This window comes from Lissotriton helveticus, chromosome 7, assembly GCF_964261635.1.
Source record: "Lissotriton helveticus chromosome 7, aLisHel1.1, whole genome shotgun sequence".
NCBI lineage: Eukaryota > Metazoa > Chordata > Amphibia > Caudata > Salamandridae > Lissotriton > Lissotriton helveticus.
Window position 1 is genome coordinate 1,753,819,657 of NC_136068.1, and position 144,179 is coordinate 1,753,963,835.

Genomic DNA, 144,179 nt, shown 5'->3' on the forward strand with positions numbered 1-144,179 from the left:
TATTCGGTAATACCGAGGTTTGCTACATCGCATTTTTGGGTTTTTTACCGATTCGTTATTTCCGATTCGGTATTCATTGTTTCGGTATTCTCCAATCGGTAAATAAGGAATCGGTAATTTTTTACCGATTCGTTATTATCGATTCAATTCGGTATTACCTACATCTCACATGGCCAAATACCGGTCGGTAACGCCGAAAACGACCCATTTTCGGTGTTACCGACCGGTATTTGGCCACCTACATATGGCCCTAGGTAAATCAAGTACTAAACCAGAAAATGTGTTCTTTTGATATGACTCTTATGATAACCTTAATATTTTGCTATACTTAATTAAATATACCTTGTGTGTAGCCCTCTCCAACCAATGATTACCCTGTGACATTCCGCTGAATTTCTCTAAAATAATGTACTGAGCAGCCAGGCTGTTTTTATCATGCTGACTAGACCGCGAGGTATTGGAGTGCTTTATTTAGGTGTATACACAGATTAGTATTTCCTGTTACAGTCCTCACGCCATTGTATAGAATATTGGGCGCCATCTCACTGTGACAACAGGGTATGTTTGATTGACCATTTAGAAACATCTTTATTTTTCCTTACCAGAGTGGCACCTCCTCTGGTCAAGGTGCAACCCTTCATTTCTGCTCTGTGGCAGAGCTTGGCACGCTTGACTGGCTCTAGGCAAGGTATAACTATTAGCGGCGATACTACGTGTCTCTCGGACCTCTTTCAAGTGCTCGCAGTCCTTTTTCCCCAGCATCCCTCCCCCCACTCCCCCAGGGGCGGCAATCTGAGGAATAGCCCCGGGCGCCACAAGCTCTAGCTACGCACCTTCTCCTGCAAGTGACTTAAATCACTGTGCCCCCACGTGCCAATTGCCAACTGGATGCACCCCTTGCCCCACGTCTAACTATCACCTATCTCACTGCATTCCCTGTTTGGTGCTTGTTATTGATGGCTGCTGTATTTTCATGTCCGAAATATTAAGCATGTACAATCATTCTTAAAAGGAAACCAAAAGCTAGCACACAACCTTCCATACAAAAGCCCAGAAAGCTGCCAGGCCTTAAAAATCCCAAAAAGAAAGATCATGAATACTTTGGCCCAGATACTCATAGCTGTCTGACAGTGCAGTGCAGCTCCCGAAGAGGTAGCGCTGCGTTGCGTGTAAGGGAAAGAACAGGAGAGCACCATATTCACATAGATATGGCACTCTCCTCTCCTCCCCTTTCCCTAGCCCTGGCACTGATTTTAGATGCTGTGCACCAAGCACACACAGTAGCGCCATAGTGGTAGGCTGTGTGTGTGTGTCTGGTGTGTGAGTAAGTCTACTATAGGTCTTGTACTGGAAGGGTACTATTCAAGTACAAACTACTATGTGTAGACACATTTCAAAGCTTTTCCTACTTTGTATGTATTCACACAGTGCCGCACGCATGCAAAGTCAGGAAAGCAAGGAGGTATGACAACTTTCCAGCAGCGTTAATTTTTGGTGCTAAACCCTGTCTACTAATGTTAGTAGATAGGGTTTAGCATCAAAGAGCATGAGTGGTTGCATGGGAACACCCATTGTCCACATGTAACACCCCCTTGATGCAAAGTAATACAAAGCAGTGTTTTGCGTTGCTTTTAGTTACTTTTCTAAACAAACCAACGCTAATAACAAGTAGCATTGGTTTGTTAAACCCCAAATAGGTTTAGTATCGGGTTAGCATTACAAAAGTAATGCTAACCAAATGCTAAACCTTTTTGAATCTGGGCCTACGTATTGTCATGAGTGTATTAAACATTTATGCAGCATGTTTTAAAATCATACTCATTATTGTTTGCAGCTCGCCAAACTCTTCAAGACAGCAGCACAACATATCTTTGCACCATATCCCGAAACTCCTGAAACATATTATATTTTCTTATCCTTAATTGATTTTGATGTTTATCATCTGTAAACAGCTTAGCTTAATTCATGCACTTGCCTTTCTACAAACCATTGTACATTTGTATTTGCACTTGCATTCATAAGCTTAGTACATGCTGCATTCCCATCACAAGATGCCCACCACTCTTCCATTACCTGGAATCCTTTTTTATTGTCATGGCTGGCTGAATAAAGACCTCCTTCACCCTAATTATTTGGTCATTCAGTCAAATTGTAAACCTTAACTATATACTGTTTTTCCAACCACTAGGTAAATAACAAAAATGATGTATTATTTGGCAGTTGAGTAAATAGCCATTTCTTTATAAATATGGCACAGCTCAGCTTCATACAAATCAGCACAGTAACTTTCCTTACTGTGCTGTGTTTCATGAAAAGGTAGTAAATATGGGGGTGTGGGAGAAGAACTTTACCCAAAATGAACATAAAGTGTGCTTTTGTAGAGGAAGGTCTACTTCCCTGTATGGAATTTTATGCTTTATAGAACTTCGCACAGCATGAATAGTCACATATAATTCCCAAAAGAATGCCTAGAAAGCTACACCAACTTCATTTTGTGGTGTACTAAACATATTGTTTATTAACGGCAAAAGAATTTAAAGGTACCTTCGGCTGAGAACTAACCTATATGCTTTTTGGTGAATAGGGCCCATTGTTCCCACTTCTTTTATGAGTCAGAAAAGGAACACTGGATTGGTGTTGCTAGTGTTTGGTTCAACCTTAGTGGTTCCAAAAGTGTGTACTAGGGAAGTTGGCATGGTCAATTTGAATAACAGGGGCTTGGCTCATTGGATGTTTCCCAATATGAAATCCATAATGTTTTATAAGCATCATTTCACATTTAGTAATGTTTCCAGTAATTCAGCTTTACTACAGCATCCTCAGAAAATAAATAACCTTCTGCGTTTCAATTGTTCTCCATAGTGTGGTGCAAGACTAAGATAGCTCTCTGCATGTTAATACATTTGATCTTCTAGTTATCAATAAACAGTCAACTACAAGATAGACTGAGGACATCATTTCAGTTTAAGGATCATTGCCCAAAATTATTCTGCACTGCTCTGAAGGTAATACCTATCCACTATCAAGTATGTTCTGCAGGGTATTTTTGGGATTGGCTTATAGTAAAATTCTTCAACTATATTTAGACCTCATTGGTGGTTCTTCTCCATAATTTTAACTCCAGGTTTTGATGTCTGTTATTCATTAGTATGGTCACACTTGCACTTCTATCTTTGCTTAGACTAACAACTCATTGGCATTCTTCCTGGGATGTTGGTTCTGCCCTTTAGTAGTATGCAAATAACTATTCATACTTCCTCTTTTTCAGGAGTATCTACAGCAGCAATCACAGGAATAGTGGTTGCCAGCATTCTGGTTTTGGCGCTACTGGTTGGGGTGCCTCTTTGTGTGACCAGAAAAATCAGGAAGAGGAGCAACACAGGTAAGAGGAGTAAAGTAGGAAAACTGGGGCACTCTCCATAGCAGGTGTCCAGACTCTTAGCATTATAGTGTTAAGACCACACTGTGTATGTGAGCTGTGACGCAACTCCCACAAGGTGTAAACAGTCAGATGCATATTGGTAAACTGATAGTTGTAAGTAAGCTCTATCTCACCCTTAAAGCATTTGGGGCAAGACATTTTTGAAAATGCATATGGCATGTGTTCTATAGCTAGCCAAACAACTTACTGGTTAGGAAAATATTTTGATAAAACTGAAAACATGCATGAAGAAAAAAACATAATCCCTTAACTGTCCTCCACATCCTCCGAGATGCCATGCTATGGAGCCGGCTCTGACTTTTCTGATAAAGATTGACTTTTTGGACATTGAAGCACTGCAGTCACAACCTCTCTGAATATAAATAAAAATAAAGACATTCGAAAGGCACTCTTGAGTTCAAGCTGGATGCCACTGGGGAGTGACTTAAGACATTTTGCCAAAGGAATTAAAACCATTATTTTTTCCGCCCTGAAAAAGTCCATGAAGGACGAAACGCGTTGGCTATATTTTTTAATTGAAGTAATAAAGAACGAACTACAAACGAACTCCACTGAACTGCTGCTTCCATCATTTTGAAAATTGTTATTGTTATTTTTGTTGAAATATTGGAATGTATTAGTGTGCTGGGCCATTGTGTATTGTGGAGTTGTAAGCAAGGCATCTGGCTTGGGAGATTTAGGGGCTTGTGAATCTCCGGTCCGTGGCACCTAAAAAAATCTATTCACTATACAGTACTTAGGATAGGTGCAATTGTACTTGACCCCATTCCCCGCTCTCTCTTTTCAAATGCAAATTGTTATAGTTAGCTATTAAACATTATTTTTAAATACTGAAATTTGCAAGTTATAGTTTATCGAGCTAACTAAAACTCACTCCCCCACCATTACCTTCGTATGACCTCACACATTACATCACTCAAATCATTGTTGACATCATAAAATCATTGTGGTATCATCTAGTTGGATTTGTGGCCTTGAAGTAATTCAACACACTACAGCTGTGGACAATTTACTATTCACCATAATGGTATTACTGACTTAAAGACTTCCCATGACTTACATTTTTATGTTGGGAGGTAGATAAGTATACATTTACCACTGTAAAGACATTTTCTTTCAGGCTCAATGACCAACACTCTTAGTTTAGTAAAACACTCTACACATGGTGATGAGCTGGGCAAAGTGATATATGATATATAGCCTTACAGCCATTATTACAACACCAGTGAGAGATAAACCACCTCTAAGGGGACATCCTACACTCTAGATTATTCAACAATCTCCTATGCTTTGAAGTCTTGATTGAGGTTCGGCAGATAAGCATCCCTGCTTTATAAACATCCTTGCTACATCAAATTTGTGTACTGCACTGTGTTACAACTATTTAATGTGGGCATGTGCCCAGATATACACTGGCGGATAATATATTGTCAGTAGAAGGTTTGGCCTTTCTCATAGTTTTTTGGGGAACATTTTTGGGGTTTTAAGTCTCAACTTACTTACAAACTTACCTCTACACCCCACATTCAGTGTGGTCAGCCTTAATCTTAAGGGTGTAATGCTTGCACCCGAAACTTAGTGATTTGTAAACGGTGCACCACTTAACTTTCAACATGCACAATAATGCTTGCTTCTTGGGCACAAGCCATTTCCATCCTATGAGTCTGTTTGTGAATTCTCAGTAACGCTATGCTGATATGTCTATTATGTTTTCAGTGATGTCTTCAATGTTGTCATTTGAGATGCCATCAATGATGTCACCAATAATGACATTTGTCATAAAATTAGTGATGTAATTTGTGAGGTCGTAAGCAGTGCATGATAAGTTACAGTTAGTTCACTAAACTATACAAGATGAATTTGAGTGTTTCTTTGTTTTTTAGCAATAATTCACCTTAGCCTTTGTTTTTTTTTGGTGAAGTTCCCAGTTTTTATCTCCATTTAATGTCACTTTAACCTTTGTTTTTTCAGTGGCTTTACTGTTTTTTATATTCATATTCTCCATGCTGCACATGCTTCTCGTTGCTTACCCCAGGGCTCATTGTCAGGAAGCAGACCAAGAGTAGGCAGGGAAGGCATTTCAGGGTTCGTTTTAGTCCCCGTGCTAAAATTGCAGGAAGAACTCAATCTAAAACCCAATCCAATATGGCCGCTAACCAGACCTCCGGAGACTGTTCAGTGAACGCACTAGACGTTCTACAGAATTCGGAATTTGCAGGTGAAGCGCGTTGAGAAGTGCGCACTTCATCGGAGTCGTCAGAGGAGCAGCAGCGGAGAGTTTTGGTGCCATTCCAGTCAGCGTGACAGAGTTCGTTTTTTGACGCGCCTTTTTCGAGGAGAAGTCTATGAGCTTTTTTGTCGGAATTCGGTAGCGGAGTACTGAGAGTTGAAGTATTTCGCCAAGGACAATATTGAGCACAGTGAGGAGTTTGGTGGGATGCTCATTGTTGAAGAGATAAGTAAATGTACAGTCGACAGTTATTCTTGAGAAGAGGTTAAGAGAGTAAGGATAGAGCTTACTAAGTGTTCATTTAGTTATTTTGAGAAGAAAACTAGTTCAAGTGTAAATGCAGAAAGTACTCGATACTTACCAACGAGCTAGTTCCATTTTAAGTTCATGCAAGCCAGGTCAAGTTGAGCAGTAGTCTTTTCCTAAAGAAAATATTAATTAAGAATAAGTACAAGGACAAAGCTGCTGCTTACAATAAAAGAAATACTAAAGAAGGAAAAAAGATAATAAGAAGAATATATCCTTACCAGTCAACTCCAGAATCCCAACTTAAAAAAGACTTCAGCTAGGAGGCCAGTTGAGAAATCACTAAAGGACAAAAAGATAAGATTCAGAGAGAATTAGGCTGAGACTCAAGGACATTGTTAATATTTATTTTTAGAATAAAAGACTTCCAAATAAAGAACAAAAGCTGAAGAAAGAAGAGAAGCGCAGGCACCCTCTAAGTCGGGTAGGTTGTCCAGAGAGAGAGAGAGAGAGAGGTGACAGGGTGTTTAGCATAGATAGGAAAAAGACAGGATAAGATAACATTTATTTTGTTTACAGCTACCAGGACACAGGAAGAAGAAGTCCAACTAGACATAAGAAGACCGAAGACCAAGAGGGGGTTCACGGTAGCCGAAGAAGACGGGTGCAGTCTCTTCTCTGTCCAATGCCCCTTTCCCCATTGCTGTTCACTTGGCTTTCATGCATTTGTAAGATTGCGTGGGCTAGGGGATGGTGAGGAGGATTTGGGTAAATAGCAACATTCTGCTTCCGCGCAAAGTCATTGGAGAATGAAGCTTCCTGACACTCATCACTCAGCCCAACCCTCTTCAACATCTACATGAGCCCCCTCACCACCATCGCACGCAAACACAACATCAACATCATCTCCTACGCCGACGACACCCAACTGATACTCTCCCTCACCAAAGACCCTCTCACCGCCAAAGCCAACTTCCAGGACGGAATGAAAGATGTTGCAGAATGGAGGAAGCACAGCCGACTAAAACTCAACTCGGACAAGACGGAGGTCCTCATCCTCGGACAATCCCCATCCGCCTGGGACGACTCCTGGCGGCCCACGTCGCTGGGCACCGCACCGACACCCACGGACCACGCTTGCAACCTGGGATTCATCCTGGACTCCTCCCTCACGATGACCAAGCAGGTCAACGCAGTCTCGTCCTCATGCTTCAACAACCTGCGCATGCTCTGAAAGATCTTCCGATGGATCCCCACCGAAACCAAAAAGACAGTCACCCAGGCCCTTGTCACCAGCTGACTAGACTACGGGAACGCCCTATACTTCAGCGCATACAGAACGCCTCCGCACGATTCATCCTCGACATCCCCTGCCACAACCACATATCCGCCCACCTGAGAAACCTGCACTGGCTCCCCGATCAGCAAGAGGATCATGTTCAGGTTGCTCACCCACGCACACAAAGCACTCCACAATATGGGCCCCGAATACCTCAACAACCGCCTCTCGTTCTACACTCCCACCAGCCAGCTCCGCTCCACCAGCCTTGCCCTCGCCACCGTCCCACGGTTTCGCAGAGCCACTACCGGAGGAAGATCATTCTCCTACATGGCAGCCAAGACGTGGAACTTCCTCCCCGCACACCTACGACTGACCCAGGACCATCTCGCCTTCAGGAGACACCTCAAGACTTGGCTATTCGAGCAGTAGTGGCACCCCCCCCTCCCGTCAGCGCATTGATACCCTCACGGGTGAGTAGCACGCTCTACAAATGTATTGATTGATTGATTGATTTATGAAGGGAGACACACTACATATTGATGAGTCTATACCCTTTAGTAAAGTGTAAGAATATTCTTTATTTCCATTCAATAATCCAGTATGTGACCGGCATTCAGGAGAACATATCCGACTGTACTCTCAATAAAAAAACGTAAAATAAAAACTCTAATCATTATCATAACACCAGACCTATCCAAATCTAAAGTGAAGCACTAACGTCAAATATAGAGCTACACCCCATGTGCTACAAAATGGTGAAATGTGGTGGGTGATGATTTTTGTTTTGTTGCCTTATCCTTCCCTCAACACACATGCCCTAGTTTGATCTTGTTCACCTATTTTCGTCACTGCACTGCCCACATGAAGAATGGGCAATTGTCCAATATTTCACCATTTTCCATCCTCCAACTTCACCACAGCCGTCTTAGGCCTTGAAAACTTTAAATTCCCTTTTTCTACTTTACAAGACAATTTTACACCCGCCCACTCACTGAACTTCATTGTCAAAGACTTCCCAATTGAGTTTGCAAATTACAGCTTTGTCAACTTTTTTCTGTCTGCATCCTCCTAATTATCTAAATTTTGGCACCTGCCAGTTCAAGTTCTCACTAACTTGGATGTGGGAATATGCCCCCTCATCAAAGTATCAAAGATGCCAAAATAGTTTCTCCATTGGGATAGGCACTTACAGCTGGTGGGAAGACCATGAACCTTTCCAGCATGGGTTATCCAACACCCACTAAGCATGGGCTTTGCCAAGGTGTGGTCAACTACTTGGAACATCCAACCCTTCTACCCCCAGTGGTGCAAAACAGAGATTGGTCAAAGAGGCCTGCTTCCAGGCTCTATGCCCAAACCCCACTGCAAAACAGAGGATGGTCGCATAGTTGGGTAATGCTCCCAACATACCTGGGAGCTACCATCACTGACTGTGCACTGAATTCTGCTGTGCACAGCAGTGGTTGCATGCTGGGCATGGCCAGAAGCAAGTTTCTGTGCCCTACCCCCCGCATGATGTCCAAACTCCACTGCACGTGGCCTTCTGCACAGGAGGAGTTGGATGCAGGGCCTGGACTAGCACATTTCCTATGGTGTAATGCCCACCCTGTGGCCTAGTTGCCACTAGATGCAGAACGCCATCTGTGCATGCTCTTTGGATGTTCCCAGGAGGGGTTGAGTATAGGGACCGTACTGCAGTTAAGCCCTCTGCCCAAAGCCAAGAAGGGGCTAACCACTGGGAGCCGCCACTACAGGGAACTGCAATCCCTCACTGTGCACAGCCTTCAGCCATGCACATTGGGGATTTACCACAGGATGCCCAATCTCCTCTGAACATGGTCTTCTATGTAATAAGGGTTGGAAGCTCGGCCTGACATATGGCCAGGTACTGCTCCTAAGGATCAGTGACATAATATTGAGAACATAAATATTGTGATACATAAATATCGGGTCATACATTTAATTTACATATACATATTATGGTAAGTACAAAAATATCAGAAAAAGTATTGTTTCAAACTAAAATTGTTAAAAAAAGACAAACTATGTTAAATATATATATATATATATAACTATACATGTATATATGCAGAAAGGCTTATAATTTAGCAAGGAATCATCGGAAGAAATAAATAAAAGAACAGGCCTGGCAAAATTTGTTGGAGGCCGCTCAAAGTTGAGACTCTCAGCTGTTCTGGCAGGCAGTGAATGCTCCCTATTTCACCAAAAAAGATACATCTAGAATAGAGCCGCCATTGATGAAAATACCTGGATAGATTTATTCTCGAAGGTATACAAAGTAGAGGTTGGAAATCCTGTCAGGCCCTCAGAGAATACGGAGTTGGGTGATCAAGAGCAGGAACATTCTCCGATAACAATAGAGTTTTCTTATGAGGAAGTCTTACTGGCAATTAATAACAGTAAGGGAAAAAAAGCCCCGGGTCCCCACGGAATCCCAAATGATATCTTTAGGATGACTACCGAACTATGAGCCCCAATATGCACACGTGTCCTGACGGCCAGTTGTGCCAAAGGATTTATTAAAACTTGGTCTGAATCCGTAGTAATACCTATCTATAAAAAAGGGGATAGAGAGAATCCAGCTAATTACAGGCCTATATCTCTCTTGGACTCCCTCATGAAGATTGCAGGCAGGGTGGTCCTAAATAAACTACAAACTTTGGCAGATGATAATAACATCTTGAGCCCGGTCGAGTATGGCTTTAGGGAGGGGATGGGTACAGTGGAGCAGGTGCTAAACTTTGTGATGTTACAAGGGAAATACACCCAGGCAAAGACAGGATGTCTATATGCCATATTTGTCGATCTCACAGCCGCTTTCGACTGTGTAGATCATAATAAGCTTTGGCAAATATTGGAAGATTATAGGGTGGAACCTGCAATTGTACATTTCCTTCGACAGCAATATACAGGAGCCACTGCGAAGGTGAGACACGACCTGAAGGGTGAATGCACGAAGCCTTTCCGCATAGAGAAGGGAGTTGAAATGAATGAAATGAAATGAATGAAATGAAAAGGGGATTTGTATAGCGCGGCTGCTGCCCGAGGGCGTCCCAGCGCTGAGTAGAGGGCATAGTACTCTGAGGGGGGATGGGGTGCCTAGTTTCTAAAGAGGTGTTTAGTTCTTTGCGGAAAGAAGAGAGGATCTGGTTAGATCTTAGGGAGGGGGGGAGGGAGTTTCAAAGTTTGGCAGCGTTGAGCTCAAAGGATCTGCCTCCTGCCCTGGATCTTTTGATGGAGACAGGGCTGCATCCTGGCTCCATTCCTCTTCTCCATATATACAATCGCTTTGGAGGAGGATTTGGAGAGCAGTATAGTAGATTCACCAAGATATGGGAAAAAACAGTCCGTCTCCCTTCTCTATGCGGACAACGTGGTGCTAATGGCAAGAACTAGGATAGGCGCCCAGAAGGCTCTCTCTAAATATTCAGAGTTTATGGAAATTAGGGGCCTTAAAATCAATGCTAAAAAATCGTATGTGATGAAGTGTGGGAAAGACCGGGCTATAAGTAAAAACATTCAGGCGGGTGGTGTTTCAATTGAACATACCAAAACCTTCTCCTACCTAGGGGTGCTCCTAGATGGCTCTGGCTCGTTGGGTCCTGCGGTTAAGAGCAGGAATCAACTGTTTAAATGCTCAATCATGGCATTAATGAATTTTGCCTAAAAATTAGGAAAAAGACCACCTGAAATTCTCCTAAAAATATACATAACTAAATGCAGAAGCATTGCACCTTTTGGGGCGGGTATCTGGCGTTTTCAGAATGTAGCGTCCATTCAAATAGCAGAGAATTGCTTTTTAAGATATCTTTTAGCGCTTCCGCAGGGATCGTCAGTTTTTAATTGCCATGCAGAATTAGGTATGGAGTTTATTTACGATCTTATAAAATTACAACCAATTTTACTCTGGCAGAGAGTATGGTCTGTAGATGCGTTGGGCCTTAACCGGGAAATTATTAAGGACGTTATGGCTCTAGACAACTCAAAACGCATTCTATGGCTAGAGTACCGCAGAAAAACATTAACTGATCTTCATAGACCGGAATTTTATAATAACCTTGAACTAATCTGCAGGTTATCAAGAAAGGAACTAAAAGCGTTATGCATGGATCATTTTGAATTATTAAGATCTTCGGGTGAACTCACTAAAACAACCGTAGTTCAGCATCAAATGACCTTAGCCTGTTATGCGATTCAACCCTATCTATTGCATTGCACAATGGGTTTCGACCGGTTTATTCTGACCAGGTTCAGATTTGAAATGTTCCATCGCTTGGTAACCTTTCTAATAAAAAACGCCTGGTCAAGGATTCTGGAGTTCTGCCCATGTGATAATTCATAATTGCAAACCACATTAACATGATTTTATTTTGTAAATATTATGAGTCTGAACGTAGAAAATGGATTAGACAATATTTGAAGCAGAGCTCCTGGCGCCAATGTTCACCAGCCTACTTATTTCTACAGCAAATGGCAAATAAAAAAGGTGTTATGATTATGACTAGTTTTTTAAAAAGTATCCTAAGGAAACGGAATTCTATTATATGTTAATTTTAGTATGAAAATGCTCTGGATTGAAAACTATCAATGTAATCTAATTTTAATGTTTTAATGTTTGGTTACTATCTTTATGAAATGGTCTAAATGATTGTTGCTTTTATGATTTTATGTCTCTGCTAAAATCGAATAAAGCATTTTTCTGATTCTCTCTCTCTCTCTCTCTCTCTCTCTATATATATATATAATAATGTACTATAGCAAAATTGCCATCAGCGCTGAAAGGGATTTGTTGGGGTTGTATTTCCCTTACAATCGTTCATGAGTGAAGCTTTTACTCAAAGTGACAATTTTAACACCATGTTATCTGAGTTTGTGACTGTTTCCATCTAGACAGTATATTTGATGCACCATGGTTCTATATGAATGAATGAGAAGAAAATGTTTGAAATATTTAAGAACTGCCTTTTAACATCAGACTGATTTGTGCTTCGTGGTGCATAGTGGAATTTGGAGGCACCTAACAGTCACATGTGCAAAATCTACTTAATTGCCAGCACGGAAGCACTTTGCCATCGCTTCCTGTCCGTGATCAAGGCCGTCATTACGCCGAAACATGTAGGACTGAAGGGAGCATGTGTGCGGCATCACTTTGAAATAAAGTGCTTTACTCTTGAAATGGGTCTCTATTTGCTGTTGCTTTCGTTGTTTGGATTCAACGGGCCCCTCCGTGCCCGTCTAGAGACCGCCCTGAATGGTCGGGGGCTTCCTGCACGGGGACTTTTCTGTGGATATATATATATCCATCAATAACAGTTGCCCATTCAGGAAAGCCACAAACAGGTAGGTTCACTCTTCGTTTTATTTCATCAGGGTTACAGGGTTACAGCATTAAGGAGTGAAGGCTTGCCCAAGTTCATAGCCTGGCGCGTTTCATGCTGCAAGGCATTTCTTCAGAGGCAAACACCAATCAGCACGTGAGCAATGGCAGTCCAATTTTAAATATTCATCCGCCCCAGTGGGCGTCGGCTCGCGCTAAGCCTCATGGTACTTGGAGTGCCTTGTAAAGCTCCAGTGAGCTGCTCCTTGCTATATATATATATATGAACAAAAAAATCCAGCTCCCACAGGAACTCCATGGAAGAATGGCACGGACTCGAGGTGTTTTAAGATTCAGCATTATTTTATTCTGCCAGGTCGCCCTCAATCCCAGAGGTCAGGAGAGACGCGTTTCGGCTTTCAAGAAGCCTTTGTCAATCCATCAATAACAGTTGCCTATATCTATATATATTACCTACTGGCGGTCGCCAGTAGGTATATATAGTTAGGATTTTTTCCCTATGGGATTTTTGAAAATTCTATGTCTAATAACTTTGGCGTTTGTGGACGGAATTGGTTGAAATTTGGAACATTTTGTTTTTGAGCAGCCCCTGGAAATTTGGGGGGGGGTTCGTCAAGGGGGGGCCGAGAAAAAAGGGGGGTCCCAAAACGTGTTTTTAACATTGAGTTTTCCATAGGGCGGTTGGCCTCACTTTTAGCCCGAACGGCTGAATGGATTTGCACGAAACTTGGCAAAATTGTAGGGACTGGTAGCCCGATGTGCCTTTGCTAGGTCTCAATATATGTGCTTCAGTGGATTTTGAGAAATTAACGTTTAAAAAAAGATATATATCTGTAAGCGCGCTCTGGGCAGCGCTCCGGTTCGCGGACTTTACGCGTACCGGAACTTCGCGTAGCGAAGCTGATTGGCTCTCCGGTGTCTGTCAACATTCTAAACAGTCCGGAGCGGCCGCCATCTTGTCTCTCGGTAGGATTGAGAGACAAGAGGAGGCCAAAACAAAGGGGGAAATGACCATAAGGGGGCATAGTATATCCTCCCTGACCCCCTAGGTTTAATGTGGAGGCTTTAAAAGGGCCCCGCGGGGCAAAAAAAAAATATTTTTTGTTTTTGTTTTTTTGCGTGGGTAGCGCCCGGTTCGCGAACCGGGAAGCGTTCTGGGCAGCGTACTATAATGAAAAATGAATGATAGACTTTTCAAATACTGTATGTTAATTGATTGTTGGTTTTGTTGATTATTTTTTAATTTTTTTATTTTTTAAGCAATTATTTATTATTGTGATTGTGTTTCAAAATTTAATAACATTTCTAACATTTAACTAGTTTATGAATTACATATAAAAATGATTAAAGACTCAAACAATTTTTTAATGTTACATACAATTTTATTTTTCAGATTGTTTTTCAAAATTTAATAGAACGTCTAGCATTTGACTGTCCGATATGTCCTCTTGTTGAGTGAACATAAGTTCCCACATTTGACCGTCATCATAATGGAGTAAATGATCGACAGATTCTACACATTGAAGTAATTCATAGTCCCGTGACTCATCCATGAATTCTAAGTCATCAATGGGTTCCATAACTTGTTCATTGTTGCTGTCCAGAATAATTTCGAAGGAAACATTCTGCTCACCTTCCATTTTATTGCTGTAATTTGCATAAAAAATAAATATATCAGTAGTGATAGGGCACTGTTGAGTTTAAGTTCAGACAGGTACTTGTGAGTTTATAACAGAGAAGTAATCTATGGGCACTGTATGGTTTCAGGCGTGAAGTAGTACTATTAAAAAGTGCCTGTGAAGAAGCCTAAGTAAATTCATAATTATACCACAGAAACCTAAATCAATCCATAATTATAATAAAGAAGCCTTTCTCAATGTCTAACTCTTACAGAGGGATAGTAGAAGAAGCCTAAGTAAATTCATAATTATACCACAGAAACCTAAATCAATCCATAATTATAATAAAGAAGCCTTTCTCAATGTCTAACTCTTACAGAGGGATAGTATATAACTATCTGAAAATGTTTTCAAATGTATAAAATAATATCTCACCTTCTAAAAACAAGTTTAAGTTGTGAGTGAAAATGATCTTGCAATGTAATTCAGGAAGTAGTAGTCAAAATGGCTGTGTTTCTCTCTCTTTCTTTATATATATTCAGGTACATAACCAATCAAATGTCAGGTAAAAAAAGTAGAAAATGAAAGTAACATTTTAATTGGTTGTCAATTCCAACACTTCAGATGTGTTTTGTGAAGTAATTTACCTCAGGGTATTTAGAGAGGTCTACAGGCTAAATGGTTAAATGGAATTTCAATCAAATTTGTGAAAATGGTAGACATTGGTATGTAGTATGAGGTAATCTATATTTGGTGAAATTGTCTCCAGTCGCTTTTCTGTAAACTACTTTCCCACCTTTTTTGATGGTGCGCTTCCCAGGGAGCGACCCGGTACGCGAACTGGTGAGCGCCCCGGTTCGCGAACCTTAAGCGTTACGGGAGTCCACCATTTTGTGTTTCGGTCGAATTAAGATACAAGATGGAGGGCAAATAATGTTCAGAATGGGTAGAAGGGGGCACGGTAGACTTATCTTGACCCCCTAGGTTTTCTGAGGGTGGCTGAGGAGGCCCATATGTGCGAAAAAAAAACATTTTTTTTTAAATTTAGCGAGGTTAGCTCCCGGTTCGCATACCGGGAAGCGCCCCAGGGAGCGTACTTTGTTGAAAATTAGTGAAAAAAGTTAGAGTAAAATAATAATTGTGAGTGATCAGATGTAGGGTAGCTCTGAGAAGAGCTTTTGGGTTTATGGTACATTTAGGTACTTATAAGTAGGTACCAATGCACAGTCTTAAATTCAGAATGAAAACTCTGTTGCCCTCATCTGAGAAGTGAACTCCATCTCCTCTGTAGATATCTTGCATGTAGTAACGCAAGTTATTGTTGTACAGGGAGCCCATTCCATGGTCTCTCATGTAAGCTGAAACAGATTTGTTTACATGCTTCCTCGACTTCTCAATTTGTGGACAAAATTGGTTTGACCACCTCCATTTCTGTCTTTGGCATATATTTGAATATACCAAGGCAGTCTGAGGAAAAAGTGCCATCAATTGCTCAAAGGTGTCCTTTAAAAGCATTTCCAGACCTACCCCAGTCAAAGTGCCCAAATCATTACCTCCACAGTGCACAATTAACAGGTCAGGTTTTGGCAAATGCATAAAGGTTTTCACCAATGGTATCAATTGGTGACATTTTAATCCTCTGTGGCCAAACCACTTAATTTCCACATCTTGTAAATTGAGGTTAGGTAAATTCCTGTTCTCAGCATACCTCTGAGCCCAATAGATGTAACTATGTCCAACAATCCAGACAGAAAACATGGTGAGAGAACGTTCTCCTGCAGTCAGATGAAGTGTGGCAATGAAATGGCAGTTGAAAAAATAAGAGTTTAAAATGAAAAAAACTGTGGAGTTTCTGTGTTAATGAAGCAGTAACAGTGATTGGTGGAATTTGATTGCTGAAAACAGAAAGTTAGGGTGCATGGATGAGTTGTTTGAAAGATGTATTTTGAGTGGTCAGGAAAAAATCATTAAATGAAAGAATGCACTGGATATGAGGTGCACTGAGAGTTCAGAGTTCAATTGCAACATTGTTGTGTGAACTTGCAAACACCAGAAGTCTTCCAAGAGGTGGTTGCCAGGCAGAAAAGGCAGAAAGGGCAGAGGGGGGAAGGGTTTTCATTTGAAAAAAAGTGAGGGAAGAGTTTCGATTGGGTGACATGAGAGATATGTGTGAAGAATTACAGCATTTCTGTGCTTTTGATAGCTGCAGACTCTGGAGTGCATACCTTTTGCTCTGCTGAAGACAAATTGGTGTGTTTCTGAGACTGTTTTCAAACTCAAAGTATTTGCTAAGGTGAGAAAATATTTCTTTAATTTAGATAGAGAATAGTGTGCTTTAAGGAGAAAATTATGAAGAAAGTTGTGTTTTTCAAATGTTGCTTTGTCTCAAGTGTTTTACAAATAGATTTTGTTTCTTTGAGAAAATGTAATTGGAGAAAATGTGAAGTATTAGTACTGACAGGGTGTTTTTCTGCATAGGAGCTGTGGAGTCTTTTCAAATTATGACTAGAAAATCGTTTTTGAGGAAAATTAATGGTTATAATATTTCTGACAAGGACATAATGGTGTATGCTTCTTTATAATGCAATTGACTGTCTCTGATGTTATTTTTCCCATTTTAATGTAAGACCTTTCTCTGTGGCGCAAATTGCTTGTAAATATGCTCCCACCTGTGCATGGCAAATTTAGATTTTGAATGTTTGTGTTACATAGCCATGTTAAAAGTGATACAAACATGCTGCAAAGGCAATCAAAAAACGCTTTTATGTGTCTTACGGACATTTTAAGTAATTTTCCCATGTGCAGTGTTTTGAAATTATGATTTGAAAATCGTTTTTGGGGAAAAGGAATTGTTTTTAAATTTATGACAAGGAGATAATGGTGTATGCTTCTTTATAAGGCAATTGACTGTCTCTGATGTTATTTTTCCCATTTCAATGTAAGACCTTTCTCTGTGGCGCAAATTGCTTGTAAATATGCTCCCACCTGTGCATGGCAAATTTAGATTTTGAATGTTTGTGTTACATAGCCATGTTAAAAGTGATACAAACATGCTGCAAAGGCAATCAAAAAACGCTTTTATGTGTCTTAAGGACATTTGATGTCATTTTTCCCATATTACATTAAAAGACCTTTCTCCGTGGGGCACATTCCTTGTAAATATGGTTACACTTGTGCATGGTAAATTTAGATTTTGACTGTTTGAGTTACATAACCATGATAAAAGTGACCCAAAAAAATTGCAAAGGCTTTCAAAAAACACTTTCATGTGTCTTAAGGACATTTTAAGTCATTTCCCTGTGGGCAGTGTTTTCAAATTATGAGTTGAAAATCGTTTTTGAGGTAAAGGAATGTTGTTAATTTTTATGTGCGCCATATGCCCCCAAATTTCTTTTTCAGGGGTGCAGCAGGGTGTTCTTGAGACACCCCTGCACCTTTGGAAAAATTCCTAATTTGCGATGAGCTAATTGCTAATCACAAATTGCACCTTCATTCCTATGGGCCTACTGGCCCATGGAAATGAATGGGTAATTTGCAATTAGCAATTTGCTCATTGCAAATTAGGAATGGTAAAGAATTGCTATTTATTCCTTAAAATTCGCTATTTAGGAAATGCAAAATAGTTTGATGATACATATGGCAGTTCATCTGTAACAAGATAAGAAGCTTAGGGATACATTTATGATGACTGGCGCAATAAAGTGGACATTACTTACTTCATTGGTAGGCCTTTACATGTATTATCTCCTCTGTATTCTTCATCAAGTGTAACTTTAATCTGCAATCCTGAGTAGGCCTCACCTTAAACAAACCTCTGGATAGGCCACACCTTATCGTCATCCTGGATTAATCATTTAAAATGCTAGGGACAGATTTATGATAGGTGTATGCCTCTTTTGCGCCACTGTGCGTCACTTTTATGATGCAGCGGCGGTGCAAAAGATTTGCTATGAGGCGACAAAATTACAAATTGATGCATTTAGGCAGATGTGTCATGGTGTAAAAAAAAACGTGCCACATGAAACCGATGCAGCAGTGATGCAAAAGATGCACCATGTTGCAAGACAGGCCTCACTTGGGGCCATATGTATCAAGCTAATTAGCATTCGCAAAGATCAAAATTCTGCAAATTTCGGCCTTTGCGAATGCTAATTAGACAAATGGTATGTATCAAACAAGTTTGATGCAAAATAAGGAATAGCAATATTTGCTATTCCTTATTTTGCGATTGCACTGAAGGATTTGCAAATTTTGCGATTCCTTAAATGCAATGTATCAAACAAAAAATATGTAAAAAATGACATTAAGGATTTGGAAACTACCACCAACTTCTAGTTTGTGGTAATTTGCGAATTCTTTTCAAAAAGCTTTTTTTCCAAAAAACAAAAGGTGCCATATGACGCCAATACATGCCCTTAGGGCATGTATGTGCGCCATATGCCCCCAAATTTCTTTTTCAGGAGTGCAGCAGGGTGTTCTTGAGACACCCCTGCACCCTTGAAAAAATTCCTAATTTGTGATGAGCTAATTGCTAATCACAAATTGCACCTTCATTCCTATGAGCCTCCTAGCCCATGGAAATGAATGGGTAATTTGCAATTAGCAATTTGCTCATTGCAAATTAGGAATGGTAAAGAATTGCTATTTATTCCTTAAAATTCGCTATTTAGGAAATGCAAAATAGTTTCATGATACATATGGCGGTTCATCTGTAACAAGATAAGAAGCTTAGGGATAGATTTATGATGACTGGCGCATCACCAGGGATGTGCCAGTCATCCTGCGCCGCTGTTCCGCCACCCATGGTGTGCTGCATTTACAATGCGGCGCAGCATGGGGCAAAAATGGCACAGATGCGTGACGTATCTGTGCTGTAAAGGTGGCGCATTGCTGGAGTTGTATTGCAAGTGTGATGCAGCTCCAGCAAGGCTCAGAGGTGCCCCATCTCCACAATGTTGCGTCAAGACCTATGCCTGCTTAAAGCAGGCGCAGGGTTTTGACGCAGCTTTCTCCTATCTGATTGTAAATGCGGCACACCATGGGTGGCAGAGCAGCGGTGCACGTTAACTGGTGCATGCCTGGGGATGTGCCATTTAACATAAATCTGCCCCTTTACATTTAAGTATCTGCAGGGGACACAGAGTCGGTGAGGCTTATCCAAGGTTAAGAAGAGATGAGTCCTGTTCACTGAAAAATTAGACATAGGCTTCACCTGCTCAGCATCGCAGGACATGGCTAAAATAATAGCTGCAAAATGTTACTCTTGTTAAACAATTTTACTATTATAATCTCTGAGATTTGTCTCTTACTCTGCAACATCTCATTGTTGTTATCTTTCTTTAAAGATAAAGACAACATAAACATGAGCGATAATCTGCAATCAGTTGATTTTGACCTCATCATTGAACTTGTAATTGAAACATCAGTGGATGTTGATCCCTTGGATATTTTAAATCCTGAGGATGAAGAAGAACGTGATGAGGATGCAGATTTGTCCGAATTATATGACATAGGGTGGGAAGCTGACCTGCTTGAGCCTATGGAACTATAAACATTTATTTTAAAATTTTATAATAAAAAAAAAGTAAAAATGTAAACCGTTTAATTTAAAAATAAAGACACCTTCAAAAACAGGTTATGTGTAGTGTCTTCAATAAAATATTAAAATATGCTCATAAAATTAGATCAGATTCACATATAAGATAGCACAGGTAACATGATTATAAATTCCATTTCTTTTCTGCTATTTCTGTATTCTAAAATTGCCATGCACTAAAAAATCTTATATGTAAAAATGTAAAGTAGTGTTTTAAGTTTTTGATTACTGTTATTGATGTACTGTTGGGTAATAGTGGTTAATAACATTTTTTAATATATTTTACCACAGATTCAACTGCAGATCATTTCAACATTTCACCATGCCAACGAAAGAAAGACTGAGAAAGGCTGCAAAACGTCAAAGACAGCAGGTGATTGAAAAAAAGCAGCAGTCCTGTAACAAAAAGATTTGTCAAGTCAACAAGAAAGCACCGGGTAAGAGTACAAAAACATTCATAAGAAATATTTACAGTAAAAAAAATATTACTACAGAAAATGTTTCAGTCCAGAAAAAGAGAACCAATTCAAATGGAAAGGAAAGGCCAATCAAAAATGTTACTGCTAGAGCAAGAGATAACTCTGTGCATGATAGTAGAAGGAAACAACAGTTTAGGGACATTCGTAAACGAATGTTCCGCAACAGGATAATTGGCAATTTGTTAAAAAATATTAAGAAAGGTCAACAGAAAGTGGTTTTTTATAAGAGAAAAAAAAAAGTTGAGAAAGTTATTGATCAGGCATTTGAAATTAAACGTAAGTTATTTATTTTGATAATCAATAGAATTAGGAAGCTAAACAAGGCAATTTATGATTTCAAAAGAAATAGTAGATGGAAGAGAATAGTTAATCGTAGTAATTTTTGTGAAGTTTTTTCTGGAGAATGGATGCATAGTTCAAGCTGTGAGGCATTTTTTAATGAGGAGAGTTATTTCCAGGATAATGATTTGGTGCATGCAGTTGACACCAGTGGTCGTGCTTATGAAGTGAAAGATGGTTGTCCAGTTGAAAAAGAAAAACTTGTGACAACAGAGGCAGAAGAGGTGTTAGGTAATGAGGTTTTAGGAAGACGTGCTAAGGGTCCTGTGTACACCTGGAAGTGTAGTAGTATTTGCAGTGTGCGACAGGATTCCATCAATTTGCTTTGTGATTTTGTACGGTCATTTAATAAGAAAAGTTTGAAGCAGAAAATAAGGTTGTTGCAAGAATTAGATCCTTGCAGAGTGAGAGAAGTGACAGGTTTGCATGGTCATTCACTGGCTTGTCTTTCCAGGAGAGTATGCCAGAGTGTTTTTCATCATTTCAGGATGCTAGCAGTGCATCATAATAAAGTGAGGAAATTAGTTAGAATGTTGTATTATGCTAAGAGTCCAGCAATTATGCTTAAAAAATTATGTGCTGCTCTTTTGCATGGTTCTGAAATAGATGTGAAGAATATATGTGAAGAAATTGAGTTTTGTTACTTTGGAAGTAAAGAGGAGAATGTTGAAATTGACCAAGAAGAAGCGGGTAATGTGGAAGATAGTGTACAGGTTTCCAGTACAGATAATTTCCAGAGGGAAATTGCCACGTTTCAGGTCAAATCAAGTGAGAGGCCCAATTTCACTTGTGTGTGTTGTCGACGCACTTATTATAAGAATCAGACTAAGTTAGTGGATTTATATGCAAAAAGTGAAAGGGAAAATAATAGTGAATGGAAGGATTTCGCAACATACTTGTTGGTAGAAAATTGTTTTGATTTGGGATTGGATCAACGTGTGTGTACTTATTGTTGTTGCAAATTAAATCAAAACCAGATGCCTGCTAAAGCAGTTCATAATAATCTGGAATTGGTTGAGATTCCTTCTGAATTGAAGGATTTAAATACTTATGAATCTATTTTGATTTAAAATATCCATCCCTTTCAGGCTATTGTAAGAATGGAGCCAAAGACAGGGAAATTGCCTCCATCAGATTTACAGAGAGGATTAAAGGGAAGAGTTGTTTATTTGCCTCTAGATTTGAAGAAAAACATTAACACAATTGGAGTAGAAAAAGTGGACGAGGAACCTCTGGTTATCTTAGTTAATGGGGTTCCGACAAAGAATAAGAAAATATGGCAAGATTTAGTAGATGTTAGGAAAGTTAAAAAGGCAACATTGTATTTGAAAAAAAATAATAAATACTATAAGAATGTATATGTTGCAGAAGAGGAAGTAAGTGAGGAAGAGGATAGCGATTTGTGTGCTGGTCAAATTGAGAAAGTAGAAACTTCTACTAGTGAAGAAATATATGAACATTATAGTGTTCATCCTTTGCATTCCAAGGAAGTCATGGGGAATGCTATTGAGTTGTTTCAAATGAAACAAGCCAAAGTGAGTCCCATTAGTGTTTGGGAGGAAAGTTTGGAAGCTCGGTGTTTCCCACAGCTTTTTCCAACAGGTCAGGGAGGAAGATATGATGAGCGACCTCATCAAATTCCTGCTTCTGAATACCGGACTTTGCGATTGTATGCAGGAGATGCTAGGTTTCGACAATGCATTCCTTATTTGTTTCATCTCCTGTTTGAAAGCGATCTGTCTGGACTGTCATATGCAGTGAACCACATCTTGAAAAGTGGTATACACATGCAAAACATCTCGGCAAGTGACTTTATGGATAAAGTCAAGTCAAGTCAAGTCAAGTAGAGAATTTGTATAGCGCACTACATACCCATAGGGTCTCAAGGCGCTTAGGGAGGGGAGGAGGATTACTTGTCAAATATCCATGTTTTAAGCTGCTTTCTGAATGCTAGGTGGTTCTGGGTAAGGCGAAGGTAAGTGGGGAGTGAGTTCCATGTTTTAGCTGCCAGGTATGAGAAGGATCTGCCTCCCATGGTGGTCTTGTTGATGCGAGGTACAGTGGCGAGGGCTTGGTTGGAAGAACGTAGTTGGCGGGGGGGGGTGTAAAAGGACAGTCGTGAGTTGAGGCATTCTGGTCCGATGTCGTAGAGTGATTTGTGTGCGTGGGTTAGCAGTCGGAAAGTGATCCTCTTATTGACGGGTAGCCAGTGGAGGTCTTTCAGGTGACCAGAGATGTGTTCGTTACGCGGGATGTCTAATATGATCCTGGCTGAGGCGTTTTGGATTCGTTGGAGTTTCTTCTGGAGTTTAGCGGTAGTACCTGCGTAGAGGGTGTTTCCGTAGTCCAGTCGGCTCGTGACCAGAGCATGGGTGACTGTTTTTCTGGTTTCGGTGGGGATCCAGCGAAATGTTTTTTTGAGCATGCGAAGAATGTTGAAGCAGGATGAGGATACGGCGCTGACTTGTCTGTTCATTGAGAGTGAAGAATCCAGGATAACGCCTAGGTTCCGTGCGTGGTCTGTCGGGATGGGTGCTTTTCCAAGGGCTTCCGGCCACCAAGAGTCGTCCCATGCAGAGGGGGATGTACCTAAGATGAGGACTTCTGTTTTATCTGAGTTAAGTTTCAGACGGCTGTGTTTCATCCATTCGGCAACTTCTTTCATTCCTTCGTGTAGGTTAGTTTTGGAGGTGCTGGGGTCATTGGTGAGAGAAAGGATCAGTTGAGTATCATCCGCGTAGGAGATGATGTTGAGGTTGTGTTGGCGAGCGATGGCCGCAAGGGGGCTCATGTATACGTTGAAGAGGGTGGGACTGAGTGAGGATCCTTGTGGTACGCCACAGATGACTTCAGTGGCCTCGGACTTGAATGGTGGAAGGCGGACTCTCTGGGTTCTTCCGGTGAGGAACGAGGTGATCCATTCAAGTGCTTTTCCTTGTATTCCGATGTTTCTGAGGCGTTGTAAAAGGGTGCTGTGGCAGACTGTGTCGAAGGCTGCAGAGAGGTCGAGGAGGATGAGGGCGACTGTGTCTCCATTGTCCAGTAGAGTTCGAATATCGTCTGTTGCTGCGATGAGGGCGGTCTCGGTGCTGTGTTTTGCTCGGAAGCCAGATTGTGAGGAGTCGAGGGATTTGTTGGCTTCGAGGAAAGCGGCGAGCTGGTTGTTGACAGCTTTTTCGATGACTTTGGCCGGGAAAGGAAGGAGCGATATGGGGCGGTAATTTTTGAGTTCGGTGGGGTCCGCTGTGGGTTTTTTCAGAAGGGCGGTAAGTTCAGCGTGTTTCCAGCTTTCCGGGAAGGTGGCGGAGTTGAAGGAGCAGTTGATGACGTCTCGGAGAAGCGGTGCTATGATGGAGTCTGCTTTGTTGAAGATGTGGTGAGGGCATGGGTCTGTGGGGGATCCTGAGTGGATGGAGTTCATCAGGCGGATGGTGTCCTCAGTGGAGATTGGGTTCCAGTCGTTAAGGGTGTTCGAGGGGGGAGAATGTTCGGCATATGGTTGGGTGGGTTGTTCTCCGGGTTGGTTGTCGAAGCTGTTGTGGATGTCTGCGATTTTGTTGTGGAAGAATAGAGCCAGGGAGTCGCAGAGGGCTTGAGAGGGGGTGATGTCGTTGGAGTTGGCCGAGGGGTTGGTGAATTCCTTGACGATGTTGAAAAGTTCCTTGCTGTTGTGGGCGTTGTTGTCTAGTCGATCCTTGAATGCTGTTTTCTTGGCATTCCGGATCAGTTGGTGGTGTATGCGGGTGGCGTTTTTGAAGGCGTCCATGGTGCTGGAGGTTGGGTCTTTTTTCCAGGCCTTCTCAAGGGAGCGGCAGAGTTTCTTGGATTTCTTAAGATCATCGTTGAACCATGAGGCTTTCTTGCTGCCAGGTTTGTTTTGACGTTTTTTCAGTGGTGCTAGGATGTCGGCGGTGTTGGATAACCATAGGGTGAAGTTGGCGGCGGCTTGGTCTGGGTTAGAAGAGTGGGCTGGTGTGTTTAAAAGGAGCGATGAGGAGATCTGGTCGATGGTGATTTTGTTCCAGTTTCTTTGCAGAGTTGGTTGGAGGTGGTTGGTGGGTTTCGGCTTGTTGTAGGTGAAGTGAACGCAGCTGTGATCAGTCCAGAGGAGATCCGTAGTGTGGCTGAAGGAGACATGATTGCTGGAGGTGAAGATGGGGTCGAGTGTGTGACCTGCGATGTGGGTGGAGGAAGTGACCAGTTGTTTAAGTCCGAGGTTGGCGAGGTTGTCCAAAAGGGTGGTGGTGTTGCGGTCGTTGTTCTTTTCAAGGTGAAAGTTGAGGTCTCCCAGACGGATGTAATCTTTGGAGGGGAGCGCGTGTGGAGTGATGAAGTCCGTGATGTCTTCACTGAATTTTGCGCGAGGTCCTGGTGGTCTATAGAGGAGTGTGCCTCTGAGTGTGGTCTTGGGGTCGATGTGGATCTGGAAGTGAAGGTGTTCAGAGTTGGCGAGGTTGACGTCAGAGCTGGTTGAGATGTGGATTGATTTTTTATGGACGATAGCGATTCCTCCTCCTGTGTGGCCGGTACGGTCCTTGCGTGTGATCTTATAATCTTCAGGGATGGCAATGGTGATGTCTGGGGCGGAGGAAGCGTTCATCCATGTTTCTGTTAGGAAGGCGACGTCTGGAGAGATGGTGTCTAGTAGATTCCATAGGTCAATGGCGTGTCTGTGGACCGATCGGGTGTTGAGAAGGATGCATTGTAGGTGGTTGGGGTCGGGAGTCTGTGGTGTGGTCGTAGCGGAGATGTTGTCGGTGCCGATGAATTTGCAGGAGTAGCAAGAGAAAGGTCCATGGGTGTGTCCAGGAGCGGCTTGAACGCAGTTGGGGGCGCGACCGGGGTTAAGGGCTAGGAGGGTGGTGGCATCGTAAGTAATGCGGGAGGGCTGGGCAGCGCGAGGGGCAGGGGGTCTGGCGCTGGGCGCGGTCCAGGCGCGGACGGGCGTAGACGGGCTTACCTTTGGCGCACCTTCGGCGCGGATTGGGCGCGGTCGCTGCGCGTGAACGCTGCGCGCGAAAACACCATTCATATATGGATAGTGAAGGGGGAGGGGCGAGGGCGGCTCAGCTGGGAGGCGGGGCGGGCTGCGCAAGACGACAACAATAAACAAAATGGAGGAGGGGGGAGCACAACAGAGCGCTTGGGGAGAACGCGCTAATACAGCAGATAAAAGTACAATCAAAGGCCAAAGCGCATACAAAGCAAAGCGGCATCCAGGCACAGCTGTAGGCTATAATCAGGATGTAAATTCGACAAAAGCGCTGCCAACGATACCAGTGAGGCGCCAGGGGCACTGGGAGCGACCACTCCGGCCAAAGCGAAGAGCGAGTCACAGCGCTTCCAGGTAGGGGAGCGCTGTTTGTAGTCTGTGGGAGGGCGGCTCAGCTGGGAGGCGGGGCGGGCTGCGCAAGACGACAACAATAAACAAAATGGAGGAGGGGGGGGGCACAACAGAGCGCTTGGGGAGAACGCGCTAATACAGCAGATAAAAGTACAATCAAAGGCCAAAGCGCATACAAAGCAAAGCGGCAGCCAGGCACAGCTGTAGGCTATAATCAGGATGTAAATTCGACAAAAGCGCTGCCAACGATACCAGTGAGGCGCCAGGGGCACTGGGAGCGACCACTCCGGCCAAAGCGAAGAGCAAGTCACAGCGCTTCCAGGTAGGGAAGCGCTGTTTGTAGTCTGTGGGAGGGCGGCACAGCTGGGAGGCGGGGCGGGCTGCGCAAGACGACAACAATAAACAAAATGGAGGAGGGGGGAGCACAACAGAGCGCTTGGGGAGAACGCGCTAATACAGCAGATAAAAGTACAATCAAAGGCCAAAGCGCATACAAAGCAAAGCGGCAGCCAGGCACAGTTGTAGGCTATAATCAGGATGTAAATTCGACAAAAGCGCTGCCAACGATACCAGTGAGGCGCCAGGGGCACTGGGAGCGACCACTCCGGCCAAAGCGAAGAGCGAGTCACAGCGCTTCCAGGTAGGGAAGCGCTGTTTGTAGTCTATGGGAGGGCGGCTCAGCTGGGAGGCGGGGCGGGCTGCGCAAGACGACAACAATAAACAAAATGGAGGAGGGGGGAGCACAACAGAGCGCTTGGGGAGAACGCGCTAATACAGCAGATAAAAGTACAATCAAAGGCCAAAGCGCATACAAAGCAAAGCGGCAGCCAGGCACAGCTGTAGGCTATAATCAGGATGTAAATTCGACAAAAGCGCTGCCAACGATACCAGTGAGGCGCCAGGGGCACTGGGAGCGACCATTCCGGCCAAAGCGAAGAGCGAGTCGAAGATAAAGTCAATGTCCAAGACAGTATTTTGGATTCTCACCTGATTAATCTCATGGCGTGTCAGCGTGGTACTAATGAGTACTGGTACCGTCGTCATGGTGATTTAAAATGTATGCTGAGGAACTTAGGTACTCCCACATGGTTCCTCACTCTGAGCTGTGCCGAGTATGGCTGGGAAGACTTACTTGAATTTCTACGAGAGGCAAATGCTAACGTAGAAAACATCGAATTCAAGACACCCGGAGAACTGTGCTCTTTGGATCCAGTCAAGGTATGTAGGTACTTCAATCATAGATTTGAAGCTATGATGTCTTTCATCATGAATAAGAAGAATCCACCTCTTGGAGAGGTGTTGGATTTCTTCTGGAGAAAGGAGTACCAAGCAAGAGGTGCTCCTCATATACATATGTTGCTGTGGATCAAGGATGCACCTAAATTTGGAACGGATCCAGAAGACTCAGTGATGAGTTTTATACAACAGTATTTTACGTGTGCTGTTCCAAACGCAAAGGAGAAGAAAAGCCTAAGAGAAAAAGTTCTGCGTTTCCAAAGCCATCGATGTGGAAAGTACTGTCGTCGTAAATTCCGGAACAAGGACAAGTTCTACACCAAATGTCGTTTCGGTTTTCCACGACCGGTGATTTCTAAAGGAAGAGTAAACAGTTTGATGTCTTCGCTGCGACATAATGTGATGAAGAAATCACCTAAAAACACATACAATTTGAAGAGGAACGAAGAGTCCAAGTACATCAACGACTACAACCCGGTGATTTTGTCCATGTGGAATGCTAACATGGATATACAGTTTGTGGCTGATAACTGTATGGCTGTGGCTCGGTATGTGACGTCTTACATCACCAAAAAAGAGAAGACAGAATTGAAGGATATGTGGGAGGACATTTCCCATGAAAAGAGCCTCAGCAAGAAGTTGTACAGTTTCAGTCTGAAGATGTTGTCGCATCGAGAAATCGGAGCGTACGAATGTTCTGATCGGTTGTCTTCAGCAAGTCTCTATGCCAAGTCCAGGAGTATCATTTGGGCGAGTCTTGGTCTTGCTGCAACGCGTAATCGAGTTCTCAAACCTGTGCGGGAAATTGAGTATTTGGCGGAAAAGGAGCCAAACAGTACCGACATTTTGAAGACCAACATGTTGGATACATATTATCCAAATCGAAGCAGTCACCTCGAGAATGTTTGTCTGTATGAGGTTCTGCAAAATTACATATTCAAGAGGAACATCAAAGAAGATACTGAGAAAGGAGTGTATGCTGTAATAGGAAGTGAGGGATGTCTGGTCAAGCAAAGAAAATGCCACTTGGTAAACCATCGAAAATTGAGTGGCGAATCTCCTGAAAAAAAGGAGTTTTTCTATTTAGCACTTTTGCAACTTTTCAAGCCTTGGCGTGCAGAAGAGGAACTGCTTGGAGATTTTCTCTGTTACGAAGACTCTTTCAATGCCGCCAAGGAGACCATAGAATGTCCTGCTTTTCCCAAATATGTAGAAATGTTGAATGCGGAAATTGAGCAGGAAGCAATGATTGCAGCCGAGATTGCCAGAGACAGTTCTCAGGACAGTCAGAGTTCTGCTTCATTGAGTCAGGATCCACTAGGAGGACCTGTTATCGAAAATGAAGCTGCCACTGCTATGAATGAAGTGGAAAGAGCCATGGCACATGCTCAGGAGGATGCGGTTAACTTAGAAGAGTTGGAAAGACAACTCAACGTTGAGCAGAGGAAAATATATGACGAAGTTACCATGCAAATTGATCATGGATTAAGTCATGACAAGAAAGAGTGCTCATGTACGTCGTTGAAGCCTGTCCGACTGTACGTGAGTGGAGAAGCGGGAACTGGAAAAAGTTTCCTCATTAAAGCAATTTCATGCTATTTGCAGGAAAGGACAGAGTCATCGCTGTCTTGTGTTGTCACCGCTCCAACTGGACTGGCAGCACATAACATTAAAGGGATTACTTTACATCGTTTACTGATGCTGCCAGTGGAGCATGACAACAAATTACAATATCACAAGCTATCTGGAGATGCTTGTTTTGAAGTTTCAAGAATCTTGAGGAAAATGAAACTTCTTATCATTGACGAAGTAAGCATGGTTTCCAATGTCATGCTTGCCTTTGTGCATTTGAGAATGCAAGAAGTTCTCAAAACAGAGTATGATGTGTTATTTGGTGGCAAACACATCATTCTTTTCGGAGATCTTCTGCAGCTGACACCAGTGAAAGGGCAACCTGTGTTCAAAATGCTCACGCATGAAGATACCAGGAAGTGCCTAGGCAGCATTGGCAACGTCAATATATGGTTAAACTTCAATTATGCTGAACTGCATGAAAATATGCGTCAGGCGAAGGATGAAGTTTACAAGACTATTCTACAAGATGTTAGAATTGGAAAAGTGACCGAGCATGGGAAAGAAGCTTTACATGCACGATTACTGTCAAATTTATATCCAGAACAAGATGTTGTGCCTGAGAATATTTTTCAGAAAATTACTGAGAAGAAATCTGGAATATGTTTGATGCCAACTCTTGCAGAATGTGCCAAATTCAACAACAAAATGTTGCATTTAGAAAAGCAAGAGATTGTGAAACTGGAAGCTATTGACAGAGTAGAGCATATGGGATCAACAATTATTTTGTCTGAGAATCTGAAAACAAAATTGGATTCATTAGAGAAGAGTATATCTAAAACTGCAGGTTTTGAAAAGACTCTGAATGTGTGCTTGAACTGCCGTATAATTTTAAGAAGGAATTTACATGTTGAAAGAGGTCTGGTAAATGGATCAATGGGTAATGTTGTTGATTTTGTAAAATACAGAAATAGAGATGGAATTGAATTTTTAAAAATTAAATTTGATGGCATTAAGGAAGTACAGCTAATTGGTCGTTGCTCTGCTAGATTTTTGCTTGTAAAAGACTTATATGTTCGCCGTAAGCAGTTTCCTGTTTGCTTGGCATATGCGGTGACAATCCATAAATCGCAAGGTTTAAGTGTAGACAGTGCATTGGTGAATATTGGCAGTTCTGTGTTCAAGGAGGGTATGGCATATGTGGCATTGTCACGAGTTAGAACTTTATCGGGATTGTACTTGATTGAGTGTGATGTCACAAGCATTTGTGCGGATCTAGAATGTGTTAAGGAATACAATAGGTTAAGAAGAGAGTATGCGCCACATTTGCCTCAATATCCTTTGTTTGAGAAACGTGTGGTAGGCCGGAAACGAAGAAATGTAACCAATACTGGGGAGGTTGTAGCAAAAAGACGAAAAGTCGATGAACCTGAAATTATAAGCAGAAACAAAAAGAATTCTGTTGAAGATGTTGTTGGTTTTCAATTTGAAAACAGTTCTGGTGTCAACTGCTATGCTAATGTAGTGGTTAATGTTTTGTTTTCTCTAGAAAATGTAAAAGAAGAGATTGTGGTCAATTCTGATCAAAGATTTTGCAGTTTGTTAAATTCTGTGTTAGAGAAATGTAGCACTGATAGAACAAACATAGAAAGTGTGTCTGAAATTCGAAATCTGTTAGACAGATGTTCAGGCCAAACACAATTCTCTCAAAATATTCAGCAAGATTGTCAGGAGTTTTTAATGTATATGCTTGATGTATTGCATGCTGAAGGTGTAGATGTAGATCAGCTGTTTGGGCTTTCTTATCAATGGCAGCATGACTGCGAGAACTGTATGGTATCAAGTACTACTAGTGTAGACTCAGAAAGATTTATATATTTAACTTTGCCAGACAGTAAATCAGTCTCCTTTAATAAGCTAGTAAAAGCAGCTGATCACAACATGGAGTGTAGCCAATGTAAATCTGAAATGATGTCCACATTATTTATACGAACATATGGCCAGTATGTCATTTTAATGTTCCAACGATGTAGGCCTGATGGAACAAAATTGACAACTTTAATAAAAAATGTTGTGGCTTCGCAGTTGTCAATATCAGGAAGGACTTTTGTAACTGCAGCAATTATATATCATGACGGTCCTTCAATAACATCAGGACATTACACAGCTTATTTAAAGTCTAGAAATGGCTGGTCATTCTGCAATGATTCTGTTTTAATTTTCAAAAAAAAATTGCCGTATGACCTTAAAAACTCTTACCTGGTGTTTTTAAAACCAAAATTTTAGGGAAAGAATCTCGGGATGTGCTCTGTGGAATTTCAAGAAGTTCTAATGGCTCCTACACGATTTGGCCTTGAGGATAAGTGTAGTTCAGAGACATAACTTCTAACCATAAGACTGGACGTCATGGAGAAATAAGTGCACTTTGAATGAGTTCAGAAAAACTATTTCTTTTTATAAGCTAATTGAAGCAGCCAATCAAAACATAGAGTAGAGGGAATGTAAGTCTGCAATGCTGTCTACTGTTTTACATTGCTTTGTGATTAAAAGTGATGTAGAGAATTAAATAATTGTAGTAGTCATAGAGGTAGTGTAAGTCTGCTTCATAGTAAGCAGTATCAGTGTCATAGGAAATGTAGAACATGACTGAGCAAGAAGGGGAAGATATTACTATTCCAGGATTGTGAAAATGATCTTCAACATTTTAATTCTGAAAGTTGCAGAAATGCCAAATGACGGGATTGGCTTACAAGAAATCCAAGAGTTATAAATGGCTCTGACAAGATTTGGCTTTGTGGAAACTTGTGGTAGAGAGCAAGAAGTCATTTATTGCATGTAACATGTTTTTAAAAACGATGGAGGTTTTCTTTCAGAAAGTGGCGGGCTGAAAGTAATAACAGCACAACAGAGTGTAAGCTGTTCATAGGACATCCTTTGACGTCATGGAAAGTAAGTTAACTTTAAGGAGTTCTGAATTCTGATTTGTTATGTTGTATGGGTTTTTTAAACACAATCATTTTGATTGTGTTTTTTTTTCCCCGCTGTTATATGATGAATACCTTCAAGTCACTGTTTTTAGTGAATTTTGATACATTCTGAGAACAGCAAAAATAAACCATTTAACATGTATAATTAATTCTGTACTGTTTGCATTTATGATGTATATGTAGAACTGTGTAGGAGGCATGGAGAAGGTGAGGCTTCTGTAAGTGTCAAAGTTGTTGCATGCAGTGCTGCACTTCTGCGTACTCTTTCATATGCTGGACTACATCTGCACAATGAGATACCTAAGCAAAGGAAACACAAGTGATGTGATTGTGAAATGAGCAAAAGAAATTGCACGTATTTCAATTACATCACCTGTGTTTCCTATCATTACGAATCACATTGTGCAGATCAAGTTTAGGTCTGTCCAGGGAAACATAGGAGGTTTGGACTTTGTTCAAGAGTGCAGTGGACATGACTCACTTCATTGGTAGACCTTCACATGTATTATGTCCTCTATTCTCTTCAACAACTCGAAATTTCATCTGCAACCCTGAGTAGGCCTCACCTCAAACAAACCTTTGGATAGGACACATCTTATTGGCATCCTGAAGCAATCATTTAAAATTTTAGTGTCTTGCGACACTTTTCTGAGACAACAGCAATGCAAAAGATGCACCATGTTTTAAGATAGGCCTCACTTCATCTGCATCAAGATACTGTTATTTTAAAATGTATATCTTTAGGACTGTGTAGGGGGCCTGGAGAAGCAGAAGCTTCTGTAAGTGTCAAAGTTGTTGAAAAACTGTTTGTCCTTCAATCTTTTCCCTTGTCTTTTGTAATTTTTAAATACATGTTTTAATATTTTTCAAATGTTTGTTCTCTCTTTCACAGATTGAAAGTATAAAAACAAAAAGTGAGTAATTTAACGACAATTATAAGGTAAATGTTTTGTACTCTTTTCGTTACATTTCTATCACATTTAACTTCTATTAGTTCCACTGCTTCATTTCTTTAACCCTCAGTTTCCTGCCTTTGCTACTTCCCTCATTCCTTTCTCTATTACCTACTTACTCAACTCCTTCCACTCTTTTTCTCAGTCCCTCTCTTCTCATAGTTCCTCACTCTTGTTCACTCACTCCGTCTCTATTACTCTTAGTATCTTTGACTGATCACTCTATCACTATTTGTTCATAATGCTTTCTCTGTGTAGTTGAAGCACACTAAGGGGCATATTATGAACACAGCCAATAAAATTATTGCTGTTTTTATTGGCAGAAAACTGGTGCAAAAGTGGTTTTAGCGGCAGTTTTCTGCCGCAAAAGCGGCTTTAGCGACACATTTCTGCCAATAAAAGCTGCAAAACTTTTATTGCCTATGTTGATGATATGGCTCTATGTTACTTACATTTCTTTGCTGTTTCAATTAATCTTTTTCTGTTATTTTTTGTTTTCTGTTTTCTATTTTTTCTCTCTGTTATTCCCCATGTTTTAATCTTATTTTGAACATTCACTCACATTCTCCAAGAAACTCTTCTTTGTTAATGTTATACTCTCTTTTTTTTTCTTTCACTTCCTTATCTATTTTGTTTTTCACAATTATACCCTCTTCCGTCTTTTCTTCCGTAAATAGATCTATTAAACAGTATCTCTTCTTTACTCCCTATAGCTGTCTTTCTTTTAACATCACTCTCTGTTTACTTTTCTTATACTTACTCTTTTTTTTTTTTTGGTTAGCTCCCGGTCCGCGTACCGGGAAGCTAACCGGGAAGCGAACCAAAAGAAATAGAGCTTGCCAGAGTGCTAAACATTCTAGCAATTTTTTTTGAAAGGGGAGGTAGTTCTGAAAAGAACTTTTTTTTTTAATATTTTTGTTGTTTTATATATTTTTTTTTTTTGAACATTTTTTTTTATTTTTTTATTTTTTGAACGATTTTATATTTTTTTTGATTTTTTTTGGGGGGGAAACAACAAAAAACAGGCATTGAAAAGGGCTCAACAGGAGCAAAAAAAAAATTAGTGGGGGCGGTTAGGGCAATTATGATGTTCATAAGCCAGGTTGATAGCATTTATACTCATATTGCCACATGCTATCAACGCACCACAGTGCATACAAGTATGTTTCTTGTGGCCAAAATTCTCTTGTATGTTTGGCACAGTTTCCCGTGCCTCTGCTGGTGTCAATGAAATTGACGATCTTGATCTGGCCACAGGAGTTGATGTAGGATTTTCCTCCAAATCCCGTATTTCCGCCCGGCTGTAATTAAGTGGATGCTTCCTGGTCATGTGCCTGTGCATAGTATAGTTCCCATAACTATACTTCTTATCCGTCCCCCTTGATAATTTATCTTTGCAGATAAGGCAGGTGACATACCTCGCATTCACTTTTTTTTGGCCAGGAGGGATTGAATAAAACTGCCAGATGAAACTGGCTTTCTTATGGGAAACCCGGGGCACCTCTTCGAGGAACTGTGGTTCTTCTCCCTCCTCTTCCTCCATTTCTTCCTCTTCCTCCTCTGTGTTGGTCATGACCTGGGGAGGTGGTCCTCTCTTCCCATGAGGAGGTGGAGGTGGTGGTGGGGGTGCACCAGCTGAAGCAACTACTGAAGCCATTTCTGAAGTATTGAAGTACTAATAAAGGTCTTCCTCTCACAATGATGAAAGTCAGAGTGAGGAAAGAAGGAGGGGTTTTCATCATTTGGGAAAAACAATAGTTCTCAACCAATGAAAAGTGTTATTTTTAGGTCACCTGACCTAGCCTTACATGATTATGAAACCAAAAGTGAAATGAACCAATGAAAAGTTTTATTAACAAGTCACATGACCTCTCACGCTCATGTTACGCGCTGCGGAACGCGCCCCGGTTAGCTTCCGGGTCGCTGCGCTTCGCGCCTCGGTCCGCGCCCCGGAGCACTTCCGGGTGCGCTAACGCGGTACGTCACAAGACGCATTACGCGGCAACGCGATACGTCGCGCTTTCGCGACGCGCCGCGGATCGCTTCCGGGGAGCTGCGTTTCGCGCCTCGGTCCGCGCCCCGGGGCACTTCCGGGTGCGCTAACGCGGTACGTCATAAGACGCATTACGCGGCAACGCGATACGTCGCGCTTTCGCGACGCGCCGCGGATCGCTTCCGGGGAGCTGCGTTTCGCGCCTCGGTCCGCGCCCCGGGGCACTTCCGGGTGCGCTAACGCGGTACGTCATAAGACGCATTACGCGGCAACGCGATACGTCGCGCTTTCGCGACGCGTCACGATGTTGATTTCTTACCGGTTCGCGGACCGGGTCGCGGCATCAATTTGAGCTAACGGAAAGCTTTCCGGTTCGCGGACCGGGAGCGAAACAAAAAAAATATTTAAAAAAAAATTATTAATAAACATATAAAATATATTTTTGGATTTAAAGAAGAATACATTTTACAGCTATAGATATTAGCTTTTAAAAAACCAATGAAATTCACTGAAAAAACCATAGGTTATAGACCATATATAGTTAGGAATTAGCATTTACAAAACCTTGAAAATTCACTGAAAAAACCATAGGTTATACACCATATATAGTTAGGAATTAGCATTTAAAAAACCTTATTTTACTCACACAAAACCATTGAAATTCCATATATAGTTAGTTGTACTAACTATATATCGCGCACCCGCAATCCACTGCTGATCATGTCACATATTACATCATTCATGACATGGTCAGTGACATCACTGATGACATCACTGATGACATCTCAAATGACATCACTGATGACATCACTGATGACATCTCAAATGACATCACTGATGACCTCACTGATGACATCTCATTTGACATTACTGATCACATCACTGATGACATCATTCATGTGATAATACGATGAAGCTCTTCAGACTCTAATATAACCTTAGATACACTCAGTGTAAACAGACACTCACAGACTGTCACTCATCCATGGAGTTACTCACACACCTAGTCAGTCATGCAAAGAATCAATCACACCTCCATTTCCTCAACTATACAGTTATACACACCTTACTTATTCAAACATATACTAACACATATTTACTCTCTTATACAATCCCTGATACAAGTTCACAATGATCCATACAGCCACTCACACATTCACTGGCTCTTTTGCACAGTTATTTATATATGTCAACTCTCACATGTACTGTGTTTTACATATGTACTTACTTTGACATGTAGCACTGAGATATCCATTCACTCACCAATACACTCATGCACACAGTCAACCGCCCATACAGCTGTTTCCACATGCACTTTTGAACCCATACATCTAGTGAATCAACTGCTCACACATCTATGCACAGAGTCATACACCTCCCAGCCACCCATACACACTCTCAGTCTCCCATACAAATACTTGGGCAACCAATCAATAACCCATATAGTTAATCATATAGCTAATGATCAACACATGCAGCAGTTTATAGAACAACAGACATAATGATGCACAAATTGAGACAGTTTAGTCACTAACCCATGCACTCAGTGAGACACATTTAATCACTCATACAGTCAGTCATGCACCTACTAAATCCTTCATCCAGACATTTATACATCCACTCATTCTTAAATATGTAAGACATATTTTAACTTTACAGAAAAATACAGTCACTGGATGTTGTCATCAGTGATGTCATCAGTGATGTCATTTGAGATGTCATCAGTGATGTCATCAGTGATGTCATTTGAGATGTCATCAGTGATGTCATCAGTGATGTCACTGACCATGTCATGAATGATGTAATATGTGACATGATCAGCAGTGGATTGCGGGTGCGCGATATATAGTTAGTACAACTAACTATATATGGAATTTCAATGGTTTTGTGTGAGTAAAATAAGGTTTTTTAAATGCTAATTCCTAACTATATATGGTGTATAACCTATGTTTTTTTCAGTGAATTTTCAAGGTTTTGTAAATGCTAATTCCTAACTATATATGGTCTATAACCTATGGTTTTTTCAGTGAATATATATATATATATATATATACTCACTCCTCCAAAAAATGGAAAGTCCATGCTGTGTCGTTTCAAATATTCTTTATTGTCAGCTGTAAAGTGCTAGGCACGTTTCGCCTGCCCAGCAGGCTAGCTCACTAACAATTTGAATAAAGTTTTTCCCATCAATTTAACTGTGCTGAATGACGTGTCACATGCAGAACTACAATTCAATGAAAAGTAAAGACATACTCGTAGTTTTTACCACATTACATCATTCAAATGTTGCTAAGCTGCAGTATTGGCTTTGCCTGTAAAATAATTAATCGTTTCAAGCAAGCTGAAAAACCATGTGGCTAAATGAATTTATGCTCTGCAGAATTAATTCACTGTGCACTCAGTTGTATTATAAGAATGCGCTTAATCCTGTTGCATTTGGTAAAAAATAATGGCATTTCTAGAAATATCACATTTCAAAGTAGCAAACATTATCATTTTGACATTTTTCCATTTTACCATTAGCACCAAATTCTCATTAAGCCAAAGTGGGCCAGAGCCTTAAAAACCTGTTTTTTATATTTGTTGCATTGCTGCATTATACCCGCTGTGCACAGTGGTTCCATTTTGCGCTAGTGCACCTAGAATCTTTCTTCATATGGAGTGTAGCCCTTGGTGGGCACGACCACTTGTACTACTGCTGCAAAAATTATATTTTTACACAATCTTATGAGCTCTCTCCTCCACCCGAGTGCTAAATGTTAGTGATTCGTGCTAAATGTTAAAAACAGTTAAAAATCAATGAACTCAACAGATAGCAGCACATATATATCTAAAGTAATCAGGTTCACAAATACGTGCACAAGCCTTCTTCCATATTCAGGCCCATAGGGGTCTTAGTATTCAATTTGAGAATGTAGCCGGATTCCAGTCTACGTAAGGTTCTTTGCCTATCCCCCCCTCTCATGTTGGCTGGTACAGCATCAATAACAAAATATGTAAGTCCACTTACATCTTTGTTGTGGCAAACCTCAAAATGGCAAGCAACTGGGTATGCTTGCGACCTGACCTGACCTGGTCAGAGCCGGTCGCTCCACCCGCCGCGTGGCCCATCCTGAGTGTGCCCGGTCTCCGTTTGCCGCCGCCGCTGCCAGTATTGTATCTGCCTCACTGTTTTGCCCCTGATCTCGTTCTCCACTGTTGTGCCAGTAATTGTTTTTTCTCGTCAACTGTTGTGCCCCTGATCTCATTCTCCACTGTTGTGCCAGTAATTCTTTTTCTCGTCAACTGTTGTGCCCCTGATCTCGTTCTCCACTGTTGTGCCAGTAATTATTTTTTCTCGTCCACTGTTGTGCCCCTGGTTGTTTTTGTGCCTCTACCGCGGTTTTTCTCCCGCTGCTCCACCCCGCTCCCTGCCGCTGCTCCCCCGCAGCCCCACCCCCGTTTCCTCCAGCATCACCGCACCGCTCCCCTCCCCACTCACCACCCCGCTCCCGCCTCCCAGCTGCTCCTCCCTCCTACTGTATACATAAGGTGGTGTCCGCGAGGCGGGGAGCTGTGACCTGACCTGGTCAGAGCCGGTCGCTCCACCCGCCGCGTGGCCCATCCTGAGTGTGCCCGGTCTCTGTTTGCCGCTGCTAGTATTGTATCTGCCTCACTGTTGTGCCCCATATCTCGTTCTCCACTGTTGTGCCAGAAATTGTTTTTTCTCGTCAACTGTTGTGCCCCTGATCTCGTTCTCCACTGTTGTGCTAGTAATTGTTTTTTCTCATCAACTGTTGTGCCCCTGATCTCGTTCTCCACTGTTGTGCCAGTAATTGTTTTTCCTCGTCAACTGTTGTGCCCCTGATCTCGTTCTCCACTGTTGTCCCAATAAATATTTTTTCTCGTCCACTGTTGTGCCCCTGATTGTTTTTGTGCCTCTACCGCCGCTTTTCACCCGCTGCTCCACCCTGCTCCCCGCTCCCTGCCGCTGCTCCCCGCGTCCCCACCCCCGTTTCCTCCAGCATCAACGCACTGCTCCCCTCCCCACTCGCCACCCCGCTCCCGCCTCCCAGCTGCTCCTCCCTCGCTCCGCCCCCCCACTCTCCAGTTATGGCAGAGTCCGCACGGACGCGCAGCGGGCACACCAATGGTGCGCCGAAGGCGTGCCAAAGGCAAGCCCATCTACGCCCGTCCGCGCCTGGACCGCGCCCAGCGCCAGACCCCCTGGCCCCCGCAGATGCCAGCCCACCCGCCGGACTTACGACGACGCCACCCTCCGCGCACTCAACACCGTCCGAATCCCCGGTTGCTACCGAGCCACCCCGGGACGCACCCACGGACCCTTCACCTCCCAATCCTGCAAGTTCACCTGCATCCGGTCCTGCACCGCACCCGCCATGCCGAGCACCAGCAGCAACCACCTGAAGTGCATCCTGCTCAACACCCACTCGGTCCACAGACACGCCGTGGAACTATGGAACTTGCTCGACACCACATCTCCAGACGTTGGATGAACGCCTCCTCAGCGCCCGACATCGCCATTGACATCCCGGGCAGATACAAGATCACCCGGAGGGACCGCGTCAACCAGACAGGAGGAGGCATCGTCATCGTCCACAAGAATACCATCCGCATCACAACCAACTCCGACGACACCCTCACAGCCGCCGAACATCTTCACTTCCAGATACACACCGACCACAGGACCACACTCAGAGGCACTCTCATCTACAGACCCCCAGGACCCCGCACACAATTCAGCGAAGACATCGCAGACTTCATCAGCCCACACGCCCTCCCCTCCGCTGACTACATCCTCCTAGGGGACCTCAACTTCCACCTGGAGAACAACAACGAAAAAAACACCACCACCCTGCTGGACAACCTCGCCAACCTCGGACTCAAGCAACTGGTGAACACCCCTCCCACTACGCCAGACACACGCTTGACCCAGTCTTCTCCTCCAGCAAGTACATCTCCTTAAGCCACTCCACCGGACTCCACTGGACAGACCACAGCTGCGTCCACTTCAGCTTCAGAAGGACCACGACTCACCACCACCCGCAACAGGTTCCCTGCAGGAGCTGGAACAAGATCACCACCGACCATCTCACCATATCACTGAACCAGAACCCTCCCGCCAGCTCAACGGACCCCAACCAAGCAGCCAACAACCTCACAAAGTGGATCACCAACTGCGCCGACGACCTCGCACCTCTGAAAAACCATCCCAGCAGGCCCGGCAGCAAGAAAGCCTCCTGGTTCAACGACGACCTCAAGAACTCCAAGAAGAACTGCCGTACCCTCGAGAAAGCCTGGCGAAAAAACCCGACTACAGACAACATGTCCGCCCTCAAGCACGCCACCCGCAAACACCACCAGCTGATCCACACCACCAAGAAAACAGCATTCAAGGAACGACTAGACAACAACGCACACAACAGCAAGGAACTCTTCAGCATCATCAAAGAGCTCTCCAACCCCAGTGCCGGAAACAACGACATCACTCCCTCACAAGACCTCTGCGACTCACTCGCCTCGTTCTTCCACAGCAAGATCGCAGACATACACAACAGCTTTGGCGCACAGACCACGCACCCAACCACCGAACCGACGCCCCCCACCACCACCCTCCGCACCTGGACCCCGGTCAGCACCGAAGACACCATCCACACGATGAACACCATCCACTCCGGATCACCAACTGACCCATGCCCCCACCACATCTTCAACAAAGCCGACTCCGTCATCGCACCCCTACTCCAGGCCATCATCAACTGCTCCTTCAACACCGCCACCTTCCCGGAGAGCTGGAAGCATGCCGAACTCAGCGCCCTCCTGAAGAAACCATCAGCAGACCCCACCGACCTCAAGAACTACCGCCCCATCTCGCGCCCCCCGTTTCCTGCCAAAGTCATTAAGAACACCGTCAACAGACAGCTTGCCACCTTTCTCAAGACAAACGGATTCCTCGACCACTCGCAGTCCGGCTTCCGAGCCAACCACAGCACCGAGACCGCCCTCATCGCAGCCACCGACGACATCCGAGCCTTGCTCAACAACGGGGAAACAGCGGCCCTCATCCTTTTGGACCTCTCTGCAGCGTTCGATACTGTCTGCCACCGCACCCTAGTGCAGCGCCTCAGCAACATCGGAATCCAAGAGAAGGCACTAGAGTGGATCATCTTGTTCCTCGTCGGAAGAACCCAGAGAGTCCGCCTCCCCCCGTTCAGATCCGAGGCCACCGAAGTCATCTGCGGCATACCACAAGGATCATCACTCAGCCCCACCCTCTTCAACGTCTACATGAGCCCCCTCGCAGCTATTGCACGCCAACACAACCTCAACGTCATCTCCTAAGCCGACGACACCCAGCTGACCCTCTCCCTCACCAACGACCCAGCCACCGCCAGAACCAACCTACACAAAGGGATGAAAGTCGTAGCCGAGTGGATGATGAACAGCCGCCTGAAACTGCACTCAGACAAGACGGAAGTCCTCTTCCTTGGATCATCACCCTCTGCCTGGGATGACACCTGGTGGCCCCCCGCCCTGGGCAGCGCACCCAAACCAACGGACAACGCACGCAACCTGGGCTTCATCCTGGACTCCTCCCTCTCGATGACCAGACAAGTCAACGCCGTCTCGTCATCATGTTTCAACATCCTACGCATGGTCCGAAAGATCTTCTGATGGATCCCCATCGAAACCAGGAAGACGCTCACCCAGGCACTCATCACCAGCCGACAGGACTACGGAAACACCCTCTACACCGGAACCACAGCCAAACTGCAGAAAAGACTCCAACGCATCCAGAATGCCTCCGCATGACTCAACCTGGACTTCCCCTGACACAGCCACATCTCCGGACACCTGAGAGACCTGCACTGGCTCCCCGTCAGCAAGAGAATCATGTTCCGACTCCTCACCCACGCACACAAGGCCCTCCACGACCTGGGCCCCAGGTACCTCAACAACCGCCTGACCTTCTACACTCCCACCCGCCAGCTACAATCGACCAGCCATGCCCTCGCCGCCGTTCCACGCATTCGAAGAGCCACCATGGGAGGAAGATCCTTCTCCTACCTGGCAGCCAAGACTTGGAACTCCCTCCCCATCCACCTCCAACTGACCCAAGACCACCTCTCTTTCAGGAAGCAACTCAAGACCTGGCTGTTCGAGCAGTAGCGGACCCCTCTCCCCTAAGCGCCTTGAGACCCTCCGGGTGAGTAGCGCGCTATACAAATTTCTTGATTGACTGATTGATTGCTTTGTCTGCATTCTTAATGGCTCGTAAGTGCTGTAACACTCGTTTGTGAACTTGAAGAATTGTGCTGCCTACATACCTCAGGCCACAGGGGCACTGAAGCACATAGACAGCCAACTCTGTTTTGCATGTAAATTGACCTTTTATTTTCTGTTCCCTCCTAGTAAAACCTGGAGTGTAACTACTGGTATTTTTACCAAAGGTACAGGTCTTGCATTTAGAGCATTTGATAAACCCGTCCTTTTTAACAAGCCATGTTTTACCTGCTTTGGACCTGGTTTTACTAGGTAGCATGTTGCTCACTAAGGCCTGTTTGAGGGAGCGTGCCCTTCTGAAAGTAATGAGGGGCCTTCTTTGTAAATGTTTTTTTAGGATAGGGTCATTCCGAATGATATGCCAATGTTTTTGTAGGATCTGTCTCAATTCATTATGTTGGTTACTGAATCCTGTGATCATTCTACACTGGGAATTACTTGATGTTGAACTCATTTTGTTTTTACTGGGTCTGAAAAGTATCTGTTCCCTAGACTGTTGTGTGGTCTTGTGTATTGCTGCCCCAATACATTCTTGCGAATATCCTCTTTTCATGAATCTTTCTTTTAAACAGTCTAGTTCTGACTACAGATCATCGTTAGTGCTACAATTCCTCATCTCTCGGAGCCATTCACCATAGGGAATGCTTCTAACCAGATTCTGTCGATGGAAGCTTGTCGCATGGAGCAACGTGTTGTCATCTGCCCATATGCAAATTAGCATAGCTGGGGGGCGAAGCAGGTGCCCATGGCCGTTCCACACTGTTGGTGATATAGATCTTCATTGAAAAGAAAAAAAATATTTTCCAAAACAGGTAGTGATCATGGATAATAACATTTGTGTGTGGTGCCACATTTTAGCTGGTCTCCCTCCTAGAAAATACTTGACAGCATTCAACCCATCCTTATGCCGAATACTTATGTACAATGTTGTCACATCAATAATCATGAGGAGGTAGTCAGATTCCCATGGTATATCATACACCATACGTAGAAAGGCCCCAGTATCTTGGATATAAGAAGGGAGCTTCTGAACCAAAGGACACAGAAAGGAATCAACAAACTTAGAAGTGTGTTCGAAAGCACTATTGATTGCTAAAATAATGGGGTGACCTGGGGGGTTTACCATTTCTTTGTGAATCTTGGGGATTAAATAAAATACCGGCGTGGTAGGATAAGATACTCTCAGATAGGCCAACTCCTCTTGGCTAATCAAATTACATCCACGCCATTTCAACAACTGGTCATTATATACATCAAAACTCTTCAACATAACCTCTTTTTGAATCTTGACGTAATTAGCTCTGTTTTCCAACTGTTTATTTGCCTCAAGCAAATATTGTTTCTGCCCCCTCAACACAACATTGGCACCTTTGTCCGCATTACGCATGATGCATTCATCATTGCTAGACAATTTCTCTACTAAAGCATAATAATCTCTAGTTTGCTGCGTAGATGGTTTTCTCTTTGCATTTATTCTTGTTTACAAAGCATTGATCACCAAATCATTAAAAACATCTACAGTGTCCCGGGACGTTATTGGTGTAAATTTAGAAGGCAACTTGAACTTGGTTGTTTCACTAGTGCCAATTGCTATTTCTTCTTCATGCGCTAGTTGAATTGCTCTACTTGAATTGCTGGGTAGTTCCTGTGTGGAATCGTTGTCATTTGCCACCAATTTCCCCGTTTGTAGGTCCTGAAGATCGACCATTAAATTGATGTCATCCACCAGTAGATTCCCATCCTCATCATTACCATGATTAGTTAGAACATTAGTTGTTTTCATGGGAGCTACCGCAAAAAACTTTTTGCGTTTTAATGCCCTTACAAATTTGAATATATCCACCCTTGTGGCAGTGTAGTCCATATCCATCTTAGGGCAAAAGGAAAGACCCAGTCGCAAGATTCTTTCTTCATCATTTGAAAGGTTGATCGACGTGAGGTTAATAATTGTGGCATCATTGGTTGCATTCACTTGTTTCTCTTGGATTTTTCACCTGATGTTGCAGAGCTTGGCGCCTTTGCGCCTCTTCCTCCTCCGCCTCGTGCCCTTTGCGGTCTGGACTCTACTGGGGGCCTTGGTCTGAGGTTGAAACGCCTCTCTTCCCGTAAAAAATCAAATTCATCAATAACAGATGGAATCATCATTGATCTTGTGCTTGAGACTCCCTCTTCAAGATCGGTGTCCAGCTCAGAACTTGTTAAACTGCTTAGATCTGAATTTTGTTTTGTTACACCTTTCCCTTCTGCATTCATCCTTTGTCTTCTCATGTTTTCGAGCTTCTTAGGAAAGGTGTAAATTTGACCCCTTTCATAATCAATTTTGTCCCGTGGGATTTTTTTGGGCTTTTCTTTCTTTTATAGTTGTTTCCAATTTGCTTAAGCGATCTCTCATTCCACTCAGATACTGTAGACTAGGCTCTTGATCTGCTTCTTTATTAAGTAAATCCATAATCTGTTCGATCTCCTCCATAATTTTAGCCCGGTGTATTTCTGCGTATTTGATTGAAATCGCTAACATCCTACTTGAGGATTCCTGATTATTATCAGTCTATTCCCTCAACATGTTCTGATTGGGGTCTTCATATGTCGGGGTTACTAGTATTCTAAGGCCCCGGGGGATCCGATTAACCTCCAAATATCTTTTCAGAGACTTTGCCTCCCACCATTTTGAGAGTTCTGTGCGCTTGAGTTTTTCTAATCGCTTCAGGTGTGCTTGAACATCCGTGATTTTGCCATTGGAACTCGCCGTTCCGAGCATTGAATGCGCATGAGCTGCTACGAGCATTGAATACGCATGCGCAGGCTCCCCCGCATGCGCAGTTCCAAAGAAGCCGCGATGGGCAAGGATGCACCTGCAATAAGGTAAGTTTTATTAAAATTTAATTTTAGGCTTTGAAATATCATTTATTACTGCGGGCCTGAGGGGGGATGGAGGCAGGCGGCGGGTGGGCTGCAGACGGGTGGCGCGTAACAGACTTACGCAGAGAGGTCTCCATGCCTCTCCGCGTAAGTCTGTTATGTGACTTACGCCCACCCCTAATATATATATATTTTGATATGTTGGCTCCTTCTGCCTCCCCCCTCTCCGCGTAAGTCTCTTACGCGACTTCCTCCCACCCCTAATATATATATATATTTTGATATGTTGGCTTCTTCTGCCTTCCCCCTCCCTCTGCAGAGGATTGCTCCCAGTTGGCCGAGCTACGCCAAACGGTAGAATCATTTCCAGGTTGCGATTAATGCGATCACTCAGAGTTTTGCTGACACCAGTGGTTGTTTATTCCAGGTTACGCGTTTCGCTTGACAGGCAAGATTGGTCACACATATGTATATAAAACATACATTTATTAACAAATTAAACAAAGAAAATACATTTACTAAACATAATTTTGAAATATACAAATTATATATGATATAAAAAAGTAAATACTAAATTAAACAAATAAACAAATAATAATGTTACATATATTTAAACAACAATAAAAAAGTAGTAACATCAGTGAAAAAAAAGCACTGTTTTTACTGCAATGCGTACAACAGTAAGGAAAGCGTTGGACTCCTGTGGGGTAAAATTTAGTATTACAATTTCAGTCTGCGCAACAGTAGGGAAAGCATCCGACACTGGAGGGGTAAAATTTACCACTCCCACTCCAATCTGTGCAACAGTAGGGAAAGCGTTGGACTCCAAACAGGTAAATCTTATTATTCCCACTCTAGTCTGTGCCACAGTAGGGAAAGTGTTGGACTCCAAGGGGGTAAAATCTACTATTCCCACTCCAGTCTGTGTGGCAGTGGGGAAAGGGTTGGACAGAAAAGGGGTAAAATGTACAATTCCCTTTCCAGTCTGTAAAACAGTAAGGAAAGCATTGGACACCGGATGGGTAAAATGTACTATTCCCACTCCAGTCTGTGCAACAGTTAGGCGAGCATTAGACTTCAGAGGTTTAAACTTTAGTGTTCCCACGCCAGGCTGTGCAACAGTCGGAAAAAGCATTGGACACCTCAGGGGACAGATTTACTATTGCCACTCCAGTCTGTGCAACAATAAGGCAAGCGTTGGACTTCGGAGGTGAGAAATGTACTATTCCCACACAAGGCTGAGCAACAGTAGGGAATGCATTGGACTCCGGAGCGGTAATATTTACCATTCAACCTCTAGTCTACGCAACTGTAGGGAAAGCATTGGACACCGGAGGGCTACAATTTACCATTCCCACTCCAGTCTGTGCAACAGTAAGTCAAGAGTTTGACATCAGAGGTAAAATGTACTACTCCCACTCCAGTCCTTGCAACTGTAGGGAAAGCGTTGGTCTCCGGATGGGGGACATTTACTATTCCCACTTCACTCTGTGCAGATGTGAGGGAGAGTTCAAACAAATGGCATATTTTAACAACCCTATTAATTAACCAAAAATATAAAATTCTTAATATAAAAATTATATGTTGAAATTAAAAAAATAAAATTAACAAAATACATGAGTATGATTATTTTTAAAATAATTATTATCAAATAATTCAAAAACAAAAAATATTAATTTCCTTAAAATATCCCGCAAACATAGCAGCCAACAATTTAAACGTGATGGAAATAAAAAAGTATAACACAATTAACATATAGGGGCCGATTCCGATTTGGGAAAAAACGCTCCGAATAGCCGTTCGGAGTGTTTTTCCAGTACGAATCGTACCCTGCAACGTCCCCCGTACATACGACGAAGTATGATTCGTACCAGGATCCGTACTCCGTACGAGTCGTACAGAGACCGTACGACTCTAATCTCTGTACGATTATCCCTCGGAACCCGCTGTACGTGACATCTGTACGATTCCCGGCTGGTTTTTACGACCCAGCAAGTACGATACGTGTCGGGTACGCACCGTACGACCCTTTTTCGATGGGAGCTGAAAACAGACGTAAAAGCAGAGTTTGCGCAAAAACAGGTATGGAACGCACCCCCCCCGCCGGTACGGTGCGTACCCCCATGATCGGAGGGGTACCGTGCGTACCCCTGCGATCATGGGGTGTACGCACCGTACCCCATGTACGATGGGTGTATGCACTGTACCCCATGTATACCGGGTTTACGCACTGTACCCCATGTACGCTGGGTGTACGCATCGTACATGGAGTACGGTGCGTACACCCATCGTACATGGGGTACGGTGCACACACCCATCATACATGGGGTACGGTGCGTACACCCCATGATCGCAGGGGTACGCACCGTTCCCCTGTGATCATGGGGTGTAAGGACCGTATGGTGTGTATGAGTTTGTGTGCTTTTCCGTACGGCTTGCCCTTACCTGACGTGGACCGTACGAATCGCGTACTCATACCCCGGTCCGGATCGTACTCGTCGGGTCGTACGGCATGTGTACGAGTCGTACGGCATGTGTACGAGTCGTACGGTTCACGGTTTCAGCCTTGCAATACGTACGATCACGACGATTCGGACGGATACACGGAATACGGATCGTACTACGCGACTCAGACGGACGGGCAGGATTCGTACGGAGAGGGCTCCGGTTACAAATCGTACGGACTTTTTTTTTCCCGAATCGGAATCGGACCCATAATGTAATAAAACAAATGATTAACATACGACTACAACATTTTTAATTTATAACTTAAATGACTTCCCACCCTATTCTCCTACAAACACAAACAAAACACTTCTAATATATAACATAAAAACTGTAAGTATTAACTAATTTACTAAATTGTCAATACAATAAATATTTCAATAAATTGAATAATTCATTAGCAAGCATATATTCACCATCAAATTGAACGATCAGCACCCAAAATGTAATTTAAAACATATAATTTCACAGTTTACATAATTAATGATCAATTAAATAATTCATAATAAATTAATTATTAATACATTGATTCTTTATTAGCTTCCTACCCTATGTCCCTACAAACCCAACGGCATGCAAATATAATATACCTTGAAAAATATAATTGCACAATTTACATAATTGATTATCAATTAATTATTTAATATTTAAAAATACGTAATTATAAATAATTACCTTCACACTCTGTACCCCTACAAACCTCAGAACAATGCATAACATATACAAATAAATATAAACTAAAATACATAGATATTTTAAAAACTATATTTTTCACAAGTATATTGAAAGATTTTAACGTTAGAGATATTTTTGAGAGCAATAGTAAATAATTAGTAATTATTGAACGCAGAGGGGTACCTGTATTACTCTACGCAGACGACGCTGTTCTTATTTCAAGAACAGCAATCGGTCTTCAGAAACTTTTAAACTCCTTCCACAAATTTATGGAGTCACGTGGCTTGAGCATAAACAACGCCAAGTCCTTCGTCATGAAAGTAGGCAAGGGTGGTTTGAAAATCGACCATTTCAGTATAAATGGCGAGAAAATACCATCAACCAGTTCTTTCTCTTACCTTGGGGTTCTGCTTGACAACAAATTGTCTTGGGGCCCTGCAGTCTCCAAGAAGAAGGGAGCAACAGTAAGGGTCAATGCGGCCATCCTTGGCTTTGCAAAAAAAATCGGCAACTGCCCGATGGCCGCATTGCTCAAACTGTACCAAGCAAAAAGCGTGGCTGGTGCCTGCTATGGGAGTGAGCTTTGGGGTTACCGTAAGAGTAAAGACCTAGTGGTCACAGAAAATAACTTTCTAAAAAAGATCCTGAGACTTCCCAGGGGTATTGGGAACTTCTCGGTTCATGAGGAGCTAGGGATTCCCCACTTAGATGACAGAATAGCAGTAAGCCCTGTTATATGCTGGCTGAATTGCTGGCTGAACAATGATATTCCATTAACACATGCCATAATGAAAGAAGTCTTACAGCTTGATGGGAGGTTCAAAATACCGTGGGTGAAGTACATAAAGGACAGCCTAACGGCAATTGACCGACGGGATCTGTTTTATGCCCCAAATTTAATTACAAAAACAGATGTCAGCTTGGTTAAGAACGCTATATTATTGTTAAGAGGTACCGACAGAGAAGAGGTTGAGATGCAGAAGGCCAGTGTTAGGAAACATTTTCTACTAAAAACTTGCTTGAACACGGAACCTTACCTGACTTGGCCTATGTCCAGTTATGAAAGATTTCTGTTAATAAGGTTCCGCTTTGACCTCTTCCATCTTTTATTGGCAGTCCCCAGTGGGGCTCAACGGGGAGAAGTGTTGCCAGCTTGTGGCTGCGACGGAAAGTCTCCACAAGACCTGGCACACTTCCTTTTCATTTGCCCCTATTATTTGATCCCACGGAAATTATACCTCAAACCGTGCCTCAAAAAGCTGAGTTTTTCACAAATTAAACCTGCACTTTATTACTTACAACTACTGAATAGCGATTGCACTTTATTTGCTTGTAACTTTCTTAAAAAAGCCATCAGCTTTAGGAAAAGCATGGATGGCTAATTACACTGCATCTCTTTTAGGCGTTTTTAATACCACAGTTATTTATATTTTTAATCATATGTTACCCATGCTCGTACTGCCTAATATATTGTACTGTATACTGTGTCTTTATTTGCCAACTGAAATGAATTGTTTTTAATGTTATTTTTATCGTGTGTTTAAAAATTGCACTTTTATGATTGTAAAACCTACAATCGAATAAAGATTTTGACTTGACTTGACTAGTAATTATTAAAAAAAACAGTAACTTAATTATGAATAATTTACTTACCATTCTGTACCCTTACAAACCTCACAACCGGCGGCAACACTATATAAATTACAGTTAAAAATTAAACTGAATTTTAAAATTATTAAAAATGACAAACTATATTTAAAAACATTAACAATTATACAAACAACTTATAACTTATAGTATTAAATATAAGCTAAAATGCATAAAGATAGTTTAATAAACTATATTTTTCACAACCATATTTCTGTAAAAGTGATTAACAAAACAAATATTTTTGACAGTAATATTACTTACCTTAAAAATCGATATTTGTTTTAATTATATTTCTGCATCAATTTATTTCTGTATCATGATCTTAAAACTCAATACTTGTGTTCCTCAATATTTTTTAATTGAATTTTGTCCAAATGCCACCACAAACCCATCAAAAGTGGCCAACCAACAGAAGCATCCAACCACTGGGAGCAGCCAACTCCTGCTCTGTTGTTTTCAGTATCACAAGTTTCCTATGGGATGTAACATGGGTATTTCTACCTATCATCTTTGTTGGGACCCACTTGATGGAACAATGCAAAAGGAGCTATAGCAGGTGAATTGTTTTATTTTACAAAGATTTGTATAAATTTATCAAACTGTGCGAAGGTTAATAAAAATGAAAAATGCTATTGCTGTGGAATCTAATTATAACTATAAATATAGGTGTCCCAGAACTTTCATTTTCTGTGCTAATTCTGATAGGTAACTACGCTCTACATTACTGAATGTAATAATACCAAATATAACAGAAAGTTAGAACTTTATACAGAAAGTGTGCTTTTTGTGATTCTGTGTAAATCTGTTCAGCCCTTGTTGAGCCCTTACTGAAGTGCTCTGATTTGGCTGAATGGGGTTAAAAAGGTAGGTTAATCGGGTCATTGGTCCCACAGGATTCCCATGGTGTCAAAAAGTTTAAAGAATAGGCCTCAGATTGCCCAGTCAACAGTCTTCTCCAATGAGCTATTTCAACAACAATTTATATGTCCTGGAAAAGTTTCAATTATAGGATATAAGTAACCATTGTATTAAAGAAGGCCACTGACCGATTGTAAATTGGGACCGTGCTCAGTCACCGTGACTACAATCATCCTCCCGGCCACTAAGTTTAATTAAAGAAACATATCTTGTTTTGCCAAACACCTCTTGTCTCTTGTTTTTTTCAAGGTTCAATGTTCAAGTGACAACGCCTTCCCTTTTTGAGCTATTAGAAGTTAGCCCCTTCAGAAAAACTAGAAACCCTTGCATAAACTGCAAGTCTCCGTGGAGGTGGCACACAATACATGTCTACTCGGAAGGTCCACCCACATCTAAATGCGGTGGACCCTAGTAGTGTTGGGGATGATACTCTATCACCGTTGTGAAAGAGTAACTTTACTGCCAAGAAATACATCAATCTCAGTTCCTAAATGGCCCAGTGGTTCCGGCTGTCTGTCAATGAGTTAAGCCCATAGGCGCGTGACCTGCCACTGGGTCTGTGCCATTTTAGTGAGGTGCACATGCTGCACAGCACTTGCCCACATTTCTGCATCCTCTTAGCAAAGAATTACCTCTTGACAGGCCAGCTGCCTGACACAGAGGGGGAGGTGGTGTAACACAAATAAAATAGTAGCTGGATGCCCACCTGAGAAACATAATATTTGGGTAAACCCCAAATCCCTTCTTCTACTGGGAACGGCCACTGTCACATTTCCATATTCCATTGCTGCGGGGGAAACAAAAGAAAACAAATTGAAAAGGCAAACAGTTGATAAATCAAAAGAAAAACACAGGGGTGCAGTAAGGAGAAAACAAGGGAGAAGATAAAGTAAAAGAAATGTGAAATATTGTTACAGTTTTTGATGGAGGTTTTTGATACAATTGGGAACAAAGCTAAAGAAAATAGGAGCACCCACCGGCTTTAGTAAGTGACTGTGCGTGTGTTTGGCATAATGCTGTTTAACATATTTAGGGTTTTTTTTCAACACAAAATGCATCTTTGCCTTGTAATTTAGTGAGAGAGGCCAGGAGATGAACTCATGTAATTACACGTAATTGCACATATTCTTATTAATTTTTTTGAAATGATGCTACGGGTAATACCGCAGATTTCACATCCTGCTAATACAAAATACATTCAAACTGCAAGTGCCATTTCCTAATGTTAACATCTACTGTGACAATATATTTGAATCTCTATTCAAAAATAATGATAACCTTTTGCCAAATAACCTCCTTCCTTTCACCTCAACAAATTACCATAGCTATCAAACCAAAGCAGAATGCTTGAGAAGTGGCCCAGCAATGGCATTGCGTGTGCAGTGACGATACTTTCCCTCTTTTCTTTGAAAGTAGGAATGTTGCTGCCTTGGCAATTACCTACTTACTACTTATCTTAGTGGAATGGCAAGAATAGTTGACAGTGCTGCAAGATAGAATCACAGCTCAATTAAATTATGTCACAATACAATGGGTATTGTAGTCCTTACATAAAAGCCTATATCTAATTTCTGCATTACAGTTGTATTGAGACTTCTCTGGTTACTCAAAATAAGCTTGCAAACTGCAATAATTTATTCAATTTGAGCTGTGGCTTCATAGTGCCTCCAGCAAGATCATGCAAACCAAGGTGAACTGCCAGTCATAGATCATAATTACAGCAGTATTTTAGAAAAAGAGAATGAATTGTGCAGTGATCAGCAGAAACGAAATTATTTTTGGCAACATTTGTTTTTTGGATGATAAAGGTGATTACAGGAAAGAAGGAATCTCTTTGCATGTTTCAACACTTTCGGATCTCTGTTAACATAACCTACATTAAACTGATTCTGATATCTTTTTTAAGTAAACTACCGCATTCCTATTAATGTGAGTGAATAAGTATGACACATCAGGGTTTTATTGTTCATATTTGCAGTTATATTATTTCTTTCATATAAAGGGCAAGAAACCGAGGGCTTAAGCAATTTGTGGAATGAGTGATTGAAGAAAACCCCCCAGGCAACTATCTGTCCATATAATATATAAGACCTGGTTAAGCACAAGCATAATATTAAGGACTCAGTGTACAATCCAAATCAATAAAAGATCATTTTATTGACATTGCAAACTTTTAAATATTTCCATGAAACATAAGTGCTGAACAATAGCATCACAACATAACTCCCAGAATGGACAAAAATTAATACAATCAACAAACACGTGCATATTCACTACACTAAATAATCTGTATAATAATTCATCTTCAAATAAATTATTTATAGCTGGACATAAAATATGTTCAATTAATAAAGAAGAGTAAAAAAACACAATGAATCAGAAAGAATTGTATAATCAAGTGGATAAACGTTTAATGATGAATCTTCTCAATGTCTGTGCGCATTTCAGCATACACAACATCTTCTTTATGAAAACTACAGTAATTCCTAAGCCACAGTGGAATGATGAAAGGACCAAGCAGAAGGGAGTTGAAGAGTATAAATGAGAGGTATTGAAAAAGTAACAGCTCTTGTGGGTTTAAATTGCAAGGTGCTAGCGCCGAAGGTGCCTTTCATCCGGGTTAGATCCCAGTGTAACAATGTTTACTGGGTAAACTGAATGATAGCGTAATTTTAATGTAGAAGTCAAACTGAAAGACTTCTATAGGTGAAGATTGGTATTCAGAAGTAAGATAAGGAATCACACCAAAACAACTCATAAAGGTAACCAAAAAGACAAAGCTGAGTAAAAAAGTCTGCTCAGGGCGTGATGGCGTGATGGCGAGATGGCGTGTCGGTCGATCGAAAATGAGTGATAGTATGACAATGAACGAGGAGCTAAAGATGAGTGCACTCTTTAAACAACAAACAGAGGAGAGGATTTATCATTATCAAACAAGTTCCTGAAGATATGGTTCTACAACTTTCTCTGATCTTCCCATGTGATTCCACACATACAACAATATGCACATTATGACATGCAGACTAAACATTTAGGTCTTTTGTTTAGATAAGTGCTAGTATAATTGAAATTTTGTTTTTTGGTTATTATTGGCAGAGTTTTCTGTATCTGATATGCATCACTAAGCAATGTTTTACAATGTTCATCAACACTCTCTTACAAATGGTGTAATTGTACCATGAGTATCCATCCTCCGAAAAAGTGTTATTAGGCTGGCCTTCATTTCAAGTTGTAAGGATTACCTGTCATCATCATCCAGAGGAAGAGTAGACTGCTCCAGTAACACATTTAATGACAGGTAGGCATGTGACATTGTTTACTGAAAGCCTTCATGGGTAGCATCTCCATGAAGCAATCAAGACCAAGGGCCCGATGTAGGTAAAAAAATTTACCGGTTCGTAAATACCGAATCATACCGAATCGGTATTTATGAGCCAGAAAACCAGATGTAGGAAAATAATCGGTAAAAAATACCGATTCGGAATCATTCGGTATCCACACTCGGTAAATACCGATACGGTAAACACCGATTCGGTAATCTCCGAATCGGTAACACCCATTCAACCCTATGGGCCTCCAGTCCCATAGGAATGAATGGGAGACACCGACTCGGAGATAACCGAATCAATATTTACCGAATCGGTATTTACCGAATCGGTAAAATCCGATCTCGAAAATTCAAATACATGACATGTGAGCCAGTGAACCAATCAGGGACACCCACCACACCCCACAACAAAGCATCTGAGAAATCAACCAATCAGATGCAAGTACCACACCCCAGTACCTGGAGGTGGCCACACCCATGCAGGTGCAGAGCAACAGAACTGTAGCGAGAGCTGGAGGGGAGACAGAGGAGCAGGCAGCACTGAGCCCAGCATAGCAACTCCATGGAGTACCAGGAGGCCCAAAAGGATGGAGGTGACAGAAAGAGGAAGCTGAAATTCAGCACAACTGAGCTCCAGGTGCTGGTGGAGGAGGTTGTGCAGCATTACAGTCAGCTTTTTGGGAGACAGTCCCTGCAAGTAGCAGAGTCTGCAAAGAGATACACCTGTCTGGCAATCCAGAGCAAAGTCAATGCCCTAGGAGTGACACATCGCGAAATAGATGACATCAAGAAAAGGTGGTATGATCTGAGAATCACCACCAAAAAGAAGCTTGCCACCCAGAGGAAGGAATCTGCAGCCACAGGTGGGGGGAAGAGCCGTGCACCAAGCCTCACTGAACTGGAGCAGCTTGTGGAATCCACCATTGAGCCTGAGAGCATACATGGGATTGGGGATGCTGATAGCTCAGCCAGAGCTGCAAGAAAGAAAGGTAAGATGCAGGTACATGTACCCCACCCACTCCCTGGCCCCTTCCCCAATGTGGGTGACTCACTCACAATCCAGCACACATGACAGTAGTCACCAGCAATGCATCATGGTAGTCGTAGTCATAGGTACATACATCAAAGCAGCCAACACCGAACACTGCATGCCATGCCACACTCCCCATACACAACCAGTTGAGGCATATGAAAATGTGCGTTAGGAATTTGTGTGATGAAAACACACAGCTGATCATTGTCCATGTCTGCCCACAGGAGAGTCATCGCGCAGAGCAGCGCAGGGAGGGGAGTCAAGTGCACCAACAACGGCTGTGAGGGAGAAGCCCACAGACACAGCAGGACCTAGCACTGTCCCTGAGGACACTACCACAACGCACGCACCCACAGCAATGGAGCAAGACACCACTGCACAGCCACTGTCGCCCCTGCTGTTCGAGACACAGACTCCGGCAGCACCTGCAGATGCCACAACACCAAGCTCAGGGTCCTCTGTGCATGTGAGGCAAAGGAGGCAGGACATACCACCATTAAGGATCCTGGAAAGCTCTGATGAGGAAGAGGTGGTGGCTCCCAGACCTAGCACTCCACCACTGGCTGGCGACGCAGGGCAACAGGGGTCAATGGGATCTGGCCGTGCAAGTGACCGTGGCCGTAGGGCACGAGAACAAGACGAGGGGCAGAATGTGCAGGGGGTCTTTGCTTGTCTGGAAGCCACTATGGTTAAAGTCCAGCGCATGCAGGCCGAAGGGATCATGGCAGTGCACAGACAGGTGCGCATCCTGAACAGCAGGATGTCAGACATAGATCGGGGGATATGTGCCATGGCAAAGGGAATGGAGTCCATGGGCAAAGGAATGGAGTCCATGGGCAAAGGAATGCAGTCCATGGCAGAGGGGGTGAGGGACATGGGTGTGCGCATGGGTTCCCTCTGTGACAGGCTGGAGAGTGACCACCAAGAAAGGCGCAGGTATAGGCGCGAGGTAAAGCAGCTGAATCAGTCAATTAACCGTCTGGCAACTTCAACCACACTGCTATGCCGCCGGTCAGTGAACATACAGACTGACATTGTGCACTGCTGCAGTGACTTGTCCAGGGGGATGGGGAGGGTGACCTCTGCTATGGAGGTACTGCTGACACAGCAGACAGCCACTGCTGGTAACACGTGTGTTGGGGACACAGAGGAGTCCACAAGCAGGAGTGGATCCAGCACGCCTGTACAGGACATTCGTCGGAGCAGCAGACTCCATGCAGATGACACCGGGACCACTGCGCAGGTTGACCCCCAGCCCCGTGGCTCCCACAACATCATGCGTAAGCGCAAACATTAAGAAATCATAACGAACACAGGACAGATCACAGTGAAGTGAACTTTGGCCACCCAGTGTGCAAAGTGAATTTCATTTGATTTATGTGGTCTTGAATAGTGCAGTAGTGCATATTAAAGTGAGTGTTTCAAGACATGAACATGCCTGTGTGTCATCACTCTATTAAAAGTATCTGTTGGTCATTTCTGCGCGTCGCAGTCTACCATCTGTTGCTGGTGCTGCTCCTGCTGCATTGTGATCGGCATGTACTGTCCCATCATCTACGTCCTCATGATATGTTAGTTCAATCTCTGTGCCCTCCTTGGTGGCAAGATTGCGCAGCATGGCGCAGGTCGCAATAATCTTGCAACAGATAATTAGCGTGTATTGCCGTGCACCTCCACTCTTATGGAGGCACCTAAATCTACTTTTCAGCAGTCCAAAAGTGCGTTTCACCACGCAACGTGTTGTTTTGTGTGCCTTTCGCTCCTGGTGGATGGTAGGGGGTGAGCACAAATGACCGCAGGGCATATGCACTGTCACCCGGGTGGAAAATGAAATTTTGATTAGTCACATACTCATGATTGCTCCTTCTGCATGGACTATCAGGGTGTCTCACACATACTTACCCAGCAGGTATCCATCACCAAAATCCCCAGCCACAAGGCGTCTGTATATCCCACTGTTCTGGAATATGTAGGAGTCGTGGGATATGTTGCCAGCGTTGCAGATCACCTGCACATTGATAGAATGTGTGGACTTCCGGTTTCTGTATATGTGTTCAGTTGCTGCAGGTGGCCATAGTGGGATGTGCGTCCCATCGATACAGCCTATGATGTGCGGGAACTGTGCAAGTTGATAGAAATCGGTTTTCGTCCTTGCTAGTTCTGCAGGTGTGTCAGGGAACTCAATGTAGTGTTCCATCCTCTGCATCATGGCGTCAAGAAATTTTCTGAAAAACCGTGACAGGCAGCTCTGGGACACCCCACCTACTGTGGCTATCACGTGCTGGTAGCTCCCAGAGGCAAGAAGGTGTAGGCAGCACAGCACCTGCACATGGGGTGGGATGGTGTGTGCTCTTGGGGTTGGGTGTTCCAGATATGGGTGGAGGTCCCTGATCGAGTCCAGGATGGTTCCGGGGTGGAGTCGGTACCTTTGCAGGATCTCAGCTTCAGACAGTTGGAAGAGGGTGATCCTCTGCCTATACACCTGCTCCTCCCTTAGCCAGACCCTCTCTCCTGCTGCCTGTATCCGTAGCCACCTTGCAATAACGTAGAAAGCCGCCATTGTGGTTGCACTGTTGCATTTTGGGGCCTTCTTATATATCCTGTTCCTGGTTTCCACCTGCTTCCAATCCATGGTAAATACCGACTCTTAAATACCGAATTTCATGGTATTTGGTATTTTTGGGATTTGCTACATCTCAACAGGCCATTTTTACCATTTCTTATTTACCGACTCGGTAAATATGAATTCGGTATTTTCCGATTCGGAAATTTACCATTTCTTAATTTCCGAATCGGTAAATATGAATTCGGTAAATTCCGAATCGTGTAATACCGATTCGGTGTTTTACCGACTGGTGTTTACCGATTCGGTACGTTTTTTAGTCACATACATCTCGATGCTCTTATACCAGTCGGTAAAGGCCGAAATAACCGAATTTCGGCCGTTACCGACTGGTATTTGGCTACCTACATCGGGCCCCAAAAGTGACCCTAGGAAATATTACAGCACAGAACCATTCTTATTGTCATGAAATCTCTCCAATGTATGAATTCACTGGCCAATCTGTGACCCAGTATTCCTCCCAGCATTCGGACTATCAAGCAGAGGTAGCAAGTAGATTTGTTGGGGGACACATGATGTTTCAGTGCACTCCTCAGAAGCAGTCCACAGCTATGATCCATAACAAATCTCACAATGTATCAGATGCCATTGTACATATCTGCAAATGTTTGGTATTGGCAGAATCTCTCAGAGGAAGTATACTGTGTTCTGGTAGATTGGTGAGCAGGACTGCTAAAAGGAAAATTGTTAACGTGTGTTCAAGCATTTATGAATATTTCTAATGATCACCTGCAGTTTTGTAGATCCATAAATGTAGTTTGGTGCAACTTAGTTCATAATACCAACTTTGTAAACAGTGATGGAAAACACATGCAACATTCATGTACTGTGCTGGAGGATCATATCAATGCAACTAATTCAAGGATAGTTCTCGCAACATTGAAAACATACCAGCCCTTAACGTTATGCCATTTTCTTGAATATATCCAAGTCTACGTATTAGGCTTCATCTATTCTGGTTGTGTTAACAACGCATGTAAATGGAATAGAGAAACATTAAACTGCAAACGCTGTTCCACATGTTATGAATTATTATTTAATTAATTATTGTTCATGTATCTTAAAATACTTGCTTTTGTACATGCAAAATGGGGTTGATGTTTGAATTGGTGGGGACGACACCTGCCTAAGTAATAGCCACAATCTCCATGAGGGTGAAGCAGAAAACCCACTGAATTAACCTTAGCGTGACCCTGGGTCGCTTGGCACAAAAAGCAGTCAGGTTTGAATTGGAGGCAACTTGTAAAATATTTATGCAGCAGACAAACAGTATTGAAGTTAAAACACAACATAAAATAGTAAAGTGTAGAAAATGATTTGATACCAAAATGACATAAATCTATTCAGTAGAGCCACAGTAATGAAAGACTAAAAATTCTCAAAGTGCCAACCATAGCCCTCTAGTCTCGTAAGACCAAGCCAAAGTCCAAAAATATTTTTAACGCAGTTATGTTATGTTATGTTATGTTATTAAATTATTTATTGAGCGCACTATCACTGATTAGATTCTTGGTGCTTAGATCAACAGTAGCACAGTCAGGGTGAGAAGTGGAGAGTAATTAAAATGCTTGTCTGAATAACCAAGTCTTCAGCGCTTTCCGAAAAGATAAAAGATCTTGACAGTAACGGATCTCCAGTGGGAAGGCATTCCATAAACAAGGGGCGAGTGTTGCAAACCTACGTCCACCAGCCCATTTAAGTTTGAAAGAGGGGATCTGAAGAAGGCCTTGATGGAGTGAACGAAGGTTGCGAGAAGGAACATATCTGGTGATTAGTTGGTTAACGAATTTGGGGCTGTTGCCATGAAGCGACTTAAAGATCATGCAACCTGCCTTAAAGGCACAACGTTGCGTGACTGGAAGCCAGTGTAATTTGGTAAGTAGGGGAGTAGCTGCATGCCACCTTGGTTGCTTTAGAATGAGCCTAGCGGCATAGTTCTGTACCATCTGGAGATGCTTGAGTAAATAGTTTGGGAGACCCAAGTAGATGGCATTCGCGTAATCCAGATGAGACAGAACCGTGGCAATTACAACCTGGGTGGTTGCTTCTGGCGTTAATAGTCGCCGGACCTTTCTAATTTTTTTTAACTGGAAACAGCACTTAGAGTCCACCTGGCCCACTTGTGCTTTTAGTGACAGTTCACTGTCCACGATGACTCCAAGCGTGTTGGCCGATGGTGATGGTAGCGGAGCTTGACCCAGATCTAATGGCCAATAGTGGGGGCCCCAATATTTAGCACTGTCCCCAGTCAATACCAGTTCGGTTTTACCTGGATTTAATGTCAGCTGGTTTTGATCCATCCAGGATTTGATAAACCTCATGGTTGACTGGAAATGGCTGATGGATTTTTCAGAGTTGTCAATGCTAAAAAGAAGCTGCAAGTCGTCAGCATAGTTGAAGACTCTCACCTGTTTGTCTCGAAGGGTTTGAATGAGAGGGAGTATATATATATTAAAAAGGTGAGGTGACAAAGAGGAGCCCTGTGGCACTCCACATAAGATGGACTGTTTGACACCGGTTAAGTCTCCCAGGCGCACTGCTTTGGAGCGGTCCTCCAAGAAGGACCTCAGCCAGCGTGCAGCCGTGTCCCGTATGCCGGCCTGTCCGACACGGTCGACCAAGATGTTATGGTCGAACGCGGCCGACAAGTCTAGGAGCACCAGGGCCTGGGGGGAGCGTATGTCTGCACAGTCACGAAGTGTATCCAAAACTGCGGTAACCACTCCCTCTGTAGAGTGTGCTGGCCGGAATCCGGCTTGATGGGGGTCAAAAAAGGATGATTCCTCCAGAAAATTAGAGAGGCTTTTCGCCACATGAGCCTCCAGAACTTTTGCTAAGTAAGGCAGCAGGGAGATGGGCCGGTAATTAGCCTTACATGCAGGATCAGCCCCCGTTTTTTTTAGTAGAGGTATGACCGTGGCCTCTTTAAAAGCAGAAGGAACTATGCCCGAGGTAAGGGAGTCGTTTAAGAGTGCGAGAGCAGGGGTTAGATAAATAGAGAAGCACTCTTTTAGGATACGAGGGGGCAAATGTCCAATGGGGACCCGGATTTGACTCTTGTCATTAGTTCCATGAGCTGGGCCTGGTTTATGGGCTGAAAGTTGGAGAGGATGGCCGTACTGGTTTTAATTGCCATACCAGTTGTGATTGGAGTCGTGGATTGGGGAATGCTAGTTTTTATATCTGCAATTTTATCACTAAAGTAGGAATTCAGTGAATCACACAGGCATTGGGTAGGGATTACTTTAGGACGGACATTCTCCAGGTTCGTCAGTTCGTTAAAAATAGAAAAAATATCCTTAGATTTGTTCGAGGAGTCTAGGATTCGAGAAGAAAAATACTCCGCTTTTGCTGCGGAGATGGCATTCATATAATCCTTTCTCGCCCTGATATATTTAGTTTTTTCCTCAGGATCATATTCGCGGCGCCAGCGGCGTTCAAGATGCCGGAGGGCCAGTTTCCTAATTTTCAAGTCAGATGACAACCATCTGTTGGCATCCGTACGGCGTGCCAGTCTAATTCTTTTGTACGGGGCATGAAGATTACTGGCTGCTTGTAGCCAGCCAGTGAGGGTGGATACTGACCGGTTTATTTCGTTGTCCAGGGGAGGGATGGAATCAGCTAGTGACTGCAAAAAAGCAGTTTTGTCCATTGCATTCCAGTTTCTGGCTAACCTGCCGGTAGCTGGCACAGTGGTCATAGTGGAGGTAATACAGACCTTAAATTTAGGAATGAGATGGTCTGACCAGAGGCATGGCAAGATTATCGGGGTGGTTATGCCTGTGGTATTGGACCACACCTGTATATGGCCTTTACAGTGGGTAGGGGAGAGCACTAGTTGATTAAAGTTTAGGTTGGACAGAAGATCAGTCAGTTCTGCCGATTGAGGGCCTTCTGAGGGGTCTTTATGCCAGTAATTAAAGTCCCCTACTAAAAGAATCCTAGCATGATCGAGTGCCAGATTAGCGACTTGATCACTTAGGGCCATTGGAAAAAATGGCATTGAGGTGGGCGGTCTGTACAAAAGGACGCATGCTATAGTCATGTGGGGAGTAGCAATTTTTAGCACTAGGTTATCTGTATTGGCTAACGTTAAACAGGTAAGGGAGGTAAAATTTAGATCAGAATGGATAATTGCGGCGACTCCGTCTCCTCCTTTCCCAGTAGTTCGATCTGCCTGAATGATATAGTATTTGGGTGGCAGAGCTGCTATTATGTCGGGTGCGGAGATAGGAGTTAGCCACGTTTCTGCCAGTAGGAGAATATCTGGTTTCTCCATGTCTAATAGCAGAAATATGTCCATCTGATGCTTGACAAGGGAACGGGTGTTTAAATATACAATCGTAAGCGACTGGGCAGGTAGATCAAGCAGTTCCTGACTGTCTGCACGGGTGGTCAAATGGCAGCCCTGACTCAATATACCATACTTACAGAGCCGATGGAGTGTGTCCTTTGGCAGGTGTAAATGGGCTTTATTATTATTACACTCCAAGAGGTCGGCCCTGGAGTAGTGAATGGGTCGAGCAGCATGACATGCCCCTGGTTCCGCCCGGGCGTGGTTGACGCGCCCGCTGTGCTCGTCCGCTGCGCTTCCGGGGAGGGGGTTTCATTTTATGACCGTAAAGGTGGGAGGGGCCGAGCACTGTGCCGCTCGCCTGCTCCTCACCTAAGATGGTGTCTTGCACTCTGACCTCAGCAGCGCCTAATCGGCTGCAATGAGGCGAGCAAGATTAGTGGGCGGATACAGAAACAGATAGAGTATGTGCCCAGAGAGTGAGCGATCGGTAAGTGGAGCGAAGATAAACTTTAAAACGTAGTCTTTTAAAAGTTATACAGAGTACACAGTTTACACAATAAAATAATTTCCAGCAGCAATTTTTAAAACAGTTAGTCCGCTCTCACACGCACGGTCCTGGCTTCCGCCTCAAGACCCAACACCCGCGAGCACACTGACAGTCTGGTGGATTTGGATATAGCAAATTGATTGGGCCCAGACGGCGCTTATCTTCGGACTTAGAAGAAATTTTGAAGAAAACATTCTCAGAGGGTAAATTCAGTGGAGCGAGACTGCAGGAGGAGTCCGAAGGGGAGGCTCAAACATCTGGAAGCCACTGGACAAGTTGCAGGGAAGATTTCTAAGTTTGGACTTAGTCTCTTTTTTTTGAAGTCAAACATGTCCAGATTAAAGCAGCAGAAGGATGCAGCCAATGAGAGTTTTGGATGCCATACACCCTTGTGGCGAAGGACAGATGAACAAGATCTGCTGCTGCAGAGAAGAACATAGCAGGAGCTACTGCAAAGTTGGGCAATGCACTTTGGGTGGATAGAGGACCAGGTTGCTCCCAGTTTTCCCTCAGTTCTGAACCCAGTCTATAGCCAAAATATTTAAGTTCCAAGTTTTGGGTTTTGGGTATTGGGTTATCTTTGACACTCCAATCAAGGCTCCAGGACTGAAGGGGCATACTTGGGTGTTAAGGACTTACTCAGGCTGGTTCCAGGTGCGAGTTCAAGATGGTGAGAGCTTGTTATGTCCCTGTGCCTTTGAACAGGAGGCCAGAAAATGAGCCCTTGTAGTCACTCTCGCAGTGTCACGTGGCCGATAGGGATAGGGACATTATCGACATCGCTAAATTAGCATGAGCCCTGAAGCCATGATGCTGCTTTTGCGCTCTTTACTACATGGCTTAATTTTTGCAAAACCCTGTTTATGCCTTTCACATGAGAACTGTCTGCCTTGTTCGTGTTCCGCCTGTTCCTGGAGTTTAGTCTGAACTCATTGGAAAGGTCCTTACACAATGCCACTTGTTATTCTCTTCTGGTCAGTCCCTAGCACCTACACAAAACATGCTAATCCAGCTGCTCCTGAAAACTCATACTTTGATATTATGGGCATGCATGTTTAGGTAACACAAACTTGGAGAGAAAGCTTTCCATGTGAAAGAACAATGCGGTTCCTATGATGTAGATATACCATCTAGGCACTAAATACTGGAGTCTGCTGACAAAACCCAGAGGTCTTCTATTATATAATATTACTTCTCCTTTATAGTCCTTTTCCACTGTCTTCATATGATGACATCTCCCTTTATGATATATGCCCTAGCTGCAATGCCAACTGTACTAGTTTTATGTGTTTTTTTTCTTGTTGTGGCTCGTATAGAACTTTAGAACATGATAGTCACAGTAAACATTTTAAGATATATTTGTGCCTCAGTCAGTTCTTACTGTGAACCGATACGAGTGTGAGTGAAAAGGTGTGTCTTGTTAGCACGATTTCTGAGATCCAGGAGTGTTGTATTCTGGGGTGTCTAATATTTTGCTTCTTTATTAGTGTGTAGGAGAGCGAGTGAGACACTATGGCTCCTCGGTGCTGGATTTGTGGGTACTATGGTGTTGGGAAGACTTAGCCCCTATACACTGAAGTCCCATATATCTGTGCATAGTTCTGTTTATGTGCCGAATCTCTGCAACAGTAGTCCTGGGTCAGAGTGAAAAAGCAGAGATCAAGCAGCGGGGCAGGCCTCTGTGGGTTCAAAGCAGGCGCCAGGCAGCAAATCAATCTTGTGGAGTACACAGCAGATGTAATCCTCTGGGAGTCCTAGCGCATGTCTAGAAAGTGAACCGAACATTGAATCTGAGGGCACTATTTTTATGAATAGTACCTTCATTAATATAGTGGAATTTTCTATACGTTTCTCTTTGAACTGATTGGAATGTGCTGACTTCCCTGCCCTGGCTCCAAGCTGGCTATAGTGACAATTATGAGGTGACGAGCTCTTTGTGTAAAAGACAGGGCACAGCATATTCAGTTACAAGTGGGGCTGTTCCGAGCTCCTCTCCCCCATTCTGCCAGCAGATGGCCCATTCCGGCACACCTAATCCCTCAAATATGTGACTGTGTGTGAGGAATTCACAAAGTCCTAACTGCCAACTGCACCCAGTCATGTGACAAAGAGGAGGCTGCAGGCATCAAATGGCAGAGGCGGGAAAATGCCAACTTTCTAGAAGTTTAGCTACAGAGAGAGGTTTGTCATAATACACCCAGCTAAATACAAATAAGCTGACAGTTTTGAATGTCGTTATTCACCTCAGTAAACTTAGACCAAACTGCAAAATGTCTTGATCTACATAATTTATTATGTTGATTCTTCAAGCATTTTCAAGAAGATAACACTTAGGCAAATTAGTCAAACGCAGATCAAGATAACACTTCTTGTTTACATTGACATAAAAATAAAGTGACACGATAATCAAAAATAATATTCTAACAAAAATAAATGTGAATATTCAACTAGTCAAGAATTCAAAAAGCAACCCTCCTCTGAGTTCATAATCATGTTATCAATACATTCAGGGGTTGCTGACCAAAGGGAACTCGTAATTAAGCCTAAGGGTTTACATATTTGAGAGTAATCCCCTTTGAAGCTATTCCTATTTTCAAGCACTTTTTCGCCCAATGGTACAGGGTGCCGACGCATTTCAAGTCCCAATATGCTTTTTAGGATTTTCTTGGGGGCTAGTCCGGGAAAGAATCTGCTGTAAGTGTCTTCTCATTAATAGAAATGCCGTACTGCTCCTGTTGCCGACCTCCCGGTTTTCTGCAAGCACTGAGTGGATCTTTAACGACAAATTTAAGATGCAGTCTTTTGGAGAAATATTTTTCAAATTTTAACCAAGGACACATTTCTGTTATTTTTGATCAACGTTTGTGTATCCGTTTGATGTGCGCAGCACTGGCATTTGGCTACAACTAATCAGGTGTTTGCAGAGGCATGAAACTCTTTCTAGGAGAGGTATTTACAAAATTGTAATTTAAAACATGACTTTACCCGTAAAGAGGATTTTTAATTACAATTTTATAGCTACCAAACATGAAATGCTTATCTTTCTGCAATCAAACATACCGTGTATTAGATGTAATAATGTAACCTAATGTTATCCTTTGAGACTTGTAGGCCTCACAGTAGTGAAAAAAGAAGAAAAGAAGGAGTGTTTCCCTACCAGGACATATAAAATTAAAAGGTACATGTCCAACCTCCTATGGCTACCTAGGGTCTACCTTCGAGTTGACTTATATATACTACTATTATAAATACAAACCAATCACAAAACCCAATACAGCATTGGAAAGGGCAGTTGCAGCAGAAGGACATAGGCTATGCAGACGCCCACCATATACATTTAAAAGTTAAAAGAACCGTGCCAGCAAAGTAGTCCCTTGTGGGCGTGTCTGCGTTGTGCTATGGGCGTGTGCTGGGGGCGTGACAAACGCTGGGGGCGTGTGCTACGTGTGTTGTACATACAAAATAATCATATCGTGTGCTGTGGGCGTGTGCTGGAGGCGTGACAAACACTGGGGGCATGACAAATGCTGGGGGCGTGTGCTACGTTCCTCCCTTCATGCCATGTGGGTCATCGTGTGCTGGGGACGTGACAAACGCTGGGGGCGGCGTGTCTGCTCTGGCGCGCTGTCACCCACCACTTTGCCTGTCACCCCCCGCTTTACAATGCAGCAGGCGTCTTAGAATGCACACGCCCACACACAACAACGCTGAACAGCACACACACCTCACGACGTGCACAAACGCTAATCTCACTGTGATGAGATTAGCGTTTGTGCACGTCGTGAGGTGCGCGTGCCCTTCAGCGTTCTTGTTTGTGGGCATGTGCATTCTAAGACGCCTGCTGCATTGTAAAGCGGGGGGTAGCGTTCGTCGTCCTTCGGGTAAAGCTTTTTTATACCCGGACAACGTCGGGACGGGCAGCTAGTATGCAATAAAAGGGAAGTTTAAGGCTTAGCAAGGGAATCATTTTGCAAAGTCTATTTGGAAGTTTAAAACTTGGCTCAGGCAACAATTGCAAGCCTGAGACATATTTTAATGTGTTGCTTAAGGGGAATGGCAGATTAAGTATATTTAATTTACTGGCCCTGGGTATATGGTATACCGCTCTACAAGAGGCATAGAAGTAAATTACACATGCCAATCAAATGTAAGCAAATTTTACCATGTTTAAAGGAGAGAGCAAAGACACCTTAACACTTACTAGAGATGGTAAACTGCAGAGTGCCAATGCCAATAAAAAATAAATCAACCAAACAGTGGAGTAGTAGGGCAAAATGTTTGTGGGTGACCCTGTAGAGAGGGTCAGGTCCAACACAACCCTCCTCTAGCCTAAAGCCAGGGTAGCCTAATTAATACCTTGATGGACTTCCCTGCTTTTGCAATATAACGTGGACAATGGCCCCCTCTGCAGAGGCACTTGTTAGTTCTATGCCCTTCTCAATTCAGTTGGATCCCTCATTCTATACTCACATGTGTGGCCCATGGGCAACATCCCTCCTCACCTGTGGACCCCATTTCTGCAGCACCTATCCTCCCAGTAGGCAGAACCACCATGTACAAAAAAGTGAAGTAGCACACTATAACGTTTGGATCAGACTTCTGTCCCCAACACAGGAAAAACTCTGCTCATAAGGACAGCTACAAACAGTGGCCACTAGAAGCAGTCAGTGTCAAAAGCCAGGCTCCAGGCCACACATGGTCCCCTGACCTCAGAGTAGGGGGCATAGCCCGAGGTGCTAGGTACCCTTTTTCAACTGTCCTTTCCACCAGGTCCGGTGTGGTAGCTAGAGACTGGTCGCTCATCTCAGGGCCTGTACCCTAAGTGTGAACAGGGGTCAGCGGTGAGTCCTTCCCGCACCTGCCCCTCCATCTGGGTCTTCGTGCCCTTCATTTGGGAGTGGCGCCCCCACAATTCTGAGCTTTCAGTGTGTCCTAGGCAACCGTCTCTCCTACGTCTTCCATCACCATTAGAAACTCATTCTCCAGAATATAGTCAATGGGCATCTGGGGACTAACTATGGCCCTTCTTTGGGTCCCTTCCCCACCCTACTTTAGGGATACCATGGCCATGGGGCAAAAAAAGTCCCACTCCTGGGCATGAATTAGCCCACACACCTGACAGATGTACAGCTTTGGAAAACCAGCCTTTCCACTACCAGGGCCTGGCAACCCGGAGTGCCTCAGAGCAGTGACAGGGACCCCTTCACTTTGACCTGGTAGAAGTGATGACTCCTATCCTCAGGGATCACCAGTCTACCCTCTGAGTTCACCTCCAAACTTAGGGAGATTAGCACATGATCTAACTCCTGCCCCTGAGGACAACCTACCCCTAAGGCCAAATTGGCAACCCCAAGTGGGTGTTTTATTAGGACAGAAGGAGTGCCCCTGCATGTGTTCTGGCTGAGAACAATCAAAGCAGTAGAGCTGGAAATGGGACACCTAGGGCCAGCACCCATCCTCACCTTCTTCCTTCAGGGGAGAGCCTGAACCACCCCTCTTGGGATAATCCCGGGTACTTTTAAGGACACTCTCATGGTGACGCCTCCTCAGCAAGCTTTCCAGGGTCAGTCAACTTGCTATCCACCAGGTGCTGGCGCAGCTCTGTAAAACAGGTATTGAACATGTAATCCTTAAAGATTTAAGGATCTGATTACAATATCGGATGGACTCCGGTCATTTGGAAACTGGAACTGAATGACCTCCTGTCGTCGGTTCCACACCAGCAAGTAGGATGCTACCGAACACTGTTCGGTTGCAATCCTATTCTTTACATTGGAGCATGCATGCCGAACAGAATGCAGGCTCTCATTGTAAAGACCAGAGGTGCAGTTCATCCCTGCACTCTGGTGGACACCTCAAGGTGACCGCCATCGGGTGCAGGGATCAACAGGGGGGGCACGGCCGCCATCCGGAGGCCCTCTGATCCAAGGCCCTCTGTACATGCCACCGCCTCACCCAATGCATTGGTCCCATGTATCTGCAGAGTCTTATTACCATCCACAGACCCGCACGGTCCCTTAGATCTAGTGGGACTGGCCTGTTGCTTGTCCCAAAAGACAAGAGGGCCAGGATGGGTGGTAGATCTTTCTGGCTCTTGGTGGCCAAGAACTGGAACAAACTCCCTCTGGAGCTTCGGCGGGAACCCTCTGAGATAAGGTTCAGAAGAGAGCTTAAAACATACTTGTTCGTTCATTAATAGACCTGTGCGTCACTAGTCTGGGCATGGGGATCTGTTTCTCCCACTTACTACAGCGCGGGGACACGCCGTTGGCGTAACCAGGCACTTTATAAACGCCCTTATTATTATTATTTTGCCCCCATTGGGGCCATGCTGGGGGCCCCCATAGTCGGAGGCTTTCTGTGTTGGAAAGGCCGGCACAGAAAGGCTGTCAAAATCTTCCATTGTGATCCCTCATCCGGTAAGCGCAGTCTGAGGGATTAATGGAGAATTTCCAAACAGCAGCCGAGCTCTCCAAGCCCGTCAGAGGCCATTCAGAAATCCAGTGTGGATTACTTTCTGAGGACCCCATCAAAATGGGCCAGTCGGAATGGAATCAGAATGGGACATTTTGATGCAGTAGGATGGGCTTCAACGGATGGTCGAAGCCATTTATGACCGCGTCAAAATCAGACCCTATGTTTGACAGCCCAACATAATCAATAATCACACTGCCCCTTACCCAACCAATTCAAGAAGTTGACCCAAGCCTGGTTTGGGAGTTTGTGGGTGTTCCTGAATATCTGATAGTATGTCTCAGGGGTCAGCAAAATTTGGCATCAAGCATTGCTTTCATGGGGCATATTATGTCTGGTCATCTACCAGGCATTTTCAAAATTGAAATTTAGAGTCAAACATTAACAATAAATAAGATTTTTTATTACAATTTCATAGATACCAAACATGAAATGTGTATCGGTCCCCAATCAAAAGATAGTGCTTATTGAATTGAATACGGCAACCCAGTGTTATTTTATGGGACAGGTAGTCCTCACTGTAGTGAAAAGCTAATTTAGGCCATTTCACTACCAAGACTTGTTAAGCTTAAAAGTACATGTACAACCTTGTAACTACAATGCACCCTATCCCATGGTCTACCTAGGACCTACCTTATATGCAATTGAAGCGGAATTTATGTTTTGGCAAGGAGGATATATTACCCAGTTCAATTGGCAGTTTAAACATGTGTTGAGGCTGCAGTGGCAGGACTGGGACATGTTTTAAGGGGCTAATTAGCATGGTGGGACAGTGAGTGCTGTAGGGTGACTGGTAGGTTTTAATTAACAACCCCTGGGTATCTGGTCTACCATTCCACAAGGAACTTACAAGAAATTTAAATACGCCAATCATGGGTAAACCAATTACCATGCTCAAAGGAGAGAGCACAACCAATTTAGCAATGGTAAAGTGCACAGAGTTGTAAGGCCAACAGAAAATAATTCAGCCAACAATATTTTGGGCAAAAAGGGGTGACACTGCAGAGAGGGCCAAGACCAACAGTGTGTCAACCTGAGTGCAATGTTCTTTATATCTTCCCAACAATCCATATAATCTAGAGCCACCATCTGAACAGTGCTATATGGGCTGGCATGTCCAGGGAAAACCTCCAGTGCTATTTTTCATCCCTGAGACCTCTAGGCAATGCCCAGTTACAGCACCTTCAGTATAAACATCAGAATCGTATATGAGGGAATGCTATAGATTTCATATAGAACATCACCAGGCTGATCAAGGTAGGGCTTTCACCATATAAGTCGTTTGATGACTGCTCAAACATTGAATGAAGCTGTATGCTTTTTGAATGATAATCAACATTTACCACTGGGGTAATAACCACATTTTATTTTTTATTAAAGGTAACAGGAACATGAGCAAGGCATCAAATGACACCACTGTTGATTCTACATATCAGGTGAGTCCTGCTGTTGTGACTGTTGTACCTTGACAATAAAGAAAGAACTTCTAATCATCGATCATAAATGTACGGTTCACTTATTTTCTTCATATTTGCATTTCTTATTCTCCACCCTGAACCATTTAACTTTTGTGGCAGCCCTTCATTGTAAAACATACTGTAACAAGGTCCATTTACAAATCAGTGTAATACATTCTTAAATAGTCAATTATCGAGATTCTCTGTAGAAAAAAATCATGAGAAATATGCTATTTAGAAAATGGAATGATAATTTTCAATAAAATCTCAAAATATGATTTTAAATTGAAGTAGTTGAATAGTGATTGAAAGGCCTGAGCAGTAAGCCCCATTCAAGATTGCAAATCGTCCAGTATTCATGAGGTATAGAGCAATTAGAGATAAAAAGGAGAAAATCTTGGGAGATTGATGAAGCAGGATGAGCTACAGGAGGAAGTTACAGACTTGTCAAATTTGGGATGGTTCAAGACTGATAGACTAAAACTATAGTGTCAAACCACCCCGATGCTTATAAGCAGTTAGTATAAAGTAAAACTATAAGACAGCAAATTATTATTTGGGGTGGTTGTTAGTCCACCACAAGTAATAAAGTCGCTAACCTGGTGGATGAGCTCAAAGTTTTCAATCATTTAACTCATTCCGTGCTCATGACGGCTCCCAGCCGTCATAAGTCAGGGTAGGTGTGTGCTCATGACGACCGGGAGTCCGAACGTTGCCGCATAGCCAACGCGCAATTAATTCCTAGCATTAATTGGTGGGCGGAGTTCGAATGGCTCACGGCTTTCATGAGCACATGCCTACTGTGCCTCATGACGGCCATGAGCGGTCATGAGCACCGCCGGGCCACGGACACACCCGGCGCTGCGGTAAAATTAATGCCGCGTCCAAGGGGTTAAACCTGATTACACCTCCTGGTAGCTGTGGCACAGAGCAGAGAGATTTTACTTACAAAATATGTGTAAAACATTTAAAAGTACCAACTCATATAAATAAGCAAACCAATACCAAAATGACAAAAACAATGAAGGGGAACCAGAAAATTGATATTTTTAAAAGAGTTAAGTAAAAATAGTGCAGAAATGCGCATAGCGGAACTGGTAGTCAATGGTCATGGTAGACTCGGACGTAGGTGCAATTTGAGGTTAACCACAAGGAAGCCCTGGTTTATTACTCCAACTGGATTAGTCTCAGTGAAATCTGGAATTTAAAAAGTTGTAAAAAGTTCCAATCCAAAAAGTGTCATTCTAATTTTTGGAAGAAAAACTCCTCTCCCCATGAGACATACCTGAAATATATTCCGATGTCATGGACTTGCTGGTCAAATACAGTTTATGGCAAGGTAATTTGAAGACCAGGAGCTTTGGACAAAAAGTTTTAAAAAATAAACTTCTTTCAGTACCCAAACTAGTACAATAGTACACGTCTAAGGCCCCCCGGACCTAAATGGGGGATACTTAGAGACTTATGGGTCCATTATGATGTTGTTAGGAAAGCATTTTGACCGATTTGGTTCCAGAATGCTTTCTGAACGACTCAGATCAGGGGAGTCCGAGGATTTTGATGCATCCAGATGCTTCTGGATACGAATCGGACGCACTCCCATTGACTTCAATGGGAGCCTGTGTTCCGAACTAGAACACAGGCACCCATTGACAAAAGGGGTGGTTGGTAAAAACCTTGCAGCCTGTGTTGGGCACCCCATGTTGCCTGCCACACTGTGCATGCATAGGGTACCCCCAAGGGCCAGATTTGGAAGGCCCCGGGTGAAGGGGGGCCTGCAATGGACCGCCAAAGTCAGATTCCAACATCTAAATAATTTCGGAACAACCAATTCGGAAAGGCTGTTCAAATCTAACATCCTAAAGGCTCTGCTGGAAGTGCGGTCCATAGACCTCTATGATTCGACTTTGACCTACTTGGTTACTCCCAATGCCTTTCGGAACCAAGTCGGACAGTTCGAACGCTTCCCAGCCATCGTAATCGGCCATTGGGAAATGTGTGCAGGTTGGTTGGTAAGGCGGGTCCTGAAACGGATTCATATGAATCGGATGCTGTTCGGAGCCTTTCTGGACGACATTAGAATCAACTCCTTAGAGTGTGAGGCAGAGGCCACCAACATAGTTCCCAGGTTCCAGTTGGCACTCGTCAGCTGGAAACTTCCAGGAGAGGGCCACTGGCAGTTTATTGTGTCCCTGTTGCCACACAAGAGGTCTGCCAGGTGACTCTTTGTAGGGTACTTCTTTTTCCTAAGTGCAAGGGGGGCAGGTGCAGTCTTTATGAACTCCTCTTAACTAATAGACAGTAGGTCCAATTCTCTTCTGTTCTTCTGCTTCATCAGGAAGTGTTCTGTGGAGGTGTCTTAGGGGGCACATTTATGCCTGGCATCAGCTAATGGATGAAGGTGACTATGGGCACTGCCTAATCAAGGGGAAAATGTTTTGCAGGCAACACTAAACATTGCCTCTGAAGACTGAAGTTCTGTAGAGGAATAGACTATGGAAATCACTAGTGTCCACCCTTAACTAACATCCAGTTTGAAACAGGCCTTGTACCCACAACAAACCAAGAGACAGAGGTCTAGTAAGACAAAAGCAGGGTCCCTAAGCACTAGGAATAGAATACACAAGATTGTCCTGGTATCCTGTGTGCTCACTTTCAAATTACCCTCCAAGAGTAGGGAAAATGTAATTTTTTTAAATGTGCTCTTCCTTACTATGTATTAAAAATCCAACTTCACCATTAAATTGATCTTCACCTTCGAACTGGATTTTTAATGACTATTAAAGTAGTTGTTTAATTATTGTTGCATCTGCCTCTATTCACAAGAACCAGTATTGGTATTTTACTCTGTAATCTGATTTTCTACAGAAGACAAAAAGGTCTGCACTATGTGTCCTACTATTAAAACCATGAGCCCTATCCATTGGGCTGCAAGACCTTTATAGGTGCAACGTATTAAGAGTTAAAAGGGAGGTTATTACCAGTCAATAAACTGCTATTTAAGTGGTTGCACTGCAGATTAAAACGGCAGCAGTCAGGCTACAAGGATAGACCTGAAGCCACTTGTGGAACACACAGGAAGCACTGCAATCCAGAAGTGACATTTAGCATCCATGCCACAGATGCAGTTTCTACACCATACACTGTGGCATTATAAGAGAGTTAAATAAACCAATCAGAAATGTGACCGCAGTATGCAGAGTCTAAAACCAGCAATAATAGTAATCAAAAAATGGATGTGACCACTAAAAAAGAGGCATATTCTCACAGAATCTAAACAGTTAAATAACGTTGGCAGCAAAGTAATTAAGCGGAGGTGTCCTGAGGCAAAGGAAGTTCACATTGAATCTCTGTCTGGATTATCCCACTCAGCCCTTGTTAGATGTGTCATTTACATTTTTGAGCAGCACCCAATAAAGACATTGAGGATTGTAACTGTCAGTCAGGACATGCAGATTGTATTCGAGGCACACACATTGATCAGTCTCCATTGTAAAGCGTTTGTGTCTGTTTGAATGAGCAAGAAGGTTAAAAATAATTGTAGACACAAGCATTGCCAATGCTGGCTTTCCCAAGAACTGGTGTGTATGGGACAGATGGTGAAATCAGAGAAACCTTGAGGGAGTTCTCAGTATGATGCTTAAGAGCAGAAACACTTTAATGGCAAAGATTGCACAGTTCCCACATGGTCCCAGTGTAATAGAAAAGGAGTCACTAGAGTTGGCCTGTACTTTAATGTATGACTTAGGGTGTGTGGCCTTCACCACGCGGGCGGAAATCCTTGGTGAAACTGGACCGCAAGTTTCCTTTACCTGCCTATTTGTTTCCTATTATGGAACATATTAATTCACCAGTAGAGGAGCTGAACCCAAGTGTAAGGAATAGTCAATAGTCAATAGTCATAGCTCCTGAACTGTTAGATTTAGACGCAGAGCCCCATTGTTAGTCAACACAGTTCCAGTCAGTTGTCGCTGGTGGTTGGAAAGGATCAGGTGATGACACCTGCTAAAGAACAAGCAATGCAAGGTAGTAAACCTACATTGAACCTGAAGAAGATCAATGCACAAGAGTAATAAACACAGGTCCATACAGAAAAATGAAATTGTTCAGAATACTCTTCGTATACTGGAACAATAACATAATTTTCTATTCTCCAAATAATGTATGCTTCTAGAGCAGGCCCAAAGACTATTTGAATACGATTTTTCCCTTTCGGATGAATAATTTGATTGCCATTGATTCTCTCTTCTTTCTATCAGGAACTTCAACGACGGCAGCCAGACATTTACTGTGAACTGAAGAGAGACGGAAATTGAATACTTGAACAATTCCACATCTCCAACAGTGCACCACCATAGAGACATACAGGCTGGAGTCCTCTTCCTATTTCCACTTCCAAGAGGAATACATCAATCATTTGTCACCGCAATTGCAGTTGTAAACCATTGACAAGCTACCGAAACTTGAATTGGAATGGGATGTTATGGTAACAGATTTCCAAAGGGAAATGTGTTCCCAAGGGTAAAACTTTCCCCTTTATGAATTGTGGCAGTGTCATTGGGGCAAGCAAGGCATTACTTGCTCCCACTGATGTTTTTTTAAAGTAGCACCCATTGTTTAATGGGACATCAGTGGTTTTAAAAAAAAAGTTATGTTTGGGAACCCAAATACACGGATGGTGGTCTGCTATTCCTTGCAAGCCAGCATCCTAGTAATCCTCATCTGTAACCAGCCCTTAATTTGAGCCGGTGGATTCCTGTGCTCGGCACCGGCACATCAAATTCAGCACTGGCTCTTATGACAGTCTGCCACATGATGGCGCAGTTTGTCTAATTTGGGGGGAGCACAACAACAACTGTTTAATAATTGAATATACATTACCATGACTAATACCTGCCACCCAGGCCATTCTTATAGCGTAGGGGTCCTGGAATAGTATGAATTGTCACACTTGTTAGAGTGTTATGGTGTGTAGTTGAGCTGCTACTCTCATTGGCAGCACTACGAGGGGCAATGGGTGCGACCACTATTTGCACCTTGTCTTTTGTATATCGGGTACCTGGGTGTTTATCATGGGAATTAGATTATTCCATCACCATCCCTTACTGTCAGTGTTTTTCGTTGCATCTCAAATAATTTCTGGAAATTGCATTTATTGTTCTTTTCATTTCCATGTCCCTGTTTTGCAACAAAAGACTGTAGTGTAGATACATCTTCTGGGTCGGACTGGGGCTCAGGCATAAATAAGTGACCCCACTAGTGAATTAGGGAGCTAAAAAAGTAGCAGATTGTGCCAGTTTTGAACTTGCAAAGAAATGCTCTATACTTGTTTTGCCAGATAGGGAAGACAGGTATGAATTTGAACATGCTGCAGGCAATGATTTTTTATTACCAGAGAAATGAAGATTAAAACCTGTCCACCAGACCATAGAACAAGCCCACAAACAGCCACAAAAACAGTCCATACACTGACCTACCAGACCAGCCCTTTGGATATTGCCTGTTTGCCCTATAGGCCATCCCAATCCTGCAGATCTTGTCTTCTGCATTGACTGTTGCAAATTAGAAATTGACGTCCTCTATAGGCTTTAAAACTTACAGTGTAACTGCTATAGCCTCCTTCCTACACGCCCAGCAGTACTTCCCGTTGCACAAGGAGGGCCTTCTTTCTGCTTGTAATGTGTTATCCAGTGACATCCCACGAGCTTGAAACTCTGAATATTCTTGTTGTTCATGTTTCTCTCCCTAAACTCTCTTTTACCACAGGAGTTATCCTACGCCGTATGTGAGGAAATAGCTCGCACATCAATTGCTTTTTAAATAGTGGTCTTAGTTCGGGTGGGAAGTTGGATGTGGGGGGAGTGGAAGGGTAGCTGACATAAGCAAATGTCCTGAAGAAACCACCCTAAATTAAATGCGGCCTTTGAATCAAGATCTTCAATGAAACCAGGAGGAGAAAAAAAAAGAAATTTTTGAATAATTAAATACACATTGAATGTACAATGTTTGGTTTCAGAATAATTGGGGTATATGTTGGACAGACTTCCATTTTGGAAGATGGATCTAATGATTGTTTTGTTTTAACAAATTATGCCTTTGTGCATCCAAATAAAAAATGTAAAGAAAATTTCTAGATGGTTTACAATGATCTTTGTCCCGTTATTGATCTCATGAAATGAACATGAAATCCAAAGCCTCTGAGCGGTCCTGCTCTTAAGATCCCCACAACATCCAGATTTCTTACCATCCTCAATGTCTGCGGCTCCCCCAGTGCTCCTACACTAACCATGTCTTCTCTCAATAAAATACATCTCCTGCCGGCCTTGGCCTGTTTGTGTAAGTAGTGAGTATATTATTTGTCACAGAGTTACATATATTCTGGCCAGAAGCCACAGCCCATGCATGATGGAATATATCCTGCTTCTGCTCATAGGGTACTTGAAAGAAGTACCCTATGGGGGTACATCTGCCCCCTGGTTTGGGGAGGAGTTGAAAAAACTAAAGCTTGAGTGTAATCAGGCCGAGAGACCTTGGAGGCGGAAATATCTAGTTGAGGATAAAAAGGCTTGGAGAGGTCATCAAGAGAGCAAAGGCTGATTTCTTTGCCGCAATGATACTCAGGGCTTCAAATAGCTCTCGCTGCATTTTTAAAATCCTTAACAGCCTGACTAAACCTGAATGCTGTAAAAGTGAATTCCTGCCATCCCAGAGGCTTTGCGATAGTCTCGCTGCCTTTTTCCGCGATAAGGTCGCTAATATCATTGAGGAGCTGGAGAAGACCTCCTCTCCGTTGAAAGTAGTAAATGAGCAGCTATCCATCACTAAAGACATGGGTGAGGCGGCAGAGAGTGACAGTATGGTGGAGGTTGCCCTGGGGGCACTTTCGGAATTTCCCCTTCTATCAATTGAGGATTTTTGCAAGTTAGCAGACAGTATCGTATCTGGCTCTCCCCTGGACCTATTGCATTGTAAAATTTGGAAGGAGTTCGGGGCAGAACTCTTTCCACTACTGTGTAAGATCTGTAATCAGTCTCTTGCAGATGGGGTGGTGCCAAGCCAATGGAAGCAGGCGTTAGTAACGCCATTGCTTAAAAAATCCTTCCTTGATCCAGAATGTCTAAAAAACTTTAGACCAATATCCCTTCTCCCTTTCCCGGCCAAAATAGTTGAGCGGGTAGTAAGTGGCACACTGTCCGCGCATTTAGAACAGGCTAAACATCTGGAGGAGGAGCAGTTTGGGTTCCGACCGGCTCATGGTACTGAGACTGCATTGGTGACCGTAATGGATGAGCTTCGGGGGCGGGCAGACAGGGGTCAGGCAGCTGTGCTGATTCTGCTGGACCTGTCTGCCGCCTTCGATACGATCAACAACAACATCCTTCTGAGCCGGTTGAGAGAGGTGGGAGTGACTGGAGTGGCCCTTAGGTGGTTCCACTCTTTTTTCTCAGGGAGACAGCAGGCGGTCTCTCTTCCCCCTTACCAATCTGCCTCCACTCAGGTTCTACATGGGGTACCTCAGGGCTCAGCCATCAGCCCCATTCTATTTAATGTCTACTTGAGACCCTTGCTGGTGATCATCAAGCGATATAACATCAAGGTCATCAATTACGCTGATGATACGCAACTCATTCTCTCCCTGGAGGGAGAGCAGTCCATCTCAGTAGAAGGGTTCCATGGATGTTTAGAAGACATGTCACAGTGGTTGAGGGAGAATTCATTACAGTTCAAAATAGCCAAAACAGAGCTGATGCATTTTGAGGTGCGCAGGCACACAGCAGGGCCGCCCAGGAACCTTTGGCCCCCAGAGTTCCCCAATCCTGGCCAGTCGTCAGGACAGTGCTTAACCTGGAGGTAACATTTGATTGTAACCTCACCTTGGAGCCACACGTGGCGAAGGTGGTGAGTTGCTGCCTGGCTATTATTCATTCGTTGAGGAAGATCTTTCCTCTTTTACCCTACCAAGCCTGCATCCTGATAGCACGCAGCACGATTCTTAGTCGGGCGGATTATTGTAATGCCCTGCTCCTTGAATCCCCCACATTCCTTTTAGACAGGTTACAGCGGATGCAATCTGCCACGGCCAAAATGGTACGAGGCTGGCCGAGGAGGTCTTCTGCCTCTGGAGCACTGGCGGAGTTGCACTGGCTCCCTGTGAGACAGAGAATTAAATGTAAGTCCCTGTGCCTAGTATTTAAGGCTCTACATTGGAAAGGACCTGTCTCTTTCCAGCGAAAATTTGAATGGTACGTTACTAACAGAATGCTTCGCTACTCTGGGGGCAAGCTTATAAAAGTCCCCCGTTTCAAAAAATCTAGAGCAGGGGGTAGATCATTTGGGGTCGCTGCGGCCAGGCTGTGGAATACCCTACCTATTGCACTTAGACAACGTTGCCAATTGCTTTCAGAAAGAACTTAAAAACTTGGCTATTCCCTAAGAACTAGGCCTGTGTTCTACGCCTCCTTCCCTGTCGTTATGGTCATTGTGTTACTAGCGCCAAGTTGCCTGTCAGGTGGTAGTGCGCTTTAGAAATCTTATAAATAAATAAATAAAGAACAGGAATGTAAACACATGGACATCCAAATACCTCAGTACCATTCACTTGTCACGAATCTTATAGTCACCGCCAATTCTCCAGCTTTTCCCAGCAAAGGAATCAAAGTATGACCAGTCAGAGTCTTTTCCACATCACAGTCCCTTTGGAATGAGGGCAAGTCGTGGCTGATAAACAGGCACTCACACTGAACACCATATGAGTATGAACTCTCCTTGCTCTGAGGTGCCCCTCCTCACTTTAAAACTAGAATTTCCCGTTTGACTGTTCCCCTGATGCAGACTTTGCAGTGGACCATGAAGTCTGCCAGGTGTCTCACTAACGCCCCTTCTTTTGTTCTATTGAGTTCTTTCAGGTGAATATTTTGTTATGATGTGACTGTGTCTCCTATGGGTTGTTGGCACCAGTGACTTCTTGTTTCCATTTTTTTCTAAGATACTCGGAGTTAGTGAGTATAACAAGTGTGTTATTGCTCGCTCCTTAGCTGCAAATAGTTCACATTGATCTGCCCTTGGTTTAGATGTCTCACCTCCTGTTCAGATGGCACAGCTTGGGCACAATCACTCCTTGACTCTATGCGTTCCTACAGATGGACTATAGCCACTGCTTGGTAGGCCCTCAAACAATAAAGACAGTAGCAATACTAGTAGTAAGTGCTAGTAGCCCTTTCTAAAAAGAGTCTGACTCATTCCAAGCACAGTAGTACATTACTTCCCTCAGGTGTGATCTTTCTTCAAATTTTGAAGCACTGCTGGGTGTTACATACAAGACTTGCTGGTCACAGGTTAGATATTTATGGCCTCATGTTATGACAAAGGGAGGGACTCAAATGCATTCACTGCATTTTAAATGGCTTGAATGGTTGCCTGTTGTTAGTCCCGATTCAACCTCATACTACAACAAGTAATAATGGCACTATTCTTGCCGGGTCCATAAAGGTTTCAGTAACTTAAACCTGAGCTTAGCCCCTGGTAGCTGTGGCATAGAGCAGACTGGCTTAACTTAAGAACACTTGCAAAGCAATTTGAAGTATCAACACAATTAAAAAGTCAAAAATAAACACAATAAAAATCCCACTTTAATTGTAGAGAATATTTTGATGAACAAAAATGACACCAAAACGGGTGCAGGGTTTACACTATGAAAGGTGGCAACGTCAAGCTGATGCTGCTTGATATCAGAAGCCAGATTCCCTCAGCAGGACAAGGCTGCAGGCTGAAGCCAAATAGGGTTTCACATTGTTGCATGACAGCCAGTGCCAGACTTGCTTGAGATGATTGGCTGCTGCAGAAAAGAAAGTAGCAGGAGCTGTGGCAAAGTCAGGTCCACCGACAATGCACCCTATGCAGATTGGCATGGTAGGTTGGTCCAAGTCTTCTGTTAGTTCTCCAGGTAAACAGCTAAGGGTTCCTGAATCTCAGGAAAATCGCTTTGGGAGTCACTCACTCCAAAAGAAGCCACCAGCATGGACCAGAGCATGTCCATTTGAAACTGGTCAACTGAGTTCCTCCAGGAAAATGGGCTTCTTGCAGTATTTGTGTACCTGGGACTCAATAGGTCAGCCAACTTCCTGTTGAGTCCACTTCTGTGACCTGGGAACAAGTAGGGCAGGTTTAGCCTCTCAGTTCTACTTGCAGGTCTCAACAGCAGATACAGTCCTTCTTCTGTCTTCCACATGTCCAGTAGTGTTCTGAAGAGGGTGCCCAGGGGTGTCATGTTCATGGGTCATGTTGTGTAGTTCCTATTAATACATAGGATCTGCGTGTTTAGATAAAATAAACTAAGGGGTTGGTGTCCAGACTGATTCCAGACACCTCCAAACGATATGTTAGTCTTTAGAACCTATATATTGATACATGGCAGTAATCAAACATACTTCTATGATAAAAAACCTTATCTAAATGTACCTAAGTGTCCCTAGCATGTATGTGGGTGTATCCAAGAATCCCCAAGAAAAGAGCCAACCTCATTACCTGATGGGAGAGAATGAAGGACCCTGTGTTGGTCTCCAGTTGGACACCACACAAGGGATCTCAGACCACTGAGTGCTGGAGCTTCTGCAGGCCGGGACCTCAGCGTCTAGTGTCAGCGTGAAAGATTCTCCTCCAGTTGCCCAGTGAATACCTGGTTCTTTTATACCCGAAACGTACACTCAGGGGTTCTACCTAGATGTGGAATTGTACTATGGGTCTTTCGTTCAAGAATGACAATAGAAGTGACTTTTGCATGGAGTTATTATACAGAAAATGATAATTCTGCTGTGCATGTCCTAGGCAGGTGATTAAGATATGATACTAAGAATCCTCATGCATATTTAATGAGGCTAGAAATCCACACAACATTTATTCGGCACATAAATAGGTAAAAGGTCAGCACCAGAACGATTATGTAGAATAAGGTAGGACAAATGTAGGTAAAAGGTCATGCAGCTACCTCGGCCTATATTGGGGTACCTTGGGGCTCATAACACCTACTCCACATCCGACTGGACGACAATATTAACTAATGTTAAATTATGCCTCTTTTGAAAGGAATAAAAACATTGCTAAAATAGGAGTATAACAATGTCTAAAAGCATGGTATTTGTTATAAATTGATGCAAAAAAATAAAAAGCTCTATAAGTCTTCGAAAGAGTCAACCTACTGTGAGTCCAATGGCACACATCGAAAGCCACGGTGCCCAGTGAGAGCAGGAGATACAAACCAAACCAAACAGTGTTTTTGAATTCCAATTTGCCATGTTTTGGAAAAAGGCTGACTTGTTCCCAACACACGGAGAGCCAAATGTTTATGTGCACTGTGTGGGAGATGCAACATCATTGTTGCTTGCATTCAGCGATGGTGGTCCCTGTGACACACTTCTTGTACCACGACAATGGAGCAAAGATGATGATCTTCTGTTCCCACAGCAGCGCCTTGAAAATACTTGATAGTAGTACATCAATGTCCGGTGGAGCAACTGATGGAAAGGTCAGACATATGTCCAACATGCATTGGTATCCGCAGAATAGGCAGTGGGGCACAGGCACGATGCAGTCGACCCAGACTGATCTGAACAAAAGGAACGAATGCTCATTTAGCTCCCGAAGCCAAGGTGCACCCAGATGGAGTACCATGCATTTCACTGCTTCATTGGACCAGGAGTGCTTTTTCCATCTCTTTGTACACTGGGCAGTCTATTGTTTAGCAGGAAATTTAAAACAAGGACACCCACTACAAGTAGTAGGACCTGTGGAAGCCCTCCTAAAACGCTTCCCAATATGGAGTGTATATATGACGGAATAAATCCAAAGATTGTCTGAAAGGTGACAATAGTCAAGAACCTATGCTCTTAAATAGATACTGTTATGTTTCATATAGGTACCCTAATATAGGTCCATGCAACATGAAATCCTTTCACCTATATCACCTCCCCTACATTACACAATAAAGAGCCTTTTAAGGATTGAACACTTTTTATGGACTGTACATTTTACCTAGTTCTAAGCCTGGGTGCAGAAGAAAGGTTTCCCTCAACAATAGTGTTCTAGGACCTCATCTTTAGAGTGACACAGTATGAATGAATATTCATAAGGTTGCTTGAAAACCCGGCAGGGGCTATACACCACCTTCCTAATATCGATGCACAAGGTTCATCACATATGTCATCCTCATACGATGGCTAACACAAGTACAAGGGAGAAAGGGACTCTATATACTTTTCTGTATAAATACAGCACCTCTTGCTATCAGGAGACTTCCAGGCCAACACACTGACCAGAGATACTGAGGCTCCTGCATGCTCAAGCTGACAGTAGTCTGAAAATCCCTTGTGGGGTGTCCAACTCGAGACCAAGAAGGGCTCTGGCATTCTCACACTTGAGGTAATGGGGTTTGACTAAACCTAGAAGGATTCTTGGCTACACACCTACTCGCAAGCTAGGTACACTTAGGTACATCTAGATAGGCATTGTAGGAGTACCCACACGTTTATCATTCATTTTATCTCTATGTATTTATTCATGCTTATTGCAAGATGGTAGAACTAAACTATCCTTTTATTTTTACCGTACAACTAATCAATATATCTCTGCTACTGTCTAATGGTTGTTGCAGTTCATATATTTTACACAAGAATAACAACAATCAATCAATCAATCAATCAAGACATTTATAGAGCGCACTACCTACCCATAGGGTCTCAAGGCGCTTAGGGGGGGGGGGGGGGTGCCGTTACTGCTCGAACAGCCAGGTCTTGAGCTTCTTCCTGAAGGAGAGGTGGTCTTGGGTCAGGCGCAGGTCGGCCGGGAGGGAGTTCCAGGTCTTGGCGGCCAGGTAGGAGAAGGACCTTCCTCCTGTTGTGGCTCTACGGATGCGTGGGACGGCGGCGAGGGCGTGGCTGGCAGATCGGAGGTGGCGTTTGGGAGCGTAGAAGTTGATTCGGTTGTTAAGGTAGCTCGGGCCTTGATCGTGAAGGGCTTTGTGTGCGTGGGTGAGGAGCCGGAAGGTGATTCTTTTGTTGACGGGGAGCCAGTGCAGGTCTCTCAGGTGTCCGGAGATGTGGCTGTTCCGTGGGATGTCGAGGATGAGTCTGGCTGAGGCGTTCTGGATCCGCTGGAGTCTCTTCTGGAGCTTGGCGGTGGTTCCGGCGTAGAGGGCGTTGCCGTAGTCCAGTCGGCTGGTGACGAGGGCCTGGGTGACGGTCTTTCTGGTCTCCGTGGGGATCCACCAGAAGATCTTCCGAAGCATGCGCAGGATGTTGAAGCACGACGAGGAGACGGCGTTGACTTGCCTGGTCATGGAGAGGGAGGAGTCCAGGATGAAGCCCAGGTTGCGTGCGTGGTTCGTCGGTTTGGGTGCGGTGCCCAGGGCGGGGGGCCACCAGGAGTCGTCCCAGGCGGAGGGCGAGGAGCCCAGGATGAGGACCTCCATCTTGTCTGAGTTCAGTTTCAGGCGGCTCCTCGTCATCCACTCGGCTACCTCTTTCATCCCTTCGTGCAGGTTGGCTCTGGCGGCGGCGGGGTCGTTGGTCAGGGAGAGGATCAGCTGGGTGTCGTCGGCGTAGGAGATTATGTTGAGGTTGTGTTGGCGTGTGATGGCCGCGAGGGGGCTCATGTAGACGTTGAAGAGTGTAGGGCTCAGCGAGGATCCTTGAGGGACGCCGCAGATGACTTCGGTGGCCTCTGACTTGTACGGTGGTAGGCGGACTCTCTGTGTTCTTCCGTCGAGGAAGGAGATGATCCACTCCAGTGCCTTCTCCTGGATTCCGACGTTGCAGAGGCGCTGCACTAGGGTGCGGTGGCAGACCGTGTCGAAAGCCGCGGAGAGGTCTAGGAGGATGAGGGCCGCTGTTTCTCCGTTGTCCATCAGGGCTCGGATGTCGTCGGTGGCGGCGATGAGGGCGGTCTCGGTGCTGTGGTTGGCACGGAATCCGGACTGCGAGGGGTCGAGAGATCCGTTCGTCTCGAGGAAGGCGGCCAGCTGTTTGTTGACGGTCTTCTCGATGACTTTGGCTGGAAACGGGAGTAGAGAGATGGGGCGGTAATTCTTGAGTTCGGTGGGGTCTGCCGTAGGTTTCTTGAGTAGGGCGCTGAGTTCGGGGTGCTTCCAGCTCTCGGGGAAGGTGGTGGTGTCGAATGAGGTGTTGATAATGTCCCGCAGGTGGGGTGCGATGACAGCGTCGGCTTTGTTGAAGACGTGGTGAGGGCAGGGGTCGGTCGGAGATCCGGAGTGGACGGAGTTCATCATGCGGATGGTGTCTTCGGTGCTGATCGGGGTCCAGGCTCGGAGGGTGGTGGTGGGCGGCGTTGCTGTGGTCGTGGCGTGGGTCGGATGGGTGCTGAAGCTGTTGTGTATGTCCGCGATCTTGTTGTGGAAGTAGGAGGCGAGGGAGTTGCAGAGGTCTTGCGAAGGGGTGATGTCGTTGTTTCCGGCGTTGGGGTTGGAGAGCTCTTTCACGATGTTGAAGAGTTCCTTGCAGTTGTGTGCGTTGTTATCCAGTCGGTTCTTGAAAGCCGTTTTCTTGGCGGTGCGGATTAGTTGGTGGTGTTTCCGGGTGGCGAGCTTGAGGGTGGACCTGTTGTCTGGTGTGGGTTCCTTTCTCCAGACTTTCTCGAGGGCTCGGCAGTTCTTCTTGGAGCTCTTGAGTTCGTCGGTGAACCATGGGGCTTTCTTACTGCCGGGTCTGCTGGGCGGGGTCCTCAGGGGGGCGAGTTCGTCCGCGCAGTTGCTGAGCCACTTCGTGAGGTTGTCGGCGGCCTGGCTGGGGTTCGCTGAGCTGGCCGGAGGGTGCTGGCTCAGGGAGGCGGCGAGCTGGTCGGCTGTGATCTTGTTCCAGCTTCTTCGTGCAACCTGTTGCTGGTGGTGGTGGATCGTCGTTCTCCTGAAGGTGAAGTGGATGCATCTGTGGTCCGTCCAGTGGAGTTCTCTGGCGTGGCTGAAATTGATGTCTTTGCTGGATGAGAAGATGGCGTCGAGTGTGTGTCCGGCGAGGTGGGTGGGGGTGTTGACCAGTTGCTTGAGTCCAAGGTTGGCGAGGTTGTCGAGCAGGGTGCTGGTGTTGGCGTCGTTGTTGTTCTCCAGGTGGAAGTTGAAGTCCCCCAGGAGGATGTAGTCAGCGGAGGGGAGGGCATGCGGGCTGACGAAGTCGGCGATGTCCTCGCTGAATTGAGTGCGTGGTCCCGGAGGTCGGTAGATCAGGGTGCCTCTGAGGGTGGTCTTCGGGTCGGTGTGGATCTGGAAATGCAGGTGTTCGGCGGAGGGTGGGGTGTTGTCGGTGCTGGTCGTGATGCGGATGGTGTTCCTGTGGATGATGGCGATGCCTCCTCCCACCTGGTTGGCGTTGCGGTCCCTCCGGGTGATCTTGTAGCCCTCTGGGATGGCGATGGCGATGTCGGGCGCTGAGGAGGCGTTCATCCAGGTCTCCGTGATGAAGGCAACGTCAGGGGCTGTGGCGTCTAGGAGGTTCCAGAGTTCGATGGCGTGTCTGTGGACGGAGCGGGTGTTGAGCAGGATGCACTTGAGGTGGTTGCTGCTGGTGTTCGGCTTGGCAGCTGCTGGTGCCGGGCAGGTCCGGATGCAGGTAAACTTGCAGGCGTGGCAGCTGAAGGGTCCGTGGGTGTGCTTCGGAGTAGCTCGGTAGCATCCCTGGGTCCTGCCGGTGTTGAGTGCGATGAGTGTTGTGGCGTCGTAGGACTGTCGGGTCGTATTCCGTCGGTGGGGTCCAGGGGTCCTGGCACTGGGCGCGGTCCAGGCGCGGACGGGCGCAGACGGGCTTACCTTTGGCGCGCCTTCGGCGCACAATCGGCGCGCCCGCTGCGCGTGACCGCTGCGCGTTCGCACGGTCGCCATATATGGCGAAGTGCGCGGGTGGGCGGAGCAGCTGGGAGGCGGGAGCGGGGAGGGTACAGAAAGAAAAGGGGCGGGGTTACCGGTGGTGGCGGGAAGCGGGGAGCGGGGAGGGATGAGACGGGGGTGGCCGAGGGGGGCAACCAAGGGAAACAACGGAGGAGAGAAAAACAATTAGTGCAACAACAGTAATACAATTACAATAAAAACGGACCGAAAACGAGGCAAAACAAATACAGGGACACCAGAATCAAGGCACAAACAAATAAAGGGTCACAGGGCAGGAATCGAGTGCAGACCACGCCGCTCGGTGGCAGGGGGCGTGGTCTCGCAGCTGAGACGGGGCAGGCGAGGCACAGGGCGGGAAGGCACACGCAGCAGCTGGTGGCCGTGCGGCGCGGGAGTGTCCCAGAACTGGGTCACCTGGGTCAACTGGGTCACAACTGTTCAATAAACCCTTATTGAAACGCCCAGACTCTTTATTCTGTGTATCTCTGAGCTAAACTAAAATGAGCACGAGTGACTGAGCAAAAAGTAGAACATTGTTTCCATGATCTTGAGGGATTAGGCTTGTCATTTTCTGAGGTTGCCAGTAACAAATCTCTTCCCGATCAGAGGAGACACTAGTGGCACTGTGGGCTTGCTAATGGAAAAACAGGCTAACATATTCGGGAGGGGTGCTCAGAGTTAGTCTGCCACCAATCCTACAGTTTATGTTATCCAAACTCGCAGGTTCTGCATGGGTACTATAGGAATTACACGACAATACACAATCACACTCATATCAGATATGTTAAAGATATGATGTTCCATTTCTCCAAAATGGAGCTGGAAGTTTATTTCGACTACTGCCTGTATCTCAGCTAAAAACCTGCAACCTGGAGATCAGAAGTCTCTCTGGCTGAGGTTAAGCCCACATATTTCTTTTACAGCATGGCTTTCAGTCTGCTCGGAGAATCAAACTGTGTGTAGCGGGGAACATCCTTTACGACGCGGATGTTACCCCGCAGTACTGTTACGGCGCGTCTTTTACTCGCTGGAGGGCGCTCTAAGATAAGGAATAGTTCATTTACTATTCCAACACCTTGCCTACTTTACGTAGTCTGGTGTTGGAATAGTAAATTAAACTATTCCTAAGTACGCACCCCTACAGCTCAAGTCGTGGTAACGACTTGCGTTGTAAAAGACGCGTTGTAACGGTACGCGTGGTAATATCACGCGTTGTACCGTCGTACATCCGTGTATAGTACACATCCAATGAAGGCCATTATGCGGCCTCCCTAACTGTGTGGGTTGGTGGAAACAATATTTGTATAAAACAAGTAACCCTGGAACTTGCTGTGTCCAGATTTGCGATTCCTGGTAACATTCCACAACAAACTTGATCATTCAACATCTAATAACTCCCATTCAAGAGTAGTTTGAACACTGGATGAATCAGGGTCTAGCAAGATCTGATATAGAAAAGACTACCCTATTCACACTGCAAAGTACCTCAACACAAAGATCACTAAAACCCACTCGAGCATCACAGACTACAGACTTGAAACAAGGAACACAAATCATAGATATCACATCCAACAAGGCATTGAATGGTGGAATAAACAACCAATCTAATGACAGAGAGAAGAAGACCATGACGAAGAGTTTAGGACGGAAATACGGGAACAAGAAATGTGAATTCCGAATTAAAAGGACAAGCAACCCCAATAGGACTCTCCAGACCCTAGGGAAAATGACAGAGCTCCAAACACAAATAGGATACGTGTCGCTTGACTTATTAAACACCCTTCAGGCGGTAGACAAACTTCGGGATATCACAGAGAACACTCATACCAAAGTCGAACAAATATGTGTACTACTATATAAATCTCAAAGAATGAACAAATACATGGCGATGCCGTTAGCATATAGACAAAATCGACCCGATAGGATTGAGAAATACTTAACGGAAGAAGAAATCCTATCCTTACTACGGGAATATGTGCCTTCTGTCAGCACTAGAGAAAAAAAATAAAAACTGTACCGATATATGTCAACAGAATACCTAGACTGAATAAGAGGAAACCTAACCTTAACAATCTCCAACGAGTCCAACTGATCACCGACTCGCAAAATCAGAACACAAACATAACAGGGAAAACACTAAAATGCCTATTGCTCAACTGTCGGTCAGCAGTTAAACATGCCTCTGACATAGCCGATCTCATCATTAACCAGGAAATAGACATAACAATCCTTACAGAAACATGGCTATCAGAATCATCGTCCCCGGTTATGGATCTTCTGGTGCCCCCTCACTATAATATTGTGAGACTTGGAACGCTAAGAAAGACAGGAGGTGGTATAGCCTGCATTCACCGATCAGACCTTGAAGTCAGCCAAATACAATCCGACCCCTAGATACATGTGAATACCTAGGTCTCAGTATAAGATCGAACAACAATGCAACCTGCATACCTTCTATCACCCACCGGGTAATAACAATAGGACCTTCATAGACCAGTTAATGGAGATCATCACAGCAAACTCTAACACTGAAATACATAACATATATCTAGGAGACTTCAATCTTCACTGGAATGACAACAACGACAAACAGGTCAACGCTCTTAAAGACTTTTTATCGGAACTAAATCTCTTACAAGCATGCATACAACCAATTCACTCGAAACAAGCTATTTTGGACTGGGTAATTTCAAAAATAGATATTACGTCAGTCCTCTCAATAGAGCCGTATGACTGGTCAGATCGTCATGCCATAACCTTTTTGATACCCACATGGAGGAAGATAAAAACAACACAACCTATCAGAAGCACAAGATGGATCTGAGATTCCAGAGATGCAAACACGGAACTACTAATTGAAAGATGTGAGAAAGACCTAAACCTACCTCACAACCTGCAGAATGTGAACGATCTAACCAATCACTACACTACTACAGTAACAAAAATAGTCAACAACATCTTGCCACTAAAATAGAAAAGAGTTACAGAGAAGGTGAAACACCCTTGGTTCAATGGGACATTGAATGAAGACAGGCGAACATTGAGATTGGCAGATAGGAAATGGAGACAACACCCATCATCCCCGGAACTGAAATCCCTCAGAAAAATCAGAAATGAATACAACAAAAAGATTCTTAACTCCAACAAGGAATTCATTAGATCCGAATTAGACAACGCCAAAAACAGACCACGGAAATTATTTGAGATCTTAAAACAGCAATTAAATAAGCTGGCCAAAACTGCCCAAGAGTTCACAAATACGCAACTAAGCTGTGAAGAATTCTCAAACTTTTTCACCGACAAAGCTAACACTCTGGAAAGAGAACTCAAGAATGCAGCAGACAACCTGGAACTCTACACACCATCATTGGAAATCAACACAGCGAAAACGGTGGATAATGTGATAAAAAAACAAGGCTCAATGGGACACTTTCAAAATATTGGATCAGAATAGCATTGCCAAAACGCTATCAGACATCAAACCCAATAATCACTACAATGACCCACTACCTTCAAAATATCCGAGGAAAATCCGCCATACAGTGATTCCAATATGGACAGAAATTGTAAATGCCTCCCTATCCCAAGGGAGCCTCCCAGAATGTCTAAAAACAGGACAAGTAGTGCCAATCATCAAAAAACCTACGGCGAACCCAGCAGATCCAAATAATTACCGCCCAGTAACTAACATTCCTCTTCTTGCCAAGCTAATATGTGTACTAAATCAACTGAGCCAACACATCGACACATTCTCACTATTGGATGAATGCCAATCGGGATTTAGAACTGGACACAGCACGCAAACAGCGATTCAACACATAGTCAATGATGCACTTCAAGCATTAGATCCCAATCGATCTTGTCTGCTTATCCTACTTGACTTGTCTTCTGCGTTTGACACGGTTAACCATGAAAAACTATTGAACAGACTCTGTGAAAGGATGGGAATATCTGGTAAGGTACTGAGTTGGTTTCAATCCTTCCTAAAGAATAGAACCCAAAGATTTCTGATCAACCAAACTCTGTCACCTTCAAGCCCTAACGCAATCGGAGTTCCACAAGGATCTACATTATCTCCCTCATTGTTTAACCTGTATATCGAACCCTTAACAGAGATTCTCCGAAAGTCCAACATATCCTACGGTACGCGGATGACACACAGATATACATTAAGATCACATCCCTGGATGACATCAATGTAATGAATGAGGCCCTAAAAATGACGCTAAAATGGCTAACTATTAATCATCTAAAGCTAAACGCACATAAAACAGAATTCTTACTTATCTCGCCACAAAAGAATCAAACTGAAGTGAAGGAATGGTCCAAATTGATCACGGAACTAAATTGCACCCCCACCCTAGTTGACTCAGCGAAATCACTAGGGATCACATTGGAGAAAACCTCGAGATGAAAAGCCCACATCAAAGCAATGGCAAAAAGCGCCGTTTTCATATGAACTACTTTTGAAAAATGAAACCATATTTAACTGACGCGGATTTAAAACAAGCTGTGCAATCACTGATCATTTCGAGGATTGAATATGGAAGCACAACATTGGCAGGGCTACCAAAAATATCCACGGCACCATTAAAAGCATGCCTCAATGCAGCAGCAAGACTTATCACAGAATCGAGGAAATTCGACCATATCACCCCTCACCTGAAAGCTTGAAACTGGCCCGAAAAATTGACTTATCTGGAGGAAGCAGACCAGCCAGGAGTGCCAAGGAACTGGTACTGAGACCACCCATCTTCAGGAAGAAAAAAACCTATGATAGAGCATTCTCAGGCGCAGCCCCTAGAATCTGGAACTCACTTCCCCGAACATCTGAAAAATCCCAAACTTAGCAATGTTTAAGAGAGAAACCAAGTTATTTCTAATGAGTAAGTTCCTTCCATAATCATTTTCTCTAGGCGCTAATTCTTCAACTCAGAGACGTTTAAGATGTTCCATTGACTGGAGAACATAGAAGACAATGGAAAGACACTTGAAACAAGCATATAAAGGAAGTTCGAACATTCCAAGTATAACTATTATCTCACCTACCTCAGAACACTGCTTTATTCTTTATGACCTTGTAATCCCTGTCAACCAGTATGATAGTATTACTAACTAAAAAAGTCTAATGCAATCTCGTGCTTGTAACTGTGAAGCGCTCTGATACCCAAGGGTCTTGTTCGCGCTATAGAAAACTGTATAATAAATAAAGAAATAAATAAATAGGGTAGCTGGGATTCTTTCAAGTGACAAGATAGGTTTGCAACCAAAGCATTACAGGCAAAATATCCTGACAAATTAGAGAACCACTTAAAGAATTCTCACAGTCTGACCCACTGAGAGACACTTCAGTGTCCCTATTCCTGCATCTAAATCTGTACAGTAATTTCCAAGATTCATGTATGTACCTCTCTCACAACGCTTCATACCTTCCTACCTGGTGATACTGTAGATGGTACTGAAATTGGAATGACGAGACCAGCAGTCTAATATGGCCCATGGATTAACGATTTTGTGGAGTGTGACTCAGCCACGGTAAAAGGTAATTGGTCCAATTTTTCAATATGCAGCATTTTATACTTTGCATCTCTTTGTGCCATGTATGTCTGTCTTTCTGTTAGATTGTAATCAGAAAGCAGAGACATTCTGTTGATATATTGCCAGGGCACATGACCAGCATGCAGTGGTTGCAGCATCCAACTCAAAAATAGAATAGATCGCAGTTGCGATTGCTCATGTTGAAGAATAGAAAAATCCTGTTCTATTATATCTATTGAAGAAGGCACAATGTTGCCCAGTGAATAAATCCTGGATGTCAGTGTGGTCATGCCAATGTCGACCACTGCAAAATCCTTTTCTAGGTTAACCCTGTCAATCTGATGCAATCTCTCAGCAGCCCCTTGTTGAGAGATTTTTCATACTTCTTAGTAAATAGCATATAAGAAGTGCTTCAGACGTGGCTTTTGGGACCTAACCAAACATCCCTAAGATCCATGTCTCCAGATGGTATGGACAAGTGTTGTTTCTCCTGAGACACTGTTAAAGATTCTAGCCACTCTAGGCATAACGTCCCAACACTGTAAGAAGTCACCATCCTGAGTATTCTGTTTGTACGTAGGATTGGTCAGGCCTAGGGATACTAAACTCTTCATTCGTACCCCTGAATCATGACTGACACCTGTTTGTGTCCATAGGCCAAACCAGCCATCCCTTCCAATAGTTTTGCAACCCCTCAAAGTGGGTAAATGAGTGAATCTGAGGTGTGATGAATTCCTTGAGCTTGGCTATCACAAGACAGGAAGTCTGTTGCACTCTGTTGTTCAGGAAGATAATTTGCTGTGGTATTTGACATGCTTTAAATACAACCTCAGTTTCCTGAACTTTCCAAGCTTTAGTCCCCCAGACAGGTGTTGTGTCTATGGTGTCCCTCCATTAGTCGAAACCCTGTAAAGACAGTTGGGAAATAAAGGAAGCAGATTATCAGTTTCAAATTGAGGAGCATATTTTTCTTTGAAGGTGTAGGTGCAAGCTTATAATAATAAGATCTCAGGTCTAAAGTGTTAAAACCAGTTAAACACATTTTGTTCAGTTCAGACCCAGCTATATGCAAATCAGTTTTGACCGTGTGCCTCATGGGAACAGTCCAGCCTGCACTGATGTATGATTTATTTAGCATTCTGTCCATCATTTGTTTGCGTAGCACTTTTCACCCTAAGTGGGATGGGTATGCCTAGACATGGGTCCCTTGCTCACTTTGCAACTGGATTCAAGCTATCCTGGCTGATGAAGGGTAATACCCAGAAATCGGTCTCAGGATGCTTGTTTCTAGTCCAGGTAGGACCTGGCTTGGCAGTTTGGTCTGGACTGTTCCCATGAGGCTGGGCTGGAATGGTGTGCAAAAGAACGATGGATTTAACCAAGATCTCTTGACTGGGGGTGAGTGTATGATTTATTCAGCATTCCGTCAATCATTTTTTTGCGTATCACTTAACCCCTTCAGTGCTAATGACAAGGGTAACTCGTCATGGAGTTTCCATTGATTTCAATGGAAATTACATTGAAGTGCCAGACAATGCTTAGCATCCAAGTGGTTAAGGACAAAGCCTTTGGTCTGATTGGTAAGAACTGGCCACCAATAATGTTGTTTCAGTAGTGAAACTGTTGCAGTAATACCTGCGTGGGCTGAACCCAGACCCTTGTGTGCAGCAAGAATTAAACCTACTCTGCGATTCATGTTTGGTATTACTCTATCCTCTACTCCTGGAATTTGAGCATACGGAATGTTTTGCACATCGAACTTGTAGGAGTACTTCAGTGAAAAACCGTTTGGAGAGGATGAGCTGTTGTTGTGGGTAGTGTTCACAGCTATCAAAATGTGTCCATCTATCCTTGTACTAGAATGAGTAATTGCAGCAGCTGTAGCAGTTCTCAGTGCCACCTTGACGGCTTCATCAGCCAGTGAATTTCCTTCAACCTGTTGATGCCAACACACTGATGACGCAATGTGTGGATTACATGAGCCTGTGGCAAGCCTTTTTTCAGCTCTGCCACTTGGTCCCAAAGAAACTTGTGCTTTATTGTGCAATCTTTGGAATCTCTAACTCCATTCTGGTCCCAATAGTGAAGATATTCATTGTTTATTTATTTATTTATTTATTTTCACATTTATAGAGCGCTCTGTTACCCGGAGGTGTCCTGGCGCTGACTGCTGGTGCTGGAATGAGTAGATGGGCTTAGTGGGTAAAGAGCCAGGTTTTGAGCTCTCTCCTGAACACCATCAGGTCCTGGGATTGTCTAAGCCTGAGCGGAAGTTTATTCCAGGCCTCGGCAGCCCCAAGGGAGAAACTTCTGCCTCCCCAGCGAGCTCTTTTAGTTCTGGGGACCGTGACCAGGGCCTGTTCCCCTGATCTCAGTGTTCTTGCCGGTATATGCCATCGAAAGAGCAGTTTCATATATCTGGGGCCCATTTCATGTAGGGATTTAAAAACCATGCATAGTGCCTTAAAAACAATTCGCTTGCGGACAGGTAGCCAGTGTAGAGTCACCAAGTCCTGACTGATAGATGCGAATTTGGGGGTGTCAGTGATCAGGCGGGCAGCTGCGTTCTGTAGTAGTTGTAGTTTATTAAGGACGCTCTGCTGGGCGTTTAGCATCAGGCTGTTACAATAGTCTAAGCGGGAGAGAGCTAGACCTGTAACAATGGTTTTCCTATGTTCCCTCTCCACATAGGGAAGAATTTTTCTGATGGTTTTAAGAACATAATGCAAGGAGGAGGAGAGTGCATTAACCTGGGGTTTAAAGGACAAGGAATTGTCCACTAGAATGCCCAGGTTATTTACTTTGTCCACCGGGGAGGGGAGAGGACCCATTTCATCTGGCCACCAGCTCGGGGACCAGAAGTTATCCGTAGCTCCGAAGAACAGTACTTCTGTTTTCGTGGAATTAAGTTTTAGGCAGTTTTGTGCCATCCAGCAGTCCACCTCACGCATGCAGTTTTTAAATCTGTCTGCTGTATCTTCAACATTTCCTGGTAAGAGTGACACCACTATCTGAGTGTCGTCTGCATATGCTGTGAGATGAAAGCCAAATGAACGTATCACCAGGGCTAGGGATGCAACATAGACATTAAAAAGGGTAGGGCTGAGCGAAGACCCCTGGGGGACTCCACAAGGCAGCACAAACGGGTGGGATTCGTAGTCTCCTAGGGCCACTACCTGGGTTCTGTCGGCCAGGAAGGCCTGTAAGATGTTGAGTGCCTTTCCCTGGATTCCACAGGCCCTCAGCCGGTCCACCAACAGTTTGTGGTGGACCGTATCAAAGGCCGCGGAGAGATCCAGCAGGATCAGGGCCGCTCTGCCTCCTGCGTCCATCACCTGCCTGATGTCCTCCACTGATTTAATAAGGGCGGATTCCGTGCTGTGCTCTGCCCGAAACCCGTGTTGTGAAGGGTCAAGGTAATCCCCTGTGTTTAAAAAGGCGCTAAGTTGTGAGTTAAGGCTGCCTTCGATAATTTTTGCGGGGAGAGGAAGTCGTGCTATCGGCCGATAATTATTCAAGTTGGTGATGTTTTGGTTGTTTTTTATTAGTAATGGCAGGATGGATGCTCGCTTCCATATGGAGGGATATTCTCCTTTCTCCAGCATCTGATTGAAAAGTGGAGTAAGTCCACTTGCAATGGCATCTGGGGCTAGTTTGGCTATGCCAGTGGGACAGGGGTCATGAGGCGAGCCTGATTTTATTTTTAAAAGGCGCGTACCCACTTCCTTTTCAGTGATGGGCTGGAATTGTTGAAGTCTGGCTGAAGGGCCTAGGGTCTCCAGGCCCTCCCTCGAGGGGGGTGTCATGACTCGACTGTCTAGTGAAAAGAAGATGTTTTCTACCTTTTCTCGAAAGAAGCTAGCCAGGTTTTCACAGAGCGGAAGACTGGGGGGAATTTCTGTGGCTTTAGGATTGGCTAGAAGTGAAACCGTTTGAAATAATTTTTTGGAGGTGTTGCTGGCTTCCCTTATCTGTTTAGTTAGGAAAGCCTTTTTTGCTTGCAAAATTCTTTCTCTGTAGCTTCTTTGTTCCAAATTAAGAGTTTGTTTGTCTGCCTCGCTGTAGTTCGTTCGCCAGATTCTCTCCAATTTTTTACACCGTGTTTTGTGTTCCCTGATTTGTTCTGTAAACCAGGGAGCTGCTGGAGAAGCTCGGGTGGAATAGGTAATTTTAGGGGGGGCCAAAAGCGAGCAGGCATGGTCCAGCCAGGCTGTATAGCACATGGCCGCTTCCTCTACATTGTCAGGGAGCGGGGTCAGGGAGTTTGCTAGCGTATTTTCCAGCTTGTCCCCTTTGATGTTCTTCGATTTTCTGACCTGTCTCGGGGCATTTTTTGTATTAAGAGGTTTCATAGGGGTGATGAGGGATATGGTGAAGTGAATTGCATAGTGATCCGACCATGATACTGGGAGAACCGATATAACTTTTAGGTTGGGATGATTTGTAAAAATCCCGTCTAGGGTATGTCCTGCTTTGTGTGTAGGGTCCAATACCCGTTGCGTCATATCAATCCCCCCAGTAGGTCGATTAGCTCCCGGGAGTTTACGTCAGCGTCACATTCCAAGTGAAAGTTAAAATCGCCCAAAAGGGTGAACATTTGTGCAGATGCTGCGGCTTCGAGTGCCCTATTTAATCCTGTGAAAAATTGGGCTTTCCCACCTGGGGGTCTGTAGATCAGACCGCCACTAAAGGACTGATGATCTGAGAGCGTGAGGTTGAAAAGCAGCGATTCATTAAGGCCGGCGGGACCGGGTTGAAAAGAGCCTCTGATGCTGTTATGATAGATGATCGCTAAATCACCCCCTCTTCTTTTGTCCCTATTTTGGGTGTGGCACACATAGTCCTGGGGGATTGCTTTGACTATGTCTGGCCCTGATGCTGCATCCGTCCATGACTCCGTGATAAATGCGATCTTAATGTCCTCCTCTTGGATAGCTTCTGCTATCTCCAAACTATGTTTGACTAGGGATCTTGTGTTAAGCAGCAGGCATTTGACCGGGGAGTTTTTTCCCTTAGGCGGGATGGGTTTATGGTACTTTTGAGATGCAATTGGTTGCCAGAGAGATTTGGGCAGGGTTTGCCGACAGTTGGCGCAAAACGAGAGATGAAATTGGGCTTTATGTCCTGGTTTCCTTACTTCGCAGCCCTCTGTGGCGGGCTTTTTGTTTAGCGCCCACAGCGTTTCTCTATCGTATCGACGTTTGGAGGTAGGATGGAAGGTGTGCGAGGCAGGGGGACTGGCCCGGCGCAGACGGGCTCGCCTTTGGCGCGCCGCCGGCGCGCCCGCTGTGCTCGTCTGCTGCGCTTCCTAGTGAGGGGGGCCATTAAGGAGGAAAGGGCGGGAGGGGCGGAGCACTAGACTGCTCGTCCGTCTCCCGACCCAAGATGGTGTTACCTCCGGAGGAGAGCTGCCTCCAGTGCTCGGTTTTGCCACGAGTGCACAGAACAGCACCACAGATGTTAAAAAGTGACACAGGGTAAAAACCGGCAGGTAATGCAATCAATTATAAAATTAAATTCAGGTAAAAACAAAGCAGCAGTCGCAGAGTTTTAAAAATGTACGGTCCCGGCTTTCCGCCTCAGGACGTTAACATACTCACACTCGCACTAGCAGTCAGCGGCAAGTGTGGAAATGCGCGAGTTTTAAGGAGGAAAGGGCGGGAGGGGCGGAGCACTAGACTGCTCGTCCGTCTCCCGACCCAAGATGGCGTTACCTCCGGAGGAGAGCTGCCTCCAGTGCTCGGTTTTGCCACGAGTGCACAGAACAGCCCCACAGATGTTAAAAAGTGACACAGGGTAAAAACCGGCAGGTAATGCAATCAATTATAAAATTAAATTCAGGTAAAAACAAAGCAGCAGTCGCAGAGTTTTAAAAATGTACGGTCCCGGCTTTCCGCCTCAGGACGTTAACATACTCACACTCGCACTAGCAGTCAGAGGCAAGTGTGGAAATGCGCGAGTTTTAAGGAGGAAAGGGCGGGAGGGGCGGAGCACTAGACTGCTCATCCGTCTCCCGACCCAAGATGGCGTTACCTCCGGAGGAGAGCTGCCTCCAGTGCTCGGTTTTGCCACGAGTGCACAGAACAGCACCACAGATGTTAAAAAGTGACACAGGGTAAAAACCGGCAGGTAATGCAATCAATTATAAAATTAAATTCAGGTAAAAACAAAGCAGCAGTCGCAGAGTTTTAAAAATGTACGGTCCCGGCTTTCCGCCTCAGGACGTTAACATACTCACACTCGCAGTAGCAGTCAGCGGCAAGTGTGGAAATGCACGAGTTTTAAGGAGGAAAGGGCGGGAGGGGTGGAGCACTAGACTGCTCGTCCGTCTCCCGACCCAAGATGGCATTACCTCCGGAGGAGAGCTGCCTCCAGTGCTCGGTTTTGCCACGAGTGCACAGAACAGCACCACAGATGTTAAAAAGTGACACAGGGTAAAAACCGGCAGGTAATGCAATCAATTATAAAATTAAATTCAGGTAAAAACAAAGCAGCAGTCGCAGAGTTTTAAAAATGTACGGTCCCGGCTTTCCGCCTCAGGACGTTAACATACTCACACTCGCACTAGCAGTCAGCGGCAAGTGTGGAAATGCGCGAGTTTTAAGGAGGAAAGGGCGGGAGGGGCGGAGCACTAGACTGCTCGTCCGTCTCCCGACCCAAGATGGCGTTACCTCCGGAGGAGAGCTGCCTCCAGTGCTCGGTTTTGCCACGAGTGCACAGAACAGCACCACAGATGTTAAAAAGTGACACAGGGTAAAAACCGGCAGGTAATGCAATCAATTATAAAATTAGATTCAGGTAAAAACAAAGCAGCAGTCGCAGAGTTTTAAAAATGTACGGTCCCGGCTTTCCGCCTCAGGACGTTAACATACTCACACTCGCACTAGCAGTCAGCGGCAAGTGTGGAAATGCGCGAGTTTTAAGGAGGAAAGGGCGGGAGGGGCGGAGCACTAGACTGCTCGTCCGTCTCCCGACCCAAGATGGCGTTACCTCCGGAGGAGAGCTGCCTCCAGTGCTCGGTTTTGCCACGAGTGCACAGAACAGCACCACAGATGTTAAAAAGTGACACAGGGTAAAAACCGGCAGGTAATGCAGTCAATTATAAAATTAAATTCAGGTAAAAACAAAGCAGCAGTCGCAGAGTTTTAAAAATGTACGGTCCCGGCTTTCCGCCTCAGGACGTTAACATACTCACACTCGCACTAGCAGTCAGCGGCAAGTGTGGAAATGCGCGAGTTTTAAGGAGGAAAGGGCGGGAGGGGCGGAGCACTAGACTGCTCGTCCGTCTCCCGACCCAAGATGGCATTACCTCCGGAGGAGAGCTGCCTCCAGTGCTCGGTTTTGCCACGAGTGCACAGAACAGCACCACAGATGTTAAAAAGTGACACAGGGTAAAAACCGGCAGGTAATGCAATCAATTATAAAATTAAATTCAGGTAAAAACAAAGCAGCAGTCGCAGAGTTTTAAAAATGTACGGTCCCGGCTTTCCGCCTCAGGACGTTAACATACTCACACTCGCACTAGCAGTCAGCGGCAAGTGTGGAAATGCGCGAGTTTTAAGGAGGAAAGGGCGGGAGGGGCGGAGCAATAGACTGCTCGTCCGTCTCCCGACCCAAGATGGCGTTACCTCCGGAGGAGAGCTGCCTCCAGTGCTCGGTTTTGCCACGAGTGCACAGAACAGCACCACAGATGTTAAAAAGTGACACAGGGTAAAAACCGGCAGGTAATGCAATCAATTATAAAATTAAATTCAGGTAAAAACAAAGCAGCAGTCGCAGAGTTTTAAAAATGTACGGTCCCAGCTTTCCGCCTCAGGACGTTAACATACTCACACTCGCACTAGCAGTCAGCGGCAAGTGTGGAAATGCGCGAGTTTTAAGGAGGAAAGGGCGGGAGGGGCGGAGCACTAGACTGCTCGTCCGTCTCCCGACCCAAGATGGCATTACCTCCGGAGGAGAGCTGCCTCCAGTGCTCGGTTTTGCCACGAGTGCACAGAACAGCACCACAGATGTTAAAAAGTGACACAGGGTAAAAACCGGCAGGTAATGCAATCAATTATAAAATTAAATTCAGGTAAAAACAAAGCAGCAGTCGCAGAGTTTTAAAAATGTACGGTCCCGGCTTTCCGCCTCAGGACGTTAACATACTCACAATCGCACTAGCAGTCACAGAAAAACAAATCACACACAATAAGTGAGGGGAATTCCCGATCCATATTTTTTAGTGCCAGTTTAAGGGCATTTAGATCTACTAGCTGAGCCATGCCATCTCCTAGAGACTGTGTCTTTGTATTCCTAAGATGGAACTTGCCGTCCTGCATACATCCCTTTACAATTGCATATTCCGCTCTGTATTGCTGTTTACTTCCTACAGCAGGCTGGGCAGATCCGTCAGTATAGATGATGTATTATTCATACTGAAATAGAGGCATATTTCATTCTAGCATGGATATGCTTGTTCGTACTGCATGGAATGCTTGTGTTTTTGATGTAGAATCAAATTCGTAATCTACATCTGTTGCAGTGAGAGATTTAGCCCATTGTATCCATTGTGGTTGCAGTGCTTTTGCATTGGAAATGCTTGCTTTTGTAACAACCTCTAAAGTTGGTACTGGAGTCATGACAATTATGTGTTTTCCCTGAGCTATTGCTCTTTCTCTCACTACAGCAGTCTGTTTTGCTGTCAGTATCTTTTCTGTGGATGCAAAACTCATTTCAGCGTTTATGTACAAATGAGATTTGTATGCAATTGATACTGTTTCGCCTTCATTGAGTGTTGGGTAAGTGTATCCTGATTGGGCCACTATTACATGGATCACCAAGTTCATACTATTTACACATGTGTGTAAGTGTTTGGAATCTATCATGTTAGCTTGTATTGAGGGTAGACTTTCTGTGTATTCCTGTGTCCAATATTGAACTGAAAATTCTAGTCTAACTAAATCATTGAAAGGTTTACTTTTTCTGCGTAATCCAAAGTGTATGTTCTGCCAAAATGTAGGAATCCTAAAATGGATCTTCAGGTTTTCAGAGTCTTTGGAGATTGAAGCTGCGCACATTTTTTAACAATTAACTGCTAGGCTTTTTCCTTCACTTGAGAGCTCATCCTAGGACATCGAGAATGGCAGTTTTTGATTTTTTCTAGGAAAATGTAGTCTTATGAGGCGAACCCCGGAATTATGTTGTTTACCCTGTGTAAGTTATCCAATAACTTATCGTCCATCAGAAAAATATCATCTGCCTAGGGCAATGCCTCCTCATCACAATTAAATCTGTTACTCTTGCTGAGAACAACCCAGCACTGTTTTACTGTCAGTCAACAGATTTGGCCATGAGATCCGAGTGCTGAAAATGCAGTCAAATATCTGCTTTCAGATGCTATATTTTGACAAACGAATCCATTTGAGATATAGAGTGTCGTTTTGTATTTCTTCCGCACAATTTTATACATAAATGCTGCATTGTGTGTATTCTGTACTGCAAATGTTTTCGTGCATGTGTTCAAATGCCTGTAGTCCAAAACTAGACAGTATGAATTGTCGAGTTTCATTACCGGAAGCAAAGTATTATTCATGGACGAGGTGCAATTCTTGATTACACCTTGGTATTCAAGTTTGTCTAAGATCACCCTGACCTGTTTCTTTGCGTCATGTTTTATTGGGTACTGCCTCTATGGTGTAGGGTTAGTTTTAACTGTGATTTTATGGTTAGATCACTCAGCATGGCACTATACATGATTGTGGTATAATGTAGGAGCTAGTGCTACTGCCCACTCATGCTTGTATGTGTGCTTCAATGATTCTGGAATGAGGTCGGAGAAGGCTGGTAAAGTTACCTCTTCCCCTTTGGAAAATCCATGACGAATTCAGGTGGCCTATCTCTTTAAGCCAAAAAGATATCACATCCAAAAATCAGGTTCCCCCAAAAGAGACCATTCACTTTCATTGGTATGTCCATTTCGAGTGTTATATTTTATAGCTGATGTGGGACACTTTTCGAGTATCAGGTGTTTCCACAGTGATATGTTCATTCAATGCTGCTGTCACCAGAAATCCCATCAGGTTCGGGTAAGCTATTGTTACTTCTCCTGTGCTGTCTAGCTTCCTCAGTGCCCACTCCCCATTCAGTAGTTGAGTCCTCAGTAGCCCGGCATTTCTTGTTTTAAGGTCAACTACATTTTTCTATTTAAATTGAGGTTTAGATTTTGATTTATGTTCTTGTTTGATAATGTAGTCTGAAGTGCGATGTGTGTCTCTTGGTTTGACTCTCTAAACTGATCTGTGTTCTGACCGTCCTTCCCTCTTGGAGTTTTTGGAGGAACTCTTAAAGGAACAAGAGGAATGACTATCAGTATACTGATACCTGTCAGGTTTTTTAATATTGTCACTGTTTCTAAGGTTATATTTCCTGTTGAGGAGACTCACTTGTGATTGTGATGCATTCTGCTTGTTTTTTTAAATTGTCAGTATTTTGTGTTTTTCTTGTGGGCCTGTGTGTGAAAAAACTGACTCAAGCGGTGCTATTTTCTGTGAGAACCTGTTGTGAATGCATCTAGGACCCTATTTAAATATTCCGGATTCATGCCCTTATATGGTTATAACAAAACATATCCTTATAAAGGCATAAGAATCAAGTCCATATTTAGTCATAGCCAATGCAGTCCAAATACGGCAAGGCTACTCCCATAGACTCCTAGAAAGTACAATGTGTTCTTTAAACAAACCAAGCCTCCAGCAGCCCGGGACTTCCCCCTGCTTTTGTTTTGATTTCAACAAGAACTCCTGGAGTCCAGAAAGAACTGTAACTTCTTAGTGACTTCTTATGTCCAACCTTACATCAAACTCGGCACCTTCCAGGTATAAATATACCAGCATTTGCCTTAAGCAAACACACAGTGGTTTGGAGAAGAGCGGCTATCTACTTCCCCGACGCCCAGCTGATGCGAGTGCTGAAGGTAGCCGACCCTCCCACTTGACGCACTGAGAGAGACGCTGTCTTTTCTCCTGCCGAGAAATCCAGCCCCAGTGTTTCCAGTCACCCTTGCGGGTTGCTGGGAGATCGAGTCCTGAGAGAGAAATACAAGACCTCCTTCATTCTATAAACAAGGTACGGAGCTGATTAGATCCTTAAGAGAATTCTTGATGCAGATTCTTGGCAAAACTATCTTAACTCACTAACTCCTTCCCACGTATTAGGCTTAGGTCAGGTACACCAGGGTAGGCGTATTTTAGAAACACCAGTTGAGCACGTTTAGTCAACTTTTATAATTGTATGTATATATTTTATCCATTTTAAGTATCATATGGCTCAGAAACCATTGCAATGCTTTTACAGTATTATTTCATAATACTACTTTTACTGTACGCACTTTACTTCATGACAAGTATTGCAATTGTGGCAATTCACTTCTCTTGCATGAGAAAGAGTACTGCTCAATAAATAAAAACTTTTATTGAAAATGCCCGTCTCCCGGTGTTTCCCGCATCCGGAGAAGACCCTTCATGCTACACCTTTGGCTGACCGCCGTTCATAAGTCGACTTTGGCAGAACCCGCCATGGTCATTTCTACACGCCGTTAAGGCCTCATCCTTTATACGTGCAGACCCGTTGCACCTTGTGATTACAAAACAAACCCGAATAGGAGCAGGTTGGAATTATCACCGTTCCGCCGATAATACGACAATCCACACATTTTCAGCCCTGAAGAGTCAGGGGTTATTTCCCCAATCGACGAAACACGTGTCGGCTGGTTTCCTTTTGTATGGATCTCCCTGATAGGAGAAATTTTTCACAGACTTATTAAAACAGGAACAAAAAGAACATTTGTTTGTGATCTTATCCTATGAATGACTCCGATTTGATTACTCATATCATTAATATTGTTGTGTGCGCTTGACTGTTTAGTTTATTCCTCATAAGGGTTAGCCTTCTTACCCTTTGGTTTCAAAGTTTGGGGTTTCCTTTGAACAAGCTGCACCAAACAAATCTACACTATCGTGACTACTCAACCACTACATGTTGCGCGCCATTCATTTCTGAATACTGAAAAACCCTTCGCAGAACTGTTTACTTTTACTGTACGCACTTTACTTCATGAGAAGTATTGCAATTGTGGCAATTCACTTCTCTTGCATGAGAAAGAGGACTGCTCAATAAATAACAACTTTTATTGAAAACGCCCGCCTCTTTATTTCTCTGCACTCTGGTGAGACTAAGCATGCACGATTGAATGAGTGAAATAGCTATCTATTGTTTTCACACGACTCTGGAGATATACTCCTTATTCTGGGGGGAGCAAAGCTGTCATGTTTATGCGGTTGTCAGAAACTAATCCCTTCTTGTCTAATCAGGAAAGTTAACTCCTTCCTGTTCATTCGAGAACGTTTCTAGTGACCTCTGAGCTAGCAGGCATACCTAATTTAGTCTAACATATTCAGTAGAGACCTGGATGACCTCAGTCCTACATCTAAACTAACATTTATGTTATTCCAATGCGCAGAGCCTATTGGGAATATAGGAACTACACTACATGGCGCCCAACGTTTGGTAAGGCGATAATCTAACGCAAGATACTAGAGTAACTCAGTCGTGCTTTTCACACAGACCCCCTTTCCCGTAAAAACTCCAATAGACATCTGGGGAGGGTAAAGGGTTAATATCTGCCAGAACTTAGTAGGAAGAGATTCCTATTTATAGTTTTTGGTTTAGTCAACGTTGAAGGATACAGTGTTCCAAAATATTGTGCACCTAATCTTTGTTTCCTTGAAACTTGCTCTGCAACAAAAAATTTTATGTCAGTAAAATGGGAGGAAGAGAAGACGAAAGAGAGAGAGCTAGAATAGCAGCTCAACTTATAGCGGATGACACAAGTCTCCGAGAAGAAGACCCGAATGCTATAATCATTCCGGTAAATGTAAGAAGAACTATAACTCTTAAACTTATAGAAAATGGACTATCATCAAGAGGTGGTACAGTCATATTTGTGGTAGAGGCCCATGAATATCGGCAGACAGAGGTATTCTATTCATGGATAAATTTTCCAGCAGCACACGCTGTGACTCAAGATTTCCACTATTACAAAATAGAGGAATCTCCAGAGGAATAAGCTCCTTTCGAGGACGTTGAAATTCCACTAACATACCAAGAGCACATGCTCTGGTTTAATGGCGCCCTAAAACATCAAAATCACATCACCAGGCTCGGTCCACTAGGTAGACCAGGAGCCACATGGCTGGTTCTAGCCAGCTACACACCACATCCCGACATTGAAAAAATGTCAGACCGGGAACTTTTTGCCCAGCTAAAACAACTAATTAAAATACATAGACAATTGGTTGAATATGTCATGCGGACTTCAACAGTCCAACCAGCAATAAAAATTCCACAGCACACCCCTCACCAGGGGAACAGAAATAAAATCACACCACAGAATATACAATCAGCCATTGGCAAAATACCCGCAAAACTGGAACAAATTCCATTCTGGTTAGCTCAAAAAATCACTCAAATAGAGGCAGTATTTCCTGATACTACACCTCATGAGAAACACAGAATTCTGACTATCTGTCTTCCAATGGAGATCGCACCACATGTGGAGGACTGTGACACTTGGGGCACAGTCTTTGCTTCGATATACACAAAAACACATGGTGTTCCGTCTATGGCAGTTATACCAGACGTACTAAGACAGATTCAAAATGAATACAGTCCAGAACCTGCTTTAACTCTAGGTATGAAATTACTGAAAGACTTTAAGCTTGCTATTACTGTGTGCTCGTATCCCTCCTGAGGCGGAAGCCGGGAGGTCTGTTGTGAATTGCTCATTTTTAAAAACAAATTTATTATTTCTCACTTGCTTGATTACAAAGCTTTTAAATTTATCTTACCTTTCCCCTTCGCCTCGCTGCCCGACCCACGCTTCAGCCGACTAACAGGCTGATCGGTCTCGGCAGGGCGTTCTGATTTATAGCGGCCATATTGGTAGAGAATTGGCGCTGTGACGCGCTCTAGTTTTCTTTAAAAGGGAATGGTTATGACTCCGCGCAGCGGACGCGAGCAGCGGACGTGCCGGACCCTTGCCGGAGTCGTGCCGGAGTCCTGCCCGTCTGCGCCCGTCAGTGCCAAGGAGGCGCCAGGGGCTAGTCCTGCTGCTGATTTTAGTCCCTCTCCCATGATATACACTGCATATTCCATCAGTAACATGAGCGATTCAGAAAAGGGGGGTGGTGATGAACAGAGTGTCTGAATTAAGCAGACCACTCTTACCCAGTCCAAAGATCAGGGCTTGATCCATCACCGGTATTTAGCTCACTGCCCCATCCCAGCTCAGAACCTGGCTATATGCAAATTAGTCTGTCCCTGGCCCAGTGCATCATGGGAACAGGGCAGACCAAACTACCAAGCCAATTCTTCACCAGAAAGGAGACAAGCTTCCGGGGACCGGTTTCTGGCATTTCAGCTGTCGACGGCCCGGCTTGCTTGAATCCTGATGGAGCAGTGAGCAAGGGACTCATGTCTGAGTATACCCTGCCACACCTATAGTGGCCAAAAACGATTCAGAAAAGGGGGTGGTGATGAACAGAGTGTCTGAATTAAGCAGACCACTCTTACCCAGTCCAAAGATCAGGGCTTGATCCATCACCGTTATTTAGCTCACTGCCCCATCCCAGCTCAGAACCTGGCTATATGCAAATTAGTCTGTCCTTGGCCCAGTGCATCATGGGAACAGGGCAGACCAAACTACCAAGCCAATTCTTCACCAGAAAGGAGACAAGCTTCCGGAGACCGGTTTCTGGCATTTCAGCCGTCGACGGCCCGGCTTGCTTGAATCCTGATGGAGCAGTGAGCAAGGGACTCATGTCTGAGTATACCCTGCCACACCTATAGTGGCCAAAAACGATTCAGAAAAGGGGGTGGTGATGAACAGAGTGTCTGAATTAAGCAGACCACTCTTACCCAGTCCAAAGATCAGGGCTTGATCCATCACCGTTATTTAGCTCACTGCCCCATCCCAGCTCAGAACCTGGCTATATGCAAATTAGTCTGTCCCTGGCCCAGTGCATCATGGGAACAGGGCAGACCAAACTACCAAGCCAATTCTTCACCAGAAAGGAGACAAGCTTCCGGGGACCGGTTTCTGGCATTTCAGCCGTCGACGGCCCGGCTTGCTTGAATCCTGATGGAGCAGTGAGCAAGGGACTCTTGTCTGAGTATACCCTGCCACACCTATAGTGGCCAAAAACGATTCAGAAAAGGGTGTGGTGATGAACAGAGTGTCTGAATTAAGCAGACCATTCTTACCCAGTCCAAAGATCAGGGCTTGATCCATCACCGTTATTTAGCTCACTGCCCCATCCCAGCTCAGAACCTGGCTATATGCAAATTAGTCTGTCCCTGGCCCAGTGCATCATGGGAACAGGGCAGACCAAACTACCAAGCCAATTCTTCACCAGAAAGGAGACAAGCTTCCGGGGACCGGTTTCTGGCATTTCAGCCGTCGACGGGCCGGCTTGCTTGAATCCTGATGGAGCAGTGAGCAAGGGACTCATGTCTGAGTATACCCTGCCACACCTATAGTGGCCAAAAAATGATTCAGAAAAGGGGGTGGTGATGAACAGAGTGTCTGAATTAAGCAGACCACTCTTACCCAGTCCAAAGATCAGGGCTTGATCCATCACCGTTATTTAGCTCACTGCCCCATCCCAGCTCAGAACCTGGCTATATGCAAATTAGTCTGTCCCTGGCCCAGTGCATCATGGGAACAGGGCAGACCAAACTACCAAGCCAATTCTTCACCAGAAAGGAGACAAGCTTCCGGGGACCGGTTTCTGGCATTTCAGCCGTCGACGGCCCGGCTTGCTTGAATCCTGATGGAGCAGTGAGCAAGGGACTCATGTCTGAGTATACCCTGCCACACCTATAGTGGCCAAAAACGATTCAGAAAAGGGGGTGGTGATGAACCAGAGTGTCTGAATTAAGCAGACCACTCTTACCCAGTCCAAAGATCAGGGCTTGATCCATCACCGTTATTTAGCTCACTGCCCCATCTCAGCTCAGAACCTGGCTATATGCAAATTAGTCTGTCCCCGGCCCAGTGCATCATGGGAACAGGGCAGACCAAACTACCAAGCCAATTCTTCACCAGAAAGGAGACAAGCTTCCAGGGACCGGTTTCTGCATTTCAGCCGTCGACGGCCCGGCTTGCTTGAATCCTGATGGAGCAGTGAGCAAGGGACTCATGTCTGAGTATACCCTGCCACACCTATAGTGGCCAAAAACGATTCAGAAAAGGGGGTGGTGATGAACAGAGTGTCTGAATTAAGCAGACCACTCTTACCCAGTCCAAAGATCAGGGCTTGATCCATCACCGTTATTTAGCTCACTGCCCCATCCCAGCTCAGAACCTGGCTATATGCAAATTAGTCTGTCCCTGGCCCAGTGCATCATGGGAACAGGGCAGACCAAACTACCAAGCCAATTCTTCACCAGAAAGGAGACAAGCTTCCGGGGACCAGTTTCGGGCATTTCAGCCGTCGACGGCCCGGCTTGCTTGAATCCTGATGGAGCAGTGAGCAAGGGACTCATGTCTGAGTATACCCTGCCACACCTATAGTGGCCAAAAATGATTCAGAAAAGGGGGTGGTGATGAACAGAGTGTCTGAATTAAGCAGACCACTCTTACCCAGTCCAAAGATCAGGGCTTGATCCATCACCGTTATTTAGCTCACTGCCCCATCCCAGCTCAGAACCTGGCTATATGCAAATTAGTCTGTCACTGGCCCAGTGCATCATGGGAACAGGGCAGACCAAACTACCAAGCCAATTCTTCACCAGAAAGGAGACAAGCTTCCGGGGACCGGTTTCTGGCATTTCAGCCGTCGACGGCCCGGCTTGCTTGAATCCTAATGGAGCAGTGAGCAAGGGACTCATGTCTGAGTATACCCTGCCACACCTATAGTGGCCAAAAACGATTCAGAAAAGGGGGTGGTGATGAACAGAGTGTCTGAATTAAGCAGACCACTCTTACCCAGTCCAAAGATCAGGGCTTGATCCATCACCGTTATTTAGCTCACTGCCCCATCCCAGCTCAGAACCTGGCTATATGCAAATTAGTCTGTCCCTGGCCCAGTGCATCATGGGAACAGGGCAGACCAAACTACCAAGCCAATTCTTCACCAGAAAGGAGACAAGCTTCCGGGGACCGGTTTCTGGCATTTCAGCCGTCGACGGCCCGGCTTGCTTGAATCCTGATGGAGCAGTGAGCAAGGGACTCATGTCTGAGTATACCCTGCCACACCTATAGTGGCCAAAAACGATTCAGAAAAGGGGGTGGTGATGAACAGAGTGTCTGAATTAAACAGACCACTCTTACCCAGTCCAAAGATCAGGGCTTGATCCATCACCGTTATTTAGCTCACTGCCCCATCCCAGCTCAGAACCTGGCTATATGCAAATTAGTCTGTCCCTGGCCTAGTGCATCATGGGAACAGGGCAGACCAAACTACCAAGCCAATTCTTCACCAGAAAGGAGACAAGCTTCCGGGGACCGGTTTCTGGCATTTCAGCCGTCGACGGCCCGGCTTGCTTGAATCCTGATGGAGCAGTGAGCAAGGGACTCATGTCTGAGTATACCCTGCCACACCTATAGTGGCCAAAAACGATTCAGAAAAGGGGGTGGTGATGAACAGAGTGTCTGAATTAAGCCGCATCAGGATTCAAGCAAGCCGGGCCGAAGACGGCTGAAATGCCAGAAACCGGTCCCCGGAAGCTTGTTTCCTTCCCAGTGTAAGAATTGGCTTTTGTAGTCTGGTCTGCCCTGTTCCCATGATGCACTGGGCCAGGGACAGACTAATTTGCATACAGCCAGGTTCTGAAACTGGGATGGTGCAATGAGCTAAAAAACGGTGTTGGATCTAGCCCTGATCTCTTGACTGGGTGAGAGTACTCTGCTTAATTCAGAGACTCTGTCCATCACCATCCCTTGTTGTAAATAATTTTGTCCACCCTAAGCGTGGAAGGGTATACTCAGATGTGAGTCCCTTGCTCATTGCACCATCAGGATTCAAGCAAGCTGGGCCGAAGACGGCTGAAATGCCAGAAACTGGTCCCCGGAAGCTTGTTTCCTTCCCAGTGTAAGAATTGGCTTTTGTAGTCTGGTCTGCCCTGTTCCCATGATGCACTGGGCCAGGGACAGACTAATTTGCATACAGCCAGGTTCTGAAACTGGGATGGTGCAATGAGCTAAAAAACGGTGTTGGATCTAGCCCTGATCTCTTGACTGGGTGAGAGTACTCTGCTTAATTCAGAGACTCTGTCCATCACCACCCCTTGTTGTAAATAATCAGTAACATGAGAGCACTTCGGCCACTGAGGTTAACTTGTCACTATAAATACCGGCCGGAGGAACTGCATAAAGGATGTAACTGTCAGTGCTTCAGGAAGATGCAACATGCTTCCCCTCTCATACCCCCGGTCGTCACGACTGCCATTGAGACACACACCCCTCTCTCCACTCCGAAGAAACAGGCTTTCTCATAAATGCCCGCTCCTTGGTGAAAAATAATATTGCTTTTAGTGACTTCGTTTCAGACAGAAAGCCCTCGTGGGCTTTTGTCACAGAAACATGGGGCTCAGACTCAGCCGGTCCTGACCTGGTTGATGCTATTCCCGATAGCTACGCCCTCTTGAGACTGGATAGAGTTGGCCGGAAAGGTGGGGTATTGGCATTCTGCATAAAACCTCATCTAATTGCCGTATCGAATGCCTCCCCTCCCCTCAAAAATCTTTCCAGGCCGCTCATTTTACACTTAGCCCCTCTCCCACTGTGTCCTTTACGGGCGTGCTAATTTACAGACTCCCTGGTCCAAGGTCGGCCTTTACCGCTAGTCTTTTGGAAATCCTTGAACCTTATATTTATGTGCCCAATTTCTCTATCCTTGGGGATTTCAATTTCCATCTCGAAAACTCCAATTCGCCTGACACCATATCGCTTGTGGACTCCCTGGCTTTTCGTGGGCTCCTACAAAAAGTGAGATGTCCCACCCACTCGGCAGGCCATACTCTAGACGGGGTCTTTACAAATGACCCTAGATTGGAAGTAGGCCTTCCCATTTCCCTCTCTTGGTCTGATCGTAAGGCAGTCCCCTTTGAGTTCGATCCTGGGCGACGGGATCCGCCTCCTAAGGAAAATAGCGTTTAGACTCTCAAACGGAACTATAGAGGCATTAATAACATAGCCCTTAGCTCCTTCATTGCTAATCTCATCTCCTCTTCCAAATCTGATACGGATACTGCCGCTCAGGAGCTGTTCAACACCATCTCAGAAGCAGTCAATACTCTTGCCCCGGTCAAGCCCCACTATTGCGCCAGGAGACGTCCTTCGGCCCCTTGGTTCTCCGACTCCCTTAGACTACATAGGCAGGAATGCAGGAGACAAGAAAGGCTCTGGAGAACTCGCCTTGACCCTGATGAAAGTATCAAACATAAAAATCTTATTTTAGGTTATAAGGCCGCAATTCTAGTGGTAAACAATCCTATTTTACCGACCTTACCTCCTCCCTCAGTTCCCCTAGAGACCTTTTTAAAATTGTGGACTCTCTGTCTTTCACTCCGTCTCCAGATTCCACCGTCTGGTCTCAAGAACTCTGCAACCAGATCTCCACGTTTTTTTACACCAAAATCCTGGCTATTCACTCTGCTTTAGAAGCCCTTAACTCCACTCAGGATTCCGCCTTGCCTTCTGACCTCCTGCCCCGTCCCGCTTTGCTCTCGGTATCTCTAGGACGTTTGTCCAATTTTCCCCTCCTTTCCTATGAAGGCTTAAATGCTCTTCTTGACAAACTTAAATCGTGCTCTCCCCTGGATCCCTGCCCTCTCAAAATATTGAAAGACTGTAGAGAATCTCTACTCCCCCCTTACCTTGATGTTATGAATTCGGCAATTTTAAATGGCATCTCCCCTGCATCATGGAAGCTGGCTATTGTAAAACCTTTATTGAAAAAGCCAACTTTGGATCCCGGTACCCTTAAAAACTTTCGTCCTATTTCCCTTCTCCCTGCCCCAGCCAAGATGCTTGAGGCCCACCTCAATTACCACCTCAGCGCCTTTCTGGACAATGCTTGCCTGCTAGATTCATCACAGCATGGCTTTCGAAAGGCGCATAGCACCGAGTCGGCCCTCACAGTGGTGGTCAACAACATCCGCGCTAAGGTCGACAGAGGTCACCCTACCCTCTTGATCCTGCTCGACCGTACAGCCGCCTTTGACACCCTGTCTCCACCCATCTTGTCTAGGCGGCTCGGTGAGATGGGAGTGGTTGGACCGGCTCTCGGTCTTTTGACATCCTTCCTTAACCAACGTGCCCAAAAGGTCAAACTGGGTGACTTCCTATCCTCTGCTAAGCCTTTGCATTGTGGGGTCCCACAGGGCTCATCCTTGAGCCCTACTTTGTTCAACATATATGTGGCCCCACTTGCAAGGCTTGTTAGATCCTACGGATTGGAAGTCCTATGGTATGCTGACGACACCCAGATAATGGTCTCCCTATCTCACTCTGTGGAGTCCACTGCCCTTAATTGTAAGAAATGTATGGAAGCCGTGGCAGGTTGGATGTCATCAAACTTCCTCAAGCTAAATGGGGAAAAAACCGAGATCCTCATCTTTGGTGGTAAACAAGATCTTTGGTCGGATGACTGGTGGCCACCCTCCCTTGGAACCCGTCCCAAGCCGTCTCTAGTTGCCAGAAATGTGGGCGTCACCTTCGACAACACACTGGCGTTTGATAAAAAAGTTAACAAAACTGTTTTGACTTGCTGTGGGTTCTGAGAATCCTCAGGAAACTAGTACACTACCTCTCCCCTGATGCCCGGAAACAGGTTGTTGTGGTCCTCGTTTCACCTCGCCTGGACTATTGCAATGCCCTCTACCTTGGCATTTGCAAAAGGCTTATTCATCGCCTCCAGATTATCCAGAACACTGCAGCCAGGTTTGTGGTGAACGCCCCCAGACGTGTTTCTGTAACAGGAATAATAAAAAATCTCCACTGGCTACCTGTACAGGCTAGGATTAACTTTATGGTTCTGGTTCTGACCTACCGTGCTCTACACGGCCTGGGTGCTGAGGACATTGGATCTCTCGTGTCCTTCTATACCCCGGGCAGGGCCCTGCGATCGGCTCACAAAAACCTTCTGGCGACCCCCCGGATCGTCAAGGCCAGGTGGGGAGGGAGGGCTTATTTCTCCCTCGCCCCAAAACTGTGGAACACGCTTCCAGCTGACCTTAAGGGCCAGCCATCTCTTGCCCTTTTCCGGAAAAATCGAAAAACCTGGCTATTCGCAGAATCCTACCTATAAAATCTGCTTCTTTCAGATGCCTCCGACCACTCAGCTGTTTTTTTTCCATCTGATGCGCCTTGATGCCTCCGGGTTAAGTTGCGCCATATAAATTCCCAATTCATTCATTCATTCATAAAAGGAGAAGCAGCATCTGTTGCGATCTGGCAGAAATTGAAAGAAACAGATATAGCAGAACAACCTTTTGAACTTGCCAGAATCATAGAAAAATCCTATGAAGAACTAGGTAGAGATAGTTTGGGTGGGAAACCACTAAAACCCCAACTAACTGAAAATCCTGAAAAAACCTTTATTAAAAATAATCTGAACACTCCAAAAAAGAGGTGGGAGGGTAATAAACAAACCACTCCCTGGGCCCATCCGCGCCAGGTCGGGCCCAGGGGCCAGGACCCCTGGTCCCTCCTTGGTATACTCTAGGCAGACTCTGGTGTGTTGTGATTCTGAGGCTCACCCACTGCCCGATAAAACACTATCGAAACTCAAGCGGGAGGGTCTTTTGAGACCCCATGTAAGTCCTAAGCTGGTAATCAGGGACCTCTCCCCAGCTATCCCGCCAAAGCAGGAAAGTGGGCAGGGGTGTAGGTTTTCACTACTCAACACTCGCTCCCTACAGAGGCACTGTCTGGAGGTCTTTTCCCTTTTACATGAGGATAATTTGGATTTCCTCTGTGTCACTGAATCCTGGCTTAATGAATCATCGATGCTGGATCTGGTGACAGCCTTGCCCCCAAATTTTATTGCTATTCATGCTAACCGTCCAGATAACATCAGAGGGGGGGGTGTTGCTTTCCTTTCCAAGGACACTCTGAAAACCGAAATACTCTGTTCAGAATGCATTGAAGGGGCAGATGTTCTGGGTGTGAAGTTCTGCTCCCCCACAGACTGTGTTGCATTCCTTTTAGTATATCGCCCTCCTAGCACAACAATTAGGTTCATGGAACCTTTTTTGAAAGTGGTTCACGACCTTCGCACTCGCTATGAAGGATTGGTGGTGCTCGGTGATTTCAACTTTCACTGGGAAATAACCCAGAAGGACGGCTAGATTAAACAATTTGAAGAGGTCCTAGTATCTCTAGGACTTACTCAGCTGGTAGGGGAACCCTCACATGAGAGGGGTCATACTTTGGACCTGATCTGGTCATCTCATCCACTTTTAGCCCCGCTCGTGATCTCCCCTTGTCCCTGGTCAGACCACTATTTGATTGATGGACAATTTCCACTTTCTATAAGACAGCAGGAAGTTAAACCAGATTGGAAATGGCTGCGCAGTTGGAACCAGGTTAAAGCTTCTGACTTAACAGCTATTCTATCACAATCTGCCTATCTGCAGGTCTTCGGTGGTTGACCTGGAAAGTAAAAGTACTGCCCTGGTGTCTACACTCAAGGAGGCTATTGAGGTAGCTGCTCCGGTCCATAAAATCAGACTGAGAGATAAGGGCAAAGGAGCACTATTGTTCAATAATGCTCGCAGAGAACGAAAACAAGTCCTTCGCCAACGCGAGAGAGCTTGGCGTAAATCTCGCACTCCTAGCGCGCGGGATGCATATACTGTGCAGTTCGCAGTATATAAAAAAGCCATCCGCCTGAGTAAGGCCGATTTTTATGAAGCAGCAATCTTGGAGGCGGCCAACCCACAGAAAGAAGTATTTAAAGTCTTATATGATCTGCGGATGGTGAAGGTGCCAAATCCGACCTTTAATTTAAAGGACTGTCAAGATTTTCAAATTTTCTTTATGAATAAGATAAAGGACCTGATGGTGGAAATTAGACAGACCCCTACTTTTCCTTGCGCTAGAGAGCTGCCCTCTATTCCCCCGAGGCCAATATCGAATTTCTTGATGGGGTTGCCAGCCCTTACCAAAGAGTCTTTACTCACTATAATGAATCGGGTGAAATAAGGCTCCCCAGCGGACCCCTGTCCGCCCAGGATCTTCAAGTTGGGTTGGCCTGGGATGGAGGACAAAGTTCTTGCCTTGTTGAACCGCTCTTTAGAGGTGGGACTTGTCCCCTCCAATTTCAAGGAAGCACGGGTGGTTCCCCTTTCAAAGGAACCAGGTGCCGATTCTAAAAATCTAAAGAACTTTAGGCCTATCTCTCAGCTACCCTTTCTCGCTCAAATCCTGGAGCAACATGTATTGCATTCTCTCACACTCTTTCTTGAAAGCAATCATCTTCTTGAGCCCAATCAGGCGGGTTTCAGAGCTCATCACAGCACGGAATTGGTGATGCTCTCCGTGCTGGATGACCTGAGACTTAAGGCTGACAAAAAAAAACCTTGTGCCCTGGTCCTCTTGGACTTATCCGCGGCGTTCGACACCGTGAATCACTGTCGACTCCTATCGCGGATTAGGGATCAAGGGATTCACGGCACGGTCCTGGCCTGGTTGACCTCCTTTCTCAAGGATCGCTCACAACGAGTTCAACTGACTGACCTAGTGTCAAAACCTGCCAAGTTGATGTGTGGCATGCCCCAGGGTTCAGCTCTTTCGCCCCTGCTCTTTAATATATATTGACAACCTCTGATTGCAGCCCTGAATCAGATGGACTGCAGGGTTTACAATTATGCCGACGATACGCAAATTTTGATCCAGATTGAACATTCATCCACAGCCTACCTGAGAATGCAAGACATTCTCAGGTTCACGATCAATTGGATGTTGGACAATTCTCTTAAAATAAACCCGGACAAAACGGAAGTCCTGGCAGTTACCACAGCAGCCAACCCGTGGAGTGATCTGTTCTGGCCGGCAGAACTGGGGCCGTTCCCAGAACAGGCAGTGGCAGTAAAGAGCTTGGGTATTAGAATTGATGCCCTGCTATCTATGACACAGCAGGTGTCGGCGGTGGTAGGCACCTGTGTTACCTTATTACGCCAGCTCAGGAAACTATCTTCACTGTTATCCTTTTCCACCCTCAGGCTGGCTGTCTCTGCCCTGATCCTGGCACGGCTGGATTACGGCAATTCCTTATATTATGGTCTGCCAAATAACCTTCTGGCTAGACTTCAGGTGGTGATGGATGATGCGGCTAGGCTCATCTTCAACAAACCTAGGCGAACCAGGGCCACGCCTATACTTCAGGCCCTACATTGGCTGCCAATTGCTCAAAGAGCTAAATTTAAGAGCCTCTGTATTGCACACAAAGCCGTCCATGGCTCAGCCCCTAGTTACATCAAGGACCGGCTTATTAAATACACGCCAAATAGGACCCTTCGGTCCATTGAAGCATGTAATTTGATGTGTCCTCGCTTCAATCTCGTATCCAAGGGTGGCAGAGCATTCTCAAACACTGTCCCCCGAGCATGGAACCTTCTGCCAGCTAAACTTAGGAAAGAAACTAATCTTCTCTTCAGGAAGAATCTGAAGACTGTGCTTTTCTTGGAGGCATGGGGGCCCTTGTGAGCGGCTGTCTTGGTGTCCTTACTGGTGTTGTGTGTTCACTGATAGCGCTTAGATACCTCTGGGTGATAAAGCGCTCTACAAGCTTATAATAACATAACATAACATTCAAGTGGAAACTGCAGACACCAGAGTTAGCAAACCCAATAAATTATACGAAATAACATTTCGTATTGAGGGGGACAAAACTAGGAAAATAAGGGGTCTCTTTTGGGATAACCTTTCTAAGGGCTATGAAGACTCAAGTCCATATTTAGTCATAGCCAATGCAGTCCAAATACGGCAAGGCTACTCCCATAGACTCCTAGAAAGTACAACGCGTTCTTTAAACAAACCAAGCCTCCAACAGCCCGGGAATTCCCCCTGCTTTAGTTTTGATTTGAACAAGAACTCCTGGAGTCCAGAAAGAACTGTAAGTTCTTAGTGATGTCTTATGTCCAACCTTACGTCAAACTCGTCACCTTCCAGGTATAAATATACCAGCATTTGCCTTAAGCAAACACACAGTGGTTTGGAGCAGAGCGGCTATCTACTTGCCCGACGCCCAGCTGATGTGAGTGCTGAAGGAAGCCGACCCTCCCATTTGACGTACTGAGAGAGACGCTGTCTTTTCTCCTGCCGAGAAATCCAGCCCCAGTGTTTCCAGTCACCCTTGCGGGTTGCTGGGAGATCGAGTCCTGAGAGAGAGATACAAGACCTCCTTCATTCTATAAACAAGGTACGATGCTGATTAGATCCTTAAGAGAATTCTTGATGCAGATTCTTGGCAAAACTATCTTAACTCACTTACTCCTTCCCACGTATTAGGCTTAGGTCAGGTACACCGGGGTAGGCGTATTTTAGAAACATCAGTTGAGCACGTTTAGTCAACTTTTATAATTGTATGTATATATTTTGTCCATTTTAAGTATCATATGGCTCAGAAACCATATCAATGCTTTTACAGTATTATTTCATAATACTACTTTTACTGTACGCACTTTACTTCATGACAAGTATTGCAATTGTGGCAATTCACTTCTCTTGCATGAGAAAGAGGACTGCTCAATAAATAAAAACTTTTATTGAAAATGCCCGTCTCTCTATTTCTCTGCACTCTGGTGAGACTAAGCATGCACGATTGACTGAGTGAAATAGCTGTCTATTGTTTTCACACGACTCTGGAGATATACTCCTTATTCTGGGGAGAGCAAAGTTGTCATGTTTATGCGGTTGTCAGAAAATAATCCCTTCTTGTCTAATCAGGAAAGTTAACTCCTTCCTGTTCATTCGAGAAAGTTTCTAGTGACCTCTGAGCTAGCTGGCATACCTAATTAAGTCTAACATATTCAGTAGAGACCTAGATAACCTACGTCTAAACTATCGTTTATGTTATTCCAACGCGCAGAGCCTATTGGCAATATAAGAACTACACTACAAACCCAGAATGGCATTTGCTCACTTTTAGTGAGCATTTTTCCCATAATAACTCTCAGCATTTGTTGGGTATGTGTGTACAAACGTATGTGTGCAAGCATCTGCCAGTGGGAATTTAACCCAAGAATAGAACATTTCTATTCTGTATGCCTAGTGTGCCTCAATCACAAAGGTTATGGTCCCACCTAATGATGAGTCCCCATAATCTGCTACTTTCATAGTAAATGCATTTCGGCAATTCTCTTAAATGTTAGGAGCTCCTTCAAGTTCTGCTTCCTCCTCATCAGCACCACTTGTACCAGCATCTCCAGCCTGAGACATTATGAGAGGAAGTATTACGAACAAGAGTTAAGGTTTATCTACAATGTAGGAAACTATAATCCGTCAAGCTTCAACAAACATACAGCTGATACATAGGATATATCTAGTCAGCTGCAGCAGATTTTTCCTTCCTACGCTAGACGTCTCTGGGTTTATGTGAGTAGGGTCTCGTAGAAAGCATAACAAAACTACTCAGATTTGACCTTTAAAATAAGAATCAAACCAAAATTGTTGGAGCCATGTCGTGTAGTGCGTAATAATACATAGGATCTGAACGTTTAGAAATCATGGCAGTAATCGAGAGTACTCCTATGATGCGAACCCTATAAATGTATAAAATGTCTAAATGTACCTAAGTGCCTCTAGCAGGTATGCAGGTGTAAAGCCAAGAATCCCCTTTGAAAGAGCCACCCCATTACCCGATGGAGAGCATGAAGAACCCTGATTGGTCTCAAGTTGGACACCCCGCAAGGGATCTCAGACCACTGCGTTCTGGAGATTCTGCAGGCCGGAAACTCAGCATCTAGTGCCAGCTTGAAAGCTTCTCCTCCAGTTACCCAGTGAAGATGTGTTTTTTTAATAGCCAGAAATTACCCTTTGGGGCTCTACCTAGATGTGAAATGGTACTGTGGGTCTATCATTCAATGGTGACAATAGCAGTGACTTTTGCACAGAGTGATTGTACAAAAGACGATAATCCTGTTGTTCATGTCCTATGCAGGGGATTATGATATAATACTAAGAATCCTCATGCATAATTAATTAGGCTAGTTTTCTAAGTAAACCCTTCAGCATTTATTCAGCACATAACTAGATAAAAGGTCAGCACCAGAATCATTGTGTAGAGTAAGGTAGAACAAATGTAGGTAAAAGGTCATGCAGTTACTGATGCCTATACTTGGGTATCTTGGGGTTCATAACACTCACACTAGACTGTGGGTGGGTTGGCTTATGGTCCTTCCTTAACCAATAGAAGAAAAGCTTCCTGGGTTAACACTCTCCACTTTTTCACCAGTTTCTGAGGGTCTTTCCGTAAACAATCTAAGAGTTCCCATCCCTACCTAAATCTAAACTGGTAGAACCTGTCTTCCCCAGTGCAGAGCTCCTGTTATCACCCTATAGGTGTGACAAGGAAAATGAGTGACTCCTCCACCGTTGTCATTAAAAAACAGTACTGGGGCCATCTTCTCTCCCACTGAGATTGGGACCTGACAGACAAAAGGGAGGCAGGCCCAGGTGTGAGCTACATTGGCTTGTAACAGGGTAGCAATCCCTTGAAGCTATAGAAGGGGCTGGACACAGGTCCTAAGTTGGTTGTGTGTCAATTCATAGAAAAACAATGTAATGGATTACCATTACTGAGAAACTATTTCACCTAAATGTTTTAATGGATTTTTTTTCTGGATGAATAGCATTTACCATTTAATAGAAAACTATTCATAGAAAGTATTTCCTTTTCAATTTGGCCCTAGTGTCCCATTACCAAACCGAAACTCAATTGTGAACCCTAAAAACTCCTCACCTCCATAAGTCCACCCACGCATGACCCCTCGAAAACTCTCACCAACTCTAAACTTAATTCATCCCTGAACCCTAAAACCCTAAAATCTCCTAATCACCCCTAAACCACACCCATCCCTGAAACCAAATAAAAACACCACTGCCCACATTTGTGATTTGGTTCTTAAAATTATCTTCCCTTTAAAATGTTTCCTTTAATTTTTAATTCATTTCTATTTCCTTAAAATTGTATTTACATGAAATAATTTTTCATTGATTTGATCTGTTTTCTATTAACTAACATACTCAGGACACTCTTTCAAGGAAAGGTCAACCTCTCCATACACTCAAGGACTTTGTCTCTGCTTTGTGGCTCTTCAAAGTACTATTCAGCACCTGAGTGACAGTTGGAAGCAGGCACATGGGCTTCTAGACACTTTAGGTAGGTTAAAAGTAACTTTTGAAAACTACCGTTTATAATATCTCTCACAATTTTGACTTTACAAATTATTTGGATTTAGGATTATTATTTTAAAAAGTGAAATTATTAACTTGTTTTCTGGTTCCTAGGTGCAGATAACTTTATTAACTTTAATAGTGTATCCTAATGCTTTCTTATGTAACAGCTGACACCCCTACAGTGAAAAGGGAATTGTAAGGTAAAGGTGTGTTTAATGTGTAGAAATGGGTAGGGATATTAGGAAGTTTTTTAGGGTGTAAGGGTGAGCAAGGGTTTTGGGTGGTAAGGGTATTTTTGAAATGGTGTGGTCAAAAATATGTCTAGGGGCGTATGGCCTCCTAATATATAGTTGGCGCAGGCAGCTTATTAGTTGCAACCAAAGGACAGTTACACCTAAGTGATACCTTCAGGGTGTTGTGAAGGATGCTTGTGCCATTAGGCGTGTAGTTGGGCAGTGTGGAGTATAGTGATCAGCGGTCCTACAATTTACAATCAGATGGGAAAGGCCAAGTGAAAGGTCTGATGACCCTGGTGGGGGCAAGCTGGATTTGTGGTGAGCCTGAGTGGTTCTACTTTTTAGAGTGATAGGCACTTCACAGAAACAACATGCGGTCAGGTGAATCTAATTAAGTTAAGTAGTTTGAGAAACAGGAGCAGAAATCTGGGTCTCTAAAGGGGGGTCATATGAGAAAGTAGATATATTGGGGGTGGGCTATGCATGGACATTATAAGGTACGCTGTAGTTTCTTTATTAATTACTGCATAGAAGAGGGCCATTACATTATTTTTACTCAATTTGACAATGACCTGTATATACCCAGGAGGTGAAACATTTGCCTCTATTTGTTATGGTTAGCTACTACAGTGCTCTTAGGCTGCACTTGACATCATAGTTTACCTTTTTCTATAGCTAAGTATTTCCTTTAGCGCTTTATTTGTTTCAAATGTACCATCTTCACTGCAGGTCCCACTGTTCCAAAACCTTGCTGCTCTCCAACCCTCTCTCCAGCACAGACTCAGCCAAACATAGAGGCAGAGTCGAAGGCAGCCAGAAAAAAATCTGCATTACACCCTCTGAGGCTCAATAAAAAGTGGGTAACGTTAGTGAGGTTGTTAGAAAATAGGCCTTTAGCTGTCAATGGTTTGCACCTTTGTCCAAGTAGGGATCCTTGCTTCTAGTCAGGGTAAGAGAGTTACACCCTTAGACCATGCCTGCTCAGCCCCTTGGTAGCTTGGCACGAGCAGACAGGCTTTTCTCAGAGGCAGTGTGTAAAGCATTTGTGCACACATACTGTAGTACACTGAAAAGACTACAAATGGTCACCACACCCTTTGAGAAAAGTAAGTAATATTAATAGAAACCAAACAAGACTAGAATGACAAAAATCCAACATCCAGTTATCAAGGTATGACTTTTAAAAGGTAAAAACAGTTCTGTCCATAGCAAACTACAGATGGGATCCTTTCAATACAAAGTACAGTCGATGCATCAAAGTCATAAGCAAAAACAGCTGCAGGGAATGTGATGTGTTGGTTACTTATGAACAGGGAAGTTGATGCATTAGTTCCTTACTGAAGAGGAGGTGATACATTGTTTGCTTACTGCAGCACCAGCATTGTTGTAGACTTGTGTGGGGATTCGGGGAGGCGTCCATCTCATCAGCCACGGTCCCATGATGCATTTGTTCTTGCAGTGCACAGCAGGGCCTGCGTCAGAGTCGGTGTGGTGATCTCAGACTTCAGAGATTGGTGTCCGAAACTCGACGTGCAGTAGTTTCTCCATCTGCATGCACACGCTGCATCGGTTTCTTCAGCAACACATCAGCGATGGGTGGAAATCCTTCCCACACTGTGGTGTTGCGTCGCAAACAGATGGGATGCGCCACGCTTCTTTAGTTGCTTCAAGTTTTCTCCATTCCCAGCAGCAGGAACCACCTCCATAAGCCCAATAAGGGAAGCGGCACCTCTTGGCAGGTCAGAACCCCCAGCAATGGAGTTAAGGGAAACTGGTAGTGAAGTCTTTGTGTCCCTGTGACATCAGAACAGGAGGTTAGCTCTACTTCAAGCCCTTGGTCCAGCTTCCTGGCAGGAGGTAGCGACAGCATTGTGTAAGGAAGACCATGCCTATTCAGGTGCAAGGAAATCTCCTCTCCCTACTCTAAATGCAGCCCAGGTCTATTCAGCCCAACCCTGACTAATCCAGGAAAGGCAGGACACACCTCAAGCTCCCCAGTGACTTTCTGAAGGCAATGCACATCCCCAGCACCTATCACCCTAAAGCCATACAGTCAATCCATAGACCAGCAGAGGCACACGGGATGGCTAAGCAAGAAAATGTTCACTTTCTAAATGGCACACAATTGATGGACGGAATGCAGAACAAATCAAAACATTCACCACCAGTCAAGAGATCTGGGTTAAAGCCATCATTCTTTTGGGCTGGACTGTTCCTGTTGTCTGGCTTCAAACTGATGAGGGGTGAAACCCAGAAACAGGCCCAAGGATGCTTGGTTTCAGTGCAGGGAGGACCTGGCATGGCAGTTCGGGCTGGACTGTTTCCATTGGGCACAGCGTCAAGACTGATTTGCATATGCCTGGGTTCTAACTGGAACAACATGGTGAGCAAAGGAATGATGGATTTAGGCTCAGATCTCTGTACTGGGGTGAATGTATGACATTATTTTGCATTCTGTCCATCAATTTTTCTTTTTACATTTGTAACCTCGAGTGGGACGGGTATGCTAAGACGTGGGTCAGTGCTCTCAATGCCCCTAGAGTTTAGGTATCCTGTCTGATGAGGGGTGAAGCCCCCGAAACCGGTCCTAGTAGGCTTGGTTTCAGTCCAGGGAGGACCTGGCCTGGCAGTTCAGGATAGACTGTTCACATTGGGCACAGGGTCAAGACTGATTTGCATATGACTGGGTTCAAACTGGAATGGCATGGTGAGCAAAACAACGATGGACTTAGGCCCAGACCTCTGTACTGGGGTGAATGTATGGCACTTTCTAAAAGAGGTATTTTCAAATACACAATGTAAAATCATATTTACTAAAAGATACATTTTTATATTCTGAGTTCAGGAACACTAAACTCCCTCTTCCTACCTTGTCCCAATGGAAAGTTATGTATATATATATATATATAAGATGTTTTAAATAGACTCCCATTCTATCCTATGGGACCGATAACCTTTCAATGGTAAAATACTAAATACACTGTAGTTCACTTTCAGGACATATCACACACCCCATGACATGTCCTACCTTGCACATACACAGCCCTCTGTCCACTGGGGTACCTTGTACCTACCTTAGGGGTGTAATAAAGGGTAAGGTTAGGGCCTGGCAAGTAGGTGCACTTGCCAGGTAAACATGGCAGTAAAAACTGCGCAGAACCTGTTGTGGCAGGTCTGCAAACCATTTGTGGCACAATCAGAGCTGCAGGCCCACACGCAGCATTTGACTTACTGGCCCTGGGCACATGCAATGCACAGTACTAGGGACTTAGTATTAAGTCAAACCAAACAATTATGGAAACACTAATCCATATGCACAATTGACATAGGAAGCACTTGCACTTTGTCACTGATCAACAGTGGCAAAGTGCCCAAAGTATCTATACCAGCGAAAACGATATCCAGCAAACACCTAAAATACAGGAGGCAGAGGCAAAAAGACAGTGGTAAACCACAACATGGGTGCCAGGTCTAACAGATGTATTAGCCATTGACATTATTTTTATTTAGAAATTAGGCATAACGTGAAATGTGTTTTTTAAGCATCAAATTCTGCCTTTAACGTTTCCCTCCCCAAGAGCATAAGCAGTTTTGACCTCCTTAAATCAGTCAGGGGGACCAACAGGAACATCATAGTTATCCCACTACTTGCAACCCTGTTCCTTGCAAAAGTAGGCATTTCCACAGGGATTGAAATTTAGCATTGAAATCAGGGCAAATATATTCTAACAGAGAAGCCCTTGAAATCAGGGCAAGTGAATCTTAATTGAGAACACCCTTAAATTCATGTCACATCTATCTTAACACAAACCCCCCTTGAAATCTGGTGATATGTATCTTAAGGCAGAACCCCCAGCAACTGAAGCTTCTGTTAAGAGCACTTCTTCTACCACATGCAAGGCCACCTTCACAAGTCTGCCTGAAGAATCTGTCCTTTTTAATGCACAATTGAATTGATAAACATTCATTATTTTGTAAATCAGAGCAAGGAAGGGGCAATATAACATGGCTTTGGTGCTTTCTTAAAAATAATATAGAATGCTCAAAATTTATGAATTTGTATTTGTGTATTATGCTTTTATGTTTTTGAATTTGAATTTTAATGCACAATTTTAACTCTTTATTCCCCATGCCTTCTCTAAATTCAGTAAATTTTTCGACATGCGCACAATTTAGCACTTCCTCATCTTACAAGCTTCACATCACTCACAGATCCTCAGTGATAAAAACCCACATCCTCTTGTGTGTTCTGCCTGCTGCCCTTCCTGCTCTGATATTTTTAGAGCATTTCGTCATTCTCTATTTCAAGAGTAATGGGCAAAATATGTTCATATCAGCTACATAGATTATCTCACTTCTGCTGCATTGCTTCTATCTGCAACCAGTCAGCTGGGGACTTTGAAAAATGCCTTTTGCAGCTTGATGTGTCCCTTTAGCCACACAGAAGGTCAGCTAACAGACTTTTGGAGTCCACGTCATTGTCCTGTGTACAAGTGGGAGCAGGTCCAGTCCTTCAGGAGTCTCAAATAGAAGTTTCTCTTCTGTCCTTCCAATGGTACAGAAAGAGTTCTGAGGAGTTGGTGGTGAGGTCCATTTTTCTACAGTTCTGTAGCCAGTGGGTCAAGGTTTCTACCTGGACAGACTATAAGCAAAAGGGGAAGGCTCCTAGGGTGAACCCTACACATATATACTGTAAATTGAACTAGAATGCACAATTCTAATGGAAATCCAAGATAACATGTGCCTTCTGTCCTTGTAAGGAACTTGGGTGCCAGACAGGGTTGTGTTTAGGGGAAATGAGCAGTAGGCTCTTCCTAAACTACAACAAACTGGTTCTGGAACCAACACACCCCGCAATGAGCTGGTGCCCATTTGGCATCCTTAGCCCTAAAGAACAAAGGCTTTCCCTTCCTCAGGTTTCCTCTAACTAAACTATGAATGGGCAGGATTCAGCTCTGTCCCTTCAAGTTAATGGTAACTTCGCTGGGGCTCTTCCTAAGCTTATATGCATCACACTCTCCACACCTCCACCTTTCACTAGTCCTAAGTCATTATCTTTGCCCTGAGAGCAGTTTGCACATCTCATCAAAGTTCATTTTCCTAAATGTTTAATAAAAATCTAATTTCATCAATGAATAGAATGTTTAGTAAATATTGAAAATATCTATTAAACAATTTTTGGGGATTGTCCAAAATCCAGAATAGTAGATTTAATATTTGAATCTGCATCCTAGCAGCTTTGGGTTCCTGTCACTGCAAGGAAATGGCAACATTAAATATCTACATGTCCATTTAAGTATCATGCACACTATTTTGTGGGCTGCCGGACCTAAATGCTGTGACCTATTAAGATTGAAAACTGAGGTTTTCCCTTGTAGAAACATTTATTTTGACAGCCAGGCTGTGAGCTGAAACCATGTAAGTCAGGCACTAATTAGCAGTGCACATAGTCAAAAAGAGTAACATCAGTCCAAAATAAACAAGGATGATAACACCAGGGCCAGACTGGCCGAGTGGGCCTCGGGCATTTCCCCCGTGGGCTGCCAGGGTGGGTGCCAGTTTTGAGCCCATGGTGGGGGGCGTTTTTGTAACAGGGCCGTTTTTGCAGCAAAGCTGCAATATTGCCCCCTGTAACAAAATTGGCCAAAACTGGCCCTGGCAAACAGCTTGGCCTCACCTCCTAATCCCACGGTGGCCGGCCGAGCACTGTCCCAGGGCTGCTTTTGGTTCCCAGTCTCGCCCTGGATAAAACCAAAAACAGAACTTCCCTCAATGTATTTATTTATTATCTATACTACTATTATAAAGAGAGAGCTGAAAAATTTGAGGCGGGTAAACTCAAGAAGTACAGCACCAATCACAACACCCAATACAGCATTGTGAAGGGGAGATGCAGCAGATGGACATAGGCTATACAGGTGGCCACCATATACATTACAAAGGTCAAACAACCTTAGTGGTAAAGTAGTACCTTGTGGGCGTTGGTGTGGGCGTGTCAAAGTACACTTGGGGGTTGGAGTGTGTGTGTCAAACTAACTACACTACATTATTCCTTTGTGGCAGTGCAGCATTGACAGAGGGGTGTGGCACAACAGCGTTGTCAGAGGGGCGTGCCAACAGCGTTCTCAGAGGGGCGTGCCACAAAAAACAAAAAATGGCCGCGTAGTTCAGTAGCGCGCCTTTCACAAACAATGTGCGCGCCCATTCACCAACTACCTTCGCGTCTCACACGTCCATCTACAAACACCAAGGTGCCCATTCACGAACCACCTTCGCGTGTCACACCAAGCTGCGCCACATTTGACATTCAGGCGCCGTTAATCACATAAACATTGACAGAGGGGCATAGCACAACAGCACTACATTATTCCTTTTTGGGCGTGCAGCATTGACAGGCACAACAGCGTTGTCAGAGGGGCATGCCAACAGCGTTGTCAGAGGGGCGTGCCACAAAAGAAACAAAAAATGGGCACGTACTTCAGTAGACCGCCTTTCAGAAATAATGTGCGCGCCCATTCACAATCCACCTTTGCGTCTCACACATACGTGTACAAACACCAAGCTGCGCCGCATTTTTCATTCAGGCGCCATTAATCACATATAGGGGCTCATTAGGATGGCGGACGGAAGAGCCACCGCGGCCCTGGAGTAGGCGGAAAAACCCTTTTCCGAGTCCGCCTGCCGCGGATACTCCGTCCGCCATATCAGGATAGGAAAACGTGTCCAATTTCCGTCCGCGACGGAAAAGCACGCACCGCCGCCCAACTACACACGACCACGTGGCGGACGGAACACATCCGGAGGCCCCGCCGTACGTACTGACGTCTAAGACCGTCCCCCAAATCAAGATGGCGGAAAACACACATAAAACTGCAGCGGAAAAACAACCTGTCTGAACACGGCGGAATCCCCACAGCGAACATAGGTGACATAGCAGAGATACCCACCGCAAGCTGACCACCACCATGGACCCAGCGCTACACGCTTTCCCGATGCTCTTCGCGATCCACCACGTCCTAGTCATGGCCCACTATGGACGACGACGCAGGTAAGGCACAAACCATTGGCTGTCTGGAGAGGAATACCAGCAAGGGACGTGACGTAGGGAGGGGGAGTGTCATGTTACCTAAACCACTGATGAGAAGCATATACAAATACACATTTGTAGTACGCAAGCAGGAATGACAACGACAGACCACGAGACTTGATAGACTACCTTTATTGTACAAAATAGGGGTATAATCACAGTGTATGCGTGAGCATGGGCAAAGTGGGCACCAGAGCAGCCACATCATTGGCAGTGAACGAGAGGGCAGAATGCAGTATCAGAGCATCAACAGGGCATTGTGCAGTACAGAGCAGGTACATCATAGGCAGGTAACGAGAGGGCAGAATGCAGTATCAGAGCATCAACAGGGCATTGTGCAGTACAGAGCAGGTACATCATAGGCAGGTAACGAGAGGGCAGAATGCAGTATCAGAGCATCAACAGGGCATTGTGCAGTACAGAGCAGGTACATCATAGGCAGGTAACGAGAGGGCAGAATGCAGTATCAGAGCATCAACAGGGCATTGTGCAGTACAGAGCAGGTACATCATAGGCAGGTAACGAGAGGGCAGAATGCAGTATCAGAGCATCAACAGGGCATTGTGCAGTACAGAGCAGGTACATCATTGGCAGCACATGAGAGGGCAGAATGCAGTATCAGAGCATCAACAGGGCATTGTAGAGTACAGAGCAGGTACATCATTGGCAGCACATGAGAGGGCAGAATGCAGTATCAGAGCATCAACAGGGCATTGTAGAGTACAGAGCAGGTACATCATAGGCAGGTAACGAGAGGGCAGAATGCAGTATCAGAGCTTCAACAGGGCATTGTGCAGTACAGAGCAGGTACATCATTGGCAGCACATTAGAGGGCAGAATGCAGTATCAGAACAGCAACAGGGCATTGTAGAGTACAGAGCAGGTACATCATAGGCAGGTAACGAGAGGGCAGAATGCAGTATCAGAGCTTCAACAGGGCATTGTGCAGTACAGAGCAGGTCCATCAGAGGCAGCACGTGAGAGGGGCTAAGTGCATCAACAGTCCATTGCACAGAACAGGTCCATCAGGGGCAGCACGTGAGAGGGGCTAAGTGCATCAACAGTCCATTGCACAGAGCAGGTCCATCAGAGGCAGCACGTGAGAGGGGCTAAGTGCATCAACAGTCCATTGCACAGAACAGGTCCATCAGGGGCAGCACGTGAGAGGGGCTAAGTGCATCAACAGTCCATTGCACAGAACAGGTCCATCAGGGGCAGCACGTGAGAGGGGCTAAGTGCATCAACAGTCCATTGCACAGAACAGGTTGATCAGAGGCAGCACATGAGAGTGCAGAATGCAGTATCAGAGCTTCAACAGGGCATTGTGCAGTACAGAGCAGGTACATCATTGGCAGCACATGAGAGGGCAGAATGCAGTATCAGAGCATCAACAGGGCATTGTAGAGTACAGAGCAGGTACATCATAGGCAGGTAACGAGAGGGAAGAATGCAGTATCAGAGCTTCAACAGGGCATTGTGCAGTACAGAGCAGGTACATCATAGGCTGCACAAGTACGTGTCCCTACCAACCCGTCACAGGAACCACAAGAGTGCCACGCAGTTCTCAATGGACACACAATGTGAAATAACATTTGAGTGAAGTGTTCAGCACCTCACATCACAGAATCAGGGGGACTGCGTGAACTACCTGCCTCGGACACACTGGCAGCACCAGCAACAGGAGTGTGAGACACAGCCACAGCCCGAGTGACACACACATGGGCCACGGACCCAGACACACTGGCAGCACCAGCTACAGGAGTGTGAGACACAGCCACAGCCCGAGTGACACACACATGGGCCACGGACCCAGACACACTGGCAGCACCAGCAACAGGAGTGTGAGACACAGCCACAGATGTAGTCACTGACACGTGAGCCACTGACCCAGACAGACTGCCAGCACCAGAAACAGGAGTGTGCATCACAGCCACAGATCTTCTAACTGACACGTGAGCCATAGACCCAGATACACTGCCAGGACCTGCAACAGGAGAGGGCACAACTGACACTGTGCCACCATCTGATACATGAGAGTCAACTGCACCAGCGCCACTGGGACAACTGAAATGATGAGCCACAGGGCTGTATGGGCCAGGAGGCAGGGTGGGCCTGGGAGCTGGGGATAGCTGACCTTGAGCCAAATCGGGGTTGGCAGGTGTCAATGGTGTGTGTCTGCGTTTCTTAGGGATGTGTGAGTGCACCCTGGACAGGACAGGACTGCCAAGTGGTGTGGACTCCAAAGAATCACCACCCACCATAGGTGGAGCATCTGCTGCCGGGGATCTGGTTTCTGGGGACGTGCTGGAGCCTGCTTGTCGTTTGCTCTGTGCCTGCCGCCTGGACTCGGAATCATGTGTAATGGGGGATGCAACTACAGGGGACACCCTCCTCTGCTTCTGACTGGCCTGCATGGGAGTGGAGGTATGGGGGGACTCCGCCGCGGAGACATCAGTTTGGCGTTTAGTAGATAACATCAGCCTCAGTGCAGCCAGGGGTGAAGTATGCCTGTCCTTGATTGCGCCATTGTCCATGCTAGATGCCTTGTCCGTAGGATGTGCCTTATCCTTAGGTGGAGTGTTGTCTCTGGATGTAGCCTGTGCCCTGGTCGCCGCCCTGTTCCTGCCAGCAGACTTGTCGTCTGTGGTGCACCTGTCTCCAGTAGACACCTGCTCTCTGTGTGTGTCCCTGCCCTTGGGAGATGGACCTTGCTCTGCTGTGGGCCTGCCCTTGGGAGTCTCCCAGCTCTTAGTAGGTGCCTTTGTCTTGTCCCTGCCCTTGGGAGTGTCCCCTTCCTCTGCTGTGGGCCTGCCCTTGGGAGTCTCCCTGCTCTTAGTAGGTGCCTTTGTCTTGTACCTGCCCTTGGGAGTGTCCCTTTCCTCTGCTGTGGGCCTGCCCTTGGGAGTCTCCCTGCTCTTAGTAGGTGCCTTTGTCTTGTCCCTGTCCTTGGGAGTGTCCCCTTCCTCTGCTGTGGGCCTGCCCTTGGGAGTCTCCCTGCTCTTAGTAGGTGCCTTTGTCTTGTCCCTGTCCTTGGGAGTGTCCCCTTCCTCTGCTGTGGGCCTGCCCTTGGGAGTCTCCCTGCTCTTAGTAGGTGCCTTTGTCTTGTCCCTGTCCTTGGGAGTGTCCCCTTCCTCTGCTGTGGGCCTGCCCTTGGGAGTCTCCCTGCTCTTAGTAGGTGCCTTTGTCTTGTCCCTGTCCTTGGGAGTGTCCCCTTCCTCTGCTGTGGGCCTGCCCTTGGGAGTCTCCCTGCTCTTAGTAGGTGCCTTTGTCTTGTCCCTGTCCTTGGGAGTGTCCCCTTCCTCTGCTGTGGGCCTGCCCTTGGGAGTCTCCCTGCTCTTAGTAGGTGCCTTTGTCTTGTCCCTGTCCTTGGGAGTGTCCCCTTCCTCTGCTGTGGGCCTGCCCTTGGGAGTCTCCCTGCTCTTAGTAGGTGCCTTTGTCTTCTCACTGGCCTTGTCCAAGGTACAGTCCATGGACATGTGAGTATCCCTTGCCTTGGGAGTACCTTTTGTGTTAAATGCCTGTGTAGCTCCTGAAGGCATGTCCCCCAACAACACTTGTGGATCCTGTGTGTGTACTCCAGTGTATCTGACGTCGTGTACGTGAACAGATTTAGCTGATCTAGGGGATGGGGTCTGTGCCCTGCGTGCTCTGGCGTGCTGTCTGACGCTGCTTCTAGTGCAATAACCTGTATTTGAGTCCTGCGCAGAATAATCACTACCCCCTGAGACATCCAGTGGTGTAGATGGGGAAACAGAAGTAGCACCCTGTTCATGCGACTGTACTATTGCAGACGACACACTGCTTGCCAATGACTGCACTGTCCTGTGTAGACCTGCAAGATCGCCATGCATCCCTTCCATGAATGCCAACACCTGCCCCAACTTCCTATCATGGTCCTGGAAAGCATTTGTCATATTGGTCTGCCCCACACACAGCTGTCGCAGCAGATCAACGGCCTCAGCACACAGTGCATTTTGGCTCACCGTGGCAGGGGCAGCGGTGCCTGCACCGAACGCCACTCTGCTCCCCCTACTCCTCCGGCCACGAACAGTACATGGTGCAGTTGGCGGAAGTGTGGGCCCTGTGTGCTGTCTTCCGACAGAAGGTGATGAGTGCCCACTCCCAGTCTGTGACAACAGTGCAGGCTCACCAAGAGTGTCCGACGAGGAGGACGATGGTGTCTCCACATGCGAGTCCTCAGGGACGGTCCTGTCCCCCTCTCCGGCGCTGGCCTCCTCTGTGTCAGTCTGCGTGTGTGCGAAGTCTGAGCCGGACTCATTTCCTCGACTACTCTCCACCGTCTCTGGCTGAGTGTCCTCTGCCATAGCTGAAATGCACATAAAAGATGTGTGAGTCATGGGCACAGGATTGCCAAATTACATAGCTGACAAAGATTGTGTAGCCCTCATCCTGCACATGGCCCACCTCTACCAGTCATCCTCACATTTCCTGCCATGGGGCCATGGACCACTAGGGGATGTGCTTCAACACTCAACTACTAAGCAAGTGGCGTGTCAACATGGCGGACCTGGATGTCAAATGAGAACCACCCAATGGGACCAAAATGGCATCACAGACATACATACGCAACACGGAACTCAATAGTGTGTTTGTGCACCAATACATGCATAGCACTCACAGGTTTCCTACACAGACAGTATGCTCACCGCTAGTTTGCTGTTGATCGGCACTCAGACGTTCGGCCAGTTCAGGATGCGTCACTGCAATGATACGGTGCATGAGAGGGGTCATGGAGCGTCGGGCCAGACGGGGCGTCCTTGGAATCAGGCCCAGTGTTACTTCCGCTACATTCTTGCTCAGCCTGGAAATGTCGTCCCAGCGTTTGTGGCAGTGTGCATGTCGTCTGTTGCACACCCCCAATGCCCGTACTTCCCGTGCTATGCTCCTCCACAGGTCCTTGCGAAGGTGCAGCTTGACCTACCATGATGGGAGACAAAAGGGTTTAAGTCAGTGGACAGGTGGCCTGTCACACACATAGGGGCAAGACGTAACTGTCAGCAGCCATGCACAATCATGAACATATGTCTAGCCCACACTACACAGCTAAGATAGAAATAGGCGTGATTATTTGGCCCCCTCATGCACACCAACATGTCCCACACTGCACTTACCACCCGTCCTGGTGCGCCGTAGAGGCGTCCATAGTTGCGGAGTACACCGTCCACGAGGACATCAAGCTCCGCGGCGGTGAAGGGTCGAGACCGGATCTCTTTGCCTCTCGACATGGCAAGATCACGGAGTATGGCACTAGAGCAGCAGTCGGTGGTCAGCTCAGCAGCAGCAGCAGGTCGAGGTGATGGTCACAGGCAGCAGTCGGTGGTCAGCTCAGCAGCAGCAGCAGGTCGAGGTGATGGTCACAGGCAGCAGTCGGTGGTCAGCTCAGCAGCAGCAGCAGGTCGAGGTGAACAGGCAGCACTGGTCCCCAGGGTAGGAAGTGTCATTTTGGCCAACACACATATATAGGGCCCTCAGCACGTGTCAGTGGCATACGTCGCCACCAATTGGTCAGCCCTGGAAGCGTGATCGTGAAATGGGCCAATGACTGGCCCTGTTGTTGCGGTGCACTGCTTCCGCTACTTGCGATTGGCCATATGCGGCCAGCGTCCCTCTTCCCATTGGCTGCATGTGCAGGGACCGTCACGGGCACACATCGGCAACCGCACGTGCAAGCCTCAGGCACCGATGCTTCAGTTGCAACAATGTTCTATCACTGGCGCCTCCATGGCGGTGCACGTACTCAGCGGGGGAGGTGCAGGCCTATACACCCTGTAGATGTACTCAATGGACATGCCAGTTCATGACCCCCCTTACAGTCACCTTGCATCATCCACCGTACACCGGCCGGAGCGGCCGGGACTAGGACGGCCGTGCCCGGCCATGAACGCAACCGCCATGCCCGGCCATGAACACAACCGCCGTGCCCGGCCATGAACACAACCGCCGTTCCCAGACATGAACACAACCGCCGTGCCAGGCCATGTACACAACCGCCGTGCCAGGCCATGTACACAACCGCCGTGCCAGGCCATGTACACAACCGCCGTGCCAGGCCATGTACACAACCGCCGTGCCCGGCCATGAACACAACCGCCGTGCCCGGCCGTGAACACAACCGCCGTGCCAGGCCATGAACACAGCCGCATGGCCTGGCACGGCGGTTGTGTTCATGGCCTGGCACGGCGGTTGTGTTCATGGCCGGGCACGGCGGTTGTGTTCATGGCCGGGCACGGCGGTTGTGTTCATGGCCGGGCACGGCGGTTGTGTTCATGGCCGGGCACGGCCGTCCTAGTCCCGGCCGCTCCGGCCGGTGTACGGTGGATGATGCAAGGTGACTGTAAGGGGGGTCATGAACTGGCATGTCCATTGAGTACATCTACAGGGTGTATAGGCCTGCACCTCCCCCGCTGAGTACGTGCACCGCCATGGAGGCGCCAGTGATAGAACATTGTTGCAACTGAAGCATCCGTGCCTGAGGCTTGCAAGTGCGGTTGCCGATGTGTGCCCGTGACGGTCCCTGCACATGCAGCCAATGGGAAGAGGGCCGCTGGCCGCGTATGGCCCTTGGGAAGTAGCGGAAGTTGAGCACCGCCATGGCGGCGCCAATTATGTTATCTTGTCAGACGCTGCACCGTGATGTGTTGTGTGCAGTTGCGTCATGAGGGATGTGAGCGTGATGGGGAAAGGTCATATGTCATACAATATAGCATGTGTGTCCATACAATGCCCATCGGTCGGCACACAATGGGCAACAGATGTGCATTTGTACGTGTTGACGTCGGGTGTGACCCTACAGACGTTCTTACATCTTCACAACTACACAGTACATCACGGCTGTGTGGCCAAATTATGCATCTGTTGTCAGTGTCTTGTTCTGGCGAGGTGACTACAGTGGTGGTGGTACACATGCATTCTGTGTATGTGTTTTGTACGTTGTGTCACCATGCATGTAATTACCGTATGCACATCATTATTGGTGTTGGCATTTGTGCTTGATGACATGGCGTGTGTATAATTTACGTTTGTGTGCATGCAGTTGCATGTGTGTCTGTGATGTGGCTACTAAACATTAGGGTGAAGACTGAAGTTGTGTCAGTAAGGTTCACATGTGATGGAGTTGTACACGTATGCGTCGTTTGTAAGTTGACCTAAGTTACATCTCTCTCCCACACAGGAGGGCTCCAAATGTGCATCGGCCATACACTGTGCTGGAGGATATGGTTGACGAGGAGGTGATTCGGAAATTCCGGCTGGATCGACGTCGGTTGCTGGAGCTTGTGGCTCAATTGTCTCCTCATCTGCAGCCACGTAGGACGTATCCTGGGTCGATTACACCCACTGCAAAGGTCATGGCGGTACTACATTTCTTCGCTACTGGCACATTTCAGTACACAGTTGGACATGCCGGGGGGATGTCACAGGCCATGTTCAGCACGGTTCTTCGGGATGTCTTGACAGCTATGATGCTGTACAAGAATGACTACATACATTTCCCACGGCCGGAAGAGTTGGCAGCTGTCAAAGCTGATTTCTATGCACTGGGCCACATACCTCACGTTGTGGGCTCAATTGATGGCACACACATCGCTATCATTCCACCACGGGCACGGGAACAAGTGTTCAGGAATCGCAAACACTTCCATTCGCTGAACGTGCAGGTGGTGTGCCTGGCAAACAACATCATCTCCCATGTGTGTGCAAGATTTCCTGGATCCGCACATGACGCCCACATCATGCGGAGCAGCAATGTCCAACGACTCATGGCAAATCTGCGACCCGGTCAAGCGTGGCTTGTTGGTGAGTGTGCAGTGGGGACTCTTGTGATCTCTGTGTTGCATGGGGTACCCACCATATCTTGTTGTGATGTTTGTCTCTGTCATCCCCCTACATAGGCGACTCGGCTTACCCAAACCGGCCCTGGCTCCTCAGTCCCCTACGTAATCCGAGAACAGCGGGTGAAATGCGGTACAATGAAGCACATGGAAGGACACGGAGAGTCATCGAACGTACTTTTGGACTGCTAAAGTCTAGGTTTAGGTGCCTCGATAAGACCGGAGGGGCCCTGCCTTACTCACCAGGAAAAGTATGCAGGATCGTGATTGCCTGCTGCATGCTCCACAACCTGGCAGTACGCAATGACATTGAACTGCTGTTGGACCCTGAAGACGAAGGAGTTCCTTTGCCTCCCATCCCACCCATGTCGACTGATGAGGATAGTGGTGAGGAGGAAGGTGTGGACCAGAGGCGCCAGCTCATAGATCGCTACTTCCCTTGAATGTGAGTAACTACCTCTAGTGGCGGTTGACAATGCCTCATGTATGTTTGCTGGTGTTGTGTGGATGTGGGGTTAATCAGCTGTGTGTTGTTTGTGATGGTTGCATATGTGTGTCTTCATGTCTTTGGACATACAAGTCTCCATGATGTGTGTGCTCTCATCCCATGCTTTTGTGATGGTTGTCGTTTGTGTAATGTTGCTGTGCATTGTGTTGTGATGTGTGTGAATCTGTTTCCTGACGTGTGTTTGCTGTCTCTGATTTTCTCTAGGTCACTCCCGCAGCGCCATGATCATGTACGACTGTGATCCCTGAACCTGTTTACGTCTGTTTCTGAAGGCAATCATGTGAATAAACATGGAGGCAAAACATCATTGTGTGAGTAAGTGCAATTTATTTACAGGTTGTGCTTCTGTGCTGGTGAATATTTACAAGTAAGTGGGGTGGAGGGAGTTGGAGTTGAAGGTAATGGCAGATGAAATGTCCGTGCTGACACCACATTGGGGGGTGTCAGGGTAGTCCAGCAGATCAGTGGGAATGATTGTCTGTGGGACAGGATACTTAGCTGGGTGAATGTCTGGCACAGGCAGTGACATTGTCATGGTCGTCCCCTCTTGGAGCGTGTGGATGGCGCTCCAACACTGCTCTCAGCCACTTCCTGCCTCGGCCGGCCCCTCCGTCTCTGAGGTGGAACAGAGTCAGCTGGGAGGGCAGGTTGTTGATGGGCTACATCCGTCGCCAGGGGCACAGGTGGTGGTGGCGGCGGTGGAGGCGGAGGTGGCGGGGGAGGAGGAGGTGGCGGTGGAGGCGATGGTGGCGGTGGCGCTACGACACTCGGTGGAAGGGGGGGGGGGTTGTTCCGGCCAACCCATTCCCTCCACATCGTTGCCTGCTGGCCCATGATCTGCAACATCTGGTCAAGGATGCCACAGATTTCGCGCTGGACGTTGGTGTTGTCCACTGAGTCCTGGTGTGCACGATCTGCGTTTGCCTGGGACAGGTCGTATGACGCCTGGCACCTGGCAAGGGTTTGTAGGGACTGTGCCACTGGATGGGGTAGCTGTCCTTCCTCTGCACGGCGGTGTGTGGCTCGCCTGATTGGCTGATGTCCCATTGCCTGTGTTTGTGGCCCACTCACCCTGCCTGTGTGTGAGGCCGATGGACCAGCGTCGTGCGCTGGGTTATGTTGGGTGGCACCGGCAGGAGTCGTGGTGCTGGTGGTAGTGGTGGTACTGGTGGTACTGGTGGTACTGGTGGTACTGGTGGTACTGGTGGTGGTGGGGACTGTGCAGATCACAGAGACAGGTGTCGCTGGAGTCACACATGCGACGTTGGTCGGTCCCGGGAGTCCCTGTGAGCCAGATGGCCCTGGCTGCGTGCTTGGTCCCGCTCCATCCTCCGCACCGGAGCTGCCTGTGTCCTCATCACCAGAGAGTCCTGTAGGTGTGGGAGGTGAGGCTGGCGGCCGGGTACTGGTTTCCCCAGTCAGTTGACGATCACCTGAGGGACAAGATGGAGCTGGTCAGTAATGTGGACATTACATGGTTATATAGATTTGCAGACATTTCTGTTTCCTGTCGCACACACCCCACCCTCCACCACCACCACCCTCCCCGTGAACATGGGGGCCTGTTGGGAGTTGTAGTTTGGGCCTCTCACACGCCCCACACACCCTCCACCACCACCACCCTCCCCGTGAACATGGGGGCCTGTTGGGAGTTGTAGTTTGGGCCTCTCACACGCCCCACACACCCTCCACCACCACCACCACCACCCTCCCCGTGAACATGGGGGCCTGTTGGGAGTTGTAGTTTGGGCCTCTCACACGCCCCACACACCCTCCACCACCACCACCACCACCCTCCCCGTGAACATGGGGGCCTGTTGGGAGTTGTAGTTTGGGTCTCTCACACGCCCCACACACCCTCCACCACCACCACCACCACCCTCCCCGTGAACATGGGGGCCTGTTTGGAGTTGTAGTTTGGGCCTCTCACACGCCCCACACACCCTCCACCACCACCACCCTCCCCGTGAACATGGGGGCCTGTTGGGATTTGTAGTTTGGGCCTCTCACACGCCCCACACACCCTCCACCACCACCACCCTCCCCGTGAACATGGGGGCCTGTTGGGAGTTGTAGTTTGGGCCTCTCACACGCCCCACACACCCTCCACCACCACCACCCTCCCCGTTAACATGGGGGCCTGTTGGGAGCCATGGACATGTTAGTGAGTTGGTGTCCAACGTGCATGGGTTGGGGCGTAGGAGATGTTTCTTCTCAGTTGTGTGAGCCTGACCATGTCGTGCTGATCGTGGTGCTTGGTTTGTACTCACCAGTCTCTTCTCCTTCGTCAAGTCCGTCTAGGCTCTCTGGGTGTAGTATCACCAGCACCTTCTCCTCCCAATCGGTGTAGGGTATGGGCTCCGGGGGTGTGCCACCGCCAGTATGATTGGCTCTAGCAAAGTTTTTAGCTCGGATGCCCTTGACCCTGGTCTTCAGGTCATGCCACCGCCTCTGAATGTCATGCTTCGTCCTCGGCACAGTCCCCGACGCATTCACCCGAGTGACGATCCTGTCCCACATGTGGTTCTTTTGCGCCACGGACGTCTGCTGGACTTGGGCCCCGAAGATGTGGGGCTCAACACAGATTATTTCATCTACCATTACCCTCAACTCTGTCTCCGTGAATTTGTTTTTTTTTTGGGTGCCATGGTGTGTGGTGCTCAGTGTGTGAGTTGAGTGAGTTGGGGGGTGCAGGTGTGTGGTGTGTGATGTGTAGGATTTGTGTGGTGGGTGTTTGTGTGGTGGGTGTGGTAGGGTGGTGGGTGGGTGTCTTCTATGTGAGTTTGCAGTATCTCGAATTGGGCCTCTTGCTGGCAGCAATGCTGTGATGCAAAGGATTGTGGTAGCGTGTGGGTGTCATTTTATAGTCGTGTCTCAATGGTTGTTGGCAGTCAGGTGGGAGGTGGGCGTGTTGACTAGTGTGCATTATTGGATAATTGGGACGTGTCATGGTGGCTTGTGCTTGGTGTTGGGGGGGGGGGGGCCGTTGACAATGTTCGTATGTTTGCTTTGGACTTGCGGTACACTTTCTAACATTTGTTTGCCGCTAGGGATGTTGTGCGTGTTGGCCTTCCGCAGTGATGCTGTGGTTATCATTGCATTCTTTCCGCCGCGGACGTGGATGGCTGTGCGTTCCGTGGTACGGGCGGATTTATCCTAATTGCGGCCACGGAGTATTCACAGGTATGGCGGTACATGTGTTATTTTCCGCGGTCATTTCCGTCCGCGGCAGTGGTTGTTCATTGTACTCCGTCCGCCGCGGACGGAGTTGGATGTGTTCCGTCCACCGCGGACGGTGTTGGTTATGATCCGTCCGCCGCGGTCGGAGTTTCGTGACATGATTATCCTAATCCCAACCGCGGAATCTCCGCGGCGCAGGCGGGAGTAAAATTTCCCCCACCATGGCGGACAGTACCCATTTCCGTCCGCCATCCTAATCGACCCCATAGTGCGGCGCAACCTTTGTGGGCATCAAAGTTGTTCACTTGGCCACTGGATTCAAGATAGCCTGGCTGATGAGGATTATGAATCCGAAACCGGTCCCAGGATGCTTGTTTCCGGTCCAGGGAAGACATGGCTTGGCAGTTCGGGCTGGACTGTTCCCATAAGGCACAGGGTCAGACTGATTTGCATATAGCCATGTCTGAACTGGGGTGGCTGAGTGAACTAAAGAATGTTGATGGATTAAACCCGGATCAGTTGACTGGGGGTGAGTGTTTGATTTGTTCAAACGCTCCGTCCATCATCCCCTTTTGTATCGCTGTGAACATTCAACACTCAACACACAAGGCAACCCTCTACTGCGCGTAACGCTGTGACATCTTAGCGCTGTTTTGTACTTTTAAAATTCCTGTTTTGTCTACTCTTAGTTTAAATATACTTTATTGTTTTCCCTTGTTTTTAACTTCCTCCACATTCTTGCACCATAATTGTACCCCACACCGCGGTTTTAGCGGCTCACTTGCGCGCTCCCTGGGAGTCTCCTCGCCATCTTGGGGGTCTGAAGGGGACGTCGGCCGGACGCCATTGGGGTTAGCGCTCTAGCAGTCAGGTTGACTGGCTACAGGACTACTTAACTTTGGATATGCATGCGCACGGCGCATGCGCACGGCGTGTGTGCCGCAGTAACGCTGGAGTCACACCAGAGCCCAGCCCGTATGCGCCCGTCCGCACTAAGGACGAGCTGGACGAGGGGGCGATCGGCTCTACTAGGGGCGGACTCGGCTGTATCAGGTACTCTCATCATGGCCTGTTGAAACTTAAACCTCCTCGGCTGCCGTGCCATTATTCGTTTTCCCCTGAGGCTTTCCAAAACTCGCCCGGCTGTAGTTGCTTTGGGACAAGCTGTATGGGAGCTGGGTTGCCTTCGAGACCCACTAATGCAGGCACTATTGGTAAATCTGTGCAGAGCACAAGTAGGGACTATGGATTTCTAACTAATGCGAGGTCCTTGATAAAGAACAATGTGTCTTTTAAGGATTTTGTCTTGGATAGAAGACCCTCTTGGGTCTTCATTACAGAAACATGGGCTAAAGATTCATCGGGACCGGATCTGGTTGAGGCAGTACCGGAGGGCTGTACTCTAGTTAGGCAGGATAGAGTGGGACGTATAGGTGGAGGGTTGGGTATTCTGTATAAGGACTCTCATTCATGTCGCGTCACCCCATTATCAGCCCCTCATGATGCCTTTCAGGCTCTCCATTTCTCTATCAATGCATTATATGCTGTTCCATTTATGGGTATTCTTATATATAGACCTCCTGGGCCCAGAGTAGATTTTGGACAGCATCTGCTCAGTATTTTGGAACCTCATTTTGGCTGTGAGCATGTAACGGTATTGGGAGATATGAACTTCCATCTAGAAAATCTAGAGGCGAGTGAAACTCTTTCTCTCCTTGATACTCTATCTGCTTGTGGCCTGCAGCAGTTAGTTAAGGGTTCTACCCATCAAGCGGGCCATACGTTAGACGGGGTTTTTCGAATGATAGTCGGTTGACTGTCGATGCCCCTATCCCGCTCACCTGGTCGGATCATCTCGCAGTCCCCCTGAAATTGGAGGTCATCTCTGTAAACAACATCCCGAAGGGCCCTAGTAAAATGGAATCCAGGCGAAATTTTAAGAATATAACTAATGATTCTCTGGCTCCCCTAATTCCCATTACGTCGATCTCTTTGAACGAGGATGTGTGTTCAGCGGTGTATAAGCTAGAAAGCTCTATTAAAGTAGCTATGGATGAACTGGCACCTGCCTCCCTACGCTACTCTGCCAGAAAAAGGCAGTCTGCCCCCTGGTTTTCGGAGTCACTAAGACGTCTAAGACAGGGGTGCAGGAAGCAGGAACGACTTTGGAGGGCCAGCTGGGATACACAGGATAGGGAAACCCACAAAATCCTTTTGAGGGGCTATAAGGCTGAGGTCACGAGAGCTAAGCAGGAGTATTTTTCTAAGCTTACCACCGCCCTTACCTCGCCTAAAGAGTTGTTTAAGATCATAGACTCGTTGACCTCCCTGCAGACCCCGGACCCCGTCACCTGCACTCAGCAGCTATGTGACGATATTGCCCTTTACTTTCATACAAAGATTACCGAGATTGTCTCGGCATTAGAGCTACAAAGGGCTTCAATTTCTTCTCCCCCCTTTCAATCTATTCCCTCCCTAGTATCTGCTGGGCCTTTTACCCTGGTATGTCTGTCTAGTTTCCCCCTCTTTCCCTACAGGAACTGGATGTCCTCCTGACTAAGACCAGATCGGGGTCTCCCCTCAACCCGTGTCCCCTTAAACTCCTTAAACAGTGTAAGGAAACCCTTTTGCCCCCGCTACTGGAGATTATGAACAGGGCAATGCGGGATGGCATTTTTCCTCCTCAGTGGAAGAGAGCGGTGGTTAAAGCCCTGTTAAAAAAGCCTTCCCTAGACCCGGAGGTTCTTAAAAACTTTCGCCCCATTTCACTGCTCCCAGCTCCTGCAAAGATGCTGGAAACTCATCTTAACCAGCATCTTGCATCTTTTCTGGAAACATCTGGTCTTCTGGACCACTCGCAGCACGGATTTCGGAGGGCCCATAGTACGGAATCGGCCCTTACCATAGTGCTTGATAACATCCGCACTACAGTAGATAAGGGCATGAGTACCCTCCTTATCCTGTTAGATCTTACAGCTGCGTTCGATACCCTGTCTCCCTCGGTGTTAATATCTCGGCTGAGGGAGATAGGGGTGGAGGGGCCAGCCCTTAGTTTGTTGGCCTCCTTCCTGGACCAGAGGGAACAGAGAGTTAAGCTGGGGGAATTCCTATCTCCATCCAAGTCTCTGCAGTGTGGGGTCCCACAGGGGTCAGCATTAAGTCTGACCCTGTTTAACATCTATGTGACCCCACTTGCCAGGCTTATTAGATCGTTTGGGATGGAGGTAGTCTCCTACGCCGATGACACTCAGATCCTGTTGTCTCTTGCCCAGTCTGTCAGCTCTTCTGCCTCCAATTTTAGACACTGTATGGAGGCAGTTGCTCAATGGATGATTGACAATTCATTGAGGCTGAATGGCGAGAAGACAAAGATCTTAGTGTTCAGCGGGAAGGATGACATTTGATCTTCTGAATGGTGGCCCTCATCTCTGGGGACTTGCCCTGTTCCTACGCTCTTGGCCAGAAACCTTGGGGTCATGATTGACCCGGTCCTTGCGATGGGTCAACAAGTAAATAGGACTATCTCCATGTGTTGGGGCATTATTAAGATCCTGCGGAAGATCAAGCATTATTTGTCTCTTCAAGCCCGGAAGCAAATTGTGGTTGCCCTAATAGCTTCTCGGCTTGATTATTTCAATGCCTTATATGCAGGAATAAATAAGTGCTTAATACAGCGCTTACAAACCGTTCAAAATGCCGCGGCTAAGTTTGTGCTGGATTTGCCTAGGAGGTCCTCAGCCACTGCCGCCAGGAAGTCCTTGCACTGGCTTCCGATTGAATCTAGAATCTCCTTCAAGGTTCTTTGTCTGGTCTACGGGTCCTTGACCAGAAAAGAGATGGGAGGAATAAAAGACCTGTTGGTTCCATATGCTCCCTCTAGAAACCTCCGTTCTTCCAAGAAGTTTCTATTATCAGTCCCCCGAGTCCGAAGAGCTAAGTGGGGAGGCAGGGCTTTTTTTTCGAGCCTTGCCCCTAGATGGTGGAATACTTTACCCTGTGAAATTAGGTCCCTGCCATCGATGCAAGACTTTAGAAAGGCCCTGAAGACATGGCTCTTTGCCAAAGCTTACCCTTAGTTTTAGGGCTCTGCCTTTTATGATCTTTTTTGATAGGCGCCTTGATGCCTTTGGGCAAAGTAGCGCTATATAAGTTTTTATTCATTTCATTTTCATTTCATTCATAGAGCAGCCCTCATGAGCCTCTGTAATTGTAATGAGGCATGTTCCAAAGTGCACAGCACTTTCATTTCTCTTGAATGGCCCTTCAAGCCTCTGAGCTGCAGTTAGAATAACATTCACTCATCAGCAAATCATCATTTGGATGTATCTGGCCTTATTCCTTGTAACCTTAAAAATGAGGCCTCAGTGCCTGATATTTCAGCGGCCATTTCTCCTGGTTGTCAGTTCTAAGAGAAGAATAGAACAGGCAAATGGGGGAATGCCTAGCTATCAATGCCTGTGACAAGGTTGACTGCCACATTGACTCTAACCATTTCCTTTAATCCTATAAGGCATTCATGTTCCCACTGAAAATTCTTCTGCATTTTCTCTTTGAGGAATACTGGGTTATAGATCACCCATACTGAAAGGTCTTCACCAGGGAGTTACTGGACTATCTTACTCCACTTGTAATTAAATCTGCCCTGTTTCTCCTATTAGGCTATCTGAATTAACATCTATACATTCACCAGCTTCCATGATGCAGCAGAAGGTTTTCTCTTACTTTTAACAGTCCCACCCATTCTGGAGGACCCTTGCTTGAACTCAGATTTTCTAACCTGGACTCTACTATAGCAGATCATTTCACACCCGCTATTTGTGCCATTTTTGAATCCCGGTCCTGCATTGGCCGGAAAGAAATCTCAAGCCTCTTATTTGCATAGTCTGAGGTTACTGCTAGAACATTTTAGTGTCACTCTTCCCCTCTCTCCTCAACTTTCTGCAGCTCATTCTGTTAGCCACTAGGTGGATGGAGCCTTAATTAAACTAGCTCCTCCCAAAGCGTTTACCAACCACGCAACCTGTCCCTCAGCTCCCTGGTACGCAGATGAGAAAGGGCCTTCAAAATTTAGGAATGCCTTCGGTGCTACTCTTATGACCCTCAAGCCAAAGCTTCATATAAAC

At 45.4% G+C, this 144,179-nt stretch overlaps 1 long non-coding RNA gene across 1 annotated transcript; it reads left to right on the forward strand.

Moving 5' to 3' along the window:
* Positions 1 to 3,299: 3,299 nt before the first annotated feature.
* LOC144767673 (uncharacterized) lies at positions 3,300 to 76,171 on the forward strand. The gene is made up of 3 exons (XR_013598306.1): positions 3,300 to 3,382; positions 70,251 to 70,306; positions 74,587 to 76,171. It is a non-coding gene; the product is annotated as an uncharacterized LOC144767673 (long non-coding RNA).
* The last annotated feature ends 68,008 nt before the right edge of the window (positions 76,172 to 144,179 follow it).